The 135,034-nt window shown below is 48.3% G+C and overlaps 42 protein-coding genes and 1 non-coding gene across 43 annotated transcripts; 21 read left to right on the forward strand and 22 right to left on the reverse strand.

The window, feature by feature from the left end:
- Positions 1-1,679: 1,679 nt before the first annotated feature.
- Pdw03_5971 (Zinc finger, FYVE/PHD-type) lies at positions 1,680-4,553 on the reverse strand (the record flags this gene model as incomplete). Its single annotated transcript, XM_014682968.1, has 1 exon — positions 1,680-4,553. The coding sequence occupies one exon, from the start codon at positions 4,551-4,553 to the stop codon at positions 1,680-1,682; it is 2,874 nt and encodes a 957-aa protein (XP_014538454.1).
- A 1,812-nt stretch (positions 4,554-6,365) lies between these two features.
- On the reverse strand, positions 6,366-7,997 carry Pdw03_5972 (Proline permease, putative; the record flags this gene model as incomplete). The annotated part of the gene is made up of 1 exon (XM_014682969.1): positions 6,366-7,997. The coding sequence occupies one exon, from the start codon at positions 7,995-7,997 to the stop codon at positions 6,366-6,368; it is 1,632 nt and encodes a 543-aa protein (XP_014538455.1).
- A 365-nt stretch (positions 7,998-8,362) lies between these two features.
- Pdw03_5973 (Nuclear pore protein (SEH1), putative) lies at positions 8,363-9,651 on the reverse strand (the record flags this gene model as incomplete). Its single annotated transcript, XM_014682970.1, has 3 exons — positions 8,363-8,469; positions 8,525-9,368; positions 9,442-9,651. 3 exons carry the CDS (start codon positions 9,649-9,651, stop codon positions 8,363-8,365), a joined length of 1,161 nt encoding a protein of 386 aa, XP_014538456.1.
- Positions 9,652-9,983: 332 nt separating this feature from the next.
- Positions 9,984-11,501, forward strand: Pdw03_5974 (Glycosyl transferase, family 4; the record flags this gene model as incomplete). Its single annotated transcript, XM_014682971.2, has 3 exons — positions 9,984-10,222; positions 10,278-10,458; positions 10,521-11,501. The coding sequence occupies 3 exons, from the start codon at positions 9,984-9,986 to the stop codon at positions 11,499-11,501; spliced, it is 1,401 nt and encodes a 466-aa protein (XP_014538457.2).
- Positions 11,502-11,778: 277 nt separating this feature from the next.
- Pdw03_5975 (uncharacterized protein) lies at positions 11,779-12,100 on the forward strand (the record flags this gene model as incomplete). The annotated part of the gene is made up of 3 exons (XM_066101214.1): positions 11,779-11,825; positions 11,878-11,886; positions 11,953-12,100. The coding sequence occupies 3 exons, from the start codon at positions 11,779-11,781 to the stop codon at positions 12,098-12,100; spliced, it is 204 nt and encodes a 67-aa protein (XP_065958154.1).
- Positions 12,101-12,649: 549 nt separating this feature from the next.
- Positions 12,650-13,031, forward strand: Pdw03_5976 (uncharacterized protein; the record flags this gene model as incomplete). The annotated part of the gene is made up of 3 exons (XM_066101215.1): positions 12,650-12,745; positions 12,811-12,878; positions 12,956-13,031. The coding sequence occupies 3 exons, from the start codon at positions 12,650-12,652 to the stop codon at positions 13,029-13,031; spliced, it is 240 nt and encodes a 79-aa protein (XP_065958155.1).
- Positions 13,032-14,571: 1,540 nt separating this feature from the next.
- Pdw03_5977 (Aconitase/3-isopropylmalate dehydratase large subunit, alpha/beta/alpha, subdomain 1/3) lies at positions 14,572-16,034 on the forward strand (the record flags this gene model as incomplete). The annotated part of the gene is made up of 4 exons (XM_014682973.1): positions 14,572-14,820; positions 14,883-14,923; positions 14,999-15,444; positions 15,502-16,034. 4 exons carry the CDS (start codon positions 14,572-14,574, stop codon positions 16,032-16,034), a joined length of 1,269 nt encoding a protein of 422 aa, XP_014538459.1.
- A 774-nt stretch (positions 16,035-16,808) lies between these two features.
- Positions 16,809-19,202, forward strand: Pdw03_5978 (3-isopropylmalate dehydratase; the record flags this gene model as incomplete). The annotated part of the gene is made up of 2 exons (XM_066101216.1): positions 16,809-17,015; positions 17,085-19,202. 2 exons carry the CDS (start codon positions 16,809-16,811, stop codon positions 19,200-19,202), a joined length of 2,325 nt encoding a protein of 774 aa, XP_065958156.1.
- Positions 19,203-19,534: 332 nt separating this feature from the next.
- Pdw03_5979 (Amino acid/polyamine transporter I) lies at positions 19,535-21,306 on the reverse strand (the record flags this gene model as incomplete). The annotated part of the gene is made up of 3 exons (XM_014682975.2): positions 19,535-19,917; positions 19,991-21,114; positions 21,173-21,306. The coding sequence occupies 3 exons, from the start codon at positions 21,304-21,306 to the stop codon at positions 19,535-19,537; spliced, it is 1,641 nt and encodes a 546-aa protein (XP_014538461.2).
- Positions 21,307-22,333: 1,027 nt separating this feature from the next.
- Pdw03_5980 (3-isopropylmalate dehydratase) lies at positions 22,334-29,834 on the reverse strand (the record flags this gene model as incomplete). Its single annotated transcript, XM_014682976.2, has 5 exons — positions 22,334-22,884; positions 22,962-23,167; positions 23,228-29,185; positions 29,247-29,422; positions 29,484-29,834. The coding sequence occupies 5 exons, from the start codon at positions 29,832-29,834 to the stop codon at positions 22,334-22,336; spliced, it is 7,242 nt and encodes a 2,413-aa protein (XP_014538462.2).
- A 3,676-nt stretch (positions 29,835-33,510) lies between these two features.
- Pdw03_5981 (Orotate phosphoribosyltransferase) lies at positions 33,511-34,248 on the reverse strand (the record flags this gene model as incomplete). The annotated part of the gene is made up of 1 exon (XM_014682977.1): positions 33,511-34,248. One exon carries the CDS (start codon positions 34,246-34,248, stop codon positions 33,511-33,513), a length of 738 nt encoding a protein of 245 aa, XP_014538463.1.
- Positions 34,249-37,131: 2,883 nt separating this feature from the next.
- On the forward strand, positions 37,132-39,026 carry Pdw03_5982 (Methylenetetrahydrofolate reductase; the record flags this gene model as incomplete). Its single annotated transcript, XM_014682978.1, has 2 exons — positions 37,132-37,955; positions 38,018-39,026. The coding sequence occupies 2 exons, from the start codon at positions 37,132-37,134 to the stop codon at positions 39,024-39,026; spliced, it is 1,833 nt and encodes a 610-aa protein (XP_014538464.1).
- Positions 39,027-40,362: 1,336 nt separating this feature from the next.
- Pdw03_5983 (NTP binding protein, putative) lies at positions 40,363-43,554 on the reverse strand (the record flags this gene model as incomplete). Its single annotated transcript, XM_014682979.1, has 1 exon — positions 40,363-43,554. The coding sequence occupies one exon, from the start codon at positions 43,552-43,554 to the stop codon at positions 40,363-40,365; it is 3,192 nt and encodes a 1,063-aa protein (XP_014538465.1).
- Positions 43,555-44,396: 842 nt separating this feature from the next.
- On the reverse strand, positions 44,397-45,856 carry Pdw03_5984 (uncharacterized protein; the record flags this gene model as incomplete). The annotated part of the gene is made up of 2 exons (XM_014682980.1): positions 44,397-45,500; positions 45,599-45,856. The coding sequence occupies 2 exons, from the start codon at positions 45,854-45,856 to the stop codon at positions 44,397-44,399; spliced, it is 1,362 nt and encodes a 453-aa protein (XP_014538466.1).
- A 321-nt stretch (positions 45,857-46,177) lies between these two features.
- Positions 46,178-46,859, forward strand: Pdw03_5985 (V-type proton ATPase subunit F; the record flags this gene model as incomplete). Its single annotated transcript, XM_014682981.1, has 5 exons — positions 46,178-46,204; positions 46,261-46,295; positions 46,371-46,404; positions 46,492-46,629; positions 46,719-46,859. 5 exons carry the CDS (start codon positions 46,178-46,180, stop codon positions 46,857-46,859), a joined length of 375 nt encoding a protein of 124 aa, XP_014538467.1.
- Positions 46,860-47,451: 592 nt separating this feature from the next.
- On the reverse strand, positions 47,452-48,107 carry Pdw03_5986 (Phosphatidylglycerol/phosphatidylinositol transfer protein; the record flags this gene model as incomplete). Its single annotated transcript, XM_014682982.1, has 3 exons — positions 47,452-47,541; positions 47,604-47,820; positions 47,890-48,107. 3 exons carry the CDS (start codon positions 48,105-48,107, stop codon positions 47,452-47,454), a joined length of 525 nt encoding a protein of 174 aa, XP_014538468.1.
- A 1,976-nt stretch (positions 48,108-50,083) lies between these two features.
- Positions 50,084-52,234, reverse strand: Pdw03_5987 (Bifunctional fatty acid transporter/acyl-CoA synthetase (FAT1), putative; the record flags this gene model as incomplete). Its single annotated transcript, XM_066101217.1, has 5 exons — positions 50,084-50,255; positions 50,316-50,459; positions 50,526-51,672; positions 51,730-51,885; positions 51,949-52,234. 5 exons carry the CDS (start codon positions 52,232-52,234, stop codon positions 50,084-50,086), a joined length of 1,905 nt encoding a protein of 634 aa, XP_065958157.1.
- A 733-nt stretch (positions 52,235-52,967) lies between these two features.
- Pdw03_5988 (Peroxisomal 3-ketoacyl-coA thiolase (Kat1), putative) lies at positions 52,968-54,509 on the forward strand (the record flags this gene model as incomplete). Its single annotated transcript, XM_014682984.1, has 6 exons — positions 52,968-53,066; positions 53,119-53,214; positions 53,271-54,119; positions 54,185-54,249; positions 54,300-54,411; positions 54,471-54,509. 6 exons carry the CDS (start codon positions 52,968-52,970, stop codon positions 54,507-54,509), a joined length of 1,260 nt encoding a protein of 419 aa, XP_014538470.1.
- Positions 54,510-56,756: 2,247 nt separating this feature from the next.
- On the reverse strand, positions 56,757-58,373 carry Pdw03_5989 (Beta-lactamase family protein; the record flags this gene model as incomplete). The annotated part of the gene is made up of 1 exon (XM_014682985.1): positions 56,757-58,373. One exon carries the CDS (start codon positions 58,371-58,373, stop codon positions 56,757-56,759), a length of 1,617 nt encoding a protein of 538 aa, XP_014538471.1.
- A 1,749-nt stretch (positions 58,374-60,122) lies between these two features.
- Pdw03_5990 (GPI-anchored cell wall beta-1,3-endoglucanase EglC) lies at positions 60,123-61,562 on the forward strand (the record flags this gene model as incomplete). Its single annotated transcript, XM_014682986.1, has 1 exon — positions 60,123-61,562. The coding sequence occupies one exon, from the start codon at positions 60,123-60,125 to the stop codon at positions 61,560-61,562; it is 1,440 nt and encodes a 479-aa protein (XP_014538472.1).
- Positions 61,563-61,974: 412 nt separating this feature from the next.
- On the reverse strand, positions 61,975-62,330 carry Pdw03_5991 (uncharacterized protein; the record flags this gene model as incomplete). The annotated part of the gene is made up of 2 exons (XM_066101218.1): positions 61,975-62,171; positions 62,237-62,330. The coding sequence occupies 2 exons, from the start codon at positions 62,328-62,330 to the stop codon at positions 61,975-61,977; spliced, it is 291 nt and encodes a 96-aa protein (XP_065958158.1).
- A 2,240-nt stretch (positions 62,331-64,570) lies between these two features.
- On the forward strand, positions 64,571-66,455 carry Pdw03_5992 (Atg22B-1p; the record flags this gene model as incomplete). Its single annotated transcript, XM_066101219.1, has 6 exons — positions 64,571-64,713; positions 64,767-64,801; positions 64,868-65,623; positions 65,691-65,815; positions 65,870-66,031; positions 66,090-66,455. The coding sequence occupies 6 exons, from the start codon at positions 64,571-64,573 to the stop codon at positions 66,453-66,455; spliced, it is 1,587 nt and encodes a 528-aa protein (XP_065958159.1).
- Positions 66,456-66,857: 402 nt separating this feature from the next.
- Pdw03_5993 (RRNA assembly protein Mis3, putative) lies at positions 66,858-68,070 on the reverse strand (the record flags this gene model as incomplete). Its single annotated transcript, XM_014682988.1, has 2 exons — positions 66,858-67,928; positions 68,011-68,070. 2 exons carry the CDS (start codon positions 68,068-68,070, stop codon positions 66,858-66,860), a joined length of 1,131 nt encoding a protein of 376 aa, XP_014538474.1.
- A 2,349-nt stretch (positions 68,071-70,419) lies between these two features.
- Pdw03_5994 (Methyltransferase type 11) lies at positions 70,420-71,605 on the reverse strand (the record flags this gene model as incomplete). Its single annotated transcript, XM_066101220.1, has 6 exons — positions 70,420-70,684; positions 70,780-70,901; positions 71,085-71,150; positions 71,206-71,367; positions 71,428-71,539; positions 71,601-71,605. The coding sequence occupies 6 exons, from the start codon at positions 71,603-71,605 to the stop codon at positions 70,420-70,422; spliced, it is 732 nt and encodes a 243-aa protein (XP_065958160.1).
- A 5,407-nt stretch (positions 71,606-77,012) lies between these two features.
- Positions 77,013-79,858, reverse strand: Pdw03_5995 (Spindle pole body component (Alp4), putative; the record flags this gene model as incomplete). Its single annotated transcript, XM_014682991.1, has 4 exons — positions 77,013-77,106; positions 77,167-77,384; positions 77,435-79,419; positions 79,492-79,858. 4 exons carry the CDS (start codon positions 79,856-79,858, stop codon positions 77,013-77,015), a joined length of 2,664 nt encoding a protein of 887 aa, XP_014538477.1.
- Positions 79,859-80,196: 338 nt separating this feature from the next.
- Positions 80,197-81,261, forward strand: Pdw03_5996 (Proteasome component Pup2, putative; the record flags this gene model as incomplete). Its single annotated transcript, XM_014682992.1, has 5 exons — positions 80,197-80,221; positions 80,277-80,289; positions 80,356-80,434; positions 80,583-80,926; positions 80,982-81,261. 5 exons carry the CDS (start codon positions 80,197-80,199, stop codon positions 81,259-81,261), a joined length of 741 nt encoding a protein of 246 aa, XP_014538478.1.
- Positions 81,262-81,498: 237 nt separating this feature from the next.
- Pdw03_5997 (RRNA processing protein Rrp8, putative) lies at positions 81,499-83,019 on the reverse strand (the record flags this gene model as incomplete). The annotated part of the gene is made up of 1 exon (XM_014682993.1): positions 81,499-83,019. One exon carries the CDS (start codon positions 83,017-83,019, stop codon positions 81,499-81,501), a length of 1,521 nt encoding a protein of 506 aa, XP_014538479.1.
- Positions 83,020-83,481: 462 nt separating this feature from the next.
- Positions 83,482-86,836, forward strand: Pdw03_5998 (putative transcriptional regulatory protein; the record flags this gene model as incomplete). Its single annotated transcript, XM_014682994.1, has 5 exons — positions 83,482-83,599; positions 83,656-84,308; positions 84,369-85,471; positions 85,528-86,662; positions 86,723-86,836. The coding sequence occupies 5 exons, from the start codon at positions 83,482-83,484 to the stop codon at positions 86,834-86,836; spliced, it is 3,123 nt and encodes a 1,040-aa protein (XP_014538480.1).
- A 440-nt stretch (positions 86,837-87,276) lies between these two features.
- On the forward strand, positions 87,277-88,761 carry Pdw03_5999 (Bin/amphiphysin/Rvs domain for vesicular trafficking-domain-containing protein; the record flags this gene model as incomplete). The annotated part of the gene is made up of 4 exons (XM_014682995.1): positions 87,277-87,939; positions 87,991-88,087; positions 88,166-88,663; positions 88,715-88,761. 4 exons carry the CDS (start codon positions 87,277-87,279, stop codon positions 88,759-88,761), a joined length of 1,305 nt encoding a protein of 434 aa, XP_014538481.1.
- Positions 88,762-89,203: 442 nt separating this feature from the next.
- Pdw03_6000 (BAR domain-containing family) lies at positions 89,204-90,436 on the forward strand (the record flags this gene model as incomplete). Its single annotated transcript, XM_014682996.1, has 5 exons — positions 89,204-89,238; positions 89,350-89,505; positions 89,584-90,145; positions 90,214-90,345; positions 90,404-90,436. 5 exons carry the CDS (start codon positions 89,204-89,206, stop codon positions 90,434-90,436), a joined length of 918 nt encoding a protein of 305 aa, XP_014538482.1.
- Positions 90,437-91,138: 702 nt separating this feature from the next.
- On the forward strand, positions 91,139-91,729 carry Pdw03_6001 (ATPase, V0 complex, subunit E; the record flags this gene model as incomplete). The annotated part of the gene is made up of 4 exons (XM_066101221.1): positions 91,139-91,149; positions 91,331-91,414; positions 91,513-91,565; positions 91,650-91,729. The coding sequence occupies 4 exons, from the start codon at positions 91,139-91,141 to the stop codon at positions 91,727-91,729; spliced, it is 228 nt and encodes a 75-aa protein (XP_065958161.1).
- Positions 91,730-92,336: 607 nt separating this feature from the next.
- On the reverse strand, positions 92,337-93,800 carry Pdw03_6002 (Arv1 protein; the record flags this gene model as incomplete). Its single annotated transcript, XM_014682997.1, has 3 exons — positions 92,337-93,446; positions 93,503-93,556; positions 93,612-93,800. 3 exons carry the CDS (start codon positions 93,798-93,800, stop codon positions 92,337-92,339), a joined length of 1,353 nt encoding a protein of 450 aa, XP_014538483.1.
- Positions 93,801-94,082: 282 nt separating this feature from the next.
- Pdw03_tRNA185 lies at positions 94,083-94,154 on the reverse strand. The gene has a single exon. It is a non-coding gene; the product is annotated as a tRNA-Glu (tRNA).
- A 1,773-nt stretch (positions 94,155-95,927) lies between these two features.
- Positions 95,928-96,748, forward strand: Pdw03_6003 (uncharacterized protein; the record flags this gene model as incomplete). The annotated part of the gene is made up of 4 exons (XM_066101222.1): positions 95,928-95,964; positions 96,017-96,475; positions 96,527-96,571; positions 96,630-96,748. The coding sequence occupies 4 exons, from the start codon at positions 95,928-95,930 to the stop codon at positions 96,746-96,748; spliced, it is 660 nt and encodes a 219-aa protein (XP_065958162.1).
- A 5,821-nt stretch (positions 96,749-102,569) lies between these two features.
- Pdw03_6004 (Polynucleotidyl transferase, ribonuclease H fold) lies at positions 102,570-103,201 on the reverse strand (the record flags this gene model as incomplete). The annotated part of the gene is made up of 3 exons (XM_066101223.1): positions 102,570-102,662; positions 102,827-103,021; positions 103,073-103,201. The coding sequence occupies 3 exons, from the start codon at positions 103,199-103,201 to the stop codon at positions 102,570-102,572; spliced, it is 417 nt and encodes a 138-aa protein (XP_065958163.1).
- A 5,203-nt stretch (positions 103,202-108,404) lies between these two features.
- On the reverse strand, positions 108,405-109,175 carry Pdw03_6005 (putative glutamine rich protein; the record flags this gene model as incomplete). The annotated part of the gene is made up of 1 exon (XM_014683000.1): positions 108,405-109,175. One exon carries the CDS (start codon positions 109,173-109,175, stop codon positions 108,405-108,407), a length of 771 nt encoding a protein of 256 aa, XP_014538486.1.
- A 1,066-nt stretch (positions 109,176-110,241) lies between these two features.
- On the reverse strand, positions 110,242-110,923 carry Pdw03_6006 (Tyrosine-protein kinase, active site; the record flags this gene model as incomplete). The annotated part of the gene is made up of 4 exons (XM_066101224.1): positions 110,242-110,343; positions 110,388-110,398; positions 110,591-110,689; positions 110,740-110,923. 4 exons carry the CDS (start codon positions 110,921-110,923, stop codon positions 110,242-110,244), a joined length of 396 nt encoding a protein of 131 aa, XP_065958164.1.
- A 946-nt stretch (positions 110,924-111,869) lies between these two features.
- Pdw03_6007 (Protein kinase-like domain) lies at positions 111,870-113,401 on the forward strand (the record flags this gene model as incomplete). The annotated part of the gene is made up of 3 exons (XM_066101225.1): positions 111,870-112,188; positions 112,241-112,528; positions 112,608-113,401. 3 exons carry the CDS (start codon positions 111,870-111,872, stop codon positions 113,399-113,401), a joined length of 1,401 nt encoding a protein of 466 aa, XP_065958165.1.
- Positions 113,402-116,142: 2,741 nt separating this feature from the next.
- Positions 116,143-116,698, reverse strand: Pdw03_6008 (Aminoglycoside phosphotransferase; the record flags this gene model as incomplete). The annotated part of the gene is made up of 3 exons (XM_066101226.1): positions 116,143-116,170; positions 116,237-116,360; positions 116,425-116,698. 3 exons carry the CDS (start codon positions 116,696-116,698, stop codon positions 116,143-116,145), a joined length of 426 nt encoding a protein of 141 aa, XP_065958166.1.
- A 2,739-nt stretch (positions 116,699-119,437) lies between these two features.
- Pdw03_6009 (kinase-like domain-containing protein) lies at positions 119,438-120,481 on the forward strand (the record flags this gene model as incomplete). Its single annotated transcript, XM_014683005.2, has 2 exons — positions 119,438-119,608; positions 119,660-120,481. The coding sequence occupies 2 exons, from the start codon at positions 119,438-119,440 to the stop codon at positions 120,479-120,481; spliced, it is 993 nt and encodes a 330-aa protein (XP_014538491.2).
- Positions 120,482-125,820: 5,339 nt separating this feature from the next.
- Positions 125,821-126,723, forward strand: Pdw03_6010 (uncharacterized protein; the record flags this gene model as incomplete). The annotated part of the gene is made up of 1 exon (XM_066101227.1): positions 125,821-126,723. One exon carries the CDS (start codon positions 125,821-125,823, stop codon positions 126,721-126,723), a length of 903 nt encoding a protein of 300 aa, XP_065958167.1.
- Positions 126,724-128,782: 2,059 nt separating this feature from the next.
- Pdw03_6011 (Protein kinase-like domain) lies at positions 128,783-130,513 on the forward strand (the record flags this gene model as incomplete). Its single annotated transcript, XM_066101228.1, has 3 exons — positions 128,783-128,798; positions 128,915-129,508; positions 129,564-130,513. 3 exons carry the CDS (start codon positions 128,783-128,785, stop codon positions 130,511-130,513), a joined length of 1,560 nt encoding a protein of 519 aa, XP_065958168.1.
- A 1,280-nt stretch (positions 130,514-131,793) lies between these two features.
- Pdw03_6012 (uncharacterized protein) lies at positions 131,794-132,533 on the forward strand (the record flags this gene model as incomplete). The annotated part of the gene is made up of 4 exons (XM_066101229.1): positions 131,794-132,147; positions 132,231-132,253; positions 132,375-132,439; positions 132,490-132,533. The coding sequence occupies 4 exons, from the start codon at positions 131,794-131,796 to the stop codon at positions 132,531-132,533; spliced, it is 486 nt and encodes a 161-aa protein (XP_065958169.1).
- Positions 132,534-135,034: the final 2,501 nt, after the last annotated feature.

Genomic DNA, 135,034 nt, shown 5'->3' on the forward strand with positions numbered 1-135,034 from the left:
AATTCCAGACTAGGTGAGGCCAAACCCACTAGCAAAAAAGCCATGTGTGATGGAGAAGATAGTCAGAAGGGCAATGGCTGTCTATGACGAGTCTGAGCCGGAGGATGATACCGTACCCCAGAATAGAAGTATTGATAATACAGAGCAAATTGAGGATAGTAGCAGGATGTGCAAGATGAAGAACCGACCACAGAGTGCTCTCAGGACGATACCATGAACGACAGATGTTGCGTTGAAAAAAAGACCGGCACTGTACCCGTATGTTGGGATAGCCCGACAGTCCTAGTCGAACAAGAAGGGAGAAATTTCGTAGGCAAGAAATTTCCAAAACTAGATGAGATTACCCGTTTACAGCATCCAGAATGTGGCTTGCTTGAGAAAGCTTAGACCTGTAGCTGGATAATCCGACGATCATTGATAGCCCGATGGTTTGGTTTCAATCGATTTGAAGACACCAAAACACCACGGAAAGGAGCTGGCTCATACCTTGTACAAGGTAGACGGACCAAACCAGAACCCATTCCCAACGGCACACATGGCACCATGGGTGGCGATTTAATGCCATACCTGCTCCGAGAAGGAGGACCAGAGTTCCTATCACGGCAGTGACCAGGCCTGCAGGTGCGGAATAGTATTGTACATGCGGGTATCTCGTTATAAGATTAGCATTTGACTAGACTATACTGGAGCTGTCGTTTACCCTTTGCAGACCGTGGAAGTAGTTCCAACAATCACCTGGTCATCTTTGCTTCCCTGTGGGATGTCATGTAGTACTCTTGGAAGACACCAAAGATAGTGGAGAATCCTCGAAATTTCAATGTTGTTTACATATGGGGTTTGTTCAGTTAGAACAAACCCCAGACTGATATCTGAATGTAACGGCATGAGGCTAACATTAGCCGCGCAGCTTTCCCTCCATCTGCCAGAGGAAGCATCTCAGAGAAGTTTGTAGATCTGCGGGGATCAAGCTCGTTCAGTGCAAGATTTGCAGAATTGTGCATTTTGCTTGAGAATCAATGGCAGAAGCAGTGCGTATGAGTCGTGTGAACAATTTCACCTTACGATGTTCGTGGTTCATCTTGTTCTTTCAGCCTATCATCTGGCATAGTTAGATTGGACACGCTTGACTAGGTTCTGAATCGATAATGCACTAACCTGGCCTTGACATTGACAGCATCCAGCGCAGAGAGAAAGTTAGATATTATAGAGTCCCAAGTTGAGATATGCCAAAGTATACTCCCTTACCAAGTCAAGGCTATCAAGTGAGGCCAATCAAACAGGACAAAGTTACATTGTTCATACAAGCTTTCTAGCGTCTCAAAAAGAAGACATACATATCCAAGATTAAACCGGACAAATCGTAAAAGATCAAGTGCTGCAGCTCAGGCAGGCACAATTCTCAAAGACCCTGACCCAAATGGTATTTCCCATAACCAAGAACCGATCCCAAACCACGCCAATACGCCATCAAGAGTCCGAAAGTCGGAGAAAAAAAAAGGAGCCGGCACAGAAAACAATAAAATAAAAGGTAAAACAAGTCCGAACGCCCGTGCCCGCTGTAAGGTATCGAAATGAAATCACACGAGAAAAGAAATTTTGGGTCGTAAAAAAACGTTAAATCCACGGCGGAATTTTCCCTTTATCACAGGCCCACCATTACTACCACGCGGATGGTCGTATTACGAAGAGATAGAGGGGTTTTTGGTGGGTGTTGTGTCCGGTGCGTCTTCCATGGAAATGTCCAGAGAGTCAGACGGCTCGTTTGTGTCACTTCCAGCTTCGGTATTGCGGGGAGGTTGATGATTATCACCAAAAACCGTCGTGAGGGATAAAAAATGTTGGGTTCGGAGACGAGGATCGCTAGGAGAAGAACCAGGAGGCGGGGCAGGAGCTGGTTCCGAACTTGGAGTGGTCGCCATTGTCCCACGTCGAATCAGATAGTCACCAAGACTGAGTTTCTTCTTGGCAGGGGTGGCTGCAAGTGCAGAACCAGAAGATGGAACGAGAGAAATTGGGGAGGCTGTGTCATGAGAAATTGGTGATGCGAGACTCCCAGTCGATGTAGAACCGGGACTAAGCGCTGACGGGATGTTCGAGGCCCTTGGCGGTGGCATGGAAACATGTAGATTGCCAGCCCCAGAAATTCCAATGGTATGCGCTGTGGTGGATGGCCAATAGTGCAGCGGGGACGACTTGAGCGGATCACTGCTAGATGCAGGCGCGGATGATTCCAGTTTGTGTGAGACGGCACCCCGAGTATCAATGTCGCCTTGGACAGATCGCGCTGGAGGCTCATAGTGCATTCCTCTGATCGCAATGCCATGGTAGTTATATTCAGGTTGGGGATACTTGGACTGGTGGAAAGACCACCGAGGGGGCATCGCAAGAGGGCCATGATCAGCAGGAATTCCCATTCTGTCAGAATCTTCCCTGAGCAACTCGACATGAGACCTGTCGTCGGTTGGGAGTGGGAACCAACCGTACCACCAGGGGAGGACTCCAGGCGGCACGACGCTCAAGTCGCCGGCCTCCCATGCATTTCGCTGAGCCCAGTCTTCTGCGATGTGATGTCCCGCGCACCACCGAATTTTAAGCATTAGTGTTGGATGGATCATGTCAAGTCTATATCCTCGTCTCAGACGTTCTGCATGCAAGAACGAGCGTTCAACATCATCGGCGTAAAGTTGGGTCTCAGCGTCAACATAAGCAACTTCACGACGGGTCAATTGTCCTGCCATATCAGAGGATCGAGATGCACCAGGCTGATGGTAAGGTTTGAAATCGTAGCCAGTTTGGGTTGAGCTCGAGACTGTTGCAGGAGTGGACTGTGTCGAATGGCCACTAGAACGCTTTTTCTTTTTAGGATTCCCAGTTCTAAGCTGCTCTAGCTGTTGGAACTGCTTTTCGGCATCAGCAATCTTGCGTCTTTCGCGACTTGAGAGCTCTGGTAGTGTTAGCTGATGCGACGCCGTGGGGCTGAGATCGCGACTGCCCGTATGTCGACCACGCGCAGAACCAGAAGCTGATCGGGCATCGGCTGCGGGGTCATGCTCATCAAGATGCTTGCTGATCTCCCTGCCGCCGCGACCGATATCAGCGGAAAGACCGAGGGTTTTTGGTTTCTTGCCCTTGCCCTTGCTCTTCAGCTTTGACTTGGAGTGTTTGTTGACAGGAGGCTTGGCGCGACGATCAAGCTTGTTCAGTACGCAGGCTTGAGGATTTCCACAAGCACAACCACCAAAGTTGGCCAATGTGGTGCTAATACAGATAGCGGCGTCTTTGGGATCTACTACCCTGTCTTTGAATTCCTCCTTCACTGTCGCGTCGGCGGAAAAGAAAGAGTCATCGAAATACCACATGGTGGTAATCTCCGAGTTTGCAGGGATTGGCTTTTTGGCAACGAAACAAAAATGGTACTGCCGGCCATTGGTGATGTAGATTTTCAAATTAACATTGGCCTCACATGCCCGCCTGACGTAGCGGAGCTCGTTCCCTTCCTGACGACTGTCGATGTACAAGTCCAGCTGCCGGTTGAAGAATACGAAAGGCATGGCGTGACCCAGTTCCTCCCATCGGTTGCTTTCGAGCTTTTTATAGTCTTTGACGTGGCCTAACTTGCCAAATATTTCACCCACAATATCGTCCTTTTCAACTGGATCTCGTGTTTTCAAGATCTTGTGGACAGGGTGCTTACCCCCAATCTCAATTGTCGAGTCCTTGATAGTTTCCGTTGTCAACGAGGGCCAGCGAGAGCGATCCATGGCCTCTTCGGATCGTTTGGCGAAGTCTTCAACACTGAGTCCATCGGCAACTCGCGCCAAGATTTGTGGGTCCTTCAGCCACGCAACAATTTCATTGACAAAATCCACGCCGTAATTGAGGATACTCTTCGATTCCACAAATTGATCCTCGCGGTCGTAAAGAGAGAGAAATTCAGCCGAATAATAAGGGACAGAAGGGCTAGGAAGACTTGTTGGGCTCATCGCAACCGTGGTGGAGGATCGACGGTTTCGCGATTCAGCCGAGAGACCCGGGGGAACTGGAATGCCACTCATGGAAGTCGATGGGCGTCGAGACACCTTCGCTTTCTTGGACGGTGGCTGCTCACGGGAACTGGAATCATGCCGTCCATGACGGAAGGAATTCACATCGGCATCATTAGACTTTCTCTTTTGTGTTTTGGGGCCAGATCGTCTTGATTTCCGGTCACCGTCTTCGCTCTTCTCTCGGATCCGCCGCAGCCGTTGTCGTTCGTGGGCACGACGGTCATCAAGGGGCCGTGGCTCGCAGTCGACACAGTTGTGCACATCTGGCACTCTCTTGTCTGGATAGTAGCAGAGGATGTGTTGCCATGTCTCGCACCCTTCGCAGAAAACCGTGTTGCCATCATCCTCATCGAACGAGCAAATGCATTTGATGGTGTAAGGTTCTTCATCTAGTGCGCCGGAGTCAGAAGCGGCGCCGTCGATGGCAGCAGGGGACCCGCGATGGGCGTGGACCGGATAGGAATCCGTTGTGGCGTGCGTGATGGCGAGGGAGGAGGTATCTGTCATCGCCGACAGATAACCCCCTCTCAGGCGAAGACAAAATGAGGTTTTCTTGACAGAGGCGTAGCCAAGCTGTCACTGTTCAAATCGCATAGCAATTTTCTTCGTAGTCGTGAAGCTTTCCAATCTCGTCTCGGTGGACAGTGGACGCGTTGGAAAGTTGAAGACGGTCCGGTCACTAGAAGGAAGCGAAAGGGGGGGTGGAATATGCCGTAGAATCGATGATCGGAAGAGACGAGAAGAGGTTGGCGCAAATGTTAAATGAGAGAAAGGAAGTAAGAAAAGAAGAAAAGCGCGAAGGAAGGAGGGTAGAGGAAAGGAGAGGAAAAAGAAGAGAGTGAGTTTGAGGAACTGGAGACAGTGGAAGGAGGAGGCTACGGGGGGCCTAAGGCAGAGAATGGGCCGTCCAGGTATACAGAGAGACCAAGTGCGCAGGGGTGAAAGGGGGTTGAGACTTGAGGGGAGAAGCCGGAGGGCTTCGGGGGGGGGGGAAGGACTCGACCCGAAAACAACCAAGGGCTCTCTGGATTTCATTGTGAACAGAGACACCCGGGGAAAATTCTTGTCAAATTTTGAAAATTCCAAGGTTACCGGTATGGTAATTTGGTAATCTGCAAAACCGACTGTTCTCAGTAAGCCGTGGAATACACTAGCCCTGATAAGGCTTAGTGTAAATCGAGGTAGTGGAGAAAGTCACGGGAATGTCATTGGATGCCTAGGGCATCTCAGAGGTAGTCAACTGGGGCGACCCAAAGCTGAAGGTTAGCATCTAGATGAATGAGTAGGAAACTGATATAAGTGACCAAAAAATTGAAACCAGAGCTATATCCTCAATCCAAAAATGAATAGAGGGGGGGGGGAGCCCTATTGGCCCTTCCACTGGGCTATAATGAGAGAAAGAGAGAGCCAGGCCTGTCATGCGGTAAAAGCGAAATTTCAACATCATGCTGAGCAAAAATCCCATCAACAAAGGTATCGCTCTTGAAAGTGCTGGGAGGATGTGTGATATGGTAATCCGTTAAGCCTCTTAGGAGAACCAGGATTTTCTTGTGGGAGGACAAAGGAATTCCTACGAACTCGGCTCGGGAAAGAAATCCGTGAGAACGCAAGGGAGAATAGGAGGCGATAAGGGGTACCTACGGGGAGTATTAGATATTCACATGAGAGGTGTTTTGAGTGCAGGTCGATAAAGTATCCAAGCAATATGACGGAGTATAAGGAAGTATGAAGAAGGTAAAAAGTGACATGGGGGGGGGGAAACGGGTAGAGAATGCTTGGGAGAGATCAGAGGAGATGGGGAAGGATATGGTTTCAAAGAGGGGCAAAGGGTCATCTGGCTCTTGTACGACCAGGTTTCAGGCACATATTTGCAAGTATAAAATATGAAAATCAAAAGAGACACAAGGGAAAAGAAGGGGGAGGTTTCGGGGGTCTACGTGGTAAAAGGGGGGGCTTCCAAGGTTGTTAGGATTCCGATATGATTTGTGATTTGCGCGCTATTCGCCACAAAGTACAAAGGATCAAAAATTTTAAAAAAAAATTTAAAGTAAATTGTCTAGTCGATTTTCGTATAGGTGGAAAATTAATCGTATTCTCTAATATTTGGTATTTCACTTCTTTCTAAGAATGGAGTCAGACTCACGTTGCCTAATGGGTCTTGATTTTTTTGGCAATGCTACTATCTAAGAAACAGAACGAGAAGTCTTGAACTCGAAATGAACGACAACTAATTAATACTCATAGACAATACTGGGTTGCAGACATACCAATTCCACAATTCCATTTCTATACCATCTCGCATCAATCTCCATCGGCATGTTACAAAGGCTCTGTGAACATAGTCTGGCTGAGTCGCAACTCAAATGCCCCGGAACCTTCTGGGATCACGTCCAGTTTCCCCCGATGCGGGTACGCCTTCGGTGTCCGAGGCTCTCTTGGTCCATCGCGGTCGCCATGTCCACATCCATCCATATCCACTTGTCTTTCAATTTCGACAACGGGTAAGAAGTCTTGAAATCGATGGAGTAAGAACAGCAGGCCGAATACAACGACATTGACATATGAGGTGATCAGTCTAGCTCCTCGAGACCCGATCAGATTTCCCTTGGGCACTGCCCACAACCCGCCGCTCAGCAACAGTAAGGTATTGAAGACCATCCCGAAATAGGTGCCAAAAGGCTGTATAGAGGAAGCATACCGCCTGGCGATGCCATTCACTCTGAGACGTCGATTGAAATGACGATAGGTGGCGAATGACACAAGCGAGGAAATGAAACCGGCGCTCGTGACGAGACGGAGGAGATAGGTGTTCATGATTGTACTCGAGACTTTCACCGAAACAAAGGCAAGAAAAGAAAATAAGGCGGATGCTGCAACAGCCAAATATGGAACGTTCCAACGGTTACGGGTGGAAAATATCGAGGGCGCATGGCCAAGCTCCGACATTGCACAAAGTGTGCGAGAAGAAAGATACAAAAAGGATCGCCCAGAAGCCACCGCAGAGAGCAGGATTGCGATCATTGCGATCGTAGGTATAATTTGAATATTTGCGTCCTTGAGTCCAATCAGGTAAGGAGAAAATCCGGAACCCGTTCCGTTGTTTGTCAGACGCGTCTCATTGAAAGGAGCCATAACACCCATTGCCAAGGAGCTCAGGATATACGGTAACACCGTTTGAGCAACGTCAAATTTCACTCTACCTGGGATGCTGGCGCTTAGAAGCGCTGGTTCGCCAAGTGATGCTGGCACAAGTGATGCTGGCACAAGTGATGCTGGCACAAGTGATGCTGGCACAAGTGATGCTGGCATTTCTGCTTGGTGCACAATCAGCTCAGGGGCAAACGTGAAGGCGATCGAGCCATCGAGAAGGCATTGGCAGAAAGCCAGGAATCGTCCCCATACACCTCGAACTAGATACTGGCTCATAGCGCCTGGATGTTTCCAGTATTTGAATCCCCATGGGGGCTGCGCATCCACACCTCCGAGGCCCAGCGCCAGAGAGAGGACGAAGAGGGTCGCCATTGTGCCGATCTTCATCGCAGTGAACACTCGCTCTGAGCTTTTGAAGAGTCTTTCCGGTAGGAAGTTGAATCCAACAACGATGGTCGTGATAATAGCCAGTCTGATTGCGATCGTGGAACCCGGTTTCCACAAGCCAAGGTTGACCACCGCTGAGGTGATTTCGTATGGGACGAACAAAGCGAGGGTGTACCAGCGGAGGTAGGCTGAAGCAAATGCCAGACTGCTTGACATGTACAAGTAGCCATTCGTGACTAGTGTCCCATCTTGCGATGGCATATGAGTGGACACTTCGGCCATGCCCGTCGCCATGGCAAAGGTCAGAATTGATAGAGTTATATACGACAGGAGTAGCGAGGCAGGTCCGCCAACGGCGAGCGCCTGGCCCGCGCCGATGAACAAGCCTGTGCCAATGGTTGGACCAACAACCATAGTGAGCTAACAATGAATATAGATAATGAAGTGATTATAGGAGAGGACAGTGGAAGGCTGAGAATTGGTTCGGCTCGAGAAGAAAACTGTCAAGGGAACAACCACAGCATCTCCAACCATCGCTCTTTCCCCATGTTGTGGAGATAGTTCGGAAAAGGAAAAAAAAAACTTCAACCTTGAATTCAACAACTAAGTCCCACAAAGACTACCATATGAGGTCACAGGAGTATGCAGATATCAAATGTAAAGGGTATCATTGAATGTGAAGGAAAATAAATGGGGTGATGGCCGAGATGGTGGGATAAGATAAACATCGGGCATTCTTCAAGAATTTCCAGTGTCTTGCAGTGCTTAGAAGGAGAACATCACTGAGAAGCCATGTCTGTTTCGGCGAACTCGAGCCACTCTCCAGACAAAGATCTTTTCCAGAACCGAACTGTGCCATCGTCACCAGATGAAATCAACGAGTCCCCTAGCAGTACATTAGCGAAAGTATTAAGGTTGTAGAGAAACAAAGAGATACCCACCAGAGAACGAGAATTGAACTTGCCACACATCAAGGTGTTTGCTGTCAATACAAGCTACCTGTTTGAACGAGTGCCGAAATTGTGAATCCCCGCTGGGCTGGCGATCAGTCGCCGATGCAGGCACACGGCTCGCTAGAGCAGAGCCAATCCCGGACTGCGATTTCGCTCGTGGTGACGGTGACTGGGGCTGCATGCGAAGTTCCGCCTTCTGGCCACTAGAGGTCTGTGGTGCTTGGCCAACTGGCGTCGTGTACACTTCAAAGATGCGGACCAAACCATCTTTGCCACCACTCGCAATAAGATCGTAGCCGCGCACAGAACCATTAGCCCAGGAGATATCTCTCACAAGGCCGCTATGCCCATTCAGTTCAATTGCATGGTAGAATCGTCGGTTTGCGTCAGTGCGATAGATCTTGACTGTGTCCATGACAGCTACAATCAGCGACAGACTTTTCCGATCGGAATCCGGTGAGATGGTATGAGTAATGTCGGCAGGGTCATGATGAAACTGAACTTTGAAACTTGTCTCCTCACCGCGTTCCGGGGCGGTGCACACTCGGAATTGGTCAACAGGCTGCCAATCTGCAAGGCTGTCGGGATTGGAGGGTTCCATAACCATGAGGTAGCCATCCCGTGTTATCACGGCCAACCACGACTCTAGGTCAATGTTGCGAAAGTCGAGTGATACAAATGGATGTCTTTTTGGCGCGGTCATACGAAAGACTGACTTGAAACGCCGCCCTGAGTTTGGTGGCTGGGTTACATCTTCCTGCCAGATTTTCAACTTCATGTCCTCTCCGACACTGCCAATATGTTGGCCTGTAAAAGGACCATTCCATGTGGCCTGAAATAGTAGTTTAGTTTATGAGCGGCAATGGAAGCTTTGGAATTCCGCCCTCGCTTGTTTTGGGACATACATCGCGAATCTCAGCATCGTGCGCGCGCCAGGTGTCTATCAGTTGCCATTGGCCATCCTTGAGATCCCACACTTTCATGCGGTGATCAGAGGAAGCGGTGATAATACGGTTGCCATAGAAGTTAAATCTGGTGACAGTGACCAGATCCCGATGGCCGGCGTCGAAGTCAGCGAATCCAGCCGTTATATCGGGGCCCTCCACAGCCCCCATCGGAATCGACTGGGTTGTGTGATTGACGAATTAGACAGCTGAGCCAATGACGTTTTAATTTTCATGCATCTGCATGTATGGGGTATGAAACAGATGGTTGACGTCGCCTTGCCTTTCTTGGTCGCTAGCATCACGGGAAACTCTCTCACCGCCCATGAAGGCGGTCAGATACATGCGGCGGAGCACGATAAGCTTATCGAGCATTTGAAGAATGAAGACAGATTGCGTGTCGCCGACGTGGACTTTTCCTCTTGTTGCATAGATTAATTCCTTCTAGATTACTCTTTGCAATAGAGGGGCATTGTTCCTGCCATCCCGGCCGTGTGTCTGCCATGCATACCTCAAGTGCTCTCTCCAGTAAGGAGACTTGGCGTTTACTAGCCCTCGTGGGGGCCGGTTTAGCGATACTCAACACCACGTTCCAAGGCGATGGGGCGCCTTTAGTGGCTTCAACTGCGCTATGTGGCATCGTGTTTGCGGTGGCATTCAGCCTTATCAGGTGGCTCGGGCCTGTATTTTTGAAGGCAGGACTTAAGGGCAAAGACATGGCAAAGCCTAGCCGGCCCGAAATGTATGTACATGGCTCTTAAACTTGAGATCACAGGACATACTAATTTTTGATATAGACCTGAAACCATGGGCGCAGTCTGCGCAGTCGTGTATCTGATTTCGCTCATATTGTTCATTCCGTTTGCCTTCTACAAGGATATCGTTGCAGCCACATCGGGTGGCGGCAACCGTGACGTTGTGATTGAATCTCAACACATTGAGAATGGCCGCTTCCTTCATCGATTTCCGCATAGCAAGGTGAGAATTTTTTCTGAAAAGGTTTAGTGAGGCAAATTTCAAGCTAATGCGCAATTGAATAGCTTGCCTCCTACCTTTCTGGCCTCTTGTCTTTGCAATCCGTCGTGATCCTTGGAATCGGTGATGACTTATTCGATATTCGCTGGAGACACAAAGTCCTGGTCCCTGCTTTGTCCGCAATCCCAATGCTCATTGTGTACTTTGTCGACTTTGGCGTCACGCAAGTCGTCGTGCCGGTGCCGCTGCAACCCTATCTGGGTGACGTCGTTGATCTTGGATGGCTGTACTACATGTACATGGCAGCGGTGGCAATCTTTTGCCCGAATTCAATCAACATGTTGGCAGGCATTAACGGTATCGAGGTTGCTCAGTCACTAGTGATTGCGATCCAATTGCTATTCAATGATGCGATGTACCTTGCACCTATAACACCATACCCACACCCTGCCACCGACTCGCACTTGTTGTCGTTATATTTCCTGCTTCCATTCATTGGTGTATCAGCAGCCCTTCTGTGCCATAATTGGTATCCCTCAAAGGTGTTCGTGGGCGATACGTACTGCTATTTCGCAGGAATGGTGTTTGCTGTGGTTGGCATCCTAGGGCATTTCAGCAAAACCCTGCTGTTACTGTTCATTCCGCAGATCTTCAATTTTCTCTACTCAACCCCCCAGCTCTTCAAGTTTATTCCGTGCCCTCGCCATCGATTGCCAAAGTTTAGCGCCTCCACTGGGTTGCTGGATGCTTCTGTCACGGAGTGGACGAGTCCCCCGTCGCCTATAGTAGACACCGCACTGCGCTTATTACACACCCTGAAGCTGGTGCGAATCACCGAAGATGAGAATGGACGAATTACTGAATCGAGTAATCTCACCATCTTGAATCTTTGGCTGGTGTGGATGGGTCCAATGCGAGAAGATCAACTGGCGTGGCACATGGTGGCAGTACAAACTATCTGTGGAATGCTCGGTCTGTTCGTACGACATCGCCTCGCGTTGCTCGTGTTTCCCCATGATAACAGGGAATTCGGTTTTATCGCATAGGTTTAAAACTGAGCTGTGTCGAGAGAATCCTGGGAACAGGCTCATCATAGAAGCTTCGTCTTTTCAATGTACAAATTTTCAATACGACAGGGATACGGTCCAAAATCCCAAATCAACGACTTATTCTTGTTGCCGTGTCAACTATTTCACAGACTCGTGCTTGAATTTTTCCCGTTCTCTCCAACCATCTACTCATGATCCACACGCCCTCGCGTAAACCAAGAGCCTCTCTGGCGATTTTTGAAAATTCCCAAAGTCTACTCCTACCTGCTTAACAATGAGCCAGGCAGGCGTTATCGCGATAGCTCACAAGCCAAAGTTGAGGTATCCACTGCCTACTGCAGCCATGATACTCACGCTACTTAGACTAAACTAGAGACATCTCGTTAGTATTCAAGTTGTACCTGGGGCGAGATAAGAGATGTACGTACACTGACAATCTGGACGGCAGATGTCCCACATCCCAAGGCCGCAATCCTGATAACCTCTTCATGACCATCCGCAAGGTTGCCCACCAAGAAAAACCTGATCAGTTAGCATCATACCAGCTGAGCAGTCACCCATCGAAATTTGACTTGCTGGAACATGTAGTTGAATGAGAAGCTAGCAACCCAGAACAGGAATAGTGTCAAGGCTCTTCCGAAACCCGGGTCAGTCCAGTCATAAGCCGGGCTTGTCTTGTTGAACTCCGTCGTCACCACTGAAGCCCTGACCTAGCACATGCCTTGCCACCCAACGACTAAGAAAAATCCATATCGACTTCTCTTCTTCAGAAAAATCCGCCTGGTTTCAAGGAAGGCTCCAAGAAGGTTGCCGATGATCAAAGCAATCACACCAGAAAGGAATGACCCGAGAGCTCTGGCACGTACTGTGAACCACAATCTCTCATGCGAAAGCATCACAGGCTCTGTATACACAGCCTGGCATAGAAAAGGAACGATGAACAGAAACTTGGGACTGATCCAAAGATTCGACATGCTCTTTAGCTCGTATCCGATATTGTTTGTCACTTGAAGTTGAACAGGGACTCCGTCTTTTCGCTGTACCTGGACGGATTGTTCAAAGGCAGACCAGCAAAAGAACCAAGAGCCTGCAGCGCCATGGAAGCGCAAGTACACGGTGAATAAGATAGAGCTCGAGGTTGACCGATGGGCATTGATGCCCAGACTGATGATAGCACCGAGCATTTGTCCTCCAACACGGAAGCTAAGCCAGAATCCCAAGAAGCGTTCTTGGTTGTCTGGGTCAGGATACGAAAGCGCAATTGCTGCTTCTGCCATCCAAAAGATTCCCGCTGATTGCCGCAAAGTGCCGCACCCAGGATGACCAGCCATTCTTTACCAAGTCGGTTGTTCGTGTACAGCCCTGCTGCGTAAGGTGCAAATCCCATGATTCCCACAATGAGTGTCCATTTAATGCTGATAACTCGTGCTTTAACACTGCCAAAATTACAGAGATCACCATAAGCCCGAAGGTCAAGGCGTTCGCTGCAATGACGAGATATGGGTTCTCTTCACCTCCTCCACCTAAGGAGTTCACGGCGTCCCAAATACCGGGCGTGAGAAAGTTGCAAAGGCCGAGGATGAAGGCACTATAGCCTGTTGAACGGTACCGTTTTCCTTTCACGGCCACAGTCAGTTTCGTCGACTTTAAAGCAAAAAGGCATTCCGAGCTCACCTCAATGTAGCCCACCAACCGGCGAGTTCAAACAATCTTTACTGTTCACCTCATTACTCGGCGCAACATCGTTTTCAAAGTTCGCCATAATCTAATAGAAGAGATGACTGAGTAGCCAAATTATTTTAACTGGCGATGTGGTCGTTTAAAACCGTAGCGCCCCCGCGAGATCTACTTTGTACACTCCATCTCAAAAGTTATCGGCTGGGCTGCGTAGAAGGCTTTGTCCAGTGCGATGCGAAAAATCGTGCGGGATTCATTGCTGTGTTCTCTCAGACTCTTGGCTAGCTTCCAAGAGATTTAGCCTTGAAACCCCGTAAATGTTGTCGTTCTGCGGTGGAATTACGTGCTCGCACGGAACTTTCAGCAGGCGGCTCAAGACCTGCAGGCGAATACCCCGAGGTATCAATCGGTAAAAAATGCTTTCATATCTAGGGAGAAGAAGAATTTCAAATGAGTTTACTATTAAGAGGACCGATATTTATTAAGGGCATTTAGAGGTCATGGATGTGTAAGAACATAGAGATATGCCATAAACCCCAGATTTACATTCTATACAACATTAGTGGAATAGACTCATCATCTTTAAAAATTAGGTGATCTCTGAGGTCTACATTGTACCAATTACTATGACAATTTGTGATAAGGTATAATAGCTACAGATACCACAAAACATTGCGAACCTGAAAGGGACTATCTCTGTTTTTCCTAAATTCACCACTATGAAGCCATGTCGATTATTAATTCAAACAGAATCGCATTAACTACAACATAGTTACTACTTGTTAATTACAATTCCAGATCTTACCAAGCAGAGATTCGCGATTTAGGCCGAGGGTGTTGAAATCCTGGGGCTGTTGCAAGTTTCGTCATTCCAACCCTGGATCACATCAGTTTGGAGATAACCCAGAAATTTGATGGGCTTCAAAGATTTGAGTCCTTGAACAGAGTGGAATGATTCGATCTCTATTGAACCATTCCATAATATGTACATATAACCAATCAAATTGCTATCACTTCCCTTTGCTCTATCCCGTCCTCATAATCCCTCATCTTTCGCTATATATCAGAGCGTTGATCGTCCCTCGGTCGTCCAGTTTTATCACGCCATTTATGCCCCGCCATGAGCAATGGATAACGACTACGAGCAGACCTCGGAAGTACGGAAACGCTATCATTGCGCCAATGTGAGACGAAATTATCCCATCGAGCATGCTAGGAGGGATTGGTATCATTGCCCCGCGCATTATATTGAGGCGTGCTTTGGCTTTATTTTCTCGCCCGAGAGACCCATAGGAATGGTCCCAAGTACAATATAGAAAGTGCCGAAGAGTTGGATTGGCGTTTCTCTGTGATCCAGCTTCAAGTCATGCCACTACTACCCCCAAGCACCATGTCGACCACTTCTACTTGTCTCGAACTTGAAGAGTTGCAGGAGACCCGAACTTTCCACCAATGTCTGTTATCGGAGGCCAACTCGGATTACTCCACTGAGTCAAGATCTGAGAGTGAACCTCCGTCCCCGCGGACTGAGGAGTCAAGACAACGAGTCTTGCTTCTCAAGGGGGCCCGTGAGCAGTACGCATTGGTAGATGACCATGCTATCCCTTCTGTTTTGCATGAGGGAGAGATACTTGTCAAGGTATGGCATGTCCCCGCCGACTGGGTCTTGTATGACAAGAGATGCTGACGATTGATTCGCAGGTTCTTGCAATCGGCCTCAACCCAGTCGACTGGAAGGGACCGTAAGTATCATTTTTCTGCATCTGAGAATCGACACTCCCGGATCAGAGTCGATGACTAACTCATGAATTGATCAGGGCATTCAACTTTGGCATCCCTAGCCTACCATGGATTAACGGGCGTGATTTGGCTGGCCTGGTACTACAAGTACCCAGAGGGTCATCACGTCTTCGTGTAGGCGATGTTGTGCTTGTACCATCGACAGATTACCGGGACATTAGGAAAGCAGCATTCCAAGAATACGCCATAGCCACCGACTTCAATGCTGCTCGAATTCCTTCTTCGACATCGATCCACGCTTCAGCTTCTGTCGGAGTCGCATTCGTCGCTGCCGTGCTGGCTTTAGGTGTCTCATTTGGAATAGACTTCTCTATCATCACACAAACCCCCGGTCCTAATTTGCCTGATCTCATCAAAAAACTTGACCGAAATGATATCCCCGCCGACATACATGAAGAATGCTTCGCATCAGTACTGGACTCAGAAAAGCCACAACGCGGCGACTGGGTTGCTATCTGGGGAGGTAAGACTACACGAATGTGTCCATCCGTATGATCTGATGTTGACATCCATACTGCAGCTTCAACAACCACTGGTCTGATAACTCTTCAACTGGCCAAACTCGCCGGGTTACGCGTGATATGTGTAGCCGATGCAGCACGGCATGGTGCTAAGCTTGTGCAGTCCGGGGCTGATCTGCTAGTCGATCGACATGACATCGATCGTGCAGTGGAAATTATCCGCGGTGTCACCGGGGGCAAGCTGCGACATGCCATTGATCTAGTTGGAAAAGACACAGCTACACAACTTGAAAGGGCTCTTAATCCTGATGGTCACGCCCATCTCCTTGGATTAAGTGGTCTGCCTCAAGAGAAAAGTCCGGGGGTACAATATCACACTGTGCCCATAAAGCTCTTTCATACGGCTCCTACTGTGGGTGAAGCTATGGTGTGCTGGTTGGAAGATCTTCTGCAATCGACGAATTTCACGCTACCGGAGATTGTTCATGCAGAGGGTGGGTTAGAGGGTATTAATGCAGCGCTCGAGACGTTGCGGAGTGGTTCAGTGTCTGGAAAGAGGATCGTGGTCGATCTGGGCTCTTCGCTTCGGTAGTCTCCGGGTTTCGTGCGTTCTTCCTGCACTTTATGAAAATCGTTTAGAGATACGGGCATTGGCGTTTTGGAAGATGACTTTGTGTAGACTTGATCTTAGACTATGAAACAAGTTCAAAATTTGACGTTTCTATTGCTAAGAACATATGAATGCATCCTTTTGATATTGTGACACGACTCCCGAGTGAGACAGCAGATCACTGCATGCAACCCACAGTCCGCTCGATCGTGAATTTCAAAGCCATAAGATCAGATCAAAGTCAAGTTCCCCAGATGATCCCCATACCCACTTGGGTTATGCCACATCCTGATCACGGTGCTAAGCGTGCAAGCGTCGAGTCAAACGAGCGGGCCGATCGGAGGCGGAACCATGCAAGGGACAGCCAATCAGCGTGTCCAAATTAATTTGGTCCGGAGCGGTTGACCAGTATCCGCCGTGAGCCGTGATTAGCCGTGCTCTCCTTTTGGATCATCCCGCGCTGACCGGTATCGGCCAACGCCTGTGTTGCCACTTCGGCCAGTAAAATTGTTAACATTCGCCGCTGACCGGCCGAGACCGGCGTTGCCCCTCTAGAAGCTCTCCAGCGACATCGCGGATGCTTCAGAGCAGAAAATTATAACAGTCATTCTTGTTCCAGTTCCCGTGGTCTCGGTACTTATCACTTACTATATTGCTTCATTGACGCTCCCCACAATCTCTCCTTTCTCTCATTCGAAAACCTTGTGCCCTCACATTCTCTCTTCCCGGCTGTTTTCCATCCTTCCCCCACCCACCATGCCTTCCGCCGACTCAAAACCCAAGACCTTGTATGACAAAGTCTTTCAGGACCACATCGTCAATGAGCAAGAAGATGGAACTTGCTTGATCTACATTGATCGACACCTCGTTCACGAGGTCACGTCTCCTCAGGCCTTTGAGGGCCTTAAAAATGCTAGCCGCCAGGTCCGCCGGCCGGACTGCACACTGGCCACAGTTGATCACGTATGTTCAATATCATATCCACTAGCAGCTCAGGACTAATTGGGCAACTTTTTTTTTCCCTTCTAACAGAATATTCCTACCACTTCACGGAAAAATTTTAAAAATGCCGCCGACTTCATTAAAGAGAATGATTCGCGTCTCCAATGCACAACCCTGGAGGAGAACGTGAAGGATTTTGGCCTCACCTACTTCGGTATGGGCGACAAGCGCCAGGGTATCGTTCACATTATCGGCCCGGAGCAGGGTTTCACTCTGCCCGGCACGACTGTCGTCTGCGGTGACAGCCACACCTCCACACACGGTGCTTTCGGTGCCCTCGCGTTCGGTATCGGAACCAGTGAAGTCGAGCACGTCCTCGCAACCCAGACCCTCATTACCCGTCGCAGCAAGAATATGCGCATCCAGGTTGATGGCGAGCTCCCCGCTGGCGTCACTAGCAAGGACGTCGTTCTCCACATTATCGGTGTCATCGGAACTGCCGGTGGTAACGGTGCTGTTATTGAGTTCTGCGGATCCGTCATCCGCGGACTGAGCATGGAGGCCCGTATGTCAATGTGCAACATGTCCATTGAGGGTGGTGCCCGTGCCGGTATGATTGCACCCGACGAGATTACCTTCGAATACCTTAAGGGCCGCCCTCTGGCCCCCAAGTACGGCAGCGCCGAATGGAACAAGGCCATCAGCTACTGGTCCAGCCTCAAGTCGGATGCTGGTGCCCAGTACGACAGCGAAATATTCCTGAACGGCAAGGACATCATTCCCACCATCTCCTGGGGTACCTCTCCCCAGGACGTGATCCCGATCACTGGTGTGGTCCCCGGCCCCGATGACTTTGAGGATGAGAACCGCAAGGCCTCTTGCAAGCGTGCTCTCGAGTACATGGGTCTTGTGCCTGGTACGCCCATGAAAGAGGTTGTGGTTGACAAGGTCTTCATTGGATCGTGCACCAATGCCCGTATCGAGGATCTGCGCGCCGCAGCTAAGGTGGTCAAGGGCCGCAAGATTGCCTCCAACATCAAGCGCGCCATGATCGTTCCTGGATCCGGTCTCGTCAAGGAGCAGGCTGAGTCCGAGGGTCTCGATAAGATCTTCACCGACTCTGGTTTCGAGTGGCGTGAGGCTGGCTGCTCCATGTGCCTGGGTATGAACCCTGATATCCTGTCTCCCAAGGAGCGTTGTGCCAGTACCTCCAACCGTAACTTCGAGGGTCGCCAGGGTGCCCAGGGTCGTACCCACCTCATGTCACCCGCCATGGCTGCCACTGCTGCCATTGTCGGCAAGCTTGCTGACGTTCGTGAGCACGTCGTAGCCAGCCCCGTCCTCGGCAAGGCGTCACCCAAGATCGACGTCCAGCCCGTGTTCGAATCCCCCGAGACCGAAGACGAACTCGACCGTGTTCTGGACTTCCCTGCCGACAACGAGCCCCACACCAACTCCTCGGCCCCTGCTAGCGGCGGTGGTAAGAGCACCGGTCTTCCCGCTTTCACCACCCTGAAGGGTATCGCCGCGCCTCTGGATCGCTCCAACGTCGACACCGACGCCATCATCCCCAAGCAATTCCTCAAAACCATCAAGCGCACAGGTCTCGGCACCGCGCTGTTCTATGAGCTCCGTTACACCGACGATAAGGAGAACCCAGATTTCGTTCTGAACCAGGGCATCTACCGCAACTCTAAGATCCTGGTTGTTACCGGTCCCAACTTCGGATGCGGTAGCTCCCGTGAGCACGCCCCCTGGGCTCTGCTCGACTTTGGTATCAAGTGCATCATCGCCCCCTCCTTCGCCGACATCTTCTTTAACAATACCTTCAAGAACGGCATGCTGCCCGTTGTCATCTCTGATGAGGTTGCTCTGCAGAAGATCGCCGATGAGGCCCGCGCTGGCCGCGAGGTCGAGGTTGATCTTGTCAACCAAGAGATCAAGGACGCTCAGGGTAACAAGATTACTGCCTTTGAGGTCGAGGCTTTCCGCAAGCACTGCCTTGTCAACGGCCTCGATGATATTGGTCTTACTCTCCAAATGGAGTCTAAAATCCGCACTTTCGAGGCCAAGCGCACCCTTGATACCCCCTGGTTGGATGGAAGTGCCTATCTCCGCCGTGACCGCCGTGGCGCGACTATGGTCGAGGCTGCTCCCGTTCCCAAGACCAACCGTGGTGATGTAAAGAACGAGCCTCTTGAGTGGTAAAAGTAATTCTTTGTGTTTTTCAAGTGCCAACGGTTGGTCATTGGCACTGCCGGAACTCCATTTTTGTGTCATGTTGTTTGGATTTCAGAATCATATTCCCCTACTTGTTCTGGTTACTATTTGTCCTTTGTTTTGCCTTTTAATCATAGGCTTTTTTTTTTTATAATCTGGCTAGCCTACGAATTTCAACGAGACTGAAAAATGATTGTGCATTTGTCATTCTAGATAACTCTTTATCACCAGTTCTTCTTGTATTCCTCCCTCTGCGTTTTAATGTTGGTTAGGTACGTGTATCACTCTGCATGCGATGCTACACATGTCTCTCGGAGAAATTATTGACTATAGCTTTCACTTGTCTTCAGACCAACATGATCCACAGGCTGCAATGTCGTTGGAGTCTTGGCGCCGTCAACGACCAAATGTCTGACATCTGAAGGCCCAACAAACCGTTTTGTTGCAGTAGTAAACCAGGTAACAAGGCTGAGCAATGTTAAAAGCCCGATGGCTGCACTGGTGTAATTCATTGACTCGGAGGTGACCGGAGCATCGGAGGGAAAATTGAAAGTCACAGAAGCGAATAACAGAAATAGCAGGCCAATCGCACTGAAACAGAGTGACAACGGAAGCGGCAGTGAGTGTGGTCCATCGAAAGAGCCTTGGCTGTAGAAGAAATAGCCAAGCAGTCTGGCAAAAAGGACAAGACTGTACGAAACATCTAAATCAAATCCACGTTAGCCGAGTGAGGTTCATGATTACCTCCAGGGCTGGGATCGAAGATGTCAACGTACAGAACCCCATGGTAGCTATCGAAATCACCGTCGCAAATCCCGTCTCCGTGCCAAAATAAATCGCATTCAGACTCAGTTGCACTACCCCGGTGAGACAAATGGCATAAAGAGGTATCTTCTTCTTCGGCTCGACTCGAGACCACAAGCCTGAAAATGGCAGCCCATGGTCTCGCGCAAAGGCGTAAACCGATCGGGACCCTTCAGCGACAAGACTGATTGAAGACATCATGATGATGACGGTGATTGTACTAGCGAGAATGCAGGTCCCGGCCTTACTTTGCGTTGAGTCGTAGAAGATTTGGATGACAGGGACCCCGGTGCTTGAGTTTGCTGTTGCTTCGATGTCACCCATGCAAAAGCACAGGGTCAGTAGAAAAAGCAATCCGGTTACAGCTCCTATGATGACTGAGAGGATTATAGCCTTCGGTGCGTCTCGACTAGCGTGGGTCATCTCTTCTGTCATATGACTTGGTGCGTCGTAGCAGCACATGCCGAAAAAGCTTTGGAGAATCCCAACTATAGTGGCCATCGAAGCGCCAAAACCTGTCAAGTTTCGGAACTCGTGAAATACAAAGTCTTTATCTTGCTTCGGGTGATTTGTTACCAAAAGGGTGATGATCACAACGATGAACGATGCGATATTCCACATCAGGATGAAGCGGGATAGACGATGCAAAGCGTGCGGTGCGAACACATTGATGGCGAGAGCAAATAGCCCCACAGCCCAGGCAACCAGGACGGTGTGCCACCGCTCAATAATAAATTCCGGAAACACTAGGTTAACTTGGCCCAGAATGTAATTTGACCCGAAGGAATTGTTGACCGCGCCCATGGCCAGAAGTCCTAGCCAAATCATCAGCAAGTAGGCACCAACTTTCGACAGATACGAACCAGTCAGCATAAACCATCCAGTGATATATGACAACTGTCGGGAAACGCGAGGCGGTGCGAGCATAGCCACCCACGAGTATTGGCCTCCAGCCACTGGCCAGCGCGAGCACATCTCAGCCATTGCTAGGGCAATCAACATGGTGAATACACAGACCCCGATCCAGCCGAAAATCATGACGGGTGGACCACCTGCCTGGATGCCAATGATAAAGACGCCGCTTAATGCCGTCCAGCTGTTCGGTATTAGATACGACTCGTGTGCCCGACTGGGGGGGGGGGGGAAATTCTCACCAGGTCACAATGCTGAAACTAAACCCCACCATATCTAGCAGACTGAACGATCGCTTGAATTCTTGCTGGTACCCCATATTCCCGAGAGCAACATCCTCGTCCATGGAGCCATCGAATACTTTCGTGGTCGCCATGTCGATGAGTAGCTTACAGTTCTTTGGAGGGGTTTATCCGTGGTCAATGCTGTCACGAAGCAAGGGATATGTGCACCGATTTCGCACGGAGACTTGTTCGATTGTCGAGATTGGAACAGATAAGACCTATCATTTTTGTCGAAAAAACTGAGCATTTTTCGGCCTTTGATAGGGCACGATAGAAAGATCGAACTTGATGTGTCGATCCGATAGGAACTAGTCCAATTTTGGGAAAACTGCCGCATGCGAATGCAGGTCCATAAGAGCGATATCATGATAGAACGCAAAGAAGCGACATAGCCTTGCAAATTAATCTATAGGTTCCTTGCCCACCCCCTCTCCACTATATCCCGGCCCGCAGATATCACCATGTCCCTGGCCATGGCTGACAACAGACCTGAATCAGCGACAAATTCCCCCGACTACATCCTTATCCTCTTCCCTTACAACTAAATCAGTTTTCGTCAGATCATACCTCCACTCTGCCAAGCACCCTCGCCAAGGTCAACAACCTATCATTCATTTGTATCCCCAACGTCACTAAGATGACACCGAGAGCAAGGGTGTCTACAATGGCTCTGATCACACAGTGTTGGCAAAATTACCATTGGGCATGTGCCAAAGGATCTTTCAACTCCTCACCACACTAAAAAACAAGAGATATTAACCTTCAAAAGGTTAACCTTTTATAGCAAGGTTGCTTTGAGTGGGTCCCGCTAGTGGGTCTAGACGCCCACTCCATACAACATGTGGTCATGGACTGGCCTGTTGCTTGTCAGCCGACACTATATCATTATATTAGACACTAGATACTTTGGGCTGTTTCTGCTTGACAACAAATCAGCCACAAGAGCGAACAGTAAACAATTATATCGTCAATGTACGCAAGGAAATTCGAAAAGGCCACAATCGCAGAGCTTAATCACCATTCCATCAGTTTCCAACAAAACAAATCCACACTTGTTCAGGGCTTCGATAACTGCTCCCTTCGGAAGAATAGAAGAAATCCACCGCTTGAATGTCGACGTTAGACGGGACTCACAAGATTACAATAGGGGAGCACATACCAGATCAATAGCTGCAACAAAAGAGCAACCCAAAACCACGCATTACTCAGCGCGCCCACACCAGCCGTAATATCTGGAGAGATAGGACCTGGCCCAATGTTGTTTGGCGCAAAGGCCCTTGCACAGATCGTTGCGAGAGAGCCCAGGACCTGTGACACCAGAAGCGCGAAGCAGATATGCATGCGGGTCAGTGTTTGCAGCAGAATCATACCAAACCCAAGACCTTGTAATGCGTCCAAGACCCCGAGCCAGAGCCAGAGACTCCGAGATACAAGGGCACCTGCTGTATAACTTCCAGCCCAGGGGAGGTACAGGCCGGAGCCAGATGTCCCCCACCAGATTTGCGCCCAGCGAGGCGCACCCAGACCACATGCGAGAACTGGGAGGATCCAGCTATGGGACTTGGATAGTCTAGCTAGCAGGAAGAGAACCGCGATCCAGACAAAGCCAAAGAATGCAACGCAGAGAAGGAGGATTTGCCACGAGCTGGCGTGCTGGGTGATCCAGAGGACTGTGGTAGTCAGTAGTGTCGTTCCAAGCATGAGAAAAGAGAACACAGCAAAAAATGACTGGAAATGGGTGACTCACAATTCCAGTTTCGACCATATGGAGCACTCAAAAAGAAGTTTTGGAGAATGACGACTACCCAGTTCCAGAGTACAATCTTGCGCCGGAAGACAGATTTGTAGAATGATGGCACTTTACCAGGAGTTTGACGATAGTATTTTGGCAAGCCAAGATAAACGATGAGACCGATTGCCCATAAAAGGATGGTGATTGGTGTGCATATTGCTCTACAGTACTGGTTAGTAAACCTCCGGGACTAGACATGAAGATTTGGATATTTTACGCACGTCATTCTCCAGGTGTTGGTGACGCTACCTTGCACATCCATAATTCCAGCGTTGGTAGCTTTAGTCAAAGTTGAACCCCAGTACCAAAGGGCAATGACATAGGCTTGCTGCGTGCCCTGGATAAGACAAGCACGGAAAACCCACTGCTTGACTGGCGCACCGCTCTCATCGCCGAAATTGAGGGCGAAGAAGATAGACCCACTCGATGATGCAGCAGCATAGATACTACTTCCAATATTTTGAATCCAGCCGCGATTATGTGAGTTGGGCTCGAAGTGTGCCATTCCAATGATCAAAAAGGCCGCCCCGTATAGAAACCACGGTACACTTAGAACGATCACGGATTTGCAGTATCGGAAGAAAAACCACCATAGAATAGAAGTTATTAGGTAAACCGTAGCGATTCCGTACAATTTCGTAGCGGTTTGACCGACCTCTCCAGTGAGAAGGGTAATCTGGTAGGAATTGGCTGCAATGATCTGGCCCAGTCCAAGGAAGAGAGAATACACAGGCCATTCTCCAATGCGCATTTGCATCCATTTCCTTAGACCGGTCGGCGGCATATAGTCATCACCAAGAAGAAATTCATCTGGCGGGGCCTCTTTTCTCTCGTGCTCACCACTTTCATGAGATGTCGCATCATCATTGGTGACTGACCCCGTCGGGGAGGCCCCTGCTTTACCGCGATGCACTGAGCCGGCTGGGGATCCTTGATTGAGGCCAAGACGAGCATCGCGGAATCTGTCAAACCATTTCTTTTCGCTCTTCTCGAGGTATGTCTCAATGCAGAGTTGGGTGTCTGAATTTGCCCCATTGAGGCCCTCGAGTCTTTTTTCAAACACTCTGTAATACTCGCCGTTACTGTCAGTGAAGAATGGGTCAATCTTTTGAAGTTTGAAGTCTTTCTTCTCTCCAACAACCGAGTCGACAGACAAGACTGAGGCGTTGCCGAGACGATTTCCTGGCTCTGCCCACGGGCGAGAAGGAGGAACAAGGGTGTCATCTGTGCCGACTGTACTCGGTGCCGTTGAACTTGAGGGCGTATTGCTACATCGAACTAATAAGGAGCTTTGACTCGCGCGTTGGGCCGAGAGGGCCTCTTTAGTGAGGGCCGCGCCTGAAGGCTGGGGAGTTTGTGCACGTGCTGGATCTGGTCCTTCAGGTGATATGGAATAATCGTCATCAGCATAGCAAGTGGCCATCATTTCATCGTCACTGTTTTCTTCCGCCTCCGGAGAGGCTCTACCAGCACTGTCATAACCCTCGATGACACTGCCTTTCCCAATATCGGATCGACCGCGAGGATCTATGGTGCCAGATAACGGTCGAACACCATGAGAAATCTGGCGACTGAGCCCCGACTTCGGTCTCCCGTCGAGTCCAGGGCTCGCGTCACGACTGTATACAATAAAGCTTCGCTGGAGTGATCCTGTAGTACCCGAGCGGCTTGAGGGTTGTAATGGAGGTGTTGATGCGCCTGACCTTGTCGACGCAGACTGCGGAGTCATCATCCCGTAGATGGCATTATATGCACCGGTGGCGGCGGACTGACTCTGGGATTTGGTTCGTTCCTTTTGATGGACTCGAATCGACGTGGACTGTAAGATCTCAAGGTCTTCGACCCACTGAGCAACTGGGAATCGTTGCTTGGCAGACCTCGCGCGCATCATTGCCCTTACCTCGGGCTTGGAGTTTAGCGCACTCGCAATAGCCAATTTGAACTGTTTCAATAGGTGGGAGGTAGTCGTAGACTCAACCGTATACCACCAGCCAGGCATCTGCCCGAGGCCCCCTACTCTGGCTCCAATTCCAAGCGCACCCTTCCGACCGAATTCGACGGCGACAAGACCAAAGGGCTCATCGCGGGACGGAATTAGCGCAAAGTCTGCGCCAGAGAAGATGAAGTGTGGTAAGATCGTGAACTGAGGTTTGGAGCATACCCGACCAGGGTAGAGCTTCATCATTCGGTCTAGTTTCAATGCGGCGAATTTGCCATATAAATCAATGAGCGGCCCGATGCAGATCAGCTGGACATGTGCTCGACTCTCTAATACACCGGGCAAGACATCGGCAATCAGATCGATGCCTTTTTGCATAGACCATCTTCCAACAAAGACTAACAGATCGGCGTCAGGTCTTTGCTCGAGACCAGCCCATTCTTGAGCCTGGCGTTTTAGCTCTACTCTGCGTATCTCGAAGTCACTGTCGATATTGATATCTCTCTCCTTAGGCAAGGCTCTATCCCACTCGCCTGTATCGGAAGGATCGGGATTAGGTAGGTTTCCAACTTTTCTTAGGCCCCAAAAGATTGGATATCGAGCATATGACCTCTTGCCATACTTCTTCGACACACCAACAGCACCGAAGCCTTGTTGATGAAGGCGAAGATAGCTTGCACCGGCATGAAGAAGATTGAAGATCTCGCCAAACTGAACATAGCGCGTTACAACATCTAAATCAAGGTTGAAAACAGAACACACTTCGGTTTTCTCTTTCTGTGTCCGCATAGGCCATAGACCTTGAAATTCGGCGTTGTGAAGTGACAAGCAAATCGGAATAGTCTCGGGCAAAATATATAACGGAGCCACCGAGCCGTGGTAGTCATTGATGTGGTACATATCAACGGGGAACCGCTTCATTGCCTGAGCAATACATTGATTCCAGGCAGAGTAGTAGATAGCGCTGCCGAGGTCGTCCATACGGGCTGGGTAGGGTTCTGTGATGGACTGCTGGCGGAAAACAGGTGCGTCCAGCAAAACATATGTTATGTTCTTCATCTGGTGGTACTGAACTTTGATTTCGTACGAATTCCCCAAGATCATGACGAACATCGAATCTGCTTGCTTATCGATGGGATACTTCACTCCGCCGACACAGGGAATAACCCAGACAAGATCCTCATGTCCGAGCTGTTTGCCCATCAACTGTGCCATGACACCCAAGCCACCGATCTTTATCTTGATAGCCCAGTCGTCGATCTCATATTCCATGGTTGCAATGAGGACCTTACGTCGGTGCGTGGTTCGATTGCCAAAAGCAGAAGTGCTTTGAAGGAAATTTGACTTGCTCGCTAGGCGTCTAAAGGGGTTTCTGGACTGTCCATCTTCCGCCTGGCTGCTCTTGAATTTGTTGACAAAACCCAATGAAATCAGCGTCTTCTTTTCACTCACGCCGACTTGGTTAAACTTGATCCGGTAGAATGTTTTCATGAACATGTAAGCGCAGGTCGAAGCTGTTATGACAGGAACAATGCAGAGAAGGAAAAAGAGAGCCATTTGAACATATTTTGAGCCCGCAGGAACAAGCTGAAACTGCAAATTCGAGTCATTGAGTTGAATTCTCCAGGCGAGGTGCGGGTTCGGTGGATGCTGAGTGATGTTTATGGTTGTCACACTGAGTGATGAGGGCGGTAGGCGATCTAAAATGGAGTCTCCATCGGAATCTCCGTAGATGTAGCTTTGGTCTGGTTGATTATCAGGGTTGATACCCCAGACGTTCAGCTGACCCTGAGCAGGCCATTCAGCCATAAAGCGGTATTTCCAGATGCCGTCGATATCCTGTTTCACGATGTTGTCCAAGCCGGCATCATATCCGTACTTGTTGAAAGGGCCGTTGAAAAAGAAATGAGGAAACCGACGTTGGATACCAGGACTCCAGTCGGGTCCGTCACCCTCTTGGATGTAGTCGCTACTACCTGTGAGGCGACTCCAGTACTCAACCCGAACGTGTTTCCCATTCCATCTCTGTTTCTTCGTCCCAGACCAAGGCAGCTCTTGAATACTATGGTTTCCTCCCTCGTATGGAAGCCACTCAGTGAAAGTACTACCCCAGTTGGTAGAATACCGATATTTGTCGGCTCCTGCTGCGTGTTGTGAAATGAAAAGAGTCCCATCTTCGCGCCCATGAAGCAAACTGCTGGAGTAATTTGCTGAGGTAAAGATCATGGGATTATCATACTGCCCGACTCGGATCAAGAAATGGTCGATGACATTGGTTGCCCTTCCATCAGCACTTGTCGCATTGTTCACCGTCAATTTATGCACGCCATTATAAACGCCGGTCAAGGTAGCTCTCCAAGACCAGATAGATGGGATTTGCCCGGTCCAAGATGTAATCTCGGGTGCAATGCTCTCACAACTGACACTTCCAAGGTCCACAGAAGACAATTGTCCAGTTTCAGTAGATGATTCAACTGATATTGAATCGGTTACCATAGAGCAATTCATCTCCGTGGAGAAGAAAAAGCCGATATCCACCGACTCACTTTCATCTGGCGCGACAGCAGATAGTAACGGAGCATCGTGTCCAGGGAAGAATTTGGTTATCATGGGACGTGGAGAGACGAATTTCTCTTTGGGGATGTAGGCTCTAAATTCATATGGTTGAAGCGTCATACTGTCGAGACAGCCGTTGTACTTGTCGGAGCCGTTCAAAGCAAGTTTGACCGGACCCTCTTGTAGCGTCAACTCATCGTGGGGATAAAACAGATTCTTCACCGTGATGTTGGTGTCAAATGGAGCAATCAGTCCCGCAGTTCGATCAGAGCAGTCGAAATCATAGTGCACCGTCCGGTTTTCATTTTGGTACACAAACCAGACCGTTTGGTTGCCCATCTCTCCCAGATCTTGCAATTGGTAATATGGACTGCGCAAGACAGACCACATGCCAGTTTCTGTGGGAACTCCGTCAGAGCCCGGGAGGTATATGTTGTGCGTTTTGTTGGAGAGTAGCTGAATCCACCATCCGTCATTAAGAGCACCAAAGTCTTGTCGCATTTGATACATGTGTTTGATGATATTCCGCACAGGGTGAGCGGGATCACGGTGGTCGTAGGTGACTGTCTCGTCGTGACATCCCAAACGTCCTGACTTGATAGGCCATTGGAAGTATTGTGTGGAATTCAACTGGAAACATCCGTGATTTTTCCAAGCTGTGGCGGGAGACATCGCTTGACGGCCATAGATGTAGTTAGCAGCCGAAGCATCCAAAACGTAAAATGCTTGTTCCTCGCCCCATAGGAGCATTGGAATGCCGGGCATATGCAACGTCGTGATGAAAAGAGCCAGAAGTTGCCTTTCGATGCCATATTCAACGGTCGGCCACCGAAACACATCCTGGTTTGTCGCTCCATACATATGACGTGGATCAAATTTGCCGGTGTTGGCATTGATCATGTCATTGGTGAGTACCATTTGATACCATGCCTCAGTCCAATTGACTGGGACGTCGTAGCCAGCGGCCAAATTGCCATCCATGCCCAAGAAGCGGGTGAGGGAGCGATAGACGGAGTAATGAAAGGCGGCAGCATCGGTAGCCTGCTTATTTTGGTCACGAAGAAAGTAATCCGGATCAGATTCATTCGTCATCATAAACGCCTCCTCCAACGTTTGTGATTGCATATCAGGTTGACGTCCTCGCCCGTGGAAGATAGAGCCAAGAGTGTTACCGCTGGTAATCTCACCCGGAAGGAAAAAGTTCTCTTTTCCCACGCGGCGAGCACAGTCTCGATACGCCCCAGAGATATCCCCAAGAGCATCGACGGTGGCTTGTGTAGCTTTATCGTAGCGAAAGCCGTCAATGTCAAAAGATGCAATAATCATACAAGAATGACGAATAAGTCTCTCTCTGACACTAGGCACCCATTCACGCAGCCGATCTTGCACCGAGGCAAATTTGGCGAGTTCTCGTTGCCAGTCGGGATAGACACCAAAGGCCTCAATGTCACCGTATTGATCAAAGTCACTATCGTAGCACCCACGTAGCTTATAATCGACGTCATCATCCACTGGGTATCCGGTCTCATTCCAGAAGCGAGGATAATCACACGTCTCATTGTAGGAGTTTCCATATTGGAAGTCAACATATTGACGGTCCGATTTCCAGGAAGCCTTGTGCTCTTTGATTGAGAAAGGGGTGGTTGTGTTCATGTAACCTTCGAATCCAATGAGGTCTCCCATGCTAGTGCTGTTAGATCCTTATAACACGATGGTAGGAAAACTTTTTAGACCGGAAGACTTACGTTGAGACGGTATTGTCAAAAATAACATACATGCCGCGGTTGTGAATCTCCGTGATCGCTGCTCTCCAGATTTGGATTGTCCCAAAATGCTGATCGAGTAGAGTAGTGTCGAGCGCCGAGTAGCCATCAGATCCCCATGGCTGGTTCATTAATACCAACCCTGCAAGATAAAGCCCCTAGAAATTCAACAGTTAGGTCAATTTGGATATGTACCCAAGGCCAATTCATGAAGCTAACCTTGATGCCCATTCCTTGTAAGTAGTCCAAAGTGTCCAATAGTCCCGCCACATCGCCTCCATGTCTCATTTGATTTGAATTGATATCATGTTCGAAGAGTGTCCCATTTACATTGTCGTTCGTTGGATCGCCGTTCACAAATCGGTCAAGGAAAAGCGTATATACAGGAAAACGCCAGTTTTTGGGAGACGGAAAATAGGTGTGATCAGGCCATTCTCCCCAGTAGTCCAAGGGGTTCGTCGCTGTTTGGTTCTCATTGATGTTATAAGCAGCGAGTGTCTCATCGTAGGGCCAGCTGACGCCTAGGGCTGCGAGAAAAGCGATCACTGAGGTTGTAAATCTCCAATGCATGATCGACAAACAATGAAGTAAGCCGCTTCAGGGAAACTGAGAATCGTAGTATGTGTCGAGTATGGCAGATGAGAGTAAGAGGAAGACCGTTGATCCGACTGGATCTTTTGAGAGACACCTTGTACCTTGCACCATTCCTGTTAGCAGGTTTGTTGATCTCTTCAAAGGGACATGAGAAAGATGCTCGTGTACCGGACTAGCACTAGTGGCAAATCAGTTCTTCTCATCCAGATACTCCGAAAAGGAATGGTACTAACAGGGCAAAGATAACCAACAGTGTGCTTTTTCGGTAAGTCGCAGGGGTGGTGAAAGGTTGGTGTATTGATGACGAGCAAAAAAAAGGACTAGTGTCAATGAGGAACTTCAAGCATTCTTCACCAAGTAGAATACGACCAATAGTCCTCCAATCTATGGGAGCTCTCCTAGGTAGAAAAGGGGTGAAAAGAAAAGAAATCGAGAGCTGCGGAATGGGTAATAGAAATAAGAGAAACCCTCGAGAGATAGTAGAGCACTACCAGTTGGGGTAAGATCACTCGATGTGGTCCAAGGTGAGAATGACACTCCACAGTCTACTTCTTTCAAGAAAGTCTCTGTTGTTCTTTCTGGTTCCTACAACTAAACATGAGCTACTTGGACAATTCTCCTTGAAGCCTGGAATGAACGGTCAAAGCCGAAGACACAGCTAATAGGAGGCAAAGAGTTGTAAGTACACAGAGATATGACCGTGCGTTGATTGACATCCCAATTACCGCTGTGTGCTATTTACAGAGACCATGGGACTCAGGCGGCGAGGATCCTGTCTTACGAGGCGTCACCATCATACGGGTTTCAAGCAATAATCATATCTCTTTGCATGGGACGGCAGTCGTGGAATGTCCATGGCTCGACGGGGCTAATTGAGCAATCCATGCATTGCAGGTATCACGAGAACTCGGTGAGACCACTATATTGATGATGTTTAAAGGAACGGGGAGCGCGAGCAGCGCGGAAGACACATCCAGTCTTATGTTGGTCCAATTGGAACTTCGACGGTAGACAAACTAGACTAGAATTCTTGATCATGTACTCGACTTGGATTACATATCCGAGTCATTGGTCATTGAGATGGAACCATTTATGCGGTCTCGGGCATGGCTTCCAGGTCCTGGATGTGCGAAGACGTGCCGTCCAACCCGCACCAACTCTTGAATGGTGTCTGTCAGGGAAACAGCAGGCTAGGTCGGCGTTGAATGTATACAATAAACAAGTCATCTTTATTTCCTATCGCGGTATGTGTACATTTTTAAAGTTGCTATTCGGCCTGCATAGAGGCATGGAGTACATACGTATACAAGATCCGAGCCTCCCTGTACCCTATAATCTTTTACTAATTATTGTATCCTGCCAATTCCTGCTATTGACACTATTCTATCTTAGAGAAGTCCGAGTCGCTTTGACCGACGTTCTGTAGATCTTCACTCTTGAAACTCTCAACCCAATGTTTTCCTGTGTACAGATCCTTCTAAACGGAGAAAATTGACTGCACATGCTGCATTTGCCAAATGTAACCTGATGTCCATCGTAGACACCGGGATCACCGGTTGTTCTAGAATTAGGCGGCCATCAATGAGCTACATCCTAGCTACTTGTAGGAGAGCGGCAGTTGAAGCAATCCATAGGATTGACAGAGCTCTGTTGAACATTTGTTCATTCTTCATGTCTGCTGCCCTGTCAATATCTCATAAGCAGTATGCCAGGCCAGTGATATTTGAAAGTCGAATTTGAGAGAATCAAGTAGTTAGTTGAAGAAAAACATGTGATACTGTATCAGGGACCCATTTCGATGTTGCTAGGTCATTAAACCATAAAGCACAGAAATAACACCATGTCACCGATATTTCACGGTGTGAAAAGGGCCATGGTCTTATGTGTATCGACTCACCACACCAACGAACCCTACAGCGGATTATGCTCTGGGGTACAGAATGGAACAATAAGAGAAGCGTTGTTGAATAAAATTATCAGATCTGTTCTCAACTGACAGCCCCCCTACGAACATAGAGTAGGATCCAACACAGAAATCAAGACCGAGCATGCAATGGCCCTAAACTGCTTAATTATATAACCAAAGACGTTCAGTTTCGTGGCTTTATTTCTTGACCTTTTTTTTCTTAATCAATGGACTATAATTCGTGTTTCAAACGCATCATTTTGTTTCAGAGGCAACCATCTTGCCTCTAAGAGATTGAGACCATGTGGCTGGGAGCTGTAATATTAATTCCTCTTGTCTTGATAGTTGAGAAAGATCCATGGAGGGATAATTCTTCTCTGGAGATAGAAAATGATGAGACCCTTCACTATCTAACTGCTGATTCGTTGAGACGCTGGCGTTGCTGGGGCTTGAAAGGCTTCTACAATTCAAATTGAAACCGATCCGTGTTAGTTGGAAATGAACTTCTCCAAACTTTGAACTAGTTGAGAATCGTGGGTTGTGATCTCTAATTAGTTGAAAATAGCTGGATGCTCTGGATTTTACCCTCGGACCCGTGCTGTCACTCTTTGTGAAACGCCAGGCGGCCATTGGGATATCACCGGAAGCTCCCGTATATCAGGAGTATCGACATCACCGACGGGGTGTCTCATCTAGGATATGGGGGTAACCTTGGAAGGTTGCGTAGATAAATCGAGTCATTTCGAGAGAATTTAGATCTAATCTGGTGTCGAGTTCTCATCGTTGGCAATTCTGACTTGCGTAGATTTTTAGGCATTCGTTAGTTGGTCTCTATATAGCCATATCTAAATCGTTAGCTGGGTTAAACAAACATCTGATTCAATGTGATAACTACCTTTGGGAAATACTGTGTACTGTATCGTGGTATGTCCCACCAAGTACTAATCAAGTGATGAACTCGGTAGATACATATTGCCCGAGCGCAGCATCTGACACAAGAATTTCTCTACCTATTTAGACTGTCTACCCCGTTTTGAATGAGAGACTTGTAGTGCCTCGGGTTTGCGCGGTACCAAAGATAACCTAGCACTGATATCATCTGCCGTGCTGCGTGTCGCTTGCCGCGCAATATTGAGTCCCTTTATTGGCTTGCGAATATATCTCAATCGGGACTTTCTGTTTCGTCAAATTTTGTGTGAAACATGGCCTTGCGCATAGGGGTTCCGGGGTCCGAGTGGAACCAGCAAGTTCAGGGGTGTGTAGGGATACAACATGGGTCGAAGAAACATTTGGAGAATTTAAAACACACTGGGTTATCAATTTTTTCTGCTACATACTTAACATGATCGAAGATTGGAGAGCTGGCCAACACAGCTCCATGTTTCCCGATTGGAGCAATTTTCAAGATTCTTATTGGCGGATTGAGCACTGGTCTAAGTTGTTTGATAGAAGCCTCCATGCGCGGTTCCAAAAGTCAAAGTGGTAGTTAGCTTGCCCATTATATCACGTTGTCCCAAGATGGGGAAATGGGAAAACCATCTGCTAGCTAGTCTAGAATGTATGGTTGCATCATTTATCAAGGTCAGGTCCAATGGTCCATATAGGAGTGTGCCCGTCGCCTGATTTGGATATGGATGATTCCCAAGTCATAAAAGTTTTCAGGGCAGCTCCAAATTATCCTGGGATATATCCTGTGTCTTTGCTTATACATTATGCCTTGATCTGGCGGGTTTCACAAGCCGTTGTCTATTGAGCACCGTAGCGCTCACGGTAATCCTTCAGGCGCTGGATCTCATCGGCGCCAATGCTATCACCCAGCTTCTCGATCAGATCGTGGAGACCAATAACTGACCGGATGGGGATCTTGCCACCAAGATCACGCTGGGCAACGCCAATGGCGCTCTTAGACTCGGTATCACTGACACGTTCCTCCCGATCCAGCAGGACAACAACACCAGCGACGATACCGCCTTCCTTCTCAATAATACCCACAGCTTCACGGAGTGCAGTGCCCGCAGTGATGACATCGTCCACAATGACGACCCGCTTGCCCTTTAGCGGGGCACCGACAATGTTTCCACCCTCACCGTGTGCCTTGGCCTCCTTGCGGTTGAAGGAGTAGCTCACATTGTCCCAGGTAGCCTTGCCGGAGAGGGAGTCACGCACAGCGAGCTCGTTGGTGACAGATGCGCAAATTGGGATACCCTTGTATGCAGGTCCGAAGATAATGTCAAAGTTGGGCTGGGCGGTGCCGTCGGCGTTGGTGGTGACAAAAGGCTCAGCGGAGAGGACGCTAGCGTATGCAGCAGAGGAGGCGCGCAGTAAAGGCGCAGTGTGCAGGAGGGAAGAGGTGAAGAAGTAGGGTGATTCACGGCCGGACTTCAAAACGTAGGTGCCGAACGAGAGGACATTGTTGGAGATGAGGAGAGGTAGGAGGGTAGACTTATAGTCCTGATCGGCAGATGGAGGAGGTACATTCGACATTTTTGTAGTTGGAGGAATTGGAGGTAATTGTCAAAGAGTGTCCAAGAGTCGACAAGGTCAAATTACGAAACCGAGTTGAACGGGAAAATTTTGCCGGGACTTTCATTTCCATGGAGGGGCAGGCGGTGTGGCTTCACACTGCGCTTTGAAACGGCGGACTTGTGAATTACTGTATCGGGTTAGTTTTGCCTTTTGGGGGTTAGCGCCAAATACCTTCCATGTCGCCGATATAAAAAAACCCTGTCTTCACGGTGTACAGTTTTCATATGGAAGGCCTATCAATCGGGTAAGATACAATGGCTGGAGGGAGGAACAAGATGAATTATCTGTGTGTGCCAAGACTAATTCTTGCAGGACTAAGAGGGATCCAGGGGAATCCTGGACTATGTATGAGAATCGGTGCCTGGGCACTAGGAAATGGGCGTGGTCATGGGGGTCAGGCGTGTTCTGAAAGTACACTGGATCAGGTTCGTTAAAGCTAGACCCGAGATAGAGAGGTAGGGCCACATTATCTATGAACCCCAGGCAGGAACTTGAAGCGACCTGGAGTACAGTGGCTGGACGTTGCCGAGTAGGTTCTTTGGCCGGATGTATGTAAAGATAACATACTATCATTCGATAGGTACCAGGATATCCAGTTTAGTAATCCAAACAACTTGCCAGTTGATGGATACTGAGCCCAGCTGGCCCATGGTCTGTGGATTTGAGTCCAAGTTGGACGCACATCCACAGTTCTAGGTCCATTTACTGACGGGCGGAACAGCCCAGTGACTGCAGCGGCTCGAAATTTTCTGTGACTATGCTCTTCACAAAATTGAAACCCTGTGAGTTTAATTTCTCCAAAAATTTAGTTTCGCGCTTAGTTTAACCCTCTTCTTTGCTTCTTCTTTGCCTCTTCAGTAGTTCTTCCTTCTACATCTCATACTTCAACCAAACTATATTATACTGTTTACTTCTACCTCCAATTACCAAAATTCTATCAATTTGAATCATGTCTGATTGCGGCCATACGGATTTCTCCACCAGCATGTGACTGCTTTATTTACTTGTCAAGTTGTAGGTACTGACCACTTCTTCCTACAACGTCAAGGAGACTGCCACCGACACCACTGACCGTGTTTCCCGCGGCTTGCAGAGCGATGATAGCAAGGGTGTTGACCAGGAGGCCTCTGCAACACCACCTAAATAAACTCGCTCAAGTCCGGGCAAACCTCAATCCTTCTCTTATATCTACCTCTGAACCTGCCTCTACTTCCACTCCAGGTACAGTCCCACCCCCATACACATTGTCTGTCAGCAGACGCAGCCGCACAATTGTCAGAAGCGTCAGTCAGAACGACAAACACGACCCGTGGGATTCCCTAATCAAAATTTACATCGACAACTCCATCACCATCACTGGTGACGAAAATACTGTCATGATGTTATCTCCTAGAGTGAATTTTCCCACCGATCTAATTCTCTAGGATGCCTAGGTATCACCTTGTCTGAGCTCCATCGCAGCTGTCACCATCACTATGTTCAACCGCTCAAATGCCCTCAACGATGACATAGGATACCCCAGGCCCATCAATGTCCGCGCTCTCGCCGGTATCCGAATGAATAGCCGAAATAATAACTTTTGCGGTAGGGGTGATTGTCTCATCGCAAGGGATTTCTTCCGTTGTCGATCGCCAGTCTTCTTATCATGCAATCTATGTGCGGCTCAAAAGACCAGCGATCTAGGAGTCGATAGGGAGAAGACTGAATTTAGCAGGATTTGCAAACTTTGACTCGCCTAATCCAGCGATTGTACAAGCACACCGAAGAATTAGATATACAATGTGGGGAAACGACCATTTTGCTGGGGATAGGGACAATAAGGTGAACCGTCTGCTGTTGGCCCACAACAATTCGACCATGTGCGAAGGGCAGAGCGGCCAAAGGACTAGTGCCTGATTATACAGGGTTGATGCTTGAATCTTAGACCGCTTTTGACACCGCTCTATAGTTACCAGGTACTATAAATTGAAGTTGTTCCTACAACGCACCCCACAAATCATCAGTTTCGTCAAATCCCTAGTGTTAAGAACTATTCCTGACCGCTTAAAATACCTCGAGGGAAGCTTCGAGCAGTGGTTAGGGTAAGCGTACGGGAGTGGTAGAGGGGAGGAAGAGAGTAGCACAAATACACAGTGAAAATGCTTGAACGCCAAGAAAAATGGAGAATTCCAGGATTTAAAGAGTGGGAATTAGATGCTTTGCTTATTAAGCCACTTGTCATAGAAATTCAGGTATTTAAATTTCTGCCAGTCTTTAACAAGGCATACTTCAGGCATTTCTAGGCATTTCTCCTGTGGCCGCTCTGCTTTGCAAGTCAATTCCTTTCAGAAGTCAGTTAAAAAAAGGAAAGAAATGCTGATAAATTCCTCATCTCTGTACTTTTCCACCTACAGCATTAATTCCCCCCTAGATCCCCCTTCAAAGAAATGCAACACGTGCCTCCGTACCTCCGATGGCCGGCCTTCCCCGCCAAAGGTTGTCCCCCAAAATGTTCCGCTCACCGGATTCCTCAATTCCTTTCCATCACTCTCCTTGGAGCCTCGCAATTCCTTCTCTCACTATTTTCTTCTCAATTTTTTTGTGTTTAATCGATTTGTTCCCTTTCATTCCTAGGTTCTGGACATTTAGGTGTCACAGTACACAGGGATTGTGCTAAGGTTCTCAGGCAGCAGAAGTAGCCTGTCTCATCTGCACAGACGTCCCAGTTCCACAAACAATCTAAATATTTTTTTTCCTGTCCTCGGTACGTTTGCTCGAGAGCACAAAGATAAACGCTTGATGGAATCGATGGCTCCCTAGGATTATGTAGTATGCTTACAAAGACTAGATTGACCTGACGCGATGCATATCCGAGAGAAGCTTGCCAAAAATGAGGCAGAGGGAAAGACTGGAATCTCCTTCGAGTTCTTCCCTCCCAAAACGGCCCAGGGTGTACAGAATCTTTATGACCGGATGGACCGCATGCATGGGTTGGGTCCTTCATTCATCGATATCACCTGGGGTGCTGGCGGTCGCTTGTCGGATCTGACTTGCGAAATGGTCAGCGTAGCACAGTCGGTATATGGCTTAGAGACCTGCATGCACTTGACTTGCACAGACATGCCGCTGGAGAAAGTTGACCAAGCGCTTCAAGCCGCCTACAAAGCTGGCTGCACCAATATCTTGGCTCTTCGAGGAGACCCACCGCGAGACAAGGAGACATGGGAGGCTGCGGAAAATGGGTTCTGCTATGCGAAGGATCTGGTCAAATACATCCGGAACAAGTACGGCAATCACTTTGATATTGGTGTGGGCGGCTATCCCGAGGGCGCCGATGACAACGCCGATGTTGACCAATTAATCGACCACTTGAAGGAGAAGGTCGATGCGGGTAGCTCTTTTGTGGTCACTCAGATGTTTTACGATGCGGACAACTTCATCGAGTGGGTGAAGAAGTGCCGAGCCAAGGGCATCACCGTTCCCATCATCCCCGGCATCATGCCCATTCAGACATACGCTTCTTTCATTCGTCGGTCCAGCTGGACTAAGGTTCACGTGCCTCCTCAGTGGATGGAAGCCCTTGAGCCGGTCAAGAACGACGATTCCGCAGTTCGAGAAATCGGAAAAACTCTGATCGCCAATATGTGCAGACAGCTAATCGCAGCTGGTATCAAGCACCTGCATTTGTAAGTTTGCTCTACTTACCCCTCAATCCTGGTAGCTCGACCTGTCCTGACAGATTGCCTAGCTATACCATGAACCTGGCTCAGGCGACCCAGTTGGTTCTAAAAGAGCTTGACCTTTCCCCGTCGGAAGAGTCCCCAATTCAACGCGCGCTGCCCTGGCGGCCCTCCCTTGGCCTTGGCCGACGGACAGAAGATGTGCGACCAGTGTTCTGGCGCAATCGAAACTCTTCATACGTTGCTCGTACCCAGACATGGGACGAGTACCCTAACGGTCGCTGGACCGACTCTCGTTCACCCGCATTTGGTGAACTCGACGCTTACGGTGTGGGCCTGAAGGGTACAAACGAGCAGAACATCAAACTGTGGGGCGAGCCAAAATCGGTTAAGGATATCTCAGACATCTTTGTGGATTTCTTGACCGGCAAGCTTGACCGACTGCCGTGGAGTGACTCGCCAATCACAACAGAAGCCCATGAGATCCAGGAGGACTTGCTCAAGCTCAACCAGCGGGGATTCCTGACAATCAACTCACAGCCCGCTGTCAATGGAGTCAAGTCATCTCATCCTGTGTATGGATGGGGTCCGAAGAACGGTTTTGTCTACCAAAAAGCCTATCTTGAGCTTCTGGTCCCCTCCAGCTTGATCGATGAGCTCATCACTCGCATCGAGAAGAACGATGACTTGACCTACCACGCCACCAACAAGAAGGGCGAGCTCAAGACCAACACGCGTGACAGCCCGAACGCCCTGACATGGGGTATCTTCGCTGGCCGCGAGATCATCCAGCCGACAATTGTCGAGACAGTCAGTTTCTTGGCCTGGAAGGATGAGGCATACCTCTTGGGCGAGCACTGGTCCAAGTGTTATGACGCAGCCAGCCCTAGTCGCAAGCTGATTCAGCAGGTGATGGACGACTGGTATCTCGTCAACATCGTCGATAACGACTTCCACAGATCTAACGCTGTCTTCGAATTATTCAATGGCCTCGAGATCAAAGGTCTCAATGTCGAGGTCGACGGAAAGCCATTGACCAACGGCCACGCCGAACAAAATGGCGTTGCTGCCAACTAAGTCAGTTCACCTCAACTCAGAACTGGTTGCTATCTATTCACACTATCGAGCCCCGACCTCGGTCGTATGCCATCTTTGAAATCCTCTCATAAAATCAACTCAACATCTTACCTAATTCAACATCACTCATCTCAACGATACCACAGCCCATACAAACAAATTCTCCAATAAATCTCGGGCTCCCCCTGCAATGTCTTATGGCGTCACGACTGAAGACCTCTCAACGATTTCTTCCTCAGCGTTTTCATTTCAACATAATGTACCGATACCCCGTCTCTTTTAACAATGGCGCCTCGTCGATCGGGTTCTCTTCTGTTTTATCGGGTCTATTCTTCTCCAGGCCCGGTGCTTCTCTTCTGAGCTATGTCACACATTCTGTTTGGTCTAGTACGATTCAGAACGATAGCCCAGAAGAATGAACGGAACCAAAATTTGAAAGAAGAACAAAAATTCAACATAATTTTGCCTTTACGACCTATTCCGCTCTTATCGTCTTGGTTTCTTTATCTTCTTCAGTTCAAAGAGCGCTGGCAGTGGCGGTAGCCCATTCCTGCTTTTTCCCTTTCCCTTTTCCTTCTGGTCTCTTCTTCTTGTCTTCCGCTTCATACTTTTTTCTTGAATGCAGTTCTTACCTCACGATGGACTAAAAGAAGAATTCCTTAACGCATATCCAGACATTGAAACGTTGAGAAAGGAATTTCTGATGTCTAAATTCCTTATCTTTTCTTTGCTATTGCATTGCTTTCGCAAGACTATCATGGGGCTAGCGTGTAGCAGTATTCAACATCAGGATGTCGGCGTTGGGTTTGTCTTTGGTTTGGTTTGGTTTGGTTTGATTTGAATTTCCTTTCCTTTTCCTATTTTTTTTTTTTTTTTTTTTGACGGAAGGAGAGAGGGGGAGAGAGGTGAAGAGAGAGAACATTATACATAAGACTGAATTCTGGATTTCGGAGACGCCACAAAAGTTGGTCGTCATTTAATTTCTCTTTTCAGCATTGGAGAGCCGACGCTGGATCAAGCACAATTCTCTGTGTTCAGGGTCTTCGGCTTTCGTGTCTCGGTTTCAATTCAAGAATATCAATGTCAATGTTCTTGGCCACTACTACGTACATTGGCATACAAAAGAATAAAAGGTTTTATAGAATATCCAAGTTTAAGAGCTATTTAATGATGAGCTAGCAATACAGCCGAAAGACACGCAGGTGAATAGGTAGAACCGCTGCAGACCAGGACAAAGACCCGAAAGCACCAAATACGACGAACGTCTCCTTTCCATGCTCGAGACATCCAGAGAAACAATCTTGTACAAGCATACAGCTAAAAGGACTGGCTAATTTTACATTATCAGGGCACGGCCAAAACACTGAAAGACCCACGTCAACGGCCTGGCAAACCATACAATCCAGCTGCTCACGAGAACGATGTAGCCAACAGTCCGAGACATCAGCATGGTTGCAAAGCCAAGAATCAAGAGATACAAAATGGCTTGAAGAAGCTCCACTATGAACCGGCTGACAGCCTTGTCATTGCGGGGCTTAGGCCAAGTGCCTGTGGTGTGGTAGTGAGATACCACGGTGTAGATGCAATAGGAGACATGCCAACAGTGACTGGTCATGTTTAGGGTGTTATTAACCACAAATTTGGCCCAAGGGCTGTCGGCGCCCATTAGGAAAGCTTTATTGACTTGGGTGACAGCAACAACAAGAATGTTGAAAAGAAGTGAAAGGGCCAAGGGGCTTAGTCCCTGCCCATCGAGATCATCCGTGTCTTCGGAGTGCATGTCACTTAGATTTGCAGAGACGTCTGTGATGGTGGGTTGAAGAGACTCCTTCGAACTTGCAACTTGAAGCCCATCGAGCTCGGCGATTTCCAAAACTTTACCAGAGGTACGGACGCGAGGCTGGGTCTTCATCTGCCCTTCCTTAGTTGGTGAAGCATGGGGCTTCTTGGCTTTGGAGGGAGATTTTTCAGGCGCGGCTGGTTGTGTAGACTTGGGAGTTTCATCCAATTTGGGGGGTTTATTCAACTTAGCCGGCTTTGCTAGCGCAGAAATCGTTCTGGTTGATGTAGGGGTCCTGTCGGGTTTTACTGACGAAGGTGGTTTCTCTGACAAAGTCACTCTTTTCGTTACTGGTTTGCTTGGTGCAGGTGGTTGCGAGGAAGATTTTTGGCTTTCCTTTGGTTTCTTTTCCGTTGCGACCATTTTTGGCTCCAAGACAGGCTTGTTTGCTGCGACTGGTGGGGTTTCTATGCCGGACTGAAATGACTGTTCCTGACAGGATGACTCCACATTATCCCTGGACGAAAACCTTGGTTGAGAGATAGGCGATTGTTTCTGGTTCGCACGCTGGAGTGACCCCGACGCATTCCTTAGATTATCAGCGCGTGTGCGGAGGGACTCAGTCTTGTTGCGCAACATTATAGCAATGCTATCTGTAGGTGGTCTGTCCAGCCCTGAAGTTTTTGCCACCCCGGAGGTACGGATGAAGCCACGGATGGTATTCGATGTTGTACCGGTTGCTCGTTCTGGAGTGCGATCTTGCGCACGATCTTGGTTGTGACCCTCGACGTCTTGGTCTTTGCCCATGGTGGAGGTGTTGGGGAGTGGCAACGTTTGGGAAGCTGTCGAAGTACGCTCTGTTGGCTTGGTATTCATGTTGCTTCCCCTGGGCCGCAATCCCGATGGTGTGGAAATTATCTGAGTCTTTCCGCGAGCGGCTTTCGTAGGCTCGGCAGCGACTATGTGAGCTTCGCCACCAGGACGACGCAGCCCTTGCGGCTTTGGCGAAGATGCTTTCTTGTCGGGCGTGGGAATCGAAGTGGGCGTGATAGTGGGTGTGATAATGGATACATCTTCGTCCCCCCGGTTTTCTCCCAGACTTCCGTGCCGCTCGGGTATATTGCTGGTAGGATGGCAATTCTCCTTGCTCGAATCCCGGGATGTCGTTCGCAGAATTGGGGATGGGTTCGGGGAGCAACTCCGATCTTGGTACATGGTTGACGGCTTCGAGCATTGGGCAGGTCTCAAATTCTGAGAAGTTTGTGGTTGCTCTTCTTGAGGGATTGTGATCTCCTCGACTCTGTGTGTTGTTTGTCGTTCTGTCGGCTTCATCGCTTCTTTTGACACACTTTTTCTGTTCCTGGAACCCAGGGCCAATGGGAGTGGATGCAGACTGGCATCGTCTGGAGCTGGGGAAGCGAACCTGAGGATTTCGTCTGGATTCTTCTCCCCGCAAATTTCCCTGCACCCTAAAAAAGACCCGTCGGCGTTTTGGGGATGTCTCTTTTCCTTGTGTTTTGTGGGCGATTCCTCCCAAATTGTACTAATCCGATTATACCCGACTTCATCCGGGCAGTAGTAGTGGTTTGCCGCTTGACGTTGCGATGCAGTCGCGGCTTGGGGTCTATGGGGCTGAGGCTGTGAAAGTTGCTCAGGGTGAGCATTTTGTTGAGGCAGCGGGACCGGGCGATGTTTTTCTTGTGACAAGCTCGGCACTTGTCGCCTCTCGTATGCCCCGTCGAGTACAGCGATCCCTTTTGGACTCTGGATCCTTTGTTCTCTATGGTTGAATCTGATCTCGGGAGACACGTTACGACTAGGTACTGTGCTCGGGTCTACCATTTGCCCACCGTCCCGGTGCACTCGTTCAATGCTTCTTTGATACTCGGTAATTTGTTGAGCTGTCATCGTTGGAGGATTGGGTTCTTTTGCAGTTGGCATATTCACAACGAATCGGTCTTCCCAGTCGGTTATAGAGCTGTTCTCGGCAGATACTGGCGAGATGGAAGGATTAGATTGAGGGCTGGAACTAGTCGTCCCGTCTGTGCTCATGGATTTCTGGGGTGTGGTTTCGGCAACGTCCATGGTAACCCATTGGTCTTCTTCCTTCCGCCATTTGTTTTGGCTCTCCACAGGACAGGTAGTGGGAGGATACTTTCTCGAGCCCTGCACTGGACTGCTGTCGAGAGCATTTGGACTCGAAATGCTTGATTGTGCATTGCCTACCCGGTAACTTGCGTGATCTTGGCTAGTGCTGGCTGGAAGTCTGCTGCGGTGGTAGGAAATGCGCGAGTTGGGAGATCTTTTACAGTCGCTTTCCTTGCTCTTGGTCCGTCTTGCTAACAACGGCGACTCCTCCAATCTGTCCCGGATTTTCCTCCAATATTGATCGTGACCTTTGTTAGACTGGCTACCAAGCCGCCTCGAGGAGTGGCTGGATAGGGTGAGTTTAGGAGGTGCAGTTGGGCTAGGCGTTTGATTCAAATCATGATTGGGACCTTCAGCGAGGCTCCTCGGTACCGGCAACTTGGTAGCTTTTGGTGATTGAGAGATATTTCCTGATGCGCCTCTTGTAATAACGTACTCCGTTGATCTTCCTTCTTGTAGGTATTGGGGTGGAGGTGTTGGCGACAGTTTTGGTGATAGCTTGTACTCGACTCGATACGCTTTGTAGGGACTTGGGCGTGCAGGTCGCGGTAAAAGATTAACTAGGTGTCCTTCGGGCAATTTGACATAAGCTCCGTCCATCTTGGGCTGAGATCAATGGGGACTGAGACAGGGTTTGCAAACGCTACGGGCACAGCGCAATGGATAATTGTCCTAGCCCATGCCGTGTAGGAGCGAGCAGAGCGTAGTCTTTTCCTATGCTGACTATCCTGAGCAAAGATTATGTCCTTCGGCGGCTCTCGAAGGAACGATTTGATAGTCTCAAAGGAGCGGGGCGATTCAAAAAAGACTGGCTATTGACAGATCTTCACAGGTGGTCGCCTTCATAACGCGTAAGAATAAAGTGCTCTCGTTTGTCGGAATGCCAGGCCGGTAATAAGGAATGCCAGCCCCTAGGATAGATGCTGGTTGAAATGTCCCGCCGCCATCTGGAATGGTAACTTACTCCCAGTCCCACACAAGTTAAATGACTTGCATCACCTGTGCATGGAAGTTGCGAGTGCTGGATGTTGAAGAGAAAGCGCGATCCAGAGATATAGATCACATCGTGGACGTAGTGGACTGTAAACTCAAGAACTCTCAAGTCAAACTGACTGCCAATTGTACTGAATACAACGATCAAGTCAATCAGATCAAACACCAACATCGAACGATGGAAACAAAAGAAATGAATGACATAGCCCCTAATTTCGATACGCCGCCCTACATTAGCAGCTTGCATTCCCCATCGTGGCGAATGAGTATGAGGACCATGAACAAACAAATGTAAAGCTAAGTCGCCTGAATTAAGGATAGGACATCTGTACGAAGGGTACTATTATCACGTTGTTACCGCGCATGTCTTGGAGGAAACTGCACATCTGACGACATTTGGTTCGGCGATGTTTCACGATATGGAAATGGAATTGAGTCATTCATTCGTCTTAGAACCGCCCTGTTTCCCGGCGAGTGTAGAGATTATCTGATCTATTAACGGTGGCTGGGCCATTCGAGTTCATTCCTCCCGGTACACTACTTCTTTTTAGCGGACTTGAGCTCCGCATCAAGGGAGTTGTACCACGCTCCTTATAAACAAAGTCTCCGTTGTTTTGTAAGCGGCGATCAAACGACGTTGTCGCAGACTTCCTCAGTGGTGAGTTTGCGTGGCTGTAAACACCGAGGCTTCCTCCATCACCTGTTGTTGCAGTAGACCGGAACTGTGGCTGCCGCATAGTTGTTCGGGTGGTACCTCGAGCCATCGGCGAGCCATCTCGGGACATGTTCGGAGTGTTGATTGGCGGACCTTGAAATATAGATGAGATCGGAGTGGATGCAGTCGGCTGGCGGGCCGGAGTGAAACCTTCTGGGTCGACATGCTTGAGGTAATTAGGGTTGGGACTGGTCTTAAACCCACGGTTTATGATGTGGGCCGGGCTGTAAGTCTCAACCCTGTTGCACTCATCCTCAGTCTTTGGTGGACCACCATGCGGATCCGAGAACTGCGTGCCAACATCTCTCATCAACGGATGTGTCCGAGGTTGGACATATTTAGCATCATATTCTTTGAAGACCTCTTTGTGTACAACTTTCTGGTCCTTGGCTTGCTGTGTATAGGAAGAAGAGATGAAAGACATCTGCACAGACAGAAGAGCCGACAAAATGATCGTTGTCACAATCGTCACGCTAGGGCGTGGATCGGAGAGCTGCGTCGGGAGGAACAGCCAGTATACCAAGACGTGTCCTGGGCTGAACAGACAGAAGAGCCGGAGACAGAGTGGTGAGGGATCCCAAATCGCAAGCTCCCAGACATCCCGCTGTGCATCAGGGTGTGCTCTCGAGTGTGCCGATTCTGTTGATAGCGCCTTGGCAATGTATCGCAAGGGAGATGGCATCATAGGGCTTGAATCAACGCGTACACGATGTGCTGATGGTGTTGCCGGGTTGTTGTCAATAGAGTTCTCAAACAGGCGATAGTGTCTGCTTTTTTGGAATGTGTAGACAGCATTGGCCACAGAGGCAACGGCCATCAAATGGACGATAAAGGAGGCCTAAGAAGAATGATCACGATTGATTAGCTTTCAACATAGAAATCTCGGCGGGAATAAGGCTACATATTGGGTATTAAAACGGGATAAGATTAACGTACAAGCCACCCACGCAAGGATGTGCCATCGTCGTCGCCAAACACATCGTCAAAAGCCTTGCTACCACCAGTCCGACTGTTTGCTCGCGCAATAAGGAATATCACATTAAGCGCAATACCAATAGGTGAAGCCCAGTTCTTCTCCAACTGGTCCCAGTCACCGGCTTCAAATTCCTCGGAAAGCCAAAGCAGAAAGTCATATGGATTCAGGCGTGAGAGAATACGCTCGGAGAGCGGGCGGCGTCGCACAAGTCGAGGCATGTCGGAGGATAGGGGTCGCGGTAGACGGAAACTGTTCCTCAGCAGCTTCGTCCTAATCAAGAAGAGAGTGTGAGGGCATCAAATGTCAGGGGCGGTTAGGGCAAAGATAATTCCACGGTTGTTTTGCGGACAATGAAGTCGGGAATCAGCAAATCTGAGAAATTGCATCAGCTTATGTAATATCAAGCTCCTGGCGATAACCACGGCGATCAACCGACAGCTTGACCAAATCTGACATTTACTTGATCCATTTCGAGCTGCCAGTTCGAAGATTGTGTATCTCAGAAACATCAGCCAGTTCTCTTTCTTTTCCTCCTCATCATGGCGGCATCGGCCGCAACATACAAGGTACTTGACATCGAGTCAATGGAATGACCCCTCAGATCGCTAACTCGGTACCCCAGGAGCGGCAATTCCTTGCTGTCATTGGTGATGAAGAGTAAAGACCCTTCTTTCAAATTGCACACTCTTGAAAAGTCTCTGCCCGGCTAACCTAGCTCGATCTAATATGCAGCTCCGTCACTGGTCTTCTGCTTGCAGGCATCGGGGTATGATACTATTCACTACTCAATCAACTTGACGTCTCTATAGTATATACCTTGCAAGCTATTCTAACTTGCTGGCTCCTTATACAGCATGTTACCGAACCACCAGCTTCGCAGAGAAACTTCCTTGTCGTTGATTCCAAGACCGAGACCTCAGAGATCGAACGGGCCTTCCAGAGCTTCACTCAGGAGAGGAAAGACATCGCCGTGCTCTTGATTAACCAGCATGTGAGTTGATTTTCTATATTCTGCGTCAAACAGTTGCAGCGCTCCCATGTCATTGCCTACAGGTTCTCTAACGGGTGCCTCAACCTCAGATCGCAGAACGCATCCGCCACATCGTCGACGCTTTCGCCGATCCTTTCCCAGCTGTCCTCGAAATTCCCAGCAAAGACCACCCATATGACCCGGAGAAAGACAGTGTTCTCAAGCGTGTCCGCCGCCTGTTTGGAGAGTAGGCTTGTGTACGTGAGTCTTTGTCTTTGTCATTCAGCCGGCAAATGGCGAATTGGTTTCGTCGTTCTGCCTACAGTGTTTTTACAACACCTGCGGCCCCATCAGCGATGGTTTCGGCGCTTGAGTCTAATCGGGAAGAAATTATGGAAAAACCAGATAGGGAAGATACCCAACGCATCTGGAACGAGTTCGTATGTCCTTTGCATAAATTCTCTTCGGAGCTATAGAGAATTGATACAACGTACGTTGCGTGGTTGATAGAGAGGACGTGATCGTATATTGTAGCCACAGGCAGATGTAGCCATCAAGTGTGCAGTCGTACTTGAAAGGTCTTTACAGGCGATTGCAAAGAAATACAACAGATGCAAAGAGCGTAAGAATGATAAAGTCCAAATGATATCCGAATATACTGCAAAGCATTATAGAACGTGAAACAACAGATGCGAATATTTGATAGTCATGAGAAGGGCATGGAAAAGAGCATTGCGGATGTTTGGCCCCCGAGGTCAAGCACATAAGCTAATGACCCTAGTTAGCAAATCGAGAGATGCCACCTGGTGAGTGGATGCAAAGCAATGTCTATCTTAGACAGGATTAGAGGTGAAACACAATGTCTTCCGCCTTGAGGCAAGTGACCTGCATCTGCTCCTTATTGTAAACATCAGCAAGAACGGAGTATTTGCCCTATGAAAAAAAATCACATTAGCAGCTTTCTTAGCTCTAAAGCGATTATAAACACAACATACCGGTGGGATTTGCTTGGGCAATTCCACCTCCTTTGTCAGAATCATCTCGCCCTTTTCAAGCGGGCACTCCAGGTCCACGTTCTTAATCTCATCGCATAGGTCGACGGTCTGCTTGATCAAAGTGATGAGACCCCACTTCACTTCTAAGTTCACGGTAGCGCCCTTCTCGACTCTTTCGAGCAGGGTACCTTTGGCGGAGATTGTCAACTTCTGTCCTCTATCACCACCAAGATGTTAGCGTGTGAATTTTATTAAATTTCGAGAACAGTCTTGGTGAATGACATACGGTTGAGGCGGGTTGGGAGCCAAATCCACCGACTCGATCTCGAGCTTATAATTGTCTGGTTTGGCACAGTACTGCAAGGGGTTTTCACCCTTGACCGGGTACTTCTCATTATCGATCACCTTCAAGGAAGCCTGCGTAGGATCGAAGATCGAGAATGCGGCTGCGTTTGCAAGAGGGGCGGTAAGAACCAAGAGGCTGGCGGCTGATAAGAACTTCATAGCTCTGATGATTGTAACTCTGTCGGGAAAATAGACGCAGATGGTAGATTTCCCAGGTATTTGCAGTAGAAAATCACGAAAAGAGTGGTTTAAGCTCAAACAAGGTGTGGGGTTGAAGAGGCGAAGATAGAAGTTGGGGTGAGGAGAAAGAGAAGTCACTTGATGACGCCTCCACACGTGATCCCAGGGGCAGATCGATACCGTTTCTGTCGCCCTATGGTTCTACGCCCCCGTGTACCTGCAGGGTGTGGCTGAAAGGAAGAATCCCTACTATCATTAGAAGTAGGTTATTGATTCGAGTTTTCAGGTCCATCTATTTTTACTGAGAACATCCATCCCATGCTACAACTACAACATAGGTGGGGAGTTGATCTGACCCACTATACTCCAGTTCCTTATCGGTGATCGACATCCGACCTCGGATGTCAAGCACACCCTTTTTTATCCATCATCTTATTCTTGAAGGCACAATGATTGCATGCTTGGAGAAGCCGTCTTAATTAGTTGTTGAGCTTGCCATATCACTCAGACATTCCAATTCGAAATTCACACCAATAACGGCCATGTGGGGTACTTCAAAAGCCAACAAACCAGCCATGGATTAACAATGTCGCGGAGATATAGATGATGATCCGAAAAGATATCCGGATGTTGTGTTTTGCCCAGAATTAGTCATCTCCGACTATGATACCCTGAGCAAATAGCTGAGGTGGGTAGGTTGGAGATAAGGCCTCGAGCAGGTGATGTTTTACATCATCTAGAGCCTGCACTAGTAGGTATGATAACAGTGATGGTGAGCCACATTTGTCAATTATTGGGTTCGGTTGTCATGCTGCTCACAAATCATTTCGTTATTCCCACGTAGATATTCTCTTCTGTATCTGGAAGAGTGTGCGGTTTTGGCATGATGAGCCAGTGATGTTGTAAAAAACGAAAGAGACATTTGATTGATTCCATCTGAGTCTTGAACGATTTCTGATTCGCGACACGGCAATTCTCTGCTTGTAAAATCCGTAGAAATATAAAAGGCTAGAAGACGGTGATCTTGGGGTATCCTACCAACAGCAGCCCAAGGTGGCTGTGCCGAGGCTGCATCTATAGAAGTTGTGCGAGACAAGTTTTGGAGACCAATACAAGAACAAATGAAATCAAGTCTTGGTGCCTATTAAGAAGGAGCCTCCATCCTACTATGGCGGGTCTTGATCTGTCTCATTGTCGGGATTTGTATAAAGGTTCATCCTAGCATGGCCTGAGTATTGTAGTAGCTAAGAACAACTTCAAACCTCTTATGTACGAGGCACACATTCTGCTATATTTCCAATGGGGCCAAAGCTAGTAGTCTGATGGTTTGAGAGTCCGTGTGCTGCTGGGAATCCCTTTTTCTTCCTTCTTTCTTTCTGCAATATCAGTTTATCAAACCAGATCATACAGCTTCGGGGACATTTACTTAGAATCACATGTTCTTGTTGTATGATTTGGTGCCAAAAGAAAACAAATTCCTTTAATTTCTATGACATGAGAAGCCGGCGCTAAGTCAGCCGCCAGTGACATTGTGAGACGTTGCGCCGTTGCCAATTTCGATGTTAAATCCATTGTAACGTGTACCATGGTTATGGCTAGGCTTATCCACAGTACTCTTGGTGGTGGTGCATATTCAAATGCCAAACCCAGGGCTACTCCGAATTTTGCACACCTTAAATTAGGAAACGTACCGATATCCAGAGTATAGGAAATCCCCCCTCCCCCGCCCACATTTTGCTACCATGTTTGGGTCCACTTTGATGGACCCACCTCCCATAACCTTATCAGCACATATACATCGACCGGGTGAGTTTATTGTCTGGCCTAGTACAAACACACACGTGTGTATTATCTCTGTTGCCGGCATGTGGTTTCTGATAAATCTGAGTCTTCGGATATCTGTATGCTTACTAAATCAAGAGGGGCAGTCGTTGACTGCAATGAAAAGGAATGGCTCAGATCTTGGCTTTACCACTCTCTATCTCTGCCCAACTTTGTTCTTCCAATTTCTGATAATTTGTGCCGTTCAACCAGTACAAAATGTCACCGCCGCAGTCCTGGCGAGGATTCCAGCCCTTCTTCGCTAGGTCGCCCTTAGCCTGTTTGAAAGTGACACCCGTGGCAACCCTGTAGCTTGTGATTTGATTAGCGGCCCGGCCAAATGATTGCAATCAAGGAAATGCCTACTTTTCGGTGAGTCGGACCAATCGGGGCAGAGCATATGAAGGAACGCCCTTCTTCTTGAGTTCCTTGTATAAGGTCGACATCAATTCTGTCTCAGCTGCTGGTGATTCCAGCGTAATGCCAGCAGCTCCAGCTTGACCATCATACCTAGTAGGGACCATTAGCAATGCAATCTCACGAAACAAAGAAAAACAACACAACCACAATACATACCCGGCCAGCTTCACACCATAAACCACAGCATCATGCACACCCTCAATCTGACAAATATGGTCTCGAATCTCCCCTGCACTAACGTTCTCACCCTTCCAGCGGAAAGTGTCACCAACCCTATCCTGGAACCTCACCCACCCAGATTCATCTTGAACAACCAGATCACCAGTCCGCTGGAACAAATCCCCTTTCTGGAACACATCACGCAGAAGCTTTTCTTCCGTCGCACCCTCATTACCCAGATACTCAATCAGCATCCCACGGTCCCGGACGCGACCAATTGCCTCACCCTCCTGTCCAAGCGTAGCCCTCACACAGAACCCAGTGACTGGATCCCGGTACGGCATCTCAGTATCGGTATCATACTTGACGATGAAAGTATCATCTTCCAAGAACCGGCGGATAGGCCCAGAAAATCCGACCTTACCCGCTCCCCAAGCTCCAACGCCATGGTTATCAAATTTGGCAACTCCCTCAGTTGAGCGGTAAAATTCGCGGATTTCGGGAACATTGAAGCGCTTGCGGAACTTCTCCCAGATCTCCCCACGTAGCCCGTTCCCACTTGCCACGATGCACTTGTGGTCCTGGTCAAAGGGTGATGGCGGCGTGGCAAGAAGATATCGGCATACCTCGCCGATATACAGGATGCGGGTTGCGCCTGAGTCATGTACATCTTTCCAGAACCGGGAGGCAGAGAATTTTCGTCCTAGGCATAAGGTACCTCCGTTGCCGATGGCTGTACATAGACCTGTGAGGAAGGCCGTGCCGTGGAAGAGGGGGAGGGGGGAGTATACGCGGAATGGGTGGTACTTTGAAGGATTATTGGCGTCTGCTGAGAGCGGGGTGGAGGTGATTAGGGTGAGCATGTTGCGGATCGCGCAGGCTTTAGGTCTTCCGGTTGTTCCTGATGTGTAGATTAAGATGCATATGTCTTTTGGGCTGCGCTTAGCCGCTGCAAGTCCTGATGGGGAGAATTGCTGCAGGTCTTCCAGTGTGATGAGCTCGGTTGCGCCTGTTTCGGCACCTTGGAACGACGCCACGCTGAGTGTGAAATGCGGTAGGTCAGTGCAGGCGTGCTGAGAAATATCAGCGGTTGAGATGATTAATTTGGAGTCGGAGACGTTGAGACAATGGATAAAAGTATCGTCTGTGACCGGTGTCAGCGGTCAATTCGCGTGGGACTGGAATTAGATAATGAACAAACCTCGTAGGTTGGTGTTGATCATTGCTGCCACAGCACCTAGTTTTGATAGAGCATACACAGTCACGACCATCTCCGGTGAGTTGGTTGTAAAAACACCCACTGTATCTCCGGAGTTGATATCACGACTCTTCAAAAGAGCAGCCATTCTGTCGGCCACTGCAGACAGGTGCATTAACAATCAGATGCATTTTTGTCTACCAATAGAGAGACAACACTCACAGTCCTTCAGTTGGCTGTATGACCACGTCTTCTGCTCAAACCAAAGCGCATCGGTGGCAGCTCGTCCTTCAACCTCTACCGCCCGCTCGAGCATCTTATAGATTGTTGTTGAGCCATCAAGCTGAGCGATGCGCTCATTTAACCGCTTTGCAAAGGCCTTATTGCTGTAGATTGTTCGCAAATCAGTGGCGATGGCAAGCTTCGCATTCAGATAAGCACCGACAGCCACTGACAAGGCGGATGCCATGGCCACAGCGGGCGTGCTGAGTTCAGAGAACACTTCCATTATGATAGAAAAGGCAGGTTCCTTTCCAGTCAAGTACTTCTCGTCAATTCAAGCTAATGTGTCAATATTTTGAGCAATTCTTGTGCAATAAAGGAAGTCTCGTCTGTTTTCGCGGAAGTTCTGAAGCTTTCAGAAGGCATGGAGACGGATATAAAGATCCCCAGGCCTCGGAGCTCTGATGACGGAAGCTAGCTAGACTCGATCTGCCGTTCATGACAGTGTCAATCTTACGGTGCTTGACATTGACCAAAATAGCAGTAGGGTCTGCGGGAAACTCCCCTATCTTGCTCCCGAAAGAAGGCTTGGCTGAGCTTTCCCCGGGTTCGGTCAAGAGTTATTCCAGGGCTTCGGGTTCTTAATTTTTTATACAGTCCTCAAGACAGCAGAACATTCTCACCTTCTCCATGTCTTTCTTCAATCTACTCCGTTCATGATCAAGGCCAAAAGTACATGTGGGGCTACAAAACGTCCCTGATACCATGTTTTCACCAATGATGGTCTCATACTACCTGCCGAGGAACGCCAAATTACGGTATCATACAATGGGGTGACTCGGAGGCCCGGCACTTCCAGTCGGCTCAGATTGTCCACAGTCCCAAAAGAGTACTCGGCTCGGAGTGGAGAGGTTTGGAGAAGCCGCGGTTCTTTTTTTCATCTCGTTGAAATAGATCGGATTTTAAACCGGTCGGCCTTCTTTCTGTTTGAAAGTCTTAATTCGTCTGGATTCTTTACAATGTCTTCACCACAGCAACGTCTAAGCTCCGTTGCCAACCAGCTGGCAGCTCCTGGCTCGGCTCGGCAAAAGCTTCTGGCCAAGAAACCAGATGACATTGTATGTTCCTAAAGCTCCAAAACCTTCATTATAGTGATTAATCAATATGTAGGTTATCACTTACCTGGCCCGCACGCCGCTCACCAAGGCCCGCAAGGGTGGATTGAAGGACACCAGCGTGGATGACCTTCTCATCTCACTCCTCACGGTACTTTTTCCCACCATTATTAGCGGAAAAAGCACGGCAGTTAATTTAGTAAACAGACCGTCCGCGAGAAGTCGAAGCTGGACCCCAACCTTGTTGAAGATGTCTGCATTGGTAACGTCCTCTGCCCCGGTTCAGCATATGTCGCCCGCTCCGCCGTGCTGGCAGCAGGCTACCCCGTAACAGCAGCCGCTTCCGTCGCCAACCGATTCTGCTCCTCCGGTCTTCTGGCTGTGCAGAACATCGCCAACCAAATCATTGCCGGGTCTATCGATGTCGGAGTGGCCGTTGGAGCCGAGAGCATGAGCAAGAACGCCGACGGCGGCGCTCCCGAAATGTCCGAGCGCATCACCAAGCACCCGATCGCATCCCAGAATGTCCAGCCCATGGGACAGACCTCAGAGAATGTAGCTAACCAATTTAACATCACGCGCGAGCAGCACGACAGGTTTGCTGCCAACAGTTTCCAGAAGGCTGAGCACGCCCAGAAGGCCGGCTGGCTCGATGATGAAATCGTCCCTGTCAAGACTCAAATCAAGGACCCCAAAACTGGCGAGGTTAAGGATATCGTTGTCGATCGTGACGACGGCATCCGCTACGGGACTACCGCCGAGTCCCTCGGCAAGATCCGCGCTGCCTTCCCCCAGTGGGCGCCTAGTGCCACCACCGGCGGCAACGCCAGTCAAATTACCGATGGCGCTGCGGCGCTGGTTCTCATGAAGCGCTCGCGCGCCCAGGAGCTCGGTCAACCCATTGTTGCTAAATTCTGTGGTGCAACTATTTCTGGCCTGGAGCCTAGAATCATGGGTATTGGCCCATCCCTTGCCATCCCTAAGATCTTGAACAAGTTCAATTTGAGTAAGGACGATATAGATATTTTCGAGATTAATGAGGCCTTTTCCTCAATGGTATGTCTACCAATTATGTGGTTCTGGGGCCATGTACATTCCAAGACTGACATACGCCTTTGCAGGGTGTTTACTGCGTCAACAAGCTGGGCTTGGATGAATCCAAGGTGAACCCACGTGGTGGTGCTATGTAAGTGATCCTCGAACAAATTTGATTGATAACATGCTGATGCTACAAAGTGCTTTTGGTCACCCTCTCGGCGCCACTGGTGCACGCCAGGCCGTCACTGCTCTGTCTGAGCTTCGTCGACAGGATAAGCGAATCGCCGTGACTTCAATGTGTGTGGGCACTGTAAGTTACCTCCGATTGTCATAATTTCAGTATTAGGATATGCTAATTTCTTCAAATAGGGCATGGGTATGGCTGGTATCTTTGTTTCTGAGCATTAAGCACACAGCCGTTTTGTTCTGTGTCGAAATTGTATATATTTTCCGTGGCAGTGAACATGGATATGACGCTGTGGGTTTGGTTTTCTACGTATATCAGTGCGATGAATCCTTTTGCGACGAGAGTTTTCTTCTTTATCTTCCCCGTGTGCGTCCTCTCTCATCTCAAGCTCTGCCATCTACAAAAATTAGTGCCCCCAATTCCAAGAAGCCTCATCCAGCTCATGGGCTACATCATTCACTATAATCTCCGCCCCCTGTACCACAAGAAACCGACCGTTGGTTTTTCGGCATCGCAACGAGGATTCCCCTCGCCTGCAGATCTGCCTGTTAGTCTCTCTCAACCCACAAGACAGTTACTGCACAGAGTACGCTAATAGCGATTAGCTTGTCACCATGTAGCCTGCGATCTCAGTTGCATGAGGCAAACGCTGACAGATGACCCCTCTTGTCTCAAACACCACCCCGTACAATGAAAGATGGACGTCCTACAGCCATGCGCAAATTGAGCCGTCGCCTAGTGGTTCTTTTTCCTATGGCGAAATAACCAACAGAAGAATTTCCATGTATGTAAACCGAAGGTCACATCCACATGACGGCTGTTTCTGGACACACAATTAGTTGCAAGGGGCATTCAACTAGTCATCGTAGAGGATCAAATAGTCATGATAATCTTGATCCGGTTAGCTCTCACCCAAGCTCAGCTCAATCTGGCCTATGGCTAATGGAAATCCACGAGGAATCCGGTTTCCAACAAAAGGAAGAAGTCGCCTGGTATTAGGAAAGGCCAACAGCCCCAATAGCTCGAAGATCCAACTTTGTTGAGTCAAGCCTAAACAGTCATGCTGAAAATTCGTCTGGCCATGAATCAGATGCTAAATCTCTCTGAACTGCCTTCCACTTGGGTCTCAAGCTGATCTTTAACATATTAATCAGGTCTTTCATGGTTTCTTCTCTTACTCCCTGCCTCATTTCCCTCAATTCCTTTGATATTGTAAAGTGGCTAGCATGTACATCCGAGAAATATGCGACTTAAACTCTTCTACTTCGCTTACTCTCTTTTCTTCTTCTGCAACCCTTACTATCTTCTTTTCTTATGTCCCCTTCTATATGCCTTTACGAACCTATCTTGACTTCTCACAACTCTTTCCATGGTGTCGTTGCTCCTGCCTTATAGCCCACGAAAAAAACACATCTAACGCGTTAACATAGCCCGCAGCCAAAAGATGCGGCAAGGGTAGCATCTGGGCGATTGGATTCACAAGCACTGAAAACATGGAAGTCGTGGAAAAGCCGCAGTGGCAGCTACAGCTGGTTAATTGGTGAATCGCTCATCATCAACATCGCGGCATTGACAGTATACACCTCTCGATTGTGGAACAAGAACTTTGGCACTAACCAAACAAATCGGGGCGCTGTGTATGGTAGAGTTGCTAGCATAGGCAATGCGAGCAGCCACTAGGACCAGCCCCATGCCCCAGCACAACGTGATGCGTGATGAGCCTTTCGAGGTAGGCCATATGGGAACACACGAGCTATTAATTCAATTACCGGCGATGGCGAAGTTGCAGCTGCAAGGGGTATTGAGGACCTTCAGCAAAGCTGCGGACTAGCTTGGCCCCAAAGTGACGGGCTTCTCAGAGCATTATCTTGTTGAGGATGAACAGGGAGTTCATCGTCGTCTACAAGAGCGTGTTGGACAGGTCTTGGGAGTGCTTCTCATCCGAGCAGTTGGATCTCTGCTTCGCAGACTTCATGTGTGCAATTCCCTCACGCACACAGGGGATTGCAAAAAAACTGGCGAGCGCGAGCCATAGCGAAGTAAAAAATCTTCCTGGGAAGGTAAAGGTCGACTGGGTCGAATTTCACGACTTCTTCAATTCATTGCCGATTTTCTTTTCTCTCCCCAGAGGAAATGCCACAAGGCTCTTGGGGATTTTACCTTTTTGTGCCTGAAATTCAAGAATCTAACAGAATATAGGTCAAGTGGCCCACTACATGAAAGAACTGAGAGTCGGATGTGCCTATTTGACCGCTCACGGTGAAATAGTGCTTTTACTTGATTGCAAGGTAAAGGGATGAGAACCCCTGAATAAGCCGGCGACACCTCTTCTTTATTCAAGTATGCGAGATGTCCACTCCATGGAATGGAAAAAGAACTTTCCAACAATTTCAGACTTGCTGCGCAATTCCTCCCTTTTTGGTCATAACTCGCTTTATATCGTTTCTCTGCAGAGTAGAATTGAAGCATCAAACTTTCTTCACAAAGTCAACCTTCCTGGCCAACCAGCAACCAATCGTAAACCCTTGAATTACATTGTGCTCATCCCGAGAAAAGACAATGGTCCAATCTCCCGGAGCTGGGGCATCCAAACCACGTGGACAAGTCAAGACCCAGACATCATCTCCCAGATATTTCATGGGAGTTGCATGTCCTTGGCCCAGATATCCATCAAATGCACCGTAGAGCATGCCATCCTCGCCATTGCAGTGGAAGGTAGATTCAATCTCAGTACAGTGGTAGACACCCTGGAATGAATTATCTCGAAGGATTGACTCTTTCGGGGCAATACGCCGAGCACTGAGTATCCGGTTATCTCCCACACGATGAATACTCAAGGAATCTCCATCAACTGTTGCGACGGCCGAGTTAGACCTCCCATGGTTCGGTGTACTAAGCTTGATAGTATCGGCAGAGCCGTCATAGGTAATGGCTACCTCTCCATCCTGTGCGCCCTTGGTGATGACGATCGACAATTGGGTATCCTGATCAAGAAACGCGCCGACCCAGTCCGCGGTAGCCTGGACGGACGCTGTCACAGGCTTGGGTAATTCCAAGAGGTCTCGGAAGATATCAATGTTGGGGCCGAATGCGTCAGAGTCACTGTTAAACATTACGACGACGGACAAGCGCTCGTGTGGTGCGTGCCGCCGGTGCAGTCGATACCCTCGCAACGCTCCACCATGTCCGATCGTGTTCACACCGTCAATGTCAGTGTGACTTAGCCCATAACGATACTTTGCAGGAGTACCGTCTTTGAATTTCGGAGGAACTATAGCGGTGTGGTACCAGCTTTGTGGATCAGCGTAGCAGTGATCGAGATACTTTTCGTACGCGATCATATCAGTGAGTGAAGCCACTAATCCAGCATCGCCCGACCACTCCATTCTGTTAACGGCCGCTGTAAAACCATGCTGCTCGGTGCCCTCATACCCGACACACGGCGGTGGGTGATGTGCGGTGTTGGGACAAAGGAATGCCGTGCTCATACCAGCCGGTCGGAGTATTCTGTCTTCGAGCAATTTATCAAGAGACTCTCCAGTCGCTCGTTCAATCACTCGGGCAAGTACGTGGAAGTTGACATTGCAGTAAGAAAATTCCGTTCCCGGCTGGAAGTGGAATGACTTGGTTCGGGCAAGTAGTGGACCGCAGTCTCTGGCTATCAGAAACTCGTCGTCGGGCTTGGAGCCCCACAATGCGGTCATAGCCCAGTAGTCGCGCATGCCGGATTGCATGTCGCAAAGCCGTTCAAGCGTCAGTTCACCGTCGCGAGTAAGCTCCGGGCTTAGGATCTCGGTGAGATGGTCCGAGAGCTGTTTCCGGACACCACCCTTTGCAGCTAATGCCGGGGTTGGATTGCGCTCCAGATCAATCAATAGCGCACACACAAATTGTTTAGTAATTGAACAGATGGGCAGTTGCGTCTGGGATGTCATGGGAACTCGCTGTTCCAGGTCAGCGAATCCCCAGACGCGTTGGCCAATGACATGGCCATCTTGGACGACAGCGATGGCACCTCCGGGGCCTCGATACCGGAGGGCAGCTTTGTTCAAGATCTCTTGAACCTTTTCCTTTGTGATGGTCATCCTTTCAGATTTATGTAGGGAGAAGGAACTGAGGACACCTTTCAAGGTTCCGTGGACAACTACCCCACTTGCAGTTGGTTATCGCAGATAGCTGACATGTTGCTAAATATAGCGCAATGAAAAATACGCAGCGCCCAGTTGTCTACGGAGTATAACATGTGTTAATAAACTGCAATTTGGCATTGGATTATCAGTCACTCGATTTAATGTGCGGATCTTGTGTGAGTGTGGACTTTGGGGGTGATAGTAAGGGGTAAAGATTGAGGCCCCTTTACCCAAAACAATAATCTCCCCATCTCAGAAGATGGCATGAAGTGCGGAGTACTCCGTAGATGCCACCCATGTCCAGAGAGAGACGAATCAACAAGTGAAAGGAACAGACAACATTCCAAAATTGAATGCTTCTGATTGGGATAATCATGAAACCATGCTACTTTCCGATCTTGAGTAAAGTCCTTGGCCCTACTATGCACAACATACTCCGTACTGTGTACCAAATGGATCCTCTATGTTGTACTCCACACAGAGTACATAGCTTCCAAAATCATGTGCTTTCGCCAAAATGTCCGGAAAAAGCTGGTAATAAATAGTCATTGCGAACTCTTTCCCTATTAGGAACCTAGCCCCTCCATCTAAAATGTCTTTTGCACTCAAAACAACAAGATCGACAGGTCCAAAGTTGCCAGGTGAAACATGGAGCTACGCTGACCTCAAACAGAAAATGTATGTGAACTACCAACTGTTTTTGGTTCATCTGAACAGCAGGGATGATCAGTCCAGGTGAACTTGGCCAAGGAGGGTACGGACTATGAGAGATTTCGAGAAACGTGATGGGTGAAGTGATAAGATCGCGTAAGGAGTCATGTGTAAATGCTGCCATGATATTCCATACCGCCAGAATTGCATCCAGTAAAATACGATAAGTCAATCGTATTGCTTGACGACTCGACACAGGCGCGGGATATACCGTAAACTACAACGTCACGGTGCCCCCTAGCCCCCTACCGGCCGATCATCAATCCATGAAGGGTAGAGCTTAATAGGGGTTGGGTAATAATAGACCTGTGTATAGGGGAGATTAGTACTCCGTACTCCGTACTCCGTAAACCGTGATGGAACTCTAGAAATGAACCCAATCATGCAATGATGCCGAATCTCCACTAGGGTGTCTCTGTCATGTTCCTCTGGGCATCCCCACGGAGTACTCCAAGATTTGGACGACCCACTACCTTGAATATACGCCAAATGCATCAAATGACAGGATGTCAACTTTTTTTTTTTTCAGGTTCACAATGTGAATGGTCGTGGATACGCTTCGCGTCCAAAGCCGGAACGGAAGTGTCTGGGGAGATCGGGCAAAATCATCAAACGCAGCCTCGGGTTCCATGGAATCATCAGAACCCACTTCTCATGCATATTTTTGGAAACAGTCATCTCTCGGTTCGACCAATCGGAGGCTTTAAATTTGGGTTAAAAGTGGACAAGCTAACGTGTTCCGACCCACCAAATCCACGCAACTACACAGTGGCGGAATCTAGACTGAATTTTCATGCCCAGAGCCCAACCTTGCTGATGTTCTTTTAGAGGGCCTGGGAGGGTTACTTCTCTTCCGTTTGCATTTCCCACTTCCGATTCTACTTTTACTTTTCTCCTCATCCTTCCTTTTCATATTTTCCCTGGCTACACTCTTTTATTCCAGGTCCCCAACTTGAAAATTACTCTTTCAACTCTCGTTAAAACACGTTCAAAATGCGTCCCACTCAATTACTTGCCCTCGCGATGGCCATCGCTACCTCCGAGGCCGTCTCCCAGGGTTTCAACTACGGTGCTACTAAGGTTGATGGCTCTGTCAAGGTCCAAGCTGACTTCGAGACCGAGTTTTCAACTGCCAAGAATCTTGTTGGAACCGACAATGCCTTCACCAGTGCTCGTCTGTACACCATGATTCAGGGCGGCACAACCAACGGTCCCATTGAGGCCATTCCCGCCGCCATCAAGGAGAAGACCACTCTTTTGCTTGGTCTCTGGGCTTCCGGTGGTGACATGGCCAACGAGATCGCCGCCCTCAAAACTGCCATCTCCACCTACGGCAATGCCTTCACAGACCTGGTCGTCGGTATCTCCGTCGGCAGTGAGGATCTTTACCGTAACTCCGTCACCGGTGTTAAGGCCAACGCCGGCCTTGGTGCTCAACCCACTGAGCTTGTCGACTACATTCACCAGGTCCGCTCCGCCATTTCCGGTACTTCCCTGAGCGGTGCCCCCATCGGTCACGTTGACACCTGGAACTCATGGACCAACGGCTCCAACTCTGCCGTCGTCGAGGCCGTCGATTGGCTTGGTTTCGATGGATACCCCTACTATGAGAACACCGACCCCAACTCCGTCGAGGACGCCAAGGCGCTCTTCAACAGGGGCGTTGAGAGGACCAAGGCTATCGCCGGCGGAAAGGAGGTCTGGATCACTGAGACCGGTTGGCCCACTACCGGCTCCACCCAGAACCTCGCTGTTGCCAGCGTCGCCAACGCCAAGAAGTACTGGGACGAAGTTGCTTGCCCTCTGCTGGGTGTCACCAACACCTGGTGGTACATTCTCGATGATGCCGGTACTACCGCCCCTAGCTTCGGTGTCACTGGTTCCGCCACCGACACGACCCCTCTGTACGACCTGAGCTGCAAGGCCTCCACATCCTCCAGCTCTGCCGTCGCTTCCTCCAGCACCTCTGGTGCCGGCACCGCTGAGAAGTCTGGTGTCCTCTCCGGCGCTTCTGCCTCCGCCACCGGCTCCTCTGGCTCTAGCTCTTCAGGTTCCTCTGGCTCTGGTTCCTCTGGCTCTGGCTCCTCTGACTCTGGCTCCTCTGGCTCTGGCTCCTCTGGCTCTGGCTCCTCTGGATCCTCCCCCGTCGGTGCTTCCTCCGCATCTGTGACCCCCGGTGTCCGCCCCTCTACCAAGCCCATGTCCAAGGGCGCTTCTGGCTCCGCCTACGCTTCCGGATTTGCCTCTCGCACTGCCACTGGTTTCTCCTCTTCCGCCACTGGTGGCAGCAAGGGCTCTGGATCTGGCTCCGGCTCTTCTTCCTCTGACTCTGCATCCGCCTCCTCCAGCGTCTCCGTCAGCTCCGCCACCCGTGTTGCCGGCTCTGCTGCCGGTGCCCTGGTTGCTGCTCTTGCTCTCGCTTTCACTTTCTAAGAATGTCATTTTCCTCGGGCGATTCGGAGTGATTGGTTGGATGATACTCACTCATTAGTCTGTCGTTCGACAGCCAGTGATCGGCTGATTTTATGTATAATTTTCTCACTCTTGTGAACTACTTTACCACTGTCAAAATAACACTTCTATAAACTATCCTTGCTCGTTGTATCGTAACTAACAATTTGAGACCCCTTCCAGTATCGTAAGGTCCGAGTTGTCGTTGTATTGCAACCACTCACTTCGACGTGGTCATGTTTGCAATTCTCTCTCGATACTTCCCTTGGCTTTACACTCGCGAGGTCCACCACTCGGAAAATGGAGAAGACAACTTCACCATTGTTACGCCGATCACTAGCGTCGTCGTCCGCACCAATGCCCAATAGCTTGGTCCAACGCTGCCATTGCATACTCACATCTCACATACCACGAGTCCGCAAAATCTAGTCGGGTTGATCCCCCGTTCCCTCGACTTCTGCAGCTTGAGTGGCAGGCCCAAGTGATCGTGCCCTGTAGGTTGGTTGCGATGTACGCTTTTGGCGAGACCAGTGAACCAGCCATAATTGGAGGAACCATCGCCGAGATTGTCAAATCCGAGTTTTGCCGCTACTGCAGAACTTGGCAATTTAGTATCTAGTTAACCTGCTAAAACAATGAGTGGGTACGGTACTCACGCTTCGACACTTCATTGCCAACAGAGTGGGTGTCGTTCTCGGGGTGAAGGTATATTATTAGGGAGGATGCACATTGGATAAGCAGTGTATTCATTGTCCAGTATCAACTTTATCGATCCTGGAAGGGATATCGACGGGGGCATTCCTAAGCTCAGAGCTAGTGGCGCTTTTAATCATCAGGCGAGGAAGGTACAGGACCTTGGTTTTCTAGCGAAAGCGACATGGTAAAATTGCAACAATAAAAGAATAGGATGACTGGCTCAGATCAGGAAGTGATGGACAGTAACTATCAAATTAATTGAGAATGACAGACTTCAATACACAGAGCGGTTGAGTTCTGGGGCGAAAAGGAAGAAGTTCATCGGAGAAAACCGGGAAGTTCTTACATCTGAGCAACAAGCATTTGCTCTCTACAAGAACAAAGAGTCGAATTTACTCCACGTTTCAACCCTTCCATGTTTTTTGTTTATTCTCACCAAACAACTCCCCTTGCAAAACTTGTCATCTATCCGGACCCCAAACAACGCTTATTTGGGGAATCCCAAAAGCTCTATTCAAATGCAGCTTACAGAGAACTATCAGGGAACGCGGGAACGTTGGAATAGGGATATGGTCGTGAGGGCTTTCCAAGGTTATGGGGTTTGTATCCTTTCGGTGCTACGGGTGGGGCTTGCTAAAGCCAGGGCTTAACAAGCCCATCTAAAAGCACATATATGGTTAAGGACTATCCACATTGTACTCTTACAATTCCACTGATTACTGTAAAGCTAGGCGCTCTGGATGCGTGCAACTAAAGATCTGCATAATGCAACAAACGTGTTGTCACCAGCAAATTTTCTAAATTCTGTTCATTGTGTCCGTTTCCTAAATCCAGCCTACTCAAATCTGAGCACGAACGGATGACAGGAAGAGTCTGTGACCACTTCTACCCATTCTGAAAATGTAAAATCAACAGGGGCTGATGGAGAATCCCAGGAATGAACGATGAGAAAAGTAGGTGAAGCTGCTTCCGATTCATTTAAATTGACACCGTCCGCACTATTTGAGTGTGACGGGGGGGGAACAGCACTACCTCAATATGTTCTACTACATTGGACATGGAGAGATCGTCGATGGCGAGCTGAATTTGGTGTCTCCAAGCCGAGGCCGACTGTCTCACATCTCAGAAGAAAGGGGATCAAGACTCCAGCTCACAGCCCGCATTGGTTCTTTCTCCCTAAGATGGCCATTGCAGATGGGAAGTTGTTGAGATAGAGATGGATGCCTTGTTTGCCAGGCTTCATCCAGCAGCTGCACAGGTAACTAGCTGTTTGTTTGTAGAGAACTCAATCCATTCTTCTCTCCACTTTGCTCTCAAGTTGCCAGATCAGGTTATGGGCCCTCTCTCTCTACCCCACTATCCTCCATTCATTGATCTTATTTTTCAACACCAAACAGCGGTGTAACTCACCTAATAACCAGTTGCAGGCTCCATACAGGTCACATTCTAAGCGGTTGTCCATAGCTTGCCTCATAAGCGGCCGTCACCTTCATTTTCAACATGTCAACCGAGGACAAATGGAGCCCCTTTCTGAAGGAAGACGAAGCGATCGCCCAAGCAAGTAGACTGCTATATCCCAGCACTTTCAAGCTCTTCAAGTTCGAAGGGGTTCTCTGGAATAAAGATGGCGTTGAGATATAGGATAACCAGGTCATTCAATGCCTCAAAAGTTAAGGGCTCCAGCGCCTCAAAAGCCCACGCCGACGCTGGAGTAGTTTCAAGCACGGCTTTGTAGTCTCGCAACTGATGGTCTCCAATACAAGAAATGCTTGTTCGCCAGCAGCTCGAGAGCACATCCCTATCAGTTTCAATCTATCCCTGGCTTCGATCTTCCTTTACTAAAGCCGGATGAAACAATCGATTCATTGGTTGGATTGGTGGCAACCAGCTACCCAGATTTCAGCTGACCAGTATCTGTTTCTCACAGCAGTTCGTACTCGTATTGCTTCATGCCCTAGTTTTGGCCTGAGCCATTAGGTGTCTATTTCAAAAACGCCACCAAACGCCACCAAACTTGGAAAACCACGCCAAATGCGGAAACTGAGAACTCGGACGATTTGATAGGACGAGATAATGCAGTCAAGCACCGACTAGAGCCGACACGATATAGTCTGGTCTGATTAAATCCATTTTATCCAGATCGGCGTTTTCATTGCAATGCAACTGGTTCCTCTGAAGTCGAGGGTCTGACATGCGGGTCTTGTTCTGCTGTTTATTTAACTCGTCCCATTCCGTCGCTTGGATTTTTTTCTCTTTCCAATCTCCGGTCCTTCCGTAATTTCTCTTCGTCAGTCATGGACAGAGATCGCAAAGACGATGTCCTCTCCACTGTGGAAGTGGATGTTCTTCCCTCAAACAAGATCGAGCAGCCCGTTGCACCAGATCAATTCGATGAGAGATACTGCACCACCCGAAATGAAATCTGGGCCTATTATGCGTGCGTGGATCGTTGCAATGACCCTGTGCGGAAACTAAAAACCACGATGGCAGCTATTACATTGGAAATAATGGCTTGTCTCTGTTCAGTGGGTCTATCCGCATTCTCAAGCAGGATCTGCATTCGCATTTCGAAGAAAGCTGACCCAATCTAGACTTCGCACCAACTGCGTTTCAAAACTTGCTCTCCCAAGCAGCCCCTTCCGATGGACTACTCGATTTTATAGGCAAACCTCGCACGTCTAACAGCATCGTGCTCCTTTCAAATGGAATCTCCTTCGCGATCCAAGTCGTGGTATTCCTGGTAATCGGCAGTTTCGCCGATTTCGGTTACTGGAGACCCAACATCTTGATCGGATTGTCAATTGTTGCCTACGCCATCGGCTTTGGCTGGTTGGGCGTCCATACCCCAGACAAATGGCATGTTGCGGTCGGTTTGTACATGGTCGGTTTGATCGCTTATCAGACCACACTTACTTTCTGGACTGCTGCGTTCCCAGGATTGGCACGCAATTCCCTTGAATTGAAGGAAAAGGCGGACGCCTATGCCGCCGGGATGATAACTCGCGATGAATATGACTATGCCGATACTATGATGCGCAGCAAACTTTCCAATGTCGCTTTCTACGTTCAGTCCGTCGCGGAGATTTTCATTTTGGCGATTATTGTGGGAATTATGTTCGGGTTGCGTGTCAATGATAGTGACAGCAATAACAACTGGGGACTGAGTGTGCTAATCGCATTCGTCTCTGGTGTGTGGTTGCTTGTCTCGATTCCGTGGTTTGTTCTTGAGAAACGCCGTCCGGGTCAAGACCCTGGGAAACGGTCTATTTTTGTTGCAGGCATGTGGCACTTGTGGCATGCAATGAAGCAGATCTGGCATTTAAAGCAGAGTCTGATCTATCTGATTGGTAAGACTTTGTGTTTTACTGTGTCTATTGTTTGGTCATTTTTGGAGGCTAACGGCGCTGGCAACAGGTTATTTCTTACTTGGAGACTCTCTCAACACCACTGTAACTGTAATTGGAACTTTGCAGAATGGCATCGTTGCTTACAATACCCTACAACTGACCTACCTTCTTATGGTTGGTATTGCTGCACAGGTGAGCTTCAACTTCCTGGGCGATTTTCTTCCTAAACTGACAGATCTCTCTCAGGCAGTTGGTATATACGCATTTTGGAAAATCCAGCAACGCTTCCAGCTCGGAACCAAAACTATGTTCAACACCATCGCCATTGGAATCATCCTACTTGATGGCTGGGGCATGATCGGTATCTGGACCCACAAGTTTGGTTTCCACAATGAATGGGAAGTCTGGGTATGTCAATCCCATTCTGCCATATGAGCAGCGACATCTAATTGGATTGATCCTGCAGGTCTACCAAGCGTTTTACGGCCTTTTCATCTGCCCTTGGTACAGCTACTCGCAAATCATGATCTCAGAGGTTACACCCCGTGGCCATGAGTTCCTCTTCTTCAGTCTCTTCAATATCATCGGCAAAACCTCGTCTTTCATTGGTCCCATCGTCTCTAGTGCAATTATCGATGCGACTCCATCGGGCAATGTCTCGACGCCATTCTACTTCTTGTTTGGGCTGAGCGTTGTCAGCTTTTTGATTCTGTTCTTGGGTGTTGATTTAAAGAAGAGCCAGAAAGAGCAGGAGAGATTCTTGTCGGACAAGTTGCGTCAGTTGGATGCTAGCTCATCGTCTTCTGATGAGGAGAGTTCTGCGGCGGTCTGAACTACTGTCTTCAGACATGTCATGGGGGGTTGACTTTTTCAAGTGTCGATATACATTTTAGGCATTGCCGGCTTAGGGGTAACTCTGATTCCTTTTATGGTATATATTCCGCGGCTGCAATGGGAAATGACATGAAGTGGACATATACTGAACGCAGGCCATCGTTGATTAGATGGGTGAAGAAATTTACCATTATTTTCAAAAACAGTGTGCGTAGAGTAGAAGAATAGATCATATCTTGGTATTGAACACTGTTTTTTTTTGTACACACCGGCTTGGGGCGTACACGGTTGCAACGTTGCAACGAAGAACCAGGAGACAAGACATTTAAACGCCAGACCTATGCACTGCCAGAAGCGCCAATTCCGATACAAGATACCGATACCACAACCAAAGAGCAGATCATTCCCCATCGGAAGAAACTTCCTTGGACTTGCTCTTCTTCTTTTTCTTCTTCTCTTTGCGCTCGGTAGCCTCATCGGCCTCGGCATCCTCCTCGGCCTCGCGTTTTCGCTTGCTCTTTTCCTTCTTTTCCTTCTTTTCTTTCTTTTCTTTCTTTTCCTTCTTTTCCTTCTTCTTTTTCTTTTCGTCCAGATCGGCTGGTGTCACCTCCTCGGGCGCAACGAAATCCTTCTCGCGCTCACGCATCTTCTCGTCCCGCTTGAGGCGCTGTCGCTCGACGACCTCCTCCTTGTGAACACGCTCCTTGGCCTCCTTTGACAAGAAGTACTCTCCAGACTCGATCTGCAAATCGACCTTGCTCTTCTCCGGCGCAGGGGGGAACGGCGTGTACGTCTTCTTCTCCTTGTCGGTGACCTTGAACGGCACACGGCGCTTGGACAGTGTACGCTTCTTGAAGTTAGGCAGGAACCGGTCCCAGGACTCTTCTGCCAGCGTCGGGTCCTTGGCGAGCTCGCGCTTGATCATCAACTCCTTAATGTGGTAGATTGGGTGGATGTTCGCCATGCAGTCGTCGATAATCCGTCGCACCTCCTTCAGTCCCTTGAATGGTCCCATCACGGCCACCGTATTACCCTGGACCAGAATGTATGTACTAGTGAGCAGCTCGAGCGCTTTGAGGGTTGAACCGTTCGGGCCGAGAATACGCTGTCGTCGCTTCACGAATCGCTCTTTGTTCCGCACCTGGTTGCGGATCTTGATCACGTCGCATGCCACGCCGTCTTCGAGAATCTTCATCGCTTGTGTCACCGGTACGCTTCGGGCAAGCAGTTTGATCAGATCCCGGGATTTAATGATCGCTGCTGGGTCGTAGGTCTTCCGCGTTGTCTTCACTGTCATGCTACCCTCAACCAAATCCAGTGTGCAGGCGATGCCCTGCTTCTCCAGCGCTCTTGTGACCACCGGCCATGCTTCCTTCAAGTACTGTTCCCGGTATTTGGGGAAGAGTGTCATGAAGGACGACTCCTCGGCGAAACTGCCTGCAGCATTGTGTTCCGGTTTGAATTCTTCGATCTGTTGCGAGGATCCGTCAGTAAGGGTTTTTCAATTGTGAAAAAAAAAAAAAAAAAGACAGCAGTGGTGTATATTGGCTTACCTTCCACTTATCAATATCATCTGTATCCCAGGCCTTCTCCTTGTTGTGTGTTGAAGGCATCTTGTTGGTGGTGACTTGCTCAGGAAAAAAGAATTGGCGACTGTTCCGGAGCTCAAATGAAAATCCGCGCCAACTTTTTTTCTCCCCGCTTTCCCCGATTGGGTATGTCTTGATGTCTTATATTTCAGGCACCAACAATATCTAGATCGGGGTCAAGCCTGCACATCTTCCTCTTGGCTAGCTCTATGCTAGTTTCCGCCATGTACGAAGTACGAAGCACAGCAATGGCTAAGAATAGTGGAAGTTGGGGGCCAATTGTTTCCGGCATATAACAGGGGCACCTTGATCTTCAGCTTTCCGTACAGGAATCAAATGAAGCTCTTTCCACGTGTATAAATAGACTAGTAACTAGTTCATAGGCTTTCCAGGCACCAACCTTCCATGATTGATTGATACTTATCGAATCCACAAGTTGTCTAGTCTGAATATCCGCTCCAGGGCTGTTTTTGCTTCAGAGCCTCTGAGGGAGACCAATCAGAAGGACTGCTCGCGATAGGTACGGCTCTCGGCTAAATCTGTGCCCAATGCTCGCCTCCAGGCCACTCCCCAACCCACCCATAAATAGGAAAGTGTGTAGCTCATACATTTGAAGTTTCTGTGGCCTTGTAGGCAATCGACATACCGCAACTAATAGAGCTACTGTCGCTCTCACACAGGGGCATTCCGGAGGAACTCTAATCGGACACTAAGAGGCGGCATGGCCCTCTTCCCGAGTAAGGGCGAAGAAAATTAACAAATCAACAAGAATCCAGCACTAGCAAGGTACCGATATCGAGCTCTGCTCGTGTAATCTCCCGGTTGTTAGTGATTTGGAGGTTGCGATTGTACCAAATTCGTAAGGGAATCGCGGTGAAGAATGTATTGATTATCAGAGCTCCTGCTGAACAGGTATTACCCGGTAAGACACCAGATTGGGTGTTTCTTAACGTTTAACGGACGTTGTGGCTGCTCACTGAGCCTTGGGGGAGCTCGCTGCCGCTCGGTGCTATCACTCTTGACATGATAGAGTCTGCTCTGAACGCGTGAAGGCGTGAAAGCGTTGCCAGCACGAAGCTGTCAAGTTGTCAACCTGGTATGAACATTTGTAACAGCTGGTATTAGCATTTTGAGGTCAGTCAAAGCGTATATGCCGCCTGAGACCGTTCTAAATCATGTGTTCCTAAAAGTTGGAGGTTCCCTGGCTCTCCCGTCAATTCGGCAAGTCCCCCTCCTGATTTCTCTTCCTCTGTCATCTCCATCATTTGTCACTTCGCTGATCAGGTACAAGTCTTGGAGCGTGATGGGGTCGAAAACATCCTTCTCTAAAGGGTAAGGTCGGATCGGGGGCCAACGATGTCGGGTATCGCGCACTGGGCATGATCTCAGCAGCTTAATCTGCACCTCCAAGCCTCCTGCTTTCAGTCCCTCTCAAACCCTCTCCGGTTTCGTTTCACTCCCTTTTTGTCTAGGAGCAATCAACTAAAAGTTCAACTTATCCTAGTCAGCGACAGCGATGCCTCGACTCCGAGTTTCATCCAATAAACCTTGACTTTCCCACCGCGATTGGCAGTAACCCATCGACGACCCATCTCGAGTGAATACGAGGCTCTTCAAAGCCAAGAATCGATGCATGTGGGAATGTTGTCTTCTGCAGTTACCGTGATGAGCACGGTGACCTACGAGCATGCTCTGATTCCACTCGCCGTTGAGTTGTCCCACTCGTTCTCTGTGCGACCATGCAGTTCGCTTTCGATGAATCAACCCGAGATTCCCAGGGTCTCAACTAGACTTCAGCAAAAAATACAGTGACGGTTATTGATACGGATGCCCATTGCGTTACAGACGGCAAAAGCAAAGAACAGGTGCAATCAAAAAGCCTCATTTGACTAACCATCTCTCCGCTAATGCAAAGTTTTTATGCAAATGGGATGTGAAGAGTAAAACAACGCAAAGTTGTACAATATGCTCTGGGATTCAGGAGGAAAGGCATCGACAACGGGCCCAATCGGCTTGGGGGCTACTTTTTTTTTCGCAAGAGGTTGCCCCTATCAAGCCATCGCGCCTGCCGATTTGCCCGGACCGATGCCTTTATGGCTTTCTGCCAATGCACACATATCTGCTCTGTCAGACTTTGTCTCCCGGTTTCATATAGGAACAATACCTACAGTGGGAAATATGCCTTCAGTGTGGGGTCTGCTGCCTCTTGCTGCGCTTGCTCCACCAAAGCATTGAAAGTATCTGGGGACATGTGCAGACGTTGAGTCAACGGGTATATTGCGAGTGATCGGAGAAGTTGCTGTACGTTTGAACAACTGTGTCGGCCGATGTCACGCATCCGTTGATCTGCATCGAATCGATCAGCCTCGTTTGTTATTTTCGGGCAGCCAGATACCGACCAGTCGACCACGCAGACAGAGGAAGAGGGATCATCTTCGTGTCTACTTCGACAAACCCTGCCTCAGCCATAAGAGTTCTCAACTTTGATCCGACCCGAAGATCTTTTCTGTCCTCCAGGGCACGCAGGTATTGTGTGCTCCACCTCCTCAAGGCATGGGCATCAGTGATTGAACCATTATCAGATTGAACATTGAAGTAAATTTCCACCATTTGGGCCCAACCTCCTGGCTTCAGGACCCTTGACAACCGCCGATGTTAGCCTTTGGGTTTCGGCTGGAGAGCTCCTGCCTCTTGGAGGGGCAGCAAGGTCAGCCTGCTCTGGAGAATTCGCACCTGACTATATCACGAAGATAAGATGGCCATCGGGATCGGTTAATGCCGGTCGCAAGGAGTCTAGAGTGGACAAGATCGAAATGGTTTGCAGGAAAGGTGAAACGGCGGTTCAAGTCATCGACCTACTCAGCATAAGTCAGCGCCTATGTTCAGGGGGTACACACCTGAACGGAACTGTTGTTCAAGATTTACAGATCGCACAAAGTTCATTAAGCACAAGGCATGGGTAAGAGGCAGTATTACAGCCCTCTTATGGTGTAAACCACACCGTCCGCCGTGGTGAGATGTGAGATAGTTTGACTTACCTGAAGCCACAGGTTGTCAGGCATGTCGTCTGGACTCATGTGGGGGGCAATGTCTATGCCGATGACCTATGAGCCACCGAATATTAGGGAGATGCCGGGCGCAATCAAAGGAAAATCTTACCTCACAATCGGGATTCTGCTCAGCAACATCGACAGCCCATGATGCGGATCCATGTCCACAGTCAAGAGCTCTTTTCAGCCGACGGATCGGTGGGAAGATCAGACGATTATCGAAAATTCTCTGGAAAAGTTGTTGCTCATCTTCGAGTCGTTGTGCTTCTTCCTGGTTCTGCTGTCAGTGAAAAAACACCAACGAAAACCTGAACGTCTTGACCTCATCGACCGGTCCAAAGTATGTGCGATGATCGATCGAATATTTCTGATACTCCCGGCCCAGAACTATGACCGTATCGAGATATTGACGGTCTAATTCTATCGTTTGTGAATCGGGATTCCTGGCGGTCATCAACGTCAGTTGCGCCTGGTCCAAAAGAACAACATGGGGAACTAGCATACGCCATTGTTACCATGAATCGAGTGCTGTTGTGGACAAAGAGGAAAATCAGAGTTGGTATACCCTGATTTGTCTGACCAGGGCGGGGTTGAATTCTCTGAGTACAAGATCTCGTTTCCAATCACAAGATCCGAAAAAAGAGTGAAATTTGATGTACTCTCATGGAAGGGGCCGGGTGCCGCTTGAAGACGTCGACGGTACCCTCGGGAAGGATGGCGGCTCGCGCGAGGATCATTCGCCCTTGGATGTCTGCTTGCGAAGGCTGTATGGAGGGGCTTCCAATTATACGTACCAAGATGTACGAATGGGGTAGGCCAAGCGGTTTACCCAATCGAATCGTCTCGTTTAAAGATCACACCAGATGCAGGATTCAGTTTGTGAAGACAAGGGGTGCTTAACGGTAGAAGATTTAGCACGGATGGGGCCTGCGTGGGTGGTAACCAAATACGATCAATGCGGACTCCCAATTCCCCTCCGAATCGTTCATGTGGTTCCTTGGGGCCAACCCCGAAACGGTCCCTCACATCCTCGCTAGCGGAACTACTTAAGATGGCCTAAGATGCTCTTCGCAGGAGGCTTTTGTTGCTACTCGACGACACTGACAGATCAACCAAGAATCGACCAAGGAAAAAAAATGCGGGTCGGTTGAGTGGCCGAAGAGTGGTTCACGAATAATCCCGGGCGATTGACACCAGAATGAGTGAGTATCGGGATAGATTTGACTTGGGTCCGCTGCTTACAGTCAAGCCAATGAACTTGAAACCAGGCCGCAGTGCCGTCAAACCTATGCACAGGTCGCCGTCTCATAGTACCTACTTTACTCGAGGGACCAAGGGCGCCCGACGGTGTGGATCGAGTACAAATCCGGCCACGCCGCTGAATCTGACTGGGATCTCCCTACCCCCATCAAGAAATCGTTGCAAAGCTAAACATGATGGGTAATTCACGACTGTCGTCAGCGGTTAGAGCGCAAGTCTACAGAGAATTGAATCGCGCCTTACTCGGGCTGCTCACCATGATTCTACATGTTTCTAGGATTTCACCAGCGAATAGTGATGTAACAAGGTCTCAGCGAAGAATGGGAAGAAGGCCAGCCACACATGAAATGAACCAAATGAGCAGCATTTCACCGTGGGGTTGAAACGACGACAACGCAGCCGCTGTGCGGCAAAATACATTATACGGAGAAAAGAAGGATTGACGAATTGGCCGTGACAAAGCAGACTGAAGAAGAAGGGAAAATTAGCCGTGGGGTTGGAATTCACACCAACCCTTGCGTATGTACGTTGTACAGACGAAATAAGCCCTGCCTTGCCGATTCCAAGGCATGACCAGGGATCACCGCCGATTCCCGCTGTCACTCAAGTGAGGGAATGAAGCCATTAAGAGAACCAACACTTGGACCCAACAGCACGGTGACAGGTTTTCAACACTCTCGCCCACTGAGGCCATGTCCGCGGGCCAATGTGCAGTACTGTGTGGGTGCCAAGCGACTCGTTGAGTCTCGGTGTCACTACCAAATTGGTTCCAACAGCCTCTCAAGTTGAGTGGGGTTCGATGGGCACGATCAGCAACTTCCTCGTTGTGGCATCCTTTCCCTCGGGATTCTAGTGGTTTTGGTTTTTGGGTGGTAGATTTTATTCTTGCCCCTCTTGTTTTGTTCTCGCTCTCACCGCTTGTCTGAAGAGTGTTGCGTTCCAAGATTCCAACGTTGGCCCGAGTGGCGGATGTGAAGAAGATTCGTTTGCTACAGGGATTTTCATTTCAGCCTGTCTCCAGATTGCACTAAAAACCGTCTGACTGAAGTACACCCGAGGCAATAAATCGACACCGCCTGTTTTGTCCCTCTTCCTTTACGGAAGACTTTTCTTATTTGCCTGACTTATGCGGGTTTGCTTTGGTAGCATGGTACTTGCATACTGAGACGAGTGCTGGGCAACGGGAAAGACATCCATTCCGTGTGAATGTGGACATTCACTATCTAGAAGAGATGGTACTGAGCATGCGATTGCAGACGTTACAAATCCAAAAAATTTAGGCAGTATCCACTCCAGTTTCCGAATCCACCAAGAAAACACGTTGGAATTTATTCTCAGTCCACCTGTTACCTACGTACTCCTAGTTTTTCTTCACCCTGGGTCAATTCTCCGAGATGATCGGGTCCCACTCTATAAGCGAACCGACAATGTACCTCAAATGCAAGGATCTGACAGTTGCAGTTGCAGTTGCAGGGTAGAGATGTCTAAGACTGGTGCCTATGGTCACTTCTTACATGACATTTAACAGACCATGATTATATCACGGTAACATTCCAAAGTGGGGAACTGTCATTCTGGTTGCGCCTATAAAGCCCGGGATCAATTAAGTGGAATATGTGGTCCGACCAATGTATTAAGTTCTTACGTTCTCAAGTTTAAACAAAAAGCTTTCTATCTGGAGCCAAAGCAAGAAAGAAACAAATCAACCTACAGGACAATATACAAAGTTCCATACTGTCGGGATTTCGACAGGGCTGACAGGGCTTACCCGTCCGGCTCCGCCGTTGGCTCACCCAGCGCCATGGTTCATTCCTCGGGTAAGGGAGCCGCCTACCCGACTTTTTTTGGGCTTTAACCCGGGGGAGTCTTGGATCGTCAATGTCATTCCTGTACTTCAACTCTCCCCTATTTACAACCTAAAGAAGGGGGGTAGAAATCTAAGTGGGGATATAAAGGGTAATTTTGGATTCTTTTTACCTCCTTCCTTTAACGTATTCAACCTTCCACAGCCACATTCTCCACATCTTCAGGGCCCCAACACATTAGTTCAGCTTCCAAATTGGACGTTTCCTCGCCTCCAAATGTGATGACGATTTTCTAGTTCCAAATTGTCTACAGAGTACAACATACCTGTAACACGTATGAAGTGATTTGCCACATGGTCAGTCCCCCGATTATTGCCGGTACCAGGCAAGATTCCCTAGCATGTGAACCTTGTTGACCGGCTCTTGACTCGGCTGAGAACTCCTGCCAAGCCAAGTCCAGAACGATGATACGTGGTTAGATGAATCAAAGGATTATCACCACCTATACTCCGTACTCTCATATGCTCGGTGGATATTGGCTTTTTTTTTCACCTGCCAAATGCGGACATGACCCATTCCTCGGCGTGGAAATATTAAAAAAAAAAAAAAAACAAAAAACACGACACCTGGTGGTGACGTTTGATTTCACGCCTGACAAATCCATGGACATGACAATCTGACAATTGTATATCCCCCAGAACGTTCATGGATGAAGTAGCATTCCTTCACGCTCCTCGCTTCGCAACACTACTTCCGTTGTTGTGAGTGGGTTCTGGCAAATGACATTCCAACTGCGTCCTCGGTCGAAACTGACTCTAGTAGATATTAGTGGCTCAATTTCAGACCCATATAGCGAACCTAGAGATTTGCATTAAGGGCTAGTTTTGAGCTTCTCGAATGCAGACGTCAATAAGCCTTGGATGGGTATCTGCTAATCTGCAGAAGTGGATAGGCGGAGGATTATCGGAGTTGCCCCTTGTGCATTTGCACCATGCACATGGAGGAACTGTATGCGAAATGAAACCAACGTGAGAAATCACGAGGGGTCTTCGGAAAGATTAGACTACATGAAATGTAGCAAAAGATGAAACTTGGAAGCGACATGTCCCTGATGGGCTTGAGTGAGTAGATAGACAATGAAGGCAATTGCTTCATACCTACAAGATCACGAATGCATCCACACTGTCTACGCTCGGTGTGGTGTGATCTGAATTGCTCAACTCTTCGCATGATCTGCCATAAATCATGAATTATGGAAACACTGTCGCTGCTCTATGCTCATTTAAACGGCCCAAAAAATCCCATAAATCGAAGAATGGGGGATATAAAGCTGAACAGAGAACAGGATAAAACCAAAAACAACGTATACACTAGAAGAGTGCATCCACTTGAGAATATCACCAGTGCTACTTCAAGCATGATGTCAGTACGAAAACCACTCATTAACCGAAGGCACATCTTCAATGTCGGCTTCCGTCTGCGGCGCGCATAGATCAAAAGATATTCCGCCGGAATATCAGGCCTCGTGCCAAGCGAAAGAACCGCCATAGCAGATGTACCCGAGAAATCATGACGCTGGCCCCAACCAGCCTTGATACCTCTGAAGCAAAGTTATCACACAAACACCAAACTACGGAAGAGAATTGCATACAATCAGCTGGCGGAAGAACTACATGAACCGAGTGGTCATTTCCAGAATGAACATGCGCAATCTCACGCTGCATAGTTTTCGCAATTCCGAAGACAGGAATTTGATCCGCGACAAAGAGCCCAGCAGCATGCCGTTCCATCTTCGATTTTTTTGGAATTTCACGAGATGGTGACTCCCTTGTGCGAAGGTATTCAACACAGAGCGGAATTTCTATCACCTCAACCGGCTCAGTAAGTAGCACGTCACTCCTCAAATTCTCTTTCCAACACCAAAAAAGACCAAAAAGGGATATGCGACAAACAGCATACCTCCATAACAGCATCATCCGGCACCTGCGTCAACTGTCTCTGCGGTGCAACATGCGGTCCAACAACAGGCCCTTCTTTCCCACGCCGACTCGGATAAGAACAAACCGCCATCACCGCCTTTCCCGTGGCCCTCAGCTGCCGCAATCCGTTTCACGGACTCGTTCGTGCTGAATATCTCGCGCCCGAATGGCTGGAATAGGCGGCTTGGGGGTGTGGTAGGGTGTGGGAATGGGATTCGTAGAGTGGAGGTGAGGGTGGTGATTGGCATATTTGTGGCGGTTTTGTAGATTATATACAGGGCTTTGTTGGGGGTCTGCTGAGTGGTTATTCTGTAATGGATTTACAAATTATCCGAGATATTCGATTCAAAATAATATTTAAAATGACCTTGGTCGTATACGGCCAAATCCGGCGTTGACGTGAGAAGCTTGCCGACGCAATCCCGAGGAATTCGTATACTTCAGTTCTTCGGAATTTGTTAGGGCCATACACTTCACATTGAAAATATGGGGTTCGTTCCGATATGCTACTCGTATTATCATAATTTCCGATGTCAGGCATGACTCGGCTCATGGATCTAGGTACAGTGATCTGGCGGATTTCCACGGCCCCACAGTTGAGGCTTGATACGGTTAGACACCATTTTGGAGGGTCTGGTGACTGGCTCGGTGATGCGGTATTCGACGATCCATAATCACAAGTCCGTGGCGTATGTCGTAGGTCAAATGTCTCGGCATCATCGAGTTTCAGGCGGTAGCTAGCAAACGGGTCTGCAGCCCTTTGCTTCTTGCGCCCATAGCCAGAGCACGCAACCCGCATCTCTCTCGGGGGGTGATTACATTGATAATGATATCAAGGTGTAAAGGACCCAAACGTAAGGGATTGCAAGTTTTCAATCCTCTTTACTCTCCTCTCGGCTGATGGAGGTCAAGGAGTGTGCAAGCTTCAGGAGCACCACACTTTCCGTAGCGGCGAAGTAATTTAAGCTGTATGGTCAAGTTAGAACATTTGATCAAGTCAGGTGAATTCTCAAGGGTGTAACTCACCTGTCCATCAAAATGCGAAGGTGGCGCGAGAAATGGTCCTCGTATCTTTTCAGTGTGTCCTCGAGTTTTCCAATCCGAGTTGGATCATATCCTCTGGCATCAGCGCCCGGGACTTTGCCACCAGCCAAGTCGGGATCGGCTGAAGCCAAAGCGCGTGAAAGTGATGCCGCAGTCCAGGAAGCAAACATGGTGCAGCAAGTCATCAGTTTCGAATGGATCTATCATAGTTATAAGTATGGAGACCACCGCTAGTGTGTAGAACCCGTACCTTCAACAGCTTAGCCTGTGTGAGCATGCACTCCTTCAAACAGGTATCTAAGAAATCCACATGATCCTGCATAAGCTCATCAACCGTCCGGTTGACCTGCTTCATATCATTTTCCTCCACCTCCGACGTATCGGCGTGAACGCTGTTGACACGACCCATAAGACCAACCCAATTAGGTTCAATGACCTCAGCCGTACAAAAGTACAAAAGCTGCTGAACAAAGACTAACATCTTCGCGCGCAGGTTCCACGCCCGCCGTTTCCATATTTCAAGCCGTCGATCAGACGATTTATGCCGCCAGCTGGTGGTCTTGTTCTGGTCTGCCCAGGACGTCACCAGCAACGCCTCAAGGTGGCGCAACGATAGAAGATGGCGGAAAATAAGTTGGTACCGTAGGACTGTTTTACGGCTAATAACCAGTGACAACGGGAACGGAACTGAGTAGTCCAGTTCAAGCGCATCGAATCCAAGAATGTCTTTGTCCTCGTCGGCGGGATGGACAGCAGAGGCTTGTTGCTTCTCCGCTTCTGCGCCATCTTGGTTGACCCCTGAAACATTCACGACTTGCATCAACCATTTCGTGAGGCCGATCTTGTTCATTCGCACCTTCACATCTTCCTTGAACGGGTCCAGTGCTGCAACACTGCCAGGCTGTCGAAGGACAATATCCAGTAGTGACTGAAGCTTGCCCTCGTTGACGGCTCGTGCTGGTTTTCGTAGCTCGGAAGCACCAAGCTCGAGGAAGTACGAAAAGAAATCAGAGCGGTCCAGGAAGAAGTAGTGTTTCAGGGAGCGGAATCGGGTGGTGAGGGAATTTTTCGTGACAAGAAGATTTAACAAGGAAGCGTTGGCATAGGTGTAGGCGGAATTTACGTTGTCCAGGAAGCGTGGATCGTCGAGCGTCTTGGGGACATCTTTGACCTCTTTGCTGACGTCGACGCCACCACATTCACGCACGACGTTGAGATACTTTCCAGCCAGCAGAACTTTGTCCTGCACGCTCTTTAGCTGAGGCGGAACCTCATTCTCTCGAATCGTGTAACGTTTCTCCCAATACTCGTCTGTGTAGTCCTCCTCGAGTTTCTCGCGTTTGATCCATTTTTGTTCCTTAACTAGGAACTCAGCGTGGGGATCCCTGATACCGCCATGGTGCAACCACTCATTCAACATGGCCATGTAAGGCCTGCTGGCGTCACGCAGTAATGTCTGAAGCAGGGTCTTCGTGATTGGATCACCTGAAAACGAAGCCAAGCGCCCCGTTAGGAGTCCGAGAATATTGCCTCCTTTGCACATTTTCTTACGGGTCATAGAACCTGGTACTAAGTCTCCTCCTTCTTTAAGTTGTTCAAGTATGTTGTCAACATCCTCATCGAAGTCGTCAATCGACTCCTCGAGGTCCTCATCTAGAAGACCATTTTTGAGCAACAGTTCCTGGCCCATAGAATATAACTGGGCTAGGCATTGGCTGGTAGGCATTGTGTGGAGACGAAGAAGGTGCAAGGTAAATGTAGGATTGTTCAGTAGCTGGCCTTCCAGCTGTGCGATAAGTATCAGGTAATCTTTGAGGAGCTTGCGAATGGATGCGCACAGTGAGTGACTAACAGCGCCGCATTCAGCGCGGCTTTGTGTTTCTAAAAATGCTTCCATGGCACTGTAATGCGTCGCCATTTTCAACATGGACTGGATGAGATCACGGAGGGTCGGGTCCAGCCCCGGGGCTATCTGGAAAACTGGGCCAGTGAGGCGGTCTTTCTCGATCGATGGGTCGTATGAGCTAGCATAGTGAACATATTGACCTTCAAACCCCATGAACACGAATAACAAGTCCTCCAAGATCGCGGCTTCCTGGGCATCGGGTGAGAGCTCTCGAAGTGGCCGAGGATGAAGGGCCTGTGGGGCCGTCGAGGCCAGGGGGGGAACTGATACACGACATGCGAGAGGAGCTGTCGAGCGAGGAATCAATGACGCTTGGGGGTTCCACGGTGCTGTAAAGGAAAAGGTGGTGGTCAGTAAGTCCATTGCATTCCACGACAAACCCTAACGCAGGGATCACTCACAATCAGCCGTGTGCTTCTCCCCAGTTCGGGCACTGAAGTTTACGTCATCAAGTTGAACAGGCTTCCTAGGTCGAGTTTTATCCCAATCGCCTCTGTTGGCTGCACTGATAGATTCCTTAACAGGGTTCACAGGGTTCCTTCGCACTGCCTTTTCCCGTGACGTGATCACCATTCGCTCGGCGCGCTTATCGGACATGCTATTATGATCCCGGGATGTTGTATGCTTCTGACTTGAGGTGCTGTGGTGCAAAGGATCCTTGTTCTCGACTTGTAGCGACAGCGGTCCGCGAGTTTCTGAAACGACGCGATTGGAGACGGCGCGGGGTCGTGGAGCGCTCATATACGCAGCACGGTCATTGGTAGACATAATCCCGTGAGGGCGACGAATAAATTATGCAGCATAGGAGATTGAAAGGTGCGAAATCGATGAACCATCAATTAAAAGAGCAGAACCAAGGTAAATGGGGAGAAGATGCAGGCATCCAAACAACTCCACTTTTGGTTTGGGCATAGTAGTGCCTCAGGCACCAAGGCATCAACAGGCACCTCACCTCTTGCGTACGTCGAGAGCTTCCCTTTCCGAGCTTCACTCAGACACCCACTTCTCCTCCTCTTCCGTTTCAACTGATTTTCTTCTCCATCGTGATTCTAAACTGTTTTGTTTTTTCTTTTAACAAGTCTTCTCACCCCATCCGATAATTCAGTATGTTCATTGCACGATCAGAATATGGTAAGCTTTGTCAAGGTCTCCCCTCACCGCGGAATCAACTAACAGCTATGCACAGACCGTGGAATCAAGTACGTCCTTCGAGATTAATCCACATACCTAGATGTACTTCCAACCTGACAATTCTCCCTCCATAGCACCTTCTCCCCAGAAGGTCGTTTGTTCCAGGTCGAATACTCTCTAGAAGCTATCAAACTAGGCTCCACCGCCATCGGAGTATGTCGTACCTCTCACTCAGTTCAACTTTGCTCTGCGATTCCAAAAAGGCCTCAAATTACTACAGCGAGCGATCTTTGTACTGTTATCGGAGCACAAAATCAAGGATAGTGCGATTACAGGACTGTTCTTTCTAATACTCACCTAGGTAGCAACATCCGAGGGTGTCATCCTTGGTGTTGAGAAGCGCGTTACATCTACGCTGCTCGAAGCGTCGTCTGTCGAGAAGATCGTCGAAATCGATCAGCACATCGGCTGTGCCATGTCCGGTCTGCAGGCCGATGCCCGCAACCTGGTTGAGCACGCCCGCGTTGAGTGCCAAAATCACGCGTTCCACTACGCCGAGCCTCTGCGAGTCGAGAGCACCACACAAGCAATTTGCGATTTGGCCCTGCGATTCGGTGAGAGCGGTGATGACGAGGAGAGTGTCATGAGTAGGCCTTTTGGTGTTGCGCTGTTAATCGCCGGTTACGATGAGGACGGGCCCCAACTGTAAGATACGCAGTTTCCTTCTGTCTCATATTAGCTGACTCCTTTTCTTTGCTAGATACCACGCTGAACCATCCGGCACATTCTACCGATATGACGCCAAGGCCATAGGCTCGGGAAGCGAAGGCGCGCAGGCGGAGCTGCAGAATGAATACCATAAGTCTTTGACTCTGGTAGAGGCCGAGATGTTAGTCCTCAAGACACTGAAGCAGGTCATGGAGGAGAAGCTTGATTCGAAGAACGTCCAGCTGGCCAGTGTCACCAAGGAGAAGGGTTTCCGTATCTACAATGATGAGGAGATGGGCCACGCTGTCACACAGCTGGGTGGCAACCAATGAGGGCGAGTAGTGTCGAAGAAATCTCTTGAAGGGGCTCCTTGGACTTGATTTACAGGCTAGTATCTATCTCGGGAGCAACAAAAAAATAATGACGATGCCGTCCAATGCTTACATTCTGGCTTAACTACATCGTATTTCCATGTGGTTAGCAACCTAGAGATGGTCCAATAACCTAATGGTCCTGCATGGTAGATTTTTGGCTATGTACAATCACCAAAAAAAGACCCTTTGCAACGTCTAGCGGATCTTATAGACACACGGCTTTAGCACCTTGGCTTCCTGCTCAGCCGACATGCCAGACTCTGAATCAGGCTTACGGTCAACAAAGCGCTTCTTGTTACCATGTGCAGGCACACTGAGAGCGGAAGCGTGTTTCCCCTTGGTAGGTGCACCACCCTGCTTAACAAACACCATTCTCACAAACATCTTGTTGGACTTATCCACAGATTCCCGGCGAAGCATGAACCCACGAGACTGGAATACCTCCACAAACGCCGAGATATCAGTCTCGTCGGTATTGTCAGAGGGCCGCACATCCTCGGCAAAAATATCAGCGTCATCCTCGGAATCATCGCCGCCCTTCTTCTTGGGCTTCTTCTTGTCCGCCTTACTGCCGGGCTTCTGCGCACCGATCTGAGACTTCTTGCGTTGGACCTTGCCAAATCGACTTTTGACCTCACTGACCCAACACTCGCCCTTGCCGTCACCGCGCAAAATACGCCATGCTTCCTCGACAAAAGAAACCCAGTTGGTTCCCATTAGACTCAGACAGAAAATAGCCACATCCGCCGCCCCATCTTCCAAGGGGAGATTTGAGATATCTGCTTTAGTGATCAGCGGATTGGGGGCTGCCAGATCGTAGCTGTTGAGCTTGATGTTCAGCTTCTTGGCGGAGGGCGTCAATGCGCGTGCAAGCTGTGCATCACCACAGCCCAGATCGGCGAATGTGCATACTCCAGTTGGACGACGGGGAAGCGGGTAGCCCTTAGCAGGGTCAAGGGGCTTTCCTCGCCTCGGCAGTGGGATGGCACCGCGGGTGTGGATGGTCTTGATGTAGTCGTCGACCGGGTTGGATGGCCAGGACTCCTTCACCTGTCGCGCGAATCCAGCATGGTACTCGTCGAACAGCTCCGGGTTTGTACTGAACATCTCGAGTGCTTTCGCAGAGGGGGTGGTGTAGAGGGTTTCGTTCAGGTGGCGGAACCGAGAGGAGACCAGCTTCTGTCGCATCGCCTGTTGAAGTGGAGTCAGGTTCGCTGTGGGTGGGAATGCAGGAGCAGCAGGAGCAGGAGTAAGAGCTTCTTTAGCCGGGGCAGTGGTAGCACCATCTGTCTCGGTCTTGTCCTCTGAGTCGCCGTCCTTGTTCTTCTTGTTCTTCCTTTGCTTCTTCTTGGGTATTTTCTCCTCGGCTTGATCTGCATCTGAATCGGCAGTAGTGACAGTTTCACCTGTAGGCTCCTGGGTGGTGGCTGTCTTAGGTGTTTGCTTCTCCTTCTTTTCCTTCTTCTGCTTCTTCTCTGGCTTTACGGAAGCTTCTGTGCCGCGGTTTCCAGCCTTGGTAGCACCCTCGATGTGCCTTCGGTACATCTCATCCACATTGCCCGCAGTGACACGGTCATTAGCACGCTTGCGCTTGTTGTTCTTCGCATCGCTGTTCGGGGCATCCTTCTCCGGTTGGGACTCGTTCTTGGGCTGCACGGCCTGGGTCTGTGACTTCAGAGCAGAGCTCTCAACTGACCATCCTGGAACGGCGAACATGATTGATTCTAGACTATTGGTTGTGAATGTCCAATGCCTTTGAAGTAGAGAAAACGGCAACTCCGAAAAAAAACTTTCAAAATTTCGTTATCGGTAATTTTACTATCGATTACATACACATTTGTGCCTCAGGCACTAGTCCGGGGTAAATCTCGGCTAAAAGCCTATAACGTGACTTTGTTTTGGGGCACAAAGAGAGCGTTAACACCGTACACCACTAAGCGCATCGTAAGCCTTTGTAATTATGAAATTTAATGCCCGTGGACCCTTAGCAGTCTCACTATGCACTTAAGAGAGGACTTTGCTAATATGTAGGTGATCACATCTCCCTTTGACAAACCACAGAGTATCGCCGGTGATCTGCGATCGGCAGCTTTTCCTTACATATCTGATCAGTCTGCCTTCTAGCCCCACAATGTCCTCGCATATGTCCACTCTGCAATTTTGAGTCAATACAAAGTTATGGCTGACGACTCAACGGATCAGCTGGATATTCCAGCTGATATTACTGTTGCGGAAGCCTCTACCGCACCAGGTCCCCGCAGACTCCCCAAGAAACGAACTAAGACCGGCTGTTTGAGTATGTTGCAGAACGCTGGATACTTATATGGTTCCCTTGTTGACTTAACCTCTTAGCTTGTCGAAAACGCCGGATCAAGTGCGGCGAAGAGAAGCCAATATGCACCAACTGCGTGAAATCCAAGCGAATCTGCGAGGGATATGCTCAGCGGGTTGTGTTCAAGAACCCCATAGGCATCTTCGGGTCCTTCAGTACTGGCCACGGCCAGGATCAACAAATAGAGCAACAACATATGAGGGTGCCGATTCATAATGACTATGGCTCTCAGCTCCCTCCCCAACAAGCAGCAGCCGCTGCTCAGCATCCAATGCTAGCTCCACGACCTGTTGATCCGGTGGCGATGGGATATCACTCATTCCCGTCCCAGATTCCTTCGTCGACTCAAACACTACCGATTGATGCACCTCGCTTCTATTATCCAGCAGCTCAAGTGCAGCCACAACCCTATATGTGGCACAATCGGCCGATAGCTCAAACAGAGAGCCCGCTGGTTCCGCCAAAAGTAACTATCTCCTCACAAGCACAGCAATCAGTTCAATTGCATCAGACGAGCACTCTATATAGGCCCCTTGCAAGCGTTCAAAATGTACCCCAGATTGTTAGTCCGATCGGTCAGACTGCTGAAGAATACGCCTTCAATCTCTCTACTGTGCCAGCTTTCAATCCAATGTCGGGAAGCAGAGAAAGCGATATGAACCCTGTTCCTCAGGTATGCATTACCGTGATTACTCTGTTTTTCGCAGCTGGTGTGCTGATTGCGATCTCTTAGATGACCCAGCCGCTGCCGACGATATATCATTATCAGGCATCGCCAGGGCAATTACCGCAGCAATTCCGACCTCAGAAGCAGTTTATACCCAATCAGATACCCCATCAACCACAAGTGATATACATGGATGATGAAAGCGAGGATTATTACGACGTGGACTCGGACGATGATATGGTGGATCAATCGCGGGCCGAAGGCTTCAACCAGTTGAGTCTCATCATGGCCTCTGCTAACAGCGACGAGCGACAACTCCGCTCCTTCACGACGTACTTGAACGAGCCAAATGTGCTCGCCTCATATCGTCCCACACTTGGCTCTTCTCCTCTGAACAACCCAAAAACCGCCCGTATCTTCGCTCACTTCATTCACTCGACTGGTCCATCATTGTCTATATTCGAACGACATCCTACTGACTCATCAATCATTCTGGGGGCGCCTGTCCCATCTGCACAGCAGGGTCTATGGGTCTATACGCTTGCCCTCAAGGCTTTGGAGCATCCAGCCCTGCTCCAGGCAATACTTGCTATCAGCAGCTTACACATTGCATATTTACAACAAGTTCCCACGACAGTATCTTTAAAGCACTACCACTACGCTCTGAAACGAGTGGGTACTGCTGTTGGCCTCCCCCTTCGACGCAAGCAAGCTGGTACCTTGGCTGCCACTCTTTTACTGGGCTACTACGAGGTGATATCTGCCGACCACTCAAAATGGAATAACCACCTTAGTGGGTCCACTCATCTGATCCGGGAGATTGACTTTGCCAAGACCACCAGAGACCTACGGGCCCATCGACGTAGGATTCACGAGCAGCGACGCCAGTCAGGCTGGTCAGGCTCATGGTGGGGGATGCCTGATGATGTCTCTGAGGATGATCCTTTCTCTGAGAAGGAGGATAGCGTCGATGAAAATCTCATAGGTGCCATTATGGGACAAGCAGTCAGTTACGACGATTTTGGATCCATCAATGAGGAGAGTACGATACCCTCCAAAAAGCATTTTACCCGCAAGGACATTGAGGTTTTCCGGATTCAATGCGACCTATACTGGTGGTATGTAAAGCAAGATGCACTCCAGAGTTTTATCGGTGGAAACAAACTTTTGTAAGTCTACACTTACGGTTGCTAGCAGAGAAACGATTTGCTGATCGGTTAGCCAGAACGCCTTACTCTCAATTGGGTCAGTGTCCGCCTCGAGCAGGCATTGGCCGTTTGGATGCCATATATGGTTCTGCAGATCATCTGTGGCTGCTGCTCGCTCGGGTCACAGATTTTGGTTTCCGTGATCGTAAGCGAAAACTGAGAACTCTGAAGGCAGGCGGGGTGGACTGGAGGCCCAGTCCTGAGATATTCAAATTCATGGGTCGGTTCGCTGGCGGCCCTCCTGGCCAAAGACCTGAGCCATCTGGGCCACCTGGACCACCTGGTGGCTTCGGTCCGGGGGGTTCCCCTGGCCCTCCCTCTGGCATGCCTAACATGCAGCCCAAAGGAGAAAACAGGACCCCTTTCACGTCAGGGCCTACTAAGTTGCCTCCTTCTTCTAGCCCTGGGCCGACCTCGGCCGAAAGTCCCCCCATGTATGGAATGATACCCCCTCAACCACCTGCGCGTCTTCCCTCGGGTTTCCAAGATAGACCGCGTGATCCTCGTTTATCCCCAGACGAGGATGACCCGGCTCATGATATGAGTTACAGGGAAGCCGAAGAAAAATGGGAAGAGATCCTGGTCGCGATGGAAATATTCTCGCAAGCGCTGGGCCGTGATTTCCAGCCTTTGCCAGCAGATGTCGCGCCCCCAGTCTCTACACCGTTCGGCCCCGCCCTCCAGTACCGTACCCATACCATCGCCGTGATCTGGGGTTTCTATTATGCCATCCGTTTGCTGCTGAATCGAATCCATCCCTCCATGCCACCGGCCATCATGATGGCAGCTGGAGTCTCTGCTCCAACGACAGCGGGATTTGCGCAGATTGTTGGGAAGATCATGGCAGGTGTCTACTACCCACAACGCTTTAACCTTGAAGCTGGAAGCTTAAGTCCGAATTTGGGTTCTTCGTTGACTGATATGTCGGTGCCGCTGTTTTTTGCAGCTGTGCAATATACTGATCCCATGCAGCGAACCTGGACGATTTCAAAACTTCGCGACATCTCTCGCCTAAGTGGGTGGAAGAGCGCGGAGGCTATCGCAGGTGGCTGTGAGAAAGCATGGATAGTCGCTGCAAAACAAGGTCGTGGGCCACCCTATCAACGGTCATTTGAGACTGACCGAGAACGAGAAAGGAAACAAGAGCGTGAGGTAAGCAATTCGATTGGATATCCTTGGCCTACAACATCCATGCTAATTTGTGCGCCACAGACTGAGGCTGTGCTGCAAGAGGTTGAAGATCGTCGATTTGTGACAGTCAAGTTGGATCGAGCGCATTGGGCTATGGGAATCTTGGAAGAGCACATTGCAAATTTGGAGCTTTAGGATTGGATGAAGTATACAATGCACCGGCACCTACCTACATAGTGCATAATACATACATACATTAGGCACAACATACAGAAGCATCACATAGTAGTGCCCGTAGAAAGATGTGGCGCAGATTGGTATCCAAGAACTCCCCGCATTCAATATCCGACCAACCCAATGTCATCATTGACCGACTTCTGCCTGACGTTGGACCTATCTTTTGTCCTTTTTTTTGACATTCTCTTTTCTCCCAAGGCTGATTCCTAATTTCTGCTTTCTACTCCTTTCTCCTCATTCTCGCCCCCCAGTGTTGCATCTCTCTCTCTTTCTATCATCGCTGTCCCTTTCGCCCGTGGTCCTCCGAAACCCCCACCCTCGGCACGAAAGTCAGCCGCTCGCGTCATCCACGGTCCACACATTCTTTTTTTTGTTGTGGAATCCGGTGATACTCCCAAATGTCTCGACATGATGACTACCGTTCATCAACAGGGACCCTGGACTCTCGCGATCGATACGATCGATACTCACGGGGCCCCCCCGTGGTCGAAAGACCCCGCCATGCTGAAGAGCGCTTTGAAGCACGCCTCTGCGAGGAAGACCGATATGGCCCCCCTGCGCGCGCACCCGGAAGACTCTATGAGGATGACCATCTAGACCACCCATCCCCTGCTATGTCTCTTGTGGCGCATGACCGCCGTCGGCGCCGTGATAAAAGTCCTTCATTCCGACGTCCACAACTTGTTAGGCGGCAGTCATCCTTGGACACATTTGACCGCATACCGCGGCGCAAAATGGAACACGTTGAGGCCCGGGATCGTGTCCCCATCGCCCCCCGTGTACCTGTCGTTGCTCCGCCTTTTCACCATCCATCTCCGGGCCGTTATCGCGAGCGAGAAGTCTACGAGGATATTAGGATCGCCGAACCCGACTACTATGGTGATGAAGAGTTCAGAGATGTTTATGACCGAAGTATGATTGATCGTCACCGCCGCTCTAGCAGTACTATTCACAGACATCATGAGGAGAAGCCTTACCCGCGCAAAGGGAAGACCCGTGTTCCTCGTCACCTTGCTCATATCCACGCCATCATGGATCTAGGTTATCCGTTCAAGGAAGAGGTTGGTGTTTTTTTTCCCCTTGGTGTTGTTGTCGGTTATTAACCTAAGTAGGAGGATGTCATCGTCATTCAAAAGGCATTATCGAAGGAACAGATTGATGAAGTGCTTAGCTTGAGTCGCGAGTTCAGGCGGACTTCGCCCGTGGAAAGTGAGTGACATCCGCACCAGCATGCACAATCCCAAGTCCCTATGAGGAAGAGTAGTTATAATTGACTTCTTGGAACAGCCGAATACATTGGCTTATCCCCGTATCCTCCCCCGATGGAGCGGCCGCGCGAGCGGGTGACAACAGAACTCCTGCGTGTCGAGGCCACCCCCCGCACCAGTCAGGCATTCATTGTGGAAGCATCTCCATCTCGACATAGGTCACGGTCGCGCCACTATGTGGACCAATACGAAGAAATTGTCGAGAGGCCGCGAGTACGGGGAGTCTCCCGGCGACGAGCTGTATCAGTCCATGACCATGGACCTCGTCTCTCGTCTGCCGTGCAGTACATCGGGGAGCGAGAATCCGAACCCGTTCGGACGGGTCCGATGGTTCTTGTTCGTCCACGGGAGAGCGACCACGACGTAAGTGATTACACCCGCAATCTGGAAGAGGTAAGACTTCTTCGTTTGGAGAGGCAGGGTGGGATTGAGATCACTCGGCAACGCGATACAGATATCATTGATGATAGAGGCAATCAGGCGGAGGTTACTGAGATCCGGAGGCAGGAGCGCTCAGGTATGACGCCGCATATCACTACACCGCTTCGATGATTCTAACCTTCTCTAGAACCGAACTCTCGCATCATGCGCGCTATGATGGCAACTTTGACTTAATCTGATTTCCATCCTGGCATTGTGCTTATCTTTCGAAGCAGTACTTACGATTCCATGATTTTAGTTCGATTCCAGTGGTTCCGGGTTCCGGATTGGGATTGCCGAATGTTTTTATGTATTTTTTTTGTGAATTGAAGATCACTCCTACATGCAATGTTGAAAACTTGACATTAAATACTCGTAGGAGGCCGCTATTAAGAGGAACCATGAGTTTAACATATATTTGTAGGTCCTGTTGTCGAAGGGTAGAAAAGAAAGATCAAAACTAACAAAAACCTATTGTATGGGTGCCCGACAGGACATGTGGCGCAAGTGAGGCGGTGCAGGGTCGACCCGCGTACGGAGTAGCGCATGTGGTTATATCCCATCATCACTCCCATCCATTTCCTGCTACTCTCTCCTTCTTTTACTTTCTAACTCAAAAGTTCAAAATATAACAATCATGGATCGGGTGCAGGCATTCGGAAAGAACCTCAGGTGAGTCCACCGTCATAGTCCCCTTGTCCCGCGGACACCGTTCCGCCTCCGTTGGCTTGTGATCGGTCGCTTTACTAACATCTTCTTGCCCTGTGGTTTTCTGACGGGCAGTGCGAACTTCACGCCTTTTGCGCAGCGTACCCAGCAAATGATCAAGGAGCAGCTGGGCCAGGCCGATGACAAGACCCAGCTCCCCGATGAATACATCGAGCTCGAGAAGCGCGTCGATGCGCTCAAGCTTGTCCACCAGAAGCTGTTGCAGGTGACGTGAGTAATCCCTGTTTCTTTCTGCGCCACGGGTGGTTCTCTCCACAGGCGCTAACCGGCACCACCTTCCCCAAACAGCTCCCAATACTCCAACGAGGCCTACGACTACCCTCCAAACATCCGCGAATCCTTCAATGACCTGGGCCGCACTATCAACGAGAAGGTCCAGCTCCTGTCCCAGGTAGGCTCTCCTGCCGAGGCACAAGCTGCCCTGAAAGCCCCGCCTTCCGCAAAGCCCCAACCCAAGACTTTCAACCACGCGATTGCCCGTGCCTCCCTCGCCGGCTCCCAGACACTCGCGCAGAGCACCGAGAGTGAGGACCCGCTTGCAACTGCATTGGAGAAGTATGCCCTCGCCGAGGAGCAGGTTGGCGAGGCTCGTCTGGCCCAGGATGCTCAGATCCAGTCCCGCTTCCTGGCCGGCTGGAACACCACCCTCAACACTAACTTGATGTTCGCTGCTAAGGCGCGCAAGAATGTTGAGAACGCCCGCTTGATGCTCGACTCCATCAAGGCTAGCAAAAAGGCTGGTGCCCATGGCGACCTGGATAACCTGAGCGAGGATGCCCGCGCAGAGATTGAGCAGGCTGAAGATGAGTTCGTTGGTCAGACCGAGGAGGCTGTGAGCGTGATGAAGAACGTACGTTTTGGTTGAGATTTTTTGGCGCTCTAAAATTCATCTTGTGGTACTAATGTCGCTTGCAACAGGTCCTTGATACTCCAGAGCCCCTGCGCAACCTGGCTGATCTGATCGCCGCTCAACTCGAGTTCCACAAGAAGTCATATGAAATCCTCAGCGAGCTTGCTCCGACTGTAGATGCGCTGCAGGTCGAGCAGGAGGTAAGTCTTCGGTGATGCTCGGCATACATGTCTACAACATCTAACCAATCTTTCTTAGGCTAGCTACCGCAAGATCCGTGAGGGCGCTTAAGCGTTATTTTGCATGCCATGTTTCTTTTGTTATCCTTCTGCCTGGCTTCGATTTTGATTGTTACTCTGAGCCATGGCCTTGTGTTTTGTATGTAAGCCGCTTTGCTTCTGCTTTGCCAACCCAACAGATCATTAAGTAGTCTAGACATTTGGAGTTTGAATACGGTCCTCCTATCGATTTCTCACAAAATCCATATTGTATCGTAAACGTAGAGCAGAGATGTCACCTTCGCTGTTGCATAGATCATACTTGGGACCTTGACCTCGAGATCCACCGCCCGCCAATTCTGCCTCAGGCATGCCAGTTCCAGGAGCTACGACATCAATGGAGACACTCCCACTCGCCAGGTCGCCTTTTTCAGCTCGCAACACACCTGATAGCTGCAAATTTCCCGAGAACGACCTCCAAGTACTTTGTGCCTCTACTAAGTACTGAAAATACCGTCGAGCCGATCCTAATCGTGCCACGCTGCACCGAGCAATCCATTGTCTGTCCATCCAACCGTGCCGTCAAAAGATCCCGACATTCAAGAACACTAGTGCAAAGGATTGTACCATCAAGAAACCGATTTATCTCCTCTGTACACTGCTTCCTAGCTCGCCCCTCTTCGCCCACACTAAAATCGCACAACACACCGAGTGATCTCTACTGTGGGTTGCGCTTTAATCCGACGAACGAAGAGAATAACGAAATACCTGCGAAATGGCAAACGGGTATGTTCTCCCCTTCCTCGGACCCATGAAACAAACATTTTACACCTATCTTGATCTATGGGTTGATGATAACCTGGTTACGGGTGTTGGCATTGTTCAATCTATCCCACCACGGCTCGACCTCCTGATACTCTGCATAACAAAGATACAAAACCACAGTTGCTGACGATAAAATTAACAGGTGGAGCATGGTCATTGGCCTTATTATCATCATCGCCCTCTCGACAGCAGCATGGTTCCTAAGCCCAAAGGGCGATAACCAGACGTGAGTCTATGCGTCACTATTTGCATGCTAGGCATCCATCTCAGCAGCTGTTCCTATCAAAGTTACAGGTTTGAAATTGCTGACTCTGCTTTCCTCAGCCTTTTCCGCAGCACGCTCATCCTTACCTTCGTTTCCTGTTACCTGATGTGGGGTATGTTCTTGTGACCTATTCTCTCTCTCTCTCTCTATCTCTATGCTACATGGGCTACATAAGATGCTAACATATTCAACATAGCAATCGTCTTCCTCTCACAGTGGCATCCCCTCATCGCACCCAAGCGGTCAGACATCAGACCTGGACACGTACCACAATAGAGGCATTTCTGTTTCTGGTTTCTTGCGTTCTTCGTGAATTCTGTCAACTGAACTCGGAAGACTGTCGGTTGTGGAACTTTCATTTTGTCTCGTCCTATCCTGTTTCGGGATAGTATATAATGAACACAATTTTTTTTCTACTCCGCGCTGCAATGTGCCGTGGATCTGATAGGAATGGAGACTTAAGTTTTTTTCTCCGTGCCTAGGCTTGGTACCAGTCTGCTTGTGGGAGTTGGCCTACATTGCGAACCTGCGTCGGTTCGCAGCTACTTAAACGCTTTTGTATAGCTCTTTCCCTAGAAAGGTTTTTTTTGGCAGTGTTTTGTATGACATTGTTTTGATATAGTTTTGTTTAGTATCTGGTCGGTTTCTTTTTCTATGGCAAGGGTTTTTATTTATTTACGGTCACTTGTCTATTCCAACACCACCAACCGCATGTTTACATGTAGGCACAAAGAGGGGATAACTATATGCCAATGAATATCCGCTCCGAAAAGTACCTAGATCCTGTGATGTAAATATTTATACTTAAGGAATGGACATACTCCCGAGGATAGGTTGAACTAATTTTATATCAAGCATTTAAGTGTTCATCTAGATCGCTCCGTTAACCAACCCCCACAGCACCAAGAATCATCCTCTGCACCGCCCATCGGGCGATTTGGCCCGTAACAGCAACTGCGACAGCGCGCAGATATCCACAGCCAAGTAAGATATACAAGGCCTCGATATTACTCAGCAGCACCAGCTGCGTGTCAACAACACCAAGAGAAAACATGGAAGCGAGCAAATCAAAAAGCCCAGTCAAATAACTCGTTCGCGTAGAAGTCCGAAGCGTAGAAGCCGTGGCAGCCAGCCACGATTCTAGAAACGAAGAAGAACGCACCGAAGCCAACGGCGGAGATGCTGTAGCCGCTTTCGCAGAGAGGAGAGAGGAAGTTTTTATAGGTGTGGCAAGCAGGCTCTGATGCACAGTGCTCGCTATCGTAGCCACCTGCATCGGGGTCCGGATCTGTGCTGCTGTGTGGCTGTGCGCTGGTATGTCAGAGAGACCTCCGCTGCCGTCAGCGCCCCAGATTACTAGCAGGATGGGAAAGAGCTTTGCGCAGCTGCTGACTAGCAGCGCGGTGCTGATCGCTGCTGGGCTTGCGGCTGTTGGAGGGGGTAGAGGCTGGATGTTCTGCAGCGGGGCTGTTGATGCCCGGCGCAGAGGCGGCGGAGGTCGGGGTGGTGGTCCCATCAATGTACCTTGCGGTGGTGGGGATAAGTCGGTTGGAGAGGTGACCTCACTATGTGAGCTCAGTGTTTGGGTTGGGCCTAGTGGATTTGCGGGGGGGTTGGCGGGGTTTTGGGTGTGGGGGTTGGTTGTCACTCCGGATGGCGAGGTGTGCATAGTTGGCGTTGGAGGGCCGGAGGAGAAGGAAGTAGCATCTACTGTGGATTTTGTGCTAGGGTTGATGTTGGCATTGCTGCTGCCTGCGGTGTCTGGACCACTGTATCGGCGTGACTGTGGAACCAGGATTGAGGCCAAGAGGCGCACGGCGAGGTGATGTGCGAGAGTTGCGGCTGCATTCAAGCTTAGGAAGAAGAGGTATTGAACAATGATCGGGGCGCGCGATAGGAAAGTCGTTGCGAGGGATGGGTCCTTCTCGATGCGTGCCCAGGTCAGGTAGACGTCGAAGAGAAGAAGAAGGATCCCTAGGCGAATGATGGACCGCTAAAAGGTCACGGAATCAGTAAGTGGCTCGCAGCTGTTTAAGACAGTGTACCCACATCGAACTGGTTGTCGTCTCGCCCGAGCCGATTGAAGAGGAGATGTCGGTACACCTGTTCGAGATATGTCAGTCAAGTCGCGTCCCTGGAGAACATGTGCAATGCTTACCTGGGGCTTAATAAGCACCAAGTCAATGAAGAGCACGACAAAGTCATATTCAACGTATTTGTCGGCAAACCGCTGGCACCGTGGGCATTGCGTCAGTCGCACACCCTTTCCTTGGGACCGGTCATCGGCACGACTGTAGGCGCTGTACAGGTGAGAGACCGGATAGGAACACTCAATGCAAATAGGCATCGCGTCACATCTGTGTATCTTTCGGAATGTTCAAGGATCCAGATTGCAACTCCCCTATCACGATGTTGAAGGCGGAGAGTACAGGGTTGGACCTCAAAGGCTGCAAATTATGACCGGAGGATATAGCGCAGGGAACTGAAGAATACGCGATTTTTCAATCATCATCGAGCGAGCTCCTGTCTCTGGAGGGTTTGTCACAGTAGACGAGGGAATGGAGGACAGGTGTACTAGAGAAGTAACACCAGAATCTCCCAATGTCAGGGCAGGGAACAAAAAAAAAAACTCCGATAGGGGGAATCGAACCCCCGGCTGCCGTGTGAGAGACGGCGATGTTAGCCACTACACCATATCGGAGAGGGACTGCGAATTACCATCTTAGGTTTAGTCTTGATCATTTTGATTTAGCGCTCTTTGTCCGTGTGCGTTCCCGTGCGTGGTTCTAGTTGTATATAACCCCTCCCATAGCCCCTTCAACTTTTCGGGGGTTTTCGCCCGCTCGCTTCTCCTTTCTCTTCGTCTTCATCCGTGCTCTGCAGTGAGGCATTTATGCTATTGATTCAGCTATTGATCCAGATCACCGAGCTCCGAAGCTCCGCCACCCCCTAATCCCTCGATGTGACTTATCGGCTATTCTGCGATCGTGCGAATACAATCCAATCTATGTTGCCCGCCCTCGTCTGGTCCTGTCTTCCTCAGCTCCGACCGGTACGCTTAAGATGAGACCGCCTTTCCCCTCATTGCGCGACACGGTAGGCTCACCGCCTCGGATGTCAATCGGCCGGTTTGTAGTTGACTTCTGCGCAGGCAGGCGCAGTCGCCCTACATTCTTCTAGGATATCGTCCCTATACAGCGGGGCTGCAAATCTGCCTTAGTGCCGATATACCGTGTGAGAGCCTTGTCGACTTTGCTTGATAGCGCTCGCGTCAATTTAGAACCGAAGATAATAGGGATCGGATTTCTCGGCCGCGATTCGTGAATTTCCTAGTGATTAACTCAGGGACAGTTTCTTTTTTTTTAACGATGACTACAATATTCACGGCGTTCAGATCTATAAAGCCGTGAAGGCGACGCCGTTAATCCGGGCGGAAACATCCAGTCCCTTCGATCTACACCAATCTATCGCGCAGTCGATTCTAGAGATCTACGCCGTCTCGATCCGTATCATCAAGGCGCCTTGTGACCGAACCAATTGAGTTCATGATCGATTGGCACAGAGGACGAGGTAGAAGGACAAGGAATAGGTCATGCGGACTAGAGATGGAGGTAGCGTGTGTCTCCATGTTGGTCCGCTCTTCCGCGTTTCGTCTTTTGTCTCGAGTTATGGAACGACTGGCGAGCAGAGCTCAATCAATCCAGTAGTGATGATATTGGGCGCAGACGATGCGCATACCTGCAGTTCTCCGGGAATAGCATCATCATTGTGGTATGACTCGGGGTCGCGGTCGTCCTCATTCCGGAGATCTGCGTAGTCCCAACCCCTTTTACCAAAGGCGCTCTGTGACCGAAATCCTCGTTGGCTTCACGATTGATTGGCATAGAGGGCGAAGTGGGCCGATATAAAAATAGGATTTACTCCCACAGCATCTACATCGCGCGGACTGATGATGAGGGTGTCTTGAGTTTCCGTGATGGTCCGTCCTGGATGTTCTGTTTCATCTTCTGTCCTAAGCCATGGAACGACTGGCAAACAGTGCTTAGTCGAAACGGTGGCGATGTTACTGGGCGCAGACGATGAGCAGGAGTGTAGTCCTCCGTAAATAGCAGTAGCATTTTATGATGTTATTGGATCAAATGGACGATAAGCTGGTCCTTCATACGGTATTCCTATGCAATATGTGTTAGATATTGAGACGAATGGCAGGTAGGCCTCGTCTGGAAGCGATCCTGCTGGGTCTTGCCGTCTGAAGTTGAGACCTGGACGAACGTGCCCGCTTCAGCCTATAGGCTGAACAAGGCGTAACCGGCTAGACGAGAGATATTAAGCCATGTATCTCGCACGCTGTTTCTCCGATAGCAACAGTCAAGAATCGGATTAGGTATCTTTGATCTTGATCACAGCCCTTAGTCTTACCCTATATCAATTATTAAGCATTTGTTTCCCGCCTCTACTTCCCGCTCCAGTCAGTATGAGCTCTTTTACAAACAATGCGCGCGAGGCCTTCGGTAAGGGATATTCTAGAAGCATTATAGATATTGCTAACTCAACATTGCGAAGTATCAATCCCCAATGAGCGTTCGGACTGGCCTATACTGGCCATATACGAACTCATCGATTCTTCCGAGTTAGGCACTGAGGCCAATCCTATAGTGATTGGAGATGATCCTACTCCTTTCGGCTCGGCCTCTAACCCTATAGTGATTCATATTGACGAGGATTGTGGCCATAAGGAGGCAGAGCAGCTTGGTTCTGATGCCGACACTGAGATCATGGCTACACCAGAATTCTGGGAGATATTGATCGATGAAAGCTTACTAGCCTCAGCACACGAGTGTGCAGACGTTAACTTTGTTTCTGTTCTACCCCCTACTACGCAGCTAGTCTGCGAGGCTCCGGAAGAGCCTCGAATCGTTGAGCAGAATTGCCCTCGCTTAGATAATAAAGCAATCAAGGATAGAGCGCTTAAGGTGATAGAAGATCACTCCGTTGCTCTCTATGGTCAAACTAGCCAAGTGGGTATGTTATAGCCCTTAGCTCTTAACATGCTTTTCGTTGACCTTTTGCTAGAAACTGATCGAAACAAATACGAAGACAATGACCATCCGGTTTGCGGTATGCCGGACACCTTCTCGATAACGGATCAATCTCAGACGCAGGAAACACCACATAGCACCACGAAATGTATTGCGAGTGAATCACCTCATGGCTCTTATGGCAGATGGTCAGCCAAACGCAAACTTTCAGATGCTGACGGCGTCTCCCTTGAACCGGGACGATCTGAACGATTGATCAAAAGGGCCAGATAGTCAGTAACTCGAATTTGAACTCGTCTTGCATTGGCTCGTTGCAATTTATGGCAATGCTCGTCTCCGAATTGTTTTATCCTTTTTTACCAATTCCAATTTTTCCTAACACACCAAACTCTTTCCTACTGGATGTCAAAATTTTTATGGCTAGCATTAAGTCTGGAACAAAATGTGAATTTGATTTAACCAAGTTGGCTACATCCTCCGTTTTCGTTGTTTGATGTCAATTTAGTGAGATGATTTGTCGTCATGCTCAGTGCCACATAGGGTAATCTACAGTGATCCCAGTGAATGTGAACAGTAGCTAGACACTAGCTCTTGATGATTGATTATCGAATATTGATTTTTGTCGAGCTGTTCTGAGTTCCGATATTGGCTAAAGATGTCTAGTACTTGGAAACTGCGTGCTCGCGTGAGAACTGCCCGATCTTGCACAATTTCAAAAGTTGCTGAATTTTCACGATTACTGTTGCTGTTTTCTCATGGCAGTAGGATCATGCAGTTTTAATGTGATGACCTGTCCATATGGAAGATCCAATTAGGTCTTTCGAAGATCGAGCTCGGAGTCTTGTACACAGAAAGGGCTTCCTCGAGAGTAGAGCGCACGGAGGTGGAAGTAGAGCTCGTGTTCAAGTTACCGCCTGTAATCATCAACACAGGTCCCACTAGCAGCTACACGGATTGTGTCCGCCATCCAACACGAAATATCAAATGCAGCAGACGGATCGTGCATTCCTCTACTGTAACCGTGCCAAGCGCCCATGGCACGGTTATGGTGTAATCCGGGGGGACAGCGGAAAGACCACAGTTATGCGTGGTATTTTGGGGGATAACCGTGGTGATTCCGTATAAGCGGTTTTCTAGAATGTATTAGGACTAGTGCCTTATATATCTAACTGGGTTTAGCGTACAATATCATAATCTTACTGCATATCTATTTAAGCTAAGCGGCTTTATCATGAGCGATGATTAATTGATTATTATTATTTTTGCTCGCAGTGGTTAAGTATCGTACACTCCCTCTCTATATAGATCACAATCAAGCCTTTTACCTCCAATTTAAGCTCACCTCAATCAAAATGCGCCCTCCAAAGCCACCAAAGCAGGTTAGGGACTGGAATGCATTTGTCCGCCAACCGGATCCAAAAGTCACGACCAACAAAGTCCCATCGACAAAGGAGCGGTTGAGTGGAATTCATCTGAACTTTCAGAAGTATTATAACATTGCTTTTTTAATCTATATATTTTAACTAAATAAAAGATTTCCAGATTCGTGCAAGAACTTGTCAACATTGACCATGGATATTGGCTTTAAAATATCACGCTGAGGATCGTTCAAGGATTTTCCGAATGGTATTTGGAAGAGCATGACATAAACTATAGGTCTAGCTTCATGACACTTGTGCGTTTTTTCAGAATGTACTGGATGGATAAAAGGGGCCTTTGTCTTCCTTACCAACTTGGAAAGGATATTAGTTCGGTATGATTTCCACAGTGTGATTGATCCACAAGACTTTACTTACTTAGGAAGCTGGCCCAATCGATGGCCATAGACCACGACCTTGATAAGACCGCGAAAGAACAGCCGCCCTTTAGCATCAACGAGGTATTTTTTATCACGCATCATTTAGTGGCCGCTTGTGATATAGCCTTTCCCACAGTCCGGGTCTTCTTCCAATTGAACACCCTGCGGAAAATGATGGTCTCGACTTCCGCCAGACCTGGAACCCTCGTACTGTCCTCCTATTACAAAGAGGAAAATGATGCGCTGAAATGGAAGGATGTTGATCTATATATGGTCAAACACCCCGATTATCCTGATGCCCAACTTCTTCTCATGAGGGTTAGGCACAGGCTCAACAAGGGAAAAAGAAATCAAGGAGCCCCGTGAGTTCTAGACCTATACTATCAATTATGATTCAGTCTAAGTATTACTAGGCCTACATTTACTTATACTGAAAGAAACGACAATCTCGGACCATGTGTTATTCAGGATATACTTATGTATGCCTTTCTTGATGATGCATTTGCAAGCCCGCATATCAAATTCCCTCGAGATATTTGGCGCTTCACAAAAGTTCCAGACCTTCGCCATAGCACTCCTATTCATTTTAAGGATAGCCTAAAAAACATTCCTGTTTTCAGGCGCGCTGTGAGAACAAAACACGGAGCTTGGGTCACTGACTGTAAGGTCGGCTTTTCATATTCCCAGGCACAGGAATACGAAAAGTAGGCTAGCGCAAAGGCCGGATTCGCAGACGAGGGATCACTCTATAAATACCGCAAAGGCGCAGCTGAAAACTTGAGTATGCCGCAGAACGTCTAGGGTTTGATAAATTGGATACTGACAAGTATTAGGGAATCTTGATGAGCACTCACGCAATATAATCATGGGTCATCGAAAAAGTGCAACCTTTTCAAATTATATGTCTGTGTTCAACGATACTCAATCCATTTTCATGCAAACTCCGACGAGGGATTCTTTATTAAATCTTGCATGCCACGGGAATCTAACACGAGATGAATCAGCGCCACAACACCTGAATGCTGAGCAGAAAGAGTCTATCGAAATGGATGCCGAACTTCAAGATTTGAAAAAGGCGGCCAAGTCAACTAGAGACGAACTCATATCGGAATTCCATAAATTGAAGAAGGCGGAGGAAGCTGAAAGAGATTGTAGAACACTTGAAATGGTATGAAAAAATACTCTGAATTTCTTCTAAATAATGACAAGGTCCGCGCCTTTTAAGCAATCTGTGCGGACAATGCTGACTAAACATCACATATAGTTTATCTGTCTCGGCATGACGCCATTGAGGCATTTGTTCATGTCTCAGGGTGGCACCACACATCTCGACACACCCCCCAGTTTTTGAAGCTATTCAGAGCTTCAAGAACTGCTTCTTCCATCACTTTCTGGGATGATTCTGTCGCGAATTTCACGCATACCAAGCAGCTCCCGAAACACGTGTTGCTTCTGCTTTGGTAGCACCTTGGTGAGCCCATCTGCTGGCATAGCTGCAGTGGGAACCCAGTCCACATTGACTCGGCCTTCACTAACTTCTTGTTTCATCCAGCATCGGTTAATGTCCACATGTCGAAGCTTCGTATGCATTGCTGCCCCCTCCTTTGTCAATAGATCGACGGTTTGCTGGTTGTCGCACATGATGGAGAGTGGGTGATCTGGTTCGAATCCTAATGAATGGAGGACTCGGCGCCACCATTGGATGGTTTTTCCTGCTTCTGCGAGGGCAAGAAGTTCTGCTTCTGTGGTCGATGTCGTAACAGTCTGTTGTTTAGACGCTTTCCAGTCAATGGGGCCCCCGTACAGCTTACAAAGGTAACCTTCCGAGCTCTTCCGGTCTCGGTTGTCACCAAAAGAAGCATCACTTGCGAATTCAATTGACTTCGCAGCAAGGGATAGGCCAGGATTGTTTTCGGACTGTGTTGGATAAGCATCACGTGGTCGAGTACCGTACTCAATAGCCCAATACCTGGTCTCATAGAGGTACTGGATGATCCGATCGATAGCATCCATATGCTTGGGGCCGGGATTCGTCAGGAATTCTGCCACTTTGGATGTTGCTTTTGCGGCATCTGGTCTTGAAATGGTAGTGGCATACTGAGCAGATCCAACTTTGGCTTGGTATCCATGTATCTGGCTCGGTGTAGCCACTCCATCATATGGGACAAGAGGTTCAACTCCTAGTGGGGAGCCAACCTTTCTTGTGGTGACGAGGTTGTACTTGTTCGTCATGCTCTCAATGTAGCTATCTTGGCAGAGCCATAGCTTCTTCTGATCTCTGTCTCTGAGAATGCGGATATTCAGAAACCAGGTGGCATCCAATTCTCGCATTTCCCATTCCTTCTTTAGATCTTGATCCAACTTCGTAGCTTGCTTGGCGAAGTTGGGATGGTTAACAATGATGATGTCGTCAACATAAAAGAAGACAATGATGCCATTTGTTGTAAAAATGCAGGGGTCTTCTGGTACTGGGGTAAGCCTTAGGTTGACTAGTACCCGTGTTGCTTCCTGTTGCCATAGTCTTGGGGACATCCGAAGACCATACAGTGCTCGGTGAAGCATCCAGCAGTGCCCTTCCCGTTCGAATCCTGGGGGGCACTTGGTGTAGGTTTCACTTTGTAGGGACGAGTTTAAGAATGCCGTCACCACATCTCGCTGTCTCATGTCGAGGTCGAAGGCAGCGACCAGTGCAAATACAGCTCTCGCAGTTTTAACTGCTAGTGTGGCAGCTCTCTTTTCGTCGGTAGACAACCATTGTAAGTCACCTCGAACACAGATTCGTGCTTTGAACTTCTCGAGCACACCATTGGCGTCAAATTTATATGTGAACACCCACTTCAAGGGTAGGACCTGTGTGTTTTTTCGGTTCGGTGTCTGAACTTCTGTGTATGTCTCTTTTTTTTTCAATGTCTGTACCTCGAAGCTTGCTGCTGCCATGAATTCCTTGGCAAATCGATGGTTCTTCATTTGGATCCAGTTCTCAGGTGGTGGTGGAAGATCCTCTCTGTGTGGTTTCGTTTTAAACCTTTGATTCATGCTTGTTGTGAATGCATAAAGTAGGCTTGGTGGCTCTTCTTGAGCAAGTGAGAGGTATGTTGCATAGTCTGGATCGATCCTCGGCTTCCTGCTTCTTGTGCCAGTGACGATATTCGATGTTTCAATGCTCGCTGAGATGTCTCTCGGTGCTCGTTGTTGAGATGACAACTCTGGTGTTGGTGAGTATATCATCTCTCTCTGGAGTTGTCTCTCGATCTCCTCTTCTTCATCGACTGTCTCCACTCCCCCAGATCCGGTTGATTGTGGAACAGAGATCGGATCTGGCACTGATGCTGGGATTTGGGTTGACAAAATTGGAGAGGTTGAAACTATTGGTGATGATGGCGGTGATGGTTGTAGTGGTGAGAGATGTGGTGAGGCATCTCTTGGTGTATCCTCACTTCTTGTTTGCTCCCTTGGTCTCATAGTGGACTGCGGGGTCAATGGGAGATCGGATGCTGCTTTTGAACTTGCTAGCACTGGGGTTCTTTCTCTCTCCACCACCTCTGTGTCTTCTCCTTGATTGGTATGCTCGGTTTCATCATGAAGAGCTATCCTTGCTATTGACTTTGGCATCCTCGATTGGATGCTCATTTCAACTTGTGCTTCTTCCATGGTAAGCACGGTTGGCTGCACGCCTAGTCCCTGTGACATGGTACTAATAGCGTCTTCTGAGTCAGGTAGTGGCCTCGATTTTGAATACCGTCTTGTTTCGTCAAACACAGCATCTCTGACAATTTCAACCTTTCCAATACCGGTTTTTCCTTTGTGTGGAAACCAGATCTTGTATAGATTTTTCGAGACATACCCGACAAGATATCCTATCTCCGCTCTTGGCGCCATTTTTTCTGACTGCACTCGCTTTAGGATTCTCGAGTACACCAAGCAGCCATATAACCTCACATTCGAGAGGTTAATCACTTGATCCTTAACACCATCTGGTGCGGCATGCTTTAGCAATTCATTCCATGGAATCATCCACTTGTTGTTCATTTTTGTGGGTACTCTGTTCAGTATATACGCTGCTGCGTACACTGCTTCAGGCCAAAGGTGTCGGGGAAGATCGGTGTCATTGATGAGGGCTCTTGCAGTTCGTACAACCACTCCCCCAGATCTTTCGGCGGGACCATTCATCTCTGGTAGGCCTGGTGGTGAGTGTTCAATGGTACACCCTTCGGCCTCTATCATGGATTCCACTTCGTTGCCAGCACTTCTTTCATTGTCATAGTGAAAGACCCTGATTTCAATCTTTAACCAGTTTTTCACTAGTGCTATGAATTTTCTGACGGCCATTTGACACTCGTTCTTCTTTGTGTGTGTGAACACAAAGTGGCATCTAATACCATCAAGATAGAAGTGCGTTAACCAAATATGACCATTGTGTGCTGTTTGGTTTTGTACCAAGTCGAAGTGTACCCTTCCGAACACACCATATGCTTGGCCTATCTTCCTGCGAGAGATCTGCTTTGGCGCATCTGCCAATTGACAAGCTTCACATACCTGCTTCTTCTTGCCAGGGTTGCTTTCAATGGTGATGCCCTCAGTCATCTCTGCAAGCTTTTCGATACGCTCGGTCCCAACGTGACCAAGGCGTCTATGCCAGGTATGAATAGATCCTTCGGATCTTGGTTCTTGAGCTGATTTCTTCGTGGCGAGGATCAAGTTTTCAGGTGACAACTTAGGGTATTGAAAACCCTTTGGCTGTGTTAGCCAAGTCAACTTCTGGTCCTGGTACACTTGGTATACCTGTCTCCCTTCAGTGGTTTCAATGCAGTTGCTCCTGAAATTAACGAGCAAGCTGGCTTTCATCATCAATCCATGGGATATCAGATTACTGTGGAAGTTCGGAGAGTATCTTGTGTTATACAACTCCATCCTCACTGGGTTCTTTGTGACCGGGCTAACACCATAGATGACTATAGTGCCGATTCCTTTGACACTTGTTTCTGTGTCACCTACCTTCACTACGCTCTGGGCGTCCTCGAAAGTCACAAATAACCTTCGGTCATTGCACACATGAACCTGTGCGCCGGTGTCGACTACCCACCTTTTTTCGGTTGGTATCTCACTGATTTTGGTGGGTATGGCCGGGGTGGTGAAAAAACCAAAAGCTTCTCCTCCAAGCGTAACATTTGCTTGTTCGGTGGGTTTCTTGCTCTGGCTCATTTCTGTTCTCTCCTTTTCAACAAGAGCTTTCCAGGTAGGGTTCGCTTTCATAGCTTTCTCCCATTTCTGTCTTGCTGACGCTACTGGTTTGTAGTTCTTTGGTCGTATGTCTTCAAAGATTTCCCAGCATTTCCATGGTTGGTGTTTTTTGAAACCCCTTCCGCAAGGGCATGCTCTGTCTCCTAGGGGTGTCTCTTCTTGCTTTGTTTCATTGGGCTTCACTTCTTCATGACCTTGCCATGTTGCAAAGACTGCTTTTGAGATCCCCCTTTGGCTAGCTTGCTTGCCGTATGTGATCTTCCAATGAGCTTTATACCGATTAAGAAGCTCAGTGAATTCGATGTCACCCTTGTCTTGCAATCTCAAGACCCATGTCTCATGAAAGTTAGGTGACATGACGGAGATTGCATCAAGAAATTGGTTCTTAACATCGTTTGCTTCTGGCATTTTGGCTCGCTTGCACCACTTTTGCATTGTCTCCCAACTGGTAAGCCACTTGTCGATATCGGTGTTTCGATCTAGTCCTCGGTCTAGTTGGCGCCATTGCTGACGAAGCCCAGCGACGTACGTCGGATCGTTTTCTGGAGCGAATCTTTGAGACAAATTGTGAAGCAAATCCCATGGAGTTTCATACTCGACAATCATGGGTTGATATGTTGGGTGAACTGTGCTCCTAATCGCTGCGACTACCAATCCTAACCCTTTTTTCTTTTGGGTATAGATCGCATTCTTTGCGACCCATTCGTCTTGAAGAAGTCTCTTCACGTCGACCCAGTCATCTTTGTACTTTGCTCTTGCTTCGTCAATGGAGAGCACTTCGGCAGGTGGTGTCAACGGCAATGGTGCCGTTTCTTGGGATGGATCACACAACTCCCACACATTGTATATGGTTGCAATTGACTTTATGTAGGGTAGCCATGAATCCCACGTCGTTGTATCCTTTAGGATGACGCGGGTGGATACTCCCGCGGAGAGATGATCATCCATGTCTTCGTCGTTGTTGTTGATTTATCTCCGTTTCTTTACTTCGGTTTCAGGGGTTGCCTCGGTGATTTGAGATGAATTCTCTTATGTGTACCGAGGGCGAGGAGGAAAAATGATCTTTTCTTTTTAATGGAACAAAGCCGGGCTCATAACTGAAAGAGATTGTAGAACACTTGAAATGGTATGAAAAAATACTCTGAATTTCTTCTAAATAATGACAAGGTCCGCGCCTTTTAAGCAATCTGTGCGGACAATGCTGACTAAACATCACATATAGTTTATCTGTCTCGGCATGACGCCATTGAGGCATTTGTTCATGTCTCAGGGTGGCACCACACATCTCGACAGAAGCGTCAGACATGCGGTTCACTGAAATGAAGGAACTGCAACAAGATCCGGACGAGACGAAAAAAACTAGAACGCCGCGCTCAAAAGGAAGCCCGGAAGGAATTCTTCAATAGTATTGGAAACCAGATCATTGATCAAAACCATCAAGGTACTCCGGTCACTTTCATTCCAGACGTCAGTCATATTCAGCCGGAGAGAATTGCCCTTGCCGAGCTTGAATTCAAGAATAGGGATGTCGATACCATCGATGACATAGAATTGATTGAAGACCGCATTCGATCTCTCGAGCTACGACTGAAACTAAACAGCCTTCATATGCCCAAGGCCTTGAAAAAGCGAATAGTGTTCAAAGGTGGACCGAAGGAAGCATCGAGACAAGTAGTGGTCCCAATGGAAAGCTTATCTGGGTTGGAATGTCCTGTGTGTCTCGGGAATACAGGTTTGGATCCTACCGCTAGGCGATATAAGTACTCACGAAAGGATGTACTTCAGGTTCATTTTAAAGGTCATCACCTGCCGGACCTTTTTGAAAGCCCGGGTCGCCAATGTGATATTCCTGATTGTTTGAGTGTTTGTATGTCTCTTCCTGGTTATAAGAGCCATCTGGCCAGGTATCAGAAGATTTATCTTTGATTATGTGAATTTGATTGTGTGAATTATATTAACCGTTTCATACTATCCACTGATCTCTGTTCAACTTTGGTACTGAAAGGCCCTCGGTAGCCACCGGGGTGAGTGTAGAGCTGAAATTTCCTATCCCGTGAAATAGATTGTCTCACTTGGCCTAAAGCGAGACCACCGATTATCACTACACAAATTGGCTAGTATGTCGTTACTATGGTGTCGTATGAAATGAACCGTCCTGTCCAAGATGTTAAACGAGATAACGTGCGGATTGCCACTCAGGAATGACGGGTAGGATGAATAAAATGTGTTAGGGCTCATATCAGCTTGACACTGGCATTGTTCAGGTATCACAAGATTTTTCTTTAATTTGCAAGTTGCATTTAACTATTTTCACACAATCCATTGATTTTCGTTCGACTGGAACTTCGGGAACGAAATGCTCTCTGCAGCTACTGGTGCGAGCGTGCTGCTAAAATCACCTATTCCAGAGAATCTAATACATGAACCTGCTCGACAATACTCCCTGACTTCACCTAAAGTGAGTGTCTGAAAAGCGAGTGTAATCGAATGAACACGTGCAAGCCACCGACCATTATCAGTACATAAGTTGGCTAGCATAGTATCATCGTATTGTCGGATGATGTACACCATATTGGACGATATGTCGAACAATATCACACATGGATTTTCCCTCACAAATGGCTGACAGGACGAATAAAAGGCATCAGGGCTCATATTGACCCGACACTGACATTCTGCTGTCGACTGATATGTGATGATTATTGGTTCATTTTGATTTGATGGCTCAGTGTTTGGCAGTTGCAGGTTTGCTCCAGGGGTCGTCGTTACGTTATCGAGATCCATAAGTGCGGGATTTACTGGGGCTGGATTTGCTGGAGCTGGAATCGTTGGAGCTGGAATCGTTGGAGTTGGAATCGTTGGAGCTGGATTCATTGGGGCGGGTGTCACGTCCATACGACTCCCATCATCAAAGTCCAGGAAGAATGACCTGAAAATATCCCGCTTCACGGCAAATGACGTCATATTTTCGCGCGCAGGCTGGTCATTTGCATATACATTATGCAAGAACAGGTACTTCTGATCGGAGAAGAAAGTATGGGTTGAACGGGTTACGGGAATGGGCTGATTCTGCACTACTCACTTCGGCATCATCTGTATACTCTGGGAGCGATCCCGCTCGGCGTTGGGTCTCGAGTTCTTGCTTCGGTTGGAGAAGCGCCTGCATAGTCATACGCAACTAGTTAGACTGCAACAGGTTAATTGAACTTTGATTGATTGATTGATTGATTGATTCTTCCTGGCTGAAGTCGTTTTCAGAAGTTTGAATTTGGTGCCGCAGCCCAGGGGAAACATAGTATTTAGACATATACTCCCGTATGGTGCCTTTGAAGTTCGGAGGCATTATCCTTTTCATGACGTCGGTCATTGCCTTGAGATATTTGGTATTTTCAAGGAAATTGCGAAGGGATGGTATAATTTTCGGATACCCCAAGGCGGCATGCCGAAGCCGCGTGCGTATATCAGGGTCGGAAATATCCGGAAATGCCCTTCCATCGCGGAATATTTCTTCAATATGCTCCCGATCTGCAAGGGATAAGCATGGGCATCGACCCTCTAACAATGAAAGTGTCGTTGAGTCTAAACTCTCCGGAGATTGGCAAGTCAGCGACTGCCACGCCTGATGTATCTCTGACAGTGAATCCGCCAGCTCCTACAGAGACGTTAGTCAAGCTTTATAGATAAGAAGATAGGGGTGACTTTCTTACCTCGGGGCATTTTAGGCTCGGGAGATGAGTCCATATAAACCAGGATATCCAAAGTGCCCAGAATGGAAGTAGTAAGTCTAGCTTTTCTCCCAAAGAAGTAAACGCAGCTCTACTGGCTTTAGGAGAGTAAATCCGGTTAAATTCGCGGCACTTCGTAGGAGACCATTTTGCAAGCCACTCTCTAGCAGCTTTTGCTTTTCCACACCGTTGATATTGTCGGATATTGCGAAATATATCCCCATCACCAAAGGTTTGAGAGCTTTGATCAAATTCACGAAGTCTCCTACGACAGTCATCATTCAATTTCTCGGAGTCGTATATATCAAAATTCCACCAATGGTCATTTGGGTCAAGCCACTGAAGTGCAGCAGCAATGCGGTGTTGGCCTTGGAAACAGTGAAGATTCAAATCACCTAGTAGCTGTAAATCTTGAAAGTATCCAGAGTTAGCCTCCACTAATGGTTGTAGGTCTGTCCCTGACACTTCACACGGAATCCAAGTCAGTGGATCGAGTCGACGACATCCCTCCTGCTCGAATCTGTGGATGATACTGTCGACTCTAGATTTCCTAAAAGCTTGAGATCCACATACATCGTTCCCTTCGAAAGTAACATGGTTCAATCCGAAGACTCTAAAGGAGCCTATACGGGCTGCAGCCAAGCGATGAGAAGTCTCAAGATCATTAAACGCCATTTCGTAAATCGTGTGTAAAGAGAATGACGATGGAGTAGAACCGTGGTCTTTCGTGGGATATAGGATTTCTAAGGATCATGATTATCTAACGCTAGTCTAGAAGTAACGGGGAACCGTGGTACTTTAAAATATCCAATGATGATCGCAATCGCATAGAAGGCTGAGGACCCAGGAGATTGCTACCTATAACGGACTTTCAGGGACTTTTCCATTTTCAATCGCTTCATCAAATTCTTTCTCATGCCAACCATGCTCAATAGCGCAGCACCTACCTTCAATAATTTCGGAACACTAGACCCGCTCGCTATCTTACGTTTCTACACATCGCTCTTGGTCTCCTCTATACCACGACGAGGGATTAATTTGATCACGGTTCAATTTGGGCTACGTATCTAACTATCTAGCTCTCTGTCCCTGTAATAGCTCCTAGAGATTATCCAAAAGTACCCATTAATTCACCTGGTTGAGTCTATCTAAAGTTCTTCCTCTATATCCTCACTATACGGTTGCATCCCCAAATGCTGCGTGACCGGCTGTTGCATAAACGATGGCTGAATCAGTTGCTGTTGCGCTCCTAGATGCTGCGCGCCTGGCTGTGGCATGAATGATGGCTGAATCAGCTGCTGCTTTTCATACAATGGCTGACTGTTGGATGAACCATGGCCAAGTAGATTCTGATATCCTGGCTGTTGCAAAAGTGCTAGCTGAGCCATGTGGGACGCAGGACTAAGCATTGGATTCCAATAGTTGTTGCTTCCTCCAGAAGGGTGGGATGGCGCCGTCCCAGATCTTAAAGTGAGACCAGAAAGAGAAGAAATAGCATCTTGTAAGGCCATATCAGGATCATAAGTAATTGCCTCCGATATGAGTCTGTCTGCTGCCTTCGACGACAAAATTTTCTTGAGGGCTGATCGCGAGATACCATATTCTTGTTGCGGAGGGTTTCCACCGGGACCTTCAAAATAAAAGCCGACAACCATATACGGGGACTTGTTATGGCTAGCGTCCACCTCCCCAATGGCTACCCAATTGACCCCGTATGTCCCTCCAGCCATATTCCTAATGAAATTCTGAAGTTCGTGTATATCCTTCTCCATACGGAGGGTATCGGGAACGCCGGTTGATCTGGCTCCATCGATAGCTAGCTGGCCACCAGCAGCTGCACTTGATACAAGGCGTATCTTTCCACTCGCATTCTCAATCACAAAGCGTGCACCCATCAGTTTTCCAAGAGGCTGAATCATGCGAATCTTCTCGCCAGTTGATGTATACCCAGGATTTATTGAACGTATAACCCTTTGAGGTGTTAACGAGATTGTGCGGATCCGACCCCCAGCATATCGATGATGTAGCTGAAGGGCTGTCGCGCTCGATGGTTGTGCTTGTCTCTGGGGCGTTTGTGCTTGTCCCTGTGCCTGTACCTGCGCCGCTTGCAGTGCTTGTGCCTGCGATGCTTGTGTTTGTGCCTGTGGAGCTTGTGGTGATGCTTGAGCTGGCTTCGTATCACCCCCTAGGTCGCCTGCCTTGAGGTTGGCCTATTGACTTGGATAGGCAAATTTTTCACAAAACAATATGAGGGTTTGGGCCTGGAATGGAGCCATAGATGGGTCCGCGATCGATGTTCTCCATAATCCCATCATTTGTTCATAGCGGATGATACCAAGATCGGGATCTTTCTGTTTCTTGGAGTTCTCCTTTTTTATTTTAACATTGATAATGTTGATAAGCGCAGCTGGTAATGCAATTTCCTTCGCGCAGCCAGCTGCCAAAGGGTTGTCACGTGGGTGTTTTTGGACCCCAAGATATAGTTCTTCCAAAAAGGGAGTTGCTTCCTTATGAGCCTTCCTATGATATTCGGATAGTTCTCCTTGAACATTCTCCTTAGCTGAAGGGCCTCCGTGGAAGAAATTCTGACCCCTATCAACCTCACCCGGAAAGAGTCTCGAAGCCTCGTTTTCGGCCCACTGTACTCCTACCACTCGGTTAGCCAATTTTCTTTATGTCATTCATTTGTTATCTCACTCTTAAACGCCGAATTGGCCCGTTCTTTGTCCTGTGTCTTGTGGAATCTGTCAGGATGAAGAACAAATTTCAACTGTTTGTAATTTATGTCCATGTTTCGCGGAATGTTCGTCTCCCATGCTCGCCTAACTGAGGCGACATCATTGGAAGCAGCCAAGATATCTTGAACTATTGCTTGACGTTGTATGAGTGTGTAAGCCCCATCTTACGACAGGGGGTGACGTTAAACAAACCCGAACTTGAAGTTGAATCAGTTATCTGGTTCTATGAAGAGGCTCAGCCGCGTCGTCAATTTGTGACAACTTCTACTTCCTTCGCCGCCGTCTCCCGCGCAAAGCGAATATATGACTTAAGGCAAGATGGCCCTGGGAAGAGCTGCAAAAAGTCATGCTATAACGATTAGATTAATTCGATGTGATGTAGGAAATACATACCTTCAGCATTTCTGTGGCGGATTGAGATTTTGTGGATTCTGTCAAACCTCAAATACGGCCTCCCTAGGCCATAAACAGGAACCTTGGTTTTTGTTATGGTCTAGTGGAAAAGTACGCTGTATTTCGTTAAACAGATTCAACAAAGTTTGAAACATCAGATCCCCAACTAGAGACAAACGATACGCCCTTGCGTAAAAATGTACTCGGCTCAAGACATTCGATGATAATCATCCCAACAGCCTCAACATCACGCTCGTCCTTTGTGGCGTCGTTGTTCTCAATCATAGCGGTTCCTAGGTTCGCTGGAACCTTTTAGTCTCGCTTTTACCCACGGCTTTTGTCACAAACATACCTATCTTGACCGCGCCCGTTACTGATAGAAGGACTGAATTTGATGACAGGGCTCCGTGAGTGATCTTGAGGTTTATATGCATATACTCAATGCCTGTTAACAGCTCGCGCGCAAAGGCCGCTACTTCAAAAAGCTGAAGACGGCCAAGCGGTGAGCTGAATACTTGAGCCAAGGAAACATCCATAATTTCATAAATAAGAAATACCGCACCCTCGTAATAGATTGCCTCTCGAAGATCAACAAAGTTCTTATGGTGACTTGTTATTATCCTGGATAACTCGCTTTTCGTAGTCTTTACTTCTTTGATGATCCCCTCTGTAAAAGTGGCGTCGTTTGTATGAATAACCCACCCAGGGCCTGCCTGGTTGATTTTGAAGTTTTTTCGATATCGGTCCCATGGATTGCAGGCTATCTTAGACAAAGCAGTGAAAGTGTCCTGTCGCTGCTTTTGAAGTTTTTGAGCACTTTCTTTGGTTCCTTGGACGACATGTTCAAGATCAACCAACGGCCTCTTGAAACGAGGTTCGTTTTTAGACCTCAGGAAAACAGATTCCCGATTATGGGGGCCCTTTTTGTCGGTACTGTTTTCTCTGGATGTCATCTTGGACTCTTTAGAGATCTGGGTGGGAAATAGCAAACCTTTATAAGTAACCCAAGGTCAAAATCGTGGTTTTGCCCCACTTACCATCCGCTACCGAAATAGATAACCCACCCCACCACTTTCTTGACTAAATTCTACTCTACCAAAATGTTCATCATGTAAGAGTCGCCTGAAAACCAGGTATCGAGGGTATTAGGTCGTGCTGAAGACGTTGACCGACTCTCCTAAGCGTCAGAATGGTCTGTGTTGCATGCGAGTGAAGATCGGTATCAGATGCATTGCGTATTGTCTCCAAGGCTACTAGAAGGTCCATGTTGAAGAGGGAAGAGATGGGATAGTTCAAAATACCTGATAAATGCCGCGCCAAGAACATGCTGTTGACGCCTAAGGCACACAAGCTCATACACGACCGATATAAAAACGAAGCATAGCCCCTTCGTCCATCTCGCTCGTTTCTCGACCAGCTCACTCACCGAAGTCGGACCCTACCAAGCACTCATCCCCCACCATTAAAGCTTACGTTAACTTTATGGACACCAACGCGCTTCTCGATCTCGTCCACGTGGCGCAGGGCCAACTTTGGGTTGACAAGGTGAATGAGGCCCACATGACAGGCCGTCTTTGCCAGTGGGTGTCGACTTTCCATCCAGATAACCTTCCTTGTGTGCTTGACGGTACCTTTCATCATGGCGCGTTTAACGCCGGCATGAAGATGGTCTTCACTGACAGCACGGCCTGGATGGTTCGTTTCCCTCGTTTTGGGATGGTCTGTGAAGACTACACAGATGAGAAGGTTGCTATGGAGGTGTCGGCCCTAAATCTCATTCGCAACACGACTGCCCATTCCCGTCCCAACAGTTCGGGCTTGGGGTCCCGCTACCAGCAACAGTCTTGGTCTAGGCCCTTTTATCATGATGGACTTCATAAACGGTGTGAGCCTTAGCAGTCTTCTCCAGGACCCTAACGCCGAGCGACCTAGCAGAGTCATGAGGGACGATATCAGCGATAGTGATATTGAGGTTATCTACAGAGAGTTGGCCAATTTCCTGCTTCAGCTTTTTAAACTGGATTTCGATCGAATCAGCAGCCTGCCATTGCCACAGACCGAAGGTCACAGCCCTACGCTACCACGACCGTTAACATTCAAGGTACAAACTATCATACAAGATGGAGGAGTCAATACTTTCGGTACGCATTATCATCATCCTTTTCCCTTTTTATACCTATAGCTCTCATATAGTACCCTGACTAAGCAAATAATATCTAGGTGACCGAGCCAAAGGATTTGCTACAACAACCGAGTATTTTCGATACGTCGCCGGACAAGATTGGAAGCAGCTCGTTCATCAACCAAACTCAACTGTTGGTTTCTATGATGCTCAAAACAAATATATCGCGTTCAAAGTTGTAGAGAGTCTTATACCTGAATTTATCAACGCAAAGTATGACCGTTGCAAGTTTAAACTAATCTGTGACGACCTCGGCTTGGCAAATCTGATCGTCCGTGGCACGGAAGATCTTACTATTGTTGGATTAGTGGACCTTGAGTGGTCATACATCGGACCCGCCCAACTGTTTGGCTCGGCACCGTGGTGGCTTCTCCAAGACAGGCCCGTCAACAGCACGTGGGATTGCGAGGGCGAAGAGCTGCCCAAGATTGGGTACCGGTACTTCAGATACTTAGAGGGTTATATACGTATCTTGGAGGAGGAAGAGACAAAGATGCAAGGGCACGAAGAGAGAGAGCTCTCTAGTCTCGTCAAGTGGTCGCAAGCCTCCGGAGCTATGTGGTTGCATATGCTTCTCTCATCTGGTTTCAACGACGAACATAGCTTTCCTTTTACGCAGTTGCGTACACATCTGGGGCCAACTGAGTGGGCAAGGTGTGGGATGGAATTTGACAACCCAAAAGAACTTGAGGAATTCGCGGCGCGGAAGGTGAAGGAGATGGATATGTATGAGGAAGCCTTGGAGGAGATCGAAAAGAGCAAGGCGCTCGTCGACAGCGGGAATATGTCAAAGGAGGAATTCATTGCCAACCACAAGCAGCGTCGCTTATGAACACCAGCCTTGACACTTCGACACGGAGTATAGGCTAACGTTAGATTTCTAAATTGATATTTTGCGAGAACATCTGGAATTCACACCTTAAATGCTTGTGAAATGGCAACACTTGTAGGAACTTCACAGGCATCTGTTAGAAAAAATAGTGCAAATGTTGACCGTCTTGACTTCAACAAAGGTTCGGTCAGTTCTTCCTAACCTTGTTTCGCCCAGATCTGACGTCGGTAGAAGTCAATGAAATGACTGGTTGCGGTTGTAAACATTGTTGTTACTACCGATTATCGACGCATAGCCCATGGGTAATTCAGCATGCCCTTGACTGCATGTCTTCCTATTCAGTCAATCGTTTCATCCTGAATTGGTTCACTTGATCTCATTCGTCCTGAATGCATGCCAGCTCACACACTATTAGCTTGTTTTGATAATCTTCGAAAGTCACTTTGCAGTAATTGGTAGTTAAAAGAGACTCAGACAGTGAGCTCCATGACGTATTGCCATCTGGCTGTGTCTCTTGAGGCAATGTAGGTGTAGTGGAAAAGCGGGTATCATAAATTGATAGAGGTCGAAGTCCTGGTTACTGGATATTACCGGCAGTTTTGGTATGCAAGCTTATTACTACGACATGGAGGCTAACCCGCTTCAAACGTCTTACGCTGGTAAGCTGAACCTAAAGTCATGTACAAAGCTTTTGTTGACAGGTCCCAAAAGGCAGACACTCTGGGTCAATAGACAAAACTATCACGTCGAAAGAAACTCACGAGGTTATTACGTCAACGCTTCGTCGGTCACAGCGTTTGATCGAAAGGTCTAGAGCTGTCTAACAGCCTTGCTGATTGTGTCCTTGTTCCATTTAATTTGTTATTCTGTTGTTACTTGAATACTTGCTGCATTTAGACCTGCTGAATAAAGAATACATTATTACAGCACAGCTAATTAGCGATAGAGGAAGGAGTATATTCTCGAGGTTATCTCAGCAGTTGATGATATCTATGGATCATGTGGTTTAGCTACATAATGCTACCTGATAATAAAGCACTACAGTTCCTTCCATTCTAAATCTTCTAAGGCTTATCCACTCACTATACTGATTATCGACTCTCAAGCTGATCAAATATCTCTTTCACCCCATAACTGAATTTTTGATAGAGTGGGCACTAGTGCTCAACCTTGTCGCATGCGGGATAGTGCAGCAGCTGGTAGCCAAGCAAAGAGTACAGAACCCGAAATCGGTTTTGCCCCTAAAAGAATCAGGATCCTCAGGGGGAGGGAAAACTCGTGCCCGCCAATTAACTGAAGGATATGCGTCTTTCACCTGATTTACAATGCTATACACATTTCTCATGCCGAGTTTACCGACTCGATCTTCAAAAAGCCTAATTGGATCTTCCATCTGGACAGGCCATCACATTAAAGTTGCTTGATCCTACTGCCATGAGAAAACAGGAAAAATATTTGTGAAAATTCAGCAACTTTTGAAATCGTGCAAGATCGGGCAGTTCTCATGCGAGCAGGCAGCTTCGACTAGTCGCATCGGAAGCAACGCAGGAGGCGGAGCTCGGTGATTAATTATTTGCCTCCGAGTATTGAGTGCCTGGTACATGATCCTTGTCGAGATGAAATCATCCAAACTGTTTTTCAATGCACCAAAGCTCCGTCTCGGGTACAGTCCGAAGCATCATCAAACAATTGACAAAGTGACCTGTCATACTCCTCCTTATCTCGGAGCTTGGCAAGTATGACTTCCTCAACATCGGGGGCCCAGAAGTCCGATACAAGCCGCGAAAACTCGGAAGCAATCTGATGTGAAGGTGCAAAAATCGGATAAACATGTTGACGGAAGAGGTTAAATAAGCCCTTCGGGCTGTCCAAGGCATGAAAATACCAAAAGTTTCCGACTTGCCAACCATTTCTCATAAGAGTGGTCCTATAAGAATAGACATTGTTGATAGGAGGAAAGAGTTTTTCTTCCTCCTCAAAAATACCCACGAACTCTTCGTACGCCTCTCTGAATTCTTCAAGGTGCTCTCCTGTTAATTCATCGACTGAACGACCGGTCAACCAGTATGGAGGATGCAAAGTTTCGGCTGGTAGTGAACAGGCCCATTCGAGGTCAATCACAAACTTAACGTTCCATTGGCTGTCAACGAAGATATTACTAGGATGGAGATCTGTGAGCCTGTAAAAGAAAGGTCCTTCTCGATGTTCTCTTTTAGAGAAATGAGGTATGAGTGCTTTCATCATCGTTAACCTTGCCATCTGAGCCCGGCCATCATCCGCATCGCTGACGGAGTTTGGCTGGTTCCGTATACGACTATCATGACAAGATAGAAGATCAAGATAGTATGCTTCCGCTGCCGAGTAGGTCAAACTTCGACCAATGTTAGTCGAAATCCCCCCGTTCTCTAATTGATGGAGTCGAAGAGTGAGAGGTCGATTAGAAAGTCGCAAAGCTCCATTCGAGTCCAAGGTCCAAGATCCTATGCGAGGTAGCGGCACCCGACTTAAAGAGAGCATAATGCGAGAAAGTCCCTTGAAAAGGTTCGTTCTCTTATCCCGTTGATGGCGGTATTCGTCCCAAGTCTCTGAAAGCATTTGCACATCTGAGTTGCCAATATAATCCATAACCAAGTACCCACTTTCGAGCATAATCGAACGTTGATGGCAAATATAGGGGCAGGGCAGGGAACACCCCAAGAGCCACATAATAAATCTTTTGATTGACCAAAGATATCTGGGGCCTAAAGGGGTATTCTGCGGTTTCGTAAACTGCATAAACCACACCACACGTTAGACATCATATAATCAAGAACGATATCAATTGAGCTTCTATACACTTTGGCCACCAACAAGTCCAAACCCCCATAGCTGTGGAATAGGTATTTCCGGACAATTCTCATGTATCCAGATAAACGTTGCAGCTTCGCAGCGAAGTTTTTCATCAACATTGCCGGGATTCCTAGTTTCTCCAATTTTGTAGGGTAAAGGGAACCTGATAAGAGCTTGCTTATTCGGATGCTGACCTTGTTTGCTGACATAGAGCGGAATGCAAACATTGAAGCTGCCGTGGACCCATTCGTTGACGCCTCCAATCCGGCAAGTTTCTGAAGGACCGAGACCTAGATGATATGATGCGACATTCTCGATATCATCACGCTTGCTGTACAGTGACACAAAGATATCAATGCGCTGTTCTGGAAATCCCAGTTCAAGGAGAATGTCGTCTTCTTGCTCCAGCGCTGACTCCAAAGTTGTGTTACCCCGGAGGAGTGGCAGGGTGGCCCCGTGACATGTCATCGCGAGAGCTGGTTGATTGATCTAAGAGAACACCCTATACAACGATGTGCACTGTTCTGTCGTGCTTGCCCAATATGGTCAAGGTGTTCTTTGGCTTAAGGCAATTAGATGAATTTCGGTGGGAGGCATCTCCTGAGGCTCCCCCTTCGAAAGAAGGCGGTACGATACACTCTTCACCGCCTTGGTCTTTTCCAGCCACAATGTGATATAGGGACAGCAAGGCCATCCCTTATACGTACGGGTACATTGGCCCCACACTGTCATCGAGGAATATATTTAGCATTAGGTTTTTATTTGCTGCGAAGAGGAGATGGACTCATTACACGTTGAATAGGATACGGTTTATGGATGAAAAGGACTGTTGACAAAATTCCAGCTCGGCCAAACAATATTCCTGTTCCAGCCTCCGCGAGATCCGGGGAGCCCTTGTGGCGCGGGCCCGGCCCCGCCTTTCAAATTCCTTCACCTTCCAGTAACCGTGCCAAGCGCCCAACCACACCCATCCTGGGTAGTTGGTGCGCCCCACCAAACGCAAAATTTCCAATTTATCATCACTTTTGTACCTATTTTACACCACACCACGATGTCAGACCGAACCAAAAAAATGGAAACCCAAATCCAGCTTGCATTCAAAGCCTTCTCCCAGGCTAACAAGCCTAATATCGCCCAGCTAGCGCGGGAATTTGACGTACCATACCATCGGCTTAGGGCTAGGATTCATGGCCGTCAGTCCTATACCGATCGTGCCACAATAACCAGGTCCCTAAATTCAATTCAAGAAAAGGCGCTCACTAGCTGGGTTCAATCCCTAGATAGTGCGTATACATCACCTACCGCAGAGATGGTTGAGGGTGCTGCAAATGCCATTCTAAAGAAGGCTGGTGAAGATCGGGTTGTCGGCCACAATTGGGCCTATCGCTTCATCACAAGACTACTCCCTGGATTCAACTATATCACCCAACATCCAAAGGAGAAATCGAGGGTTGATAGTGAGGATTACGGCGCCTTGCTTCTTTGGTTTAATAACCTTACCCAGGTTATGAAGCATCACCAATTTCTTCCACACGAGATCTTCAATTGGGATGAAACCGGCTACCGAATTGGCAAAGGTAAAGCACGTAAGGTTATTACCTCGCGTACAACCAGTTATATTGCTACCGGAAGCCAGTCGGAATCAATTACTGGTATTGAATGTATCTCTGCCGATGGCTGGTTGATGCTACCGTGGTTTTTACCTAAGGGTAATACCCACATGGAGGAGTGGTATGAGAATATCACTACTACCGATTTTCGAATTAAGCCTACTACCAATGGCTGGATTGACGATGAAACCGCCCTTCAATGGCTATTCTCCTTTCATGAAGCTAGTATTAAGTTAGTAAAGAAGGGTAGGCCAAGGCTTCTTTTAACGGATAACCATGGCTCCCATCTTACATTCGAATTTATCGACTTTTGCACACAAAAAAACATCATCCCACATTTCTTTTTACCCCATACAACACATCTCTGTCAACCGCTCGATGGCCCAGCATTCCAAAGCCTAAAACATCATTTTCGTACGATGAATAATGAGATTGTTATGTGAGGTGGAAGTGCAAGCAAAAAACGGAGTTTTTTCCGGATCATTCAATCGGCTAGAGATGAAGCTTTTACCCAAAGAACAACAAGATCATCTTTTAAATCTAGGGGTATCTGGCCACTAGATCCAGAGGTTATTCTTAAACCTCTACGCCAAAGAGATCTTGAAGCTGAAGGGTCCCCCCTTAGGATTCTTACGCCATTCCCCCCCCCCCCCCCCGATTTACAAGCTCAGCCACCAATTCACCACCAGATACAATTGAGCGGGTTAAAAAGCTTAATACTAAGTTTCTCAATGATCTAAAGAAGATTGAGCATCTATCTCAAAGCGTTCAGAGGCATATTCGACGGAGTGCAGATGCAAATACGCTTTTGTCCCAAGAGGTTGAATTGTTAAAGGCCTCTTTGAAGAAGGCTCAGTTCCACAAATCAACTGTAAATACACCAAAAAATGGGAAATCGCTTCTTAGGACTAAAGGCAGTGTCCTATCACCTATGTGTGCAAATAGGATGATGGTAAAAAGACAGGATGCCGATGCTAAGAAGCTAAAGCGGCTACAGGCAAAACAGGCCAAAGAATTGGAAGCCCAACAACGGGCCCAGGAAGCAAGGGATTTATTAGAAGCTGAGCATGAAGCTTCAATGGCGGCAAGAGATAGTCACAATGGAAATTGGTATATAGATAGTCATGGTGGTTACATGTAAATAGTATTTTTATTGAATGAAAAATTGGAAATTTTGCGTTTGGTGGGGCGCACCAACTACCCAGGATGGGGGGTTGGGCGCTTGGCACGGTTACATAAAGCTTGGATGCAGAAGTAAAAAGGAGAGGCCGAACACCATGGCTAATGTTGAAATTGTCGCAGTGCAGCAGTCGCGGTGGCGAGTCTTTTATCGGTGCCCTGGATGCCATCAAAATAAATTTGACTGTAAACATGACATATTGCTTCGGTTCGTAGATGAGTGTGATTGTATGATTGCGAAGCGCCGGAGGGGGAAGGGGCTATAGTCGAACTGGAAACAAGTTGGCTGGAAAGTCATGTGATGGGTCCAACTTGGATGCCACAGCGCTTGCATGGTTTGCATCAACTCTCCTCTATAACCCTTGGATATCCTCCTTTCCACTTGAGAATCAGTTGGAACACATTTCCTCTCCCAGAAATGTCATCGCTGATTCAGTTCATCCGCTCAATGATATATCCTATATTCATGCCAGTATGGTATTCGGGATATGTCGTATTTGGTTTTGTCTCGAGGGCTTTCCGTGCCGGGAGACTCCAGACGAATGACCCTGAAGACCCTCATATCTCTCCAGCGCCAATTTTAGAGACCGTGAGTTGCACTCGTCCTTTATTGACCTCGAAATATACTCATTCATTGCAGGACGACTTGCCTTTAGCTATAGACGGTCTCAACACAATGTCTAATGTTGAAATTATTCACGTACAAAGATATTACCCCCCAGGAGTTTCAGAGATTATCGGTCGTGGTGGCGAGTCTTTCATTGGGGTCCTTGATGAGTTTACTGTTCTGAAATACCCATGTATCCCTGGCAATGATGAGGGCATTCGAACGGAGGCTCGGCTTCTCGAGGTCGTTGGAAGCAATCCCAGAATTATTGCCTCAGGAGGTATAACGGAACATGGGCTTGTCCTACAGCGTGCCCTGAATGGAAGCTTAAACGACTACATCGCGACACAACCCGGTATATCACTCGCTAGAAAGATACTCTGGTGCAAACAAGCTGCTGAAGCTATTAGCTTTATACACGGAAAACATATCATTCATTGCGATATCAACCTTCGGAATCTTTTGCTCGACCACAATCTTGATCTCGTTCTAGCAGACTTCCAGGGAATGTTGAAGTCTATCGACGGCAGAGTTATATTGGATGGATTCTCTCGGGAGTGCTCCAAGTCATACATGCCTCGACCCCATGGGGATTATGCGTGTGTGACAACTGATATCTTTGCACTTGGCTCTGCTATTTACTTCATCATGATGGGCCATGAGGTCTTTCCGGAGCTTGACAGCTTGGAGGATGACGAAGAGATATTGTCTCGCTTCCGAAGTGGGATCTTTCCGAACGACAACCACGCTTGCTACGAAATCACGGAAAAATGCTGGAAGCAGCAGTATCAGTCTGCGGACGAAGTGGTTTCTGATATCTCTAACATTCAAGCCTCTGAAAGAATCACGGAGTAAAATCAGCAACAAGAACTTAAATTGACATTCAAGAAACTAGTACATAATGCTGCTGTTAAAAAACGTTTCCCAGATTTCCAAACTACAAAAATTTCTGCCAACTTGAACGCGGGTCGGATCTTGATCAATGCTTATATCTTGGTCTCAACACTTCGGGCATATTCCTCCCTTCTTGGTGCTTTGGCCCATATGTTTGTCTTTGTATCCACCGCAATCCGACTTGCCACAAGGTGGCTGAGGATCATATGTTATAATAACATGCTTCGGCTGCGCAGTGCAGTTGACAAATTTGGCGGTGTAGACGAATCGAATGCACATTTTCGAACTGAGCGGAGGACTTAAAATAGGCTAGCCAACATAAAATTGATGAAATTGGGAGCGAGAATTAGGGCAAAGAGCTTACTGTGGAGTGCGTCAGAGTTATTGCGTCGGTCTGATAGATTTAGATAATCGGGACGGGGCGGTAGGATGAATTTATAGCCAACGATCTTGCACGGACTATACGATGCTGAAATTTTTAACACGGCGACCCGAGAGGACAAAGCTTCAAACTGCAACCAGTTAGCTCCAATTTTTCAGAACCTCGAAGGAGTTATCTGTAGGCGTTAGCGTACTTCGCTCAGCTAGCGACTAAGGATCGAGTTGTAGTGGAGAATAAAGCGGGGTTGGGGGTTAGAGATAGAAAGATGATTGGTGAGAATCCTGTACTGGCCGGAAAGTTCGCGGAAGGGCCCCTATATCTATATTTTACATATGAAATCCTCTTCTCATCTAAGCTTATCTAAGAATCCATACGGATAATGCATTTTGCACAAGTTAGGGCAAAAATTAGAGGTTCATGCTGAGTGTACATCCTATACCGTACGTAGGCATTATTGAACATCTAGATTAAATCTGAAATCTATTGATGACACGCTCGAGCTCGTGTTCTCTCACGAATGTATTGAAAGAACAATGTCCGGGACCAAAATTCCGAGGCGGGACTGCAGGAAATCCTTTGCAAACTACCGCCCCTACCAGTAGGCGATAAGAATGAGCCTAGACCCTCGGTCGAGGCAGTCACACTGCATCCGCTGGAGTAGGAAACCAGCTGCTTAGGTTTAGGGACTAAATGCATGCAGCTCCTCGCATCATCTTGTTCATTCCCTTGGCAACCCCGCGACCGGTTCTAGCGCCACCTCTCCACCATTTAAATTGAATTGGGGGTGGGTCATGACCACATTCTGACCTTCAGAAGAGTCAGTGAACGTCTTCATAATCTAAGTGCTAGTTTCCAAGCGGCTCCTACGGACCGGGGAAGCGTACCATCTCCTCCAATGCAATTTCTATACTTCTTCTAACGATCTCCCTTAAATAATGCCTTAATTAAAGAATAGATTACGAAACAAGAGAGTTTAATAGGGACTGAACACGACCGCATCATTTCGCAGGAGCACATCGGACGCGCATATATGACAAAAGGATCGGTAGACAGTATGAATTTGTTATATAGCGGGAGATCGGTACCCAATCATTTAGCGCCTTACACTATCTATCACAATAAAGGTGCCTGAGCCTCACAAGGCGGAATCCGTGAGTCTCTGGCGATTGGACGCCCCTTGTGAAAGGAGTAACCTGTTGATCAAGGCCCGGACGCTAATGTATCCTCCCAAAAATGGGCAAGCGCAACCAGTGATACGGGGCGATGGGGGGGGGGGGGGGGGGGGGGGGAGACTTGCTCAAATATCAAACGATTTTCTTTCAAACACGTCAACATGACAAGCTCACAAGCAAGTTGCCATTCCATATTCTGCATTGATAGTACCGACAAGATGTAGTTTAATCAAGACATCCGCGCGAATCTTCTCAACATCAGTCGAATTATCAATGAAGCTGGAGACGATGTATGTATTTCGATGGCAGGACTTGAAATCGAATACTATATCTCCTAGGAACTTGGCCATTTGCTGGATAGAATCATTCGATCTCCAGACCAAATAGGTGCTCTTCACGATGCATTAAGCAAAAAGCTAAAGCACCGAACAAGAAAAGCCCAAGAGCTTGAATCCGCATTCAAGAAGCGCCGAGACTGGTTTCAAACTTTTGCATCAAGAGGTGGTAAAACGCTGAAAACAAAGAGGTCGAACAACTTGCCCGCATCACAAAAGGTTGGGAATTATCAACGAGCCAAGTCAATTCCTTACTGGCATGTTCAACGCTATGGGCTTCCTGTCCGGGGCTATTTTGGCATGGCGGTTCTCCTGACCAAAACGTCCTTCGGAACTGCTTCAATGACTTGGAGAGGATGTGCGACATTGATCCTTTACGAAGAAGAATTCCTTTGATGACACTTTCAAATAAAGTACAAGAGTGGATTCTCTACGAAGAAGACACTGCAGGTGCAAGAGCGCAGAAGCGGAAGATTAGTCCAAAGCGAGAAAGAGTGTTTCTTCCCGCGGCACTGCGCTCTATGACCAATGAACTTTGGCCCAACCTCAGTCCCGAGAATCAGGAAAGGATCAAGCAGAAGATTAAAAATCATTCTCGAGCTGGCTGGAAATGGCAACAACTAGCACATAAGTGGTTGTCGCTTTCTTTTCAAGATGGCACGGTGAAAGGGTATGTCTTTCGATATGCAAAATTATAGATCCAAGTGCTGACGTTTCCAGTTTTGAAAGGCATTCATGGACTTGCATAGAGGTTGAAGCGATAAATCGTTTTACGGAAACGCTTCCTCAATACCGCATTTGGTCATGTTTAGAGAAGGCCTTCGATTCTATATTGATCGAATATGCGGGAGCCTCAAGTCCACGCCATGATCAATTTAATGATACGCATGGCATTGTCCACGATTCAAATACTACAACATACAACCAGTCTCCAAATTGTACGCCCGTTTGGGAAAGATCACTTTCCCATGGAATATCTGGCGTCCCGATGCCCGGCGACCCATTATTCGAGGATACAGAGGCGGCCAGTATTATCTCAAGTATCTCGAGAAATCCTACCGCTTGGAAGAGTCGCCAGGGCATTCCTGCGCCGGACGAGGCTGGTGACCCGCCACCACCTAGGCCAACAGAACCTGTGACAACAAATGTTACGACTAGGAATATACCGCATTTTTCTGCTGAAGTGATCGCCGAGCCCGGGGGTGTCCTTCAGCTTCAACAATGTCGCCCTTCACTGGTGCCCGAGGCTCAAACCTCCGTAGAATGGGCCCAGTCATCAATGGAATTCCCGGAATCAATCCCCCCACAACAAAATTCAGTTTTCGAGTTAGCAAATCCATTCGTATCTTGGCAGCCAGACTCCTATGAGGAATTGGATTGGGGCGCCGCTCTTCGTGACAACACACTCGGAGATCAGAGTGGGGATGGCAATCTTCCTGGTTCGAATTTAAACCCTTTTCTGCTATGTGATTCAATAAACCCTTTTGCTTCGCTGGAGTTCGATTTGTTAACTCGGCAGATCGGTTGACTTTCGGGGAAGATGATGCAACTTTTGCTTCAGTTTCAAGATAGACGAGCGGCAAACACGAAGATACAAAAACCTGGCAAAGGTTCGAATGATTCATATTCAATATTCAATACAAGGAAAAACTTGTTTTCATCACATGCTCAATAACAACAATACTGCCAACCCTCCTGCTTTTCCAGAAAAAGTGATCCTCTCATGACCATCCAGACTCATGTCTTGGCCACTTTCCATTTCATGCAAGAGTCCATTATCCACACCCAGCTTTCCCAATGCTATCCAAACTATAATTTTCGTTTGGTCATCCGGAGACATACCCTGACTCATAGTTCCAGCACGCGGCATCTGAGCGATTGATATCAGAAACCATCGTAGTAGATGTGACCTCGGGTCAGGCAAAATATTCCGTTGAAATTTGTTTGCTACTCTTTCGATATTCGATCGGATCTGTGGATACTTAGGAATGGGCAACAACAGTTTGGTTAGAACTTACCTTGAACCAATCTACAACCACACATTCAACGTGCCTGTTTGGTTGCAAAATACGAAATGGATAATGTCTTCCAGTCGGATCCAAGTTTTCTGAAACAAGATCTTGCCCTGATGATCGGATCGTTCGTTCGGCCTCGTCCGAAATCGCAGGATTGACTGCTTGCTGGATATCTCTTTTCTTTGACTTTTCTTCGGACTCGTAGTTGGTGAATCGTGATTCTATTGCTTGTTGTATCTCATGGCTTGGCTCCATCGCTGTCTCAAAGCCAGAGCTGGCCTCTTGGAAGGATATAAGTTTTCGATGTGAAGAATGGCTGTTAATAGAGAACATATGCAGGCGGGGCAAGTTGAGGGGTGGTCTATCACGCGAGATAACCGAGTTTGGCCTAAAACTACGTGACTGTATTGGGCATTGACTTGAAGTAGTGATCTCGAAGGTTGGTAGGAAAATATTTAATTTGGGTTCAAAATACTGGACGTCTATTTTTGGTCTTTGATCTTATATTTTTGGACTCGAGAGAGAATCTCCTTCAATATCTACTCCTTGGGATGCATGGTATAAATCATGAGTATTTATTAAGATACTTGAGAGCAGACGCTCTATGATCTCAATATATTATACTTGCACAGCATATTTAGATCTGCAAATAAGACATAATTTCCCGGGTAATTATCTACTGCATGAAAGATATTGGCTTTTCGATTCATCGAATGGGAAAATTCCCTAGCAACAGGCTGATCGGAATCAAAGCGAGGAGTACGAACAGGTTGAAAAATGGCACCGTGCGAGATGGCGATGAAAATATAAGAATATATTCCCTCCAGAAATTGCTCTGTATCGCGTCACATCTCAATTACCGTGCAAGCAATGAATATCTGTTGGATGCCTCAGGCATCACATGTAGGATAGACCAACTAGATAGTCTTCCTTCCACTCTCACCTTCTCTCTCTCCCCGTCCATCCAAATTGAAAACTGTTTTACCTGCATACATACTATCATTGTATTTGCATCAGGTTATGAGCCTCTTCTGCTAGCTGGACCACTAGCAACTCTTTTCTCTGAAGCCATTTTCAACTGGAGACTTTTGACGATCTGACCCCACTGTGGACCCACCTCTGTGTGTGACACAACATTCAGATCCAGCCAATAACATCTAGGAAATCCTTCGAGCCCCGCCGGCAAAAGCTCCGTTTAGCTTTAACATCCAATCATGGCCGACACCGAGACGGACAACGAGGGGGACACCAACCCTCACCCGCTTGATGCACCAACCCATTGGAACCCCAGATCCCGTCCTTTACCAATCCGATCCAATTCACACAGGATGACAGTGATAGTGAATATGAGGACAACAAGCCGCCCCATCAGGGACATGGTCTTCCAGCGATTGCAATGACCAAAATCCAGAAAGTTCGGACACTGGAACACAATGACACTGATCCAAGTGGTTGGAAACAGGCACTGGCTTACCAGCTGATCCCATATGCATTGGAATGGTTGTTAGACAGCAACATTCCCAGACCTCACAAGTCGCATACTTCATTCGGAAGATGGAAGTACTGGTCTCGCTTGGTTGCTAGCTGGATGTACAACCAGATCGACGTCACCCTACAGAACAAACTACGCAACCTGTCCAAGATGCCTAAATACGCCGATCAACTGTATGACGAACTCATGTCAATGACACAAGGAAGTGATCGGATGCAGACAGCGTTTATCGAGATGCGGAAGTTTGACAAGATGAAACGATCGGACTACAACTCGGCAAGCGAGTACATTGAGGAATACCAGCGACAGTACCACGTGCTAGCTAGATTCAAAGCAGCACCACACCCATCACACGGCTTATCACAAGTTCTTCAAAACATTGAACTGGAAGTCATGAAAGTACAGTTCATTAGGGAGGAAGTTGCAAGTCTGGAGCCTAAGAAACTCACCCTCGACAAGGTGGAGGAGTACTGGAGAGCACTTCAAGCAGCAGCTGACATGGAAGGTGTCGCTAATGCTACTTACAACAACAATGCCGGCCGAGGCCGAGGCAATGGAAGAGGTGGTCTTGGAGGAAACCGAGGTGGCCGAGGTGGTCACAACAACAACGGTCACAATGACGACAACACCCAATCCAACAAAGATACCAATGCTGTCGAGGATGATACAGCTACTGCTAAAAAGAAGAAGAAGAAGGGTCTTCGCAAGCAGCCTGCCGATGGCAAAGACATTCATGAATACGCAAAGGAGATGCGTAATGGCACACAAAAGGATGACAACAACATGATGCAGCCAGCCATCGCTTGAAGTTGCACCGGAAAACTTCTGGGCAAGTGTGTGCGAGATGGATTGTGGAACGAAGTGGGGAAGAAAGTGAGCACATACAAAAGAGTGAGGAAAGAAGAGGGAAAAGAAAAATTTGAGCAAGCCCCTGAAATGCTCGGCTTGGAAGACAGCCAATTAACTTACCAGTTACGTCGACTTGAGGACGTACCTCAAAATTGTTGGCCTGCAGTTCTTCACAATATTATGAAGGCTAACGCTGGTTAAAAGCAAGACATCACCCTTATTGCGATGTTACGTGATCTCTCCCTCGTATCTCCGTTGCTTGGATGAACAAGACCACAGAAGTTTGCTGCTCCTTCGATTTATGCAGGTTCGCAGAAGTACCTCAAGCTGAGAGGGAACGCTTTTCATCAGTGTCGTGTGTAATTGGTAACTCGAGGCTTTTGTGAGGCTGCACCGTCCTGCCATATTGACCTACTGCCTCGCAGTGCGAACGAATCAGGAGCATCAGCCGTACAGCCGCTCGTACCTTGTCACGTTTGGGCGGCTTCAGCTCAGACGCCTTTGTAACAGGATCACGCTAATGCAGTAGTGGTCACCTCCTCACTCTCAGCCTTTAGCACTTTATAAGAATGGACACCTATTGGCTACAAAAGCGCTAAAACGTGGCTCGTAAAAAGCTTGCTGCCATGTCAGTATAGTTTGATTGGATGGAGTCTGCCAGGCAAGTCATCCTTGGGCAGTTGAGCCTTGCATAATAGCAGCGGCCTCAGACCTGCGCGCGCATCTGATTTGTTAAGGTTAAGCGCCCTGCTAAATTCCCTCAGTCTGATTTCTTTTGTAGCTGGCCGCTGACTTGTGATATGATAGCTGCATAAAGAGGTTTTAGTTCGGAAAATTCTCTCACGTTTATAAAAGCTGGCCCCTCGACAGCTGTGGTGAATCTTACCTCCCAACTGCTTTTCTCAGTGGCCACTTGAACTAGCCAACATTTCGTCAATTCTATTCAACAGAGCTGTTGCAACAATTTACTATCGTGAATAACAACACAAAGCTTCAGTCGCAAGGTAAATTCTCTTTCCTATTCTGTAAGAAAACACCTGTTGACAGCAACCAGCACCATCAACCACATGCCGAACAAGTGGAGCAAAATCAAGGACGCCGTCCTTACACATGCAAATGGTTACAAAAAGCTAGTGCGACCAAGTGTTGCCCTCCACAAAACCGCTTTCCCGAAGACTGCGGCAGATCTCGAGAGTCTAGGCGTGCGTTTCGACTTCGCAGGCACTATTGAGGAAGGTGGGAACAAATTCCACAGATTCCAGGTTCAGGTAAATTCGGGTAACAAGATCCCAACTTCCTGGAAGCAGTGGAGACAAAAACACGAAAAGGGACACACGGAATCGTTGCAACTGTCAAAATCCCTGACGGTGGCACTAAGGAAGATGTCCAGGCGGCTCTTGACGCTGTCGATAGTGAGATCGACTAGATAGATTCTCCCTTCTCAGAGGCCTAAGACATGTCGAGTTCGCGCATCCCGGTGATGAGGCCACTTTTGTATCTAATTTGTACTCAGTCAGCATCCGAGGCCATTTACCTCAGGATCTACCCAGAGCACTTACAGTGGTGTTCCATGAGTACATGACCTTGGGTTCTTCGGGCCCCACTTCAGGGTCTGACCGTCACTTTAGACAACCTACTATATATAAATACGAAGTTGGACATTACCAGCTATTAAATTGGATTGAATTTCCCGTTTCTGCGAGGCAATATTTGAAGCGGGCCTAAGAAGTGGACTCTAGACCGAAGTACCCAAGTTCAAATACTGTGTCTGTCGCTTTGCGATTGGCCGAATGGGAAGAATCGCCAACATTTACCGACAGGGTCACGTTTTTGCTGAGTAATACGTCTGGTAGCCAGAATTCGGCTAGGTAACCTTGGAAGTACCCTAACCTTGGAAGTACCCTAGTGCAAATAATAATAGCAGCTTGGGAGCAATCTTGGACTGACAACCATCTGCTTGAAGATGCGACGCTTTTCGAGATTTTTTAGTCCATACTCGAAGCCATTAGCCAGGAGGATGTCCTCTATGGGTGGTAAGCCTGATCTGTTCGAGTACACTTCTGGGCGCTTTTTGTAAGTCGTGACGGCGGTTAGTTGAACGCGTCAATTGCGATAAACTGACTTGCTGCGTCAAATGGGTTTAACGAAGAGCTCCGTCGTGCTGAACGCCGTATTCAATTCGACGTGGATGCTCTTGCAAGGGCGGCCTGCCACTCTGTCGGTCGACATGTCAATGACGTGGCCTCGATCACAAAACTCGCGGAGGGGGGCTTCAATCGTGTCTTGCAAGTCACCTTCAATGACGGATATGCAGTTCTTGCAAGGCTACCGTACAAGACGACTGTCCCGAAACATTATGCAGTGGCCAGTGAGGCTGCTACACTCGCCCTTCTGCGTGCTCATGGGGTCCCAGTCCCAAAAGTCCTTGCGTATTCTCCAGATCAGACAAACGCCGTTGGAACTGAATATATTCTACTTGAAAGGCTTGAAGGAACACCCTTGAGTGACCAGTGGTTTTCCATGGATACCAAAACTCGGGTCAAAGTAATGAGACAGATTGTTGATTTGGAGAGACGATTCATGAGCATTAACTTCCCAGCAAGCGGAAGTCTTTATCACCGCCATGATCTCGACGGCTCACAACACTTTATCCCACTCTCGGACGATATCGTCGTTGGCCCAACTGCACAGCATGAATGGTGGTATCGAGAACGGGCCTCTCTGAAGGTTGACCGCGGCCCATGTAAGTCTTCATCTAGGAGTGCCTGTTTTCTTTGGGGATATTGACTCTGAGCTAGGGAATACCTTTTCTGCATGCTTCGAAGCACCCGCCAAGCGCGAGAACGAATTCTGTGAAAGATTTGGCAAACCACGCCTACACGTCGAAAGATACCTACGAGAAATACACCAGTTCCAAAACCTCTCACCTATTCCGTACCAACATCTTCTTACCAATTATTTAAAGTTAGCCCCCTACCTTGATGTCCCATCCGGCCACCGTATGTCTCGCCCGACTCTTCGCCATCCGGACTTTTCACCTAACAATATATTGGTGAATACGTCCAACGACGTGGTAGGGATCATTGACTGGCAGCATGCAGTCATTCTACCCCTCTGTCTGTGCGCTGGAATCCCCGATCATTTTCAAAATTGGGGCGATCCATTGTCCGAGACATTATCTAAGCCAGAGGTCAAATTACCAGACAATTTTGATAAACTCAGCAATGAAGAACAAGGAACTGTTCAAGAGATGATGCGGAGACGGATTGTCCATTTCTATTATGCTGCGTTAACCATGAAATCCCTGCCGGATCATTTTGACGCCATCAGAACCGAAAACTGTATGCTTCGAGCGAAGCTTTTTCATCATGTACAGGCTCCCTGGGAAGGGGACTCTGTCTCATTGAAGTATGCCATGTTACAGGTCCTCAAGAATTGGCCTATGTCGCTGGATGGAGGAGCGCAAACGAGATCTGTTGAGTGCCCAATTCAATTTTCTGGGGAAGAGATGCAGAAATGTTCGGAGGATCATCGCCAAGAACAAGAGAAACTACAGGAACTAGGCGAGATGAGGGATCTAATCGGGACAGATGCCCTAGGCTGGGTTTCAGATGAGGATGAGCTTGAACGGTGCAGGGCTATCATCCAGAGCATCAAAGACGGTTGGATGGAACATTCAAGCACTGAGATGGAGAAAATTGCGGTCCGTTCCCATTTTCCTTTTGATGATCACGAAGAAAGTTCGTGATAACTTTAGATCTCGATCTTGATAGATACTTTCCATTCATATATAGGGAACCAGATTGGAGACCGCTAAGCCAGAACAGGAGCAGGTGGGGACCTTTCCATTTTGGGAAAAGCGTCGACACCAAACCGAATTGGGATAGACCAACTCCAAATGGGCGGGACGCTAAACCCGATCGAGGGGGCGGCCGAATCCGGCGCCCTCGGCACAAATGGTTTTTGTACCTAGATCGCTGCTGTTAGAGATACTAGAGATCTACGATGAATGTAGATGTAACTGGAAATCTCTTGATGCGTTGAGAGAGAGAGAAACCATCTACATGCTATGACTGAGACTAAGTACTGGGAGCAAACAGTGGTGGTCACGCGACCTTCCAACAAGAACCAACACCCGTAAACGCCACAATCAAACTGTCCGGGGTTTCAACCCGAGGTCATGATCGGCAAGGTTCGTAACCTTGGAACCGGCCGTCACATCAATCCATCGGCGGATCCACTTTGGGAAAGCCACGAAAACGAACACATGCGCGGTAATTGCGATGGACATAACGCTAATGCCGCGTCAATACCGCTCCAAGTAGAGCCATGAATTCCATCCCAGCGTCTTCCCCACGAGCAAAATTTCATCCCATCTACGATCTACACTTTACAGTAACGCGTAGCAGATTTCTCACCTTTCCGCCTACAAAAATAAGCGAATCCAGCAAAACGCAGCTTTTGTGTTTTCAAAATCTTATCACATTCGCATATTAGAATTCCATATGACGCTAGGAACAGAAACAGAAAAGCACCAAGAGTCCACGCTAATTGCTAAGACTGACAAGGATAAACGACAAGGATAAACGCGGCAGGGCACGTTATCATCCGGGCCAACGACCCCGCTTATCACAACGCAGGAGTCGGACCCACCTGTGGACTGGACAGATGATAGCCGCATGATATTTTTGTCATGTGACAAGATTCCGGATTGTTTATCGTGGCCAGACTTTCCCAATTATTCTGGTTTGGTTCCTGCTTGATGACCGCGCGACTAGACAGATCCCTCAAGCAATTTGCACTGCTTTCACTCGCTCTTCCCTATTTTCGTTGCTCCGATTAGTACGATTGATTTGAGGCAATTTTTGCCCTTCGCCAGTTGCGTCGACCTAGATCGGCTCACATGCAGATCGAAATTGTCAGGTCTAGAAAACTACCTTACGCAGCGGGTCCCCAAAATCTGCCTCGAGGTTAGAACACCGAACAATGAATGCACTACCCGATGAGATCGCCCAGTATTCGTTCGTGATGCTGGCACCTACAGGTTCCACGATCGGTCAGTCAAGTCCAGCGCGGCCATCAAAGTCCCAAAGCTGGGACTCGATATACACGCCGTACTATCGCTTGGTCGTTGCTGCATATCTACGCCTGACCTACTGTGAAGAGGCCTCGCTGGAATGCTCTTCGTCTCGCGATGGATTAGTACAAAACACGAGATCGTCGGTGCATGGCTCCCCGTTCTTGAACTCAGCCATGCTTGGTTCTTCAAGAAAGAAACCAGTGGTGCGGTTATCCGCGAGGTCAAACTCACTCATCGCCCGGCGGTACAACATTAGTAAGGGCTTGAAGCCCGAGGAGGTCAGCCAGAGGATGGGCTTGAAGGTATCTAACCAAGGCAGACTGCCGATGTGACTTGCATACCGTAATCGTGCATGAGCATATAAAAATGTCTAAATCTCCTACAGGACTGTCCGAAATATTTCAAACTGTTAGAGATTAGATGATCTCAGGTGACAGACCTCTGCTGTTCCTTCATCATGAACGCCTCTTAAGGGCTTTTTATCATCTTCATGGACTGAATTCCGTTCATCCGAGAGGCGGATCCGCAGGTTCAAGCAGATTATTCGAAAGGAACACGAGATACAGTATGAAAAGCTCGAAATGCCTTTCGAAAGTTAGTAACCCTTCGTTCTTCTTGCTGGCGGCTCGCTGATCATCTGATAGATTTACAAGTCATCTTGATCTACCAGATCACAGCTTTTGGCTGAAGTCCGAGAACCTTATATTTCGGCTTGCAAGCTGTTCCTGGGGTTCCTGGGCGGATGGGAAGCCCTTTCGCGTCTGCAGAGCATCTCGGGTGGATGAAGAACTCCGGTGATCCAGTAAATTTTCGATGTCCATTGTCTGAGTCAAAGTGATTTTGAGAAGTGAGAAAAGATAAAAGCCGTCTTATTTGGAAAGAGGTGCTTTATTTCCTTCGCCGTCCCTTGATGCACGTTGTTTCGAGTGGCTCTAAAGGTGGTGTTCGGTTGAAAGAGTTCGCCTCTGGAAACATGGGTTCGACAGGTTTATATCCTTCGTGGTCCTTTGATGGAACGAACGCTCTCAGAGGAATTTGCAAATATCTCTGCATAGAGGAACGTCCCGGGAGAATTATTGTATTGTCGCTTGCGCAAGATCGACCCGATGATGTAGACGGTGGAAATGGCACTCTATCGCAAGTTATAGCGGGCGCCTGCCTGCCTGTTTCCCTGCAAGTAAGGTAATTCAGAATTTTCGTTGCGAGGTGCATGAGTGCTGTTTATTTGAATGTGCTTTTCGATTTCTTCTTTGCTATCAAAAGTGTACTGTTGTGAGTTTTTGGTCTTGATACTATGGAGTACGTTGATCATGTATATAAATACCAAGAAATATGGAAACATACTCTCCCTATTTAAAACAGAAGTTCTTTCAGTTTTGACCTACGGACTCAGTCTAAGTCGATGATTATCTCTTGTTTTGCAAAATAAAATAGTTCTTCTATTCATCCAATCAATAACAAGACAAAACGTAAAAATAATGCCTACTAGACACCAACCGATATAAGGATTTGAAACAATGACTCCCGTCTATTTGTTCGGCTCTAAAACGTATTTTACATATCAACAATATTTGACATGGCACATCCGTGACTTTATTGTGGGTGCCACCTTGGGAAATAAAAAAGATGTAGGTTCGGATATCAACCCACCAAGTTGGACGGAGCTATTCACATCTGAGATGTCTGTTACTATGCATTATATACGTGTAGGTAAGAATTAATTATGCATACCGAGTTGCCCCATCTCGCACTGTTCCTCCTTTCCCCTGGTACGAAGCATCTGTTCTAACACCCTTTTTTCTTGTACCGAATTCCGTAGGCTTCGAATATGCTTTACTAGACGACCAAAATATATATAATTGGTTCCGCGAAAGAAGCGGATCAGATCGGGAATTATGTCTGTTTTATCAATATGAGACTAAACATACACGGAGGCTTTCCTACCTGATGTGGATTTGACAGAAGGCGTTTTTTTGGATATCACCCAAAGCTCTTGTTGCGTAATATAATGGAGCGACCGAAATCCAGATTCGTAGTATTCTTTTAGGGCAGCTGTATTGCTTAGAGGAATAACCTTTGGAGCGACCGCAAGAGATGTATTCATGGCGAGAATGATCTGAACGATCCTAGAAGGATGTCCAGGAAAACCATTAACTTTAAGTCTTTAAGCATCATTGCATTCAAACATTCTACCCTCAAAGTGTAGATTTCAACCTTACAATTCGAAACAGTGTAAAAGTGTTCAAGGCCCATTGCCATACCTAGGTAGAGTTTGATCATCAAAAATTCTAGTGGTGCCATTTTTTGACCTCTTCGTACTCTTTGATTCCGATCAGATTGTTGCAAGGGGATTATTCCAATGTGATCCGTAAGTCTAATTTTGTTTATGCATGCTCGTAGTAAAAGGGAAAGTCAAAGCGTTTGAAATGAAGAAATTGCTCTCATTGTCTTAGCCTGCAGTGCATGGGAGGTAATTATCCAAACGATTGAGTCTAGTTATCATGTCTAAGTTTGCTGAATGTGGTTGTGATCTCAAGCGGTAAAATGTGTTTTTTTCGATGGTACACAACTTTCAGCGTAATTAGAATTATCCTTTTTTTAATATTTCGCGTTTCTTTTTGGCGAGATATATGGTGGCCTAGAAGGAGAAATCTTCACATTAAACACATTTTTGGTCTGCGCACACCATGTCGCGCTAGATCTTGAAAAGTATCTCAAAAGCACTCTCTCTCCAAATTGGAATGCTCGATGACAAAGGAGCACGTGGGATGGAAGAGAAAGCCCACGCCTTGAATCTATCACAGTCCAACAGAAGGGGGAAGGGGGGTAGAGCAACGGATAAAACAAACTATTGTGGGGAGAATGTCTGGCATCGCACTGCATCCACTGATCTTCGGAATCCACTTTGCAAACAAAGTAAAAATGACTAAGCTCCGAAAGGACCGCGTCGCGAGTGACCATTCCGCTTTGGGTTCCAACATTTGGGACCTAACGTTGGAACCCAAAGCGGAATGGCTCAACTCCACCTGAAGGACCCCAACATACACCACGAGAACGCTGCAGTGCGTTGCCCTAGTTCTACCCTGGTCGAGGTTTTTTTTTCCTCTGGGGAGGTTAACCACTGAAAAATGGGTGGCCCGATCAATGTAACAAAAGATAAAAGAGGGGGTTTCTGAAGATAAAATGGAT

This window comes from Penicillium digitatum, chromosome 6 (genome assembly GCF_016767815.1).
Source record: "Penicillium digitatum chromosome 6, complete sequence".
Taxonomy (NCBI): Eukaryota; Fungi; Ascomycota; class Eurotiomycetes; order Eurotiales; family Aspergillaceae; genus Penicillium; species Penicillium digitatum.